Genomic DNA, 129,565 nt, shown 5'->3' on the forward strand with positions numbered 1-129,565 from the left:
AGAAGAAGAAGAAGAAGAAGAAGAAGAAGAAGAAGAAGAAGAAGAAGAAGAAGAAGAAGAGAAAGAAAGAAAAGGAAAAAGAGAAAGAAAGAAAACTTCTTTTGACCAAATGACATTGTTTGGAAAATGAAAGGGGTCTGGAGAGATGGCTCAGCAAATTAAGAGCACTTGTTGCCCTTGCTGAGGTCTGGGAGTTCAGTTCTCAGCATCTACATAGTGACTCACAACCACTGTAACTCCAGTCCCAGGGGATCCAATGACCTCTTCTGATCTCCATGAGCACTAAGCACACACACACAATGCACACACACACACACACACACACACACACATAATAAAAAAGCACTCCTACAGATGAAAATAATACGTCTTTTCTTCAAAAAAAAAAGATGAAAGAAAACTAAAAGAGAAGACAGAGTGGGAGGAGATACCTATGGCATATGTGTAGAAAGAATTTATGTATGGATCATAGCCCCCACTGGGTCTTAGGAAGACCATGAATTAACAGGCAAATTCCCAAAGAAAACCAGCAGCAGATGTTACTGGGCACATCACAAAAGCTTACCATGACATATGCACCTCCTCACTAGTCACAAGGAAGGACAAGTTGACACGCTTCTTACATAACCAGAAGGCCAAAAAGGGTAGCTATGCTAACTACCAGTGGTGGTGCAAATTGGGGTCTTCAGCTTTGGAAAACAGACCGCTGCTACCAACGCAGGCCAGCAAGTGCTTCCTTGACAGCCCAGCAGTTCCACTTGTGGGCAAGTGCAATGGACTCACAGCTTGGCCTTTAGACTCCCTGTAGACTGTTGTTGTGTATGTTATATGTTGGTTGCATTAATTGTCCGCAGTAACAAATGGCTGCACTTGCAGGCTGGAAGCATCCTGGAGTCTGTCCCTACAACAGAATGGTTGGGTGGTGGGGAAAAGGCATTCTCAGCTTTGTAGGGACTGACAAGCTGCTCTTCACAGTGCAGGGCTGGGTCCTCTTCCAGGGGATCCAGTGTCCTTTTCTGACCTCTGTGTGTACTACACTCACATGGTGCACAGACATGCATGCAAGCAAACACATATATATGTGAAATGTCTTTTTATTTTATTTTTGTTTTTTTTTGAGACAGGGTTTCTCTGTAGTTTTGGAGCCTGTTCTGGAATTTTCTCTGTAGACTATGCTGGCCTCGTACTTACAGAGATTTGCGTGTCTCTGCCTCCCAAGTGTTGGGATTAAAGGTTGCACCACCGCTGCCCGGCAAGTCTTTTTATTTTAACGAAAGGAAAAGCAGTATAAATCATGAAGGAAATGACAGATAAAGTTGACTTTGCATTTTGTCTAAACTTTTGTATGGCAAAAAAAATCATACTTTAAAAAAAATACTAAAACATGCTAAAGACAAGCTACTCAACAGGAGATTTTTTGCTTTTTGCATGTCGGTATCTTGTGCACTAGGCATAGGTTTAATCCAGAACAGAGGAAGGTCCTTCAAATCCATAAGAAGAAAACAGTTCAGACCTGCTTCTGAAATCACTCCATCTGGCAAGACCTGAATGCTGAAGCCTGCCGCTCCCCACTCCTGGCTGCAAGCATGTTTGTGCCTTGCAGACAACACCAAATCCTGTTGTGAATGTGAGGTGCAGTCTGGCCTCTTTGGGCCACACAGCAGTGTGTACTGAGTGCCTGCATGACCGAACCTGGAAAACTGTCTCAGTAGGTGGTCCTGTTGGAGCTGGCTGCCTGGAGGACCTATCTTCTCAGGCATTCTCTTTTTTAAACAAAAACCCTTTAAGTAAGCTAGCACATTCCTACCAGGGTGCTTGGGCGCTTTGATGGGTGGAGTCTTGCTATGAAGGTACTCCTCCAAGCAAGATTTCATCTTTACTGCAGTTGGCTTCCTGACAATCACAGTTGTTTCAACAAAATAAGTAAATGTATAAAAAAAGTTTGATAGATTCTGATAATTTGTTCTTGCCAAAGGCTGTAATTCTTTACAGCTTGATTACAATTGTTTTTGTGGATTTTTTTAATCAGTTTAAAAACTGCCAATATGACATATACAAAATGACATTCCATTCTTGCTATAATCTGCATTTCCTGACCGTTTGGACTGGGACTTCACCCCAGCCCCTGGCATCCATATAGCCAAGGAGTCTGGAATGTTTGGTGGAAAGTTCCATTTCAAGCCCATTCCCCTGGGAGTTACCTCAGTCCAGACTCCACCTCTGAGAAAGCCCGCCAAATAGTGACCCCTCCCCAGAGAGTGTCAAGACCACTCTCACAGGCTGTTTACTCTGCCCCCAGAGAACGAACACACCACGGTCTTCTGGTCTTCCTTTCCCTCTCTGTGGTCTCCCGGCTTTCCCTCCCCATCTCTGCGTTTTCTTGGAGGCCCCCCCTAGGAGCACTGCCATCCATTAAACCTTATTTTTTTCTAATTTGGTTTGATTTGGTCTGATTTGGATTATTGCATTGGTAAAGAGTCTTATCTGGCGATAAAAGCTTTACACTGACCACCTTGTGGGGTGGCTTCGTTTTTGTCGTGGTTTGTTTTCAGAACAGGATCTCTTCTAGTGGAAGTTGGCCTTGTCCTTGCTATGCAGCTGAGGATGAAAGCCACGGACCACCACACCTAGTTTAAAGTGTGGCCCAGGTGATCCTCTTGCTTCATCCTCTTCAACGTTTGTCTGTGTGCACCACTTAGAGCCGAGAGGTGAGGCATCGCCTTGATCCTGTCAAGCTTTTCCACATCCTTCCCTGTGTTTCTCACGCTCCACACACCATTGAGGGCACAGAATAAGATGAAAGTTTCTCACTTCCTTAACAAAACATGAACAGGATAGCTCACAGAATCCTGAGAAAAACACGACTTCTTAAAAGAGGTACAAACTCAGTTTCGAGAAAGCCGGATTTTGCGCATACAACGTGAACGCAGTCAGCCTGTAAGTGGAGGGCTCTTGTTAAGAGAGGAGGAATTGATTGGTGGTAAGGACCTGCATGGCAATCACTAAGACTTCATATGGTTGTTATCCACAGGCGACAGGGTGGCACTCCGTAGTCAGACATGCATGGTGAGAACAGCAGCGGAGAACACTTTTCCTCACTCAACTGATTTTCCCATTTAAGACCTGATATGGGAGTCCCCTCTGTGTGCTGTGATTACCATTAATAAATAAACTGCCTTGGCCTGTTGATAGGGCAGAACTTAGGTAGGCGGAAAGGACTAGGCTGAATGCTAGGAGAAAAAAGAGCAGAATCAGGGGAACGCCATGGAGCCGCAACGGAGATAGGCATGCTGAAACTTTGCTGGTAGGCCACGACCTTGTGGTGATGCACAGATAAATGGAGATGGGTTAAATTAAGATGTAAGAGTTAGCCAGTAAGAAGCTAGAGCTAATGGGCCAAGCAGTGATTTAATTAATAATACAGTTTCTGTGTGATTATTTCGGTTCTGGGTGGTCGGGACGAACAAGCGCCTCCTCCTACAAAGACCGAAAAGAAATCTTGTCCCTTTTAGGGCCTAGGTAGGAGTTCTAGTTGACCTTGGTGACTGTGGGTGACTCGAACACTTATAATGAGCCTGGCAGTGTTTACTCAAAGCACAAGAATCCCCTTGACCCACCAGCCTCTTTCTAAACATTTGTTTTAAGGACGGAAATAAGGAAGCACAAATCGGAGCATTATTTATAAATGGTATAAACAAAAAGGATAGAAGCCTTGCCTTCGGGATGTCTAAGAACTCTGTGTTCATTTAAAAAACTGATAAAGTTTTTAATAATATAAAATAGGAGCCAATTTTTCCTCATTAATTATCTATTGTCTATGTACTGTTCTGCCCAGATCTTGGAGTTCCTCCACATCCCCCAAAAAACCCAGCCAGGAGAATCAAATTATGTACGTAAAAGCAAAGAGCCTTTATTCTTAACAAGTTTGCAAACTCGGACTCTTCGTGTGTCTAGCGTGTGGGAGTGATCGGAAAGCTCATAAGCTCAGTTGGGGTTGGGTTTTTATAGTAGTAAAGGTAGGGGGTGAGGGATTTTTAAGGTTCAGGACCCTGATTGGCTGACATTTGTCTAGGGGTGTCCTGGTGAAAAGCAATGGGTGTGGGCTGCAGGTTATTCTATCTACAACGTTAGGACATTAGAAATTTCCTTTGGATGGTCTGTTCATGGATGGTACCTGGGTGGTCTGCCTCCAGTGTTCTAGTAGACAGCCAAAGCTGTCTCCTGGACCTCTCTGTGCTCCAAGTTTTTTTTTTCTAGGGCCCTGTCATCCAGTAGCCAGGTTGAGCACCAACGTCCTTGAACAGCCTCTGCAGCCAGGTGCCCACCAAGCGCCCATGGCTATGGAAATGGTGCTCCAGCCCCGGGAACAGCTGAGTGACCTAGCCTCTCTCTGATGCCCTAAGTCATTTCCTTGTGCATGACCAGGATTTGAGCACTCGAACACTACAAGGAAAGCCCTCCGGCTCACTTCCAGGAGCCCCTGATCTGCTGGAAACACTGAAGAAAACATTTTTAAAAGAAATTATCAATTGGGCAGTTTGGAAGAAGGAAAGTAGAAGCTTGCATTGGTTTGATGGGTGTCAGGTCCCAAAGAAACTCAGGACAAATGGCTGAGGGGCCTATTAACGTATCTAAGCAGATGTTGGGTGCCAGGCTTTCACAGCATGGCAATGCCTGCTACAGAGTCCTGGTTCCTCTTGGTGCTTCTCACCCCAGCCTCATACCGGAAACCTCTTCAGGGCCCTGAGCTTCACTTCCCTTCACCCTGTTTCTCTTTCCTATATAACCCAGATATTTTGGTCACATGCTCTCTTGGTTCTTTGTTCTCTCTTGGTCTCTTGTTTCTTGGTTCCTTTCTTGGTCTGCTTGCCCTGTCTCTTCTTCACTCTCTTCTCTTCCTCTCTTGGTCATGTGTATCCACCCCATTGTCACCCCACCCTCTCCTCTCATAGCTGGGTTCAGTCTGGACTCTTCCAGATGCCTCTGGTTGTTCTCTCTCTCTCATATCTCCTACAATAGAACCCTTTTCCTCAACCATACCTAGGAGTGGTCATGTCCTTGTTTTTATTCAGTGGGCAGTCTTGGGAAAGGAGCGGGGCTGGGGACAATGACATCAAGGCATCTTAGGGGCATGATGATAGCCTTGGGACTAGACTTGGGATACATCAACTGGTTCATTCTGGCTGGGAATCCAGCCATTCAGTCTTCCCGGAGCTCAGGAAATAGAGGCAGAAGGCATCACCCGTAAGTATAAGTGAGGCTTCTAAACATATATGATGTTTGCAGAGGTGACCCCAGGACAGCCAGGACAGGAAAACTTGGACAGGAAAAGACTGTCATCCTGCAGAGGGAGTCCCATTTGAACTTTTGGTACCTGGGTAGAAAACACTCAGCTATCTGGACAGTGATGGTGTAAGCCTTTATTTAATCCCAGCACTGGGGAGGCAGAGGCAGCAGGATCTATGAGTTTGAGATTAGGTAACAGTGTGAGTTCCAGAGCAGCCAGGACTATACAGATAGAAGCCTTGTTTGCAGGAAGGGGTGCAGAAACAAACACAAGAGAAAACACTCAGCTGTGGCTCCTGGGGGCAGCCAAACTCCCCACCTTTGCCCCCTGCCAAGCCCACATCTGGTTGTTTTCCACAGTTCTGTAGGAAGGGGGCAGCACAGGTTCATGAGCAAATGGGGCCTCAGGCCTCTGTTATCATGCTCAGAGACACCCGAGAACGAGAACACACGGCAACCCTCTGTGCCCTGGCCATCCTCTGAGTGAGGAAGACAGGGACAGAGGTCAGCGGGGTGGCAACCTTTCCTGGAGACTCCATACCAGTGTTTGCTCCCCGCCTGACCCACAGGCGCTCTTTTCCTACGGTAATGGGCCTTTAGTTCTCCTCCACATTCCTGAACATTCTCCACCCCCGACCCCGGTTTCCCAACAGCTGACCCAGTTATGTCAAGAAAAAACAAAAGTTTTATTTTCTTTTTTTCCCCTTGTTTTTCAAGACAGAATTTCTCAGTGTAGCCCTGGCTGTCTTGGAACTCACTCTGTAGACCAGGCTGGCCTCGAACTCACAGAAATCCACCTGCCTCTGCCTTCTGAGTGCTGGGATTACAGGCGTGCGCCACCACTGCCTTGAAATTTTTCTCTTTTGTTCTTCCCTCTGCCCTCATCTTGTTATGTCTTATGTAGGTGGTGAGGAGAAACATTATCTGCTCAGGAACAAGAAACATTATCTGGTTGGAAACATGTCGTCAGGAGAGAAGTCCTGCCTATTTTTTTTTTTTTTTTTTGAAAAATGAGACAGAATGAAAGCCAGGAACATGGGCTCTGGAATTTTCCAGGGAGTCTCCCCCGAGACCCTTCCCACCACCCGCCTTCCTAATTGAGCCTGGCGTTTCCCGACAAGAATGTGTACTGCTGGGCTCTGATGAGAAGCAGGTTTCTGTTCCCTCTTGCAGCGTCTCTGGAGCACTTCTGGCTGGAGTTGTTTTCCACTAGCTCTCACGGAGATTTAAAACACGGGCCCGTGACAGATTCGGACCCGTAACATAACAACTGGCTGCAGTTGGCCAATTGGCAGTAGAGGAGACAGGGTTTCTGTCATGGGCAAGTTGTCCCCCTCCAACATACACCCATATTCCTACGCTGAGATCCTAAGCCCCGGGACCTCAGGTCGCTATTTTAAGAGAGGGTCCTTTAAAGAGGTGATTATGGGTGGACGAGGTCAGTGGGTCCTGTATCAGTGACTGGAATCTGCAAGCCCCCAGGAAGAGCCAAGCCTGCTGACAACTTGATGTCAGGTTTCCAGCCTGGAGAAAGGAGAGAAAGCAAGTCCCTCCTCCACTCCCAGAAGGGGCTTGTGGAGTCCATGCAGTCGGAATGGACGGTTGCAGGTCTGTGTGATGCAGAAGGGAAGAACAAGAAAAGTCCTCCAAGGTGCTAGTTCCTGTTGTTACCACCAATAAGTGTTCTCTTATCCACTCACCTGCTAGCCTCTGTGTAACAGAAAAGGACATGCAGAGAGGTAGAAAGGTACCCTCAGGGGGAGTCAACACATGCAGTAGTCAGGTCACAGATCCCTGCACAAAGGTGAGTCCCATGGCCAAAGGGATATGGCGGGACTTGTCAAGGGCTCTCTTTGCAAACACTGAATTGTCTAAGGCCCCCAGTCATTCCTTGATACATAGGAAACAGAGGGGCAGAGAGCCGCTGGCTCGCCTCCACGCTGGCGGAGCTAGCATCTGATTTGATTGGCTTGCTTCTCCGTTGGTGGAGATGGCTTCTGATTTGATTCAGGTAGTTTGCTATCACCAACTGCACATAGCAACTTGGCCTTTGTGTATGGGGGTGGGGCACACAGCTATGCACATGGGAGTCTCGTTGGTCTGGGTTGGCTGGCTGGTCAATAGCCCCAAGAGAGTCACCTGACTCTGTCTTCTCAGCCCCTGGGGTTATCAGTGGTTACCACTGGGCCTGTTTGTTTCTGTTTGCTATCATGGGCTCTGGGGATTGAGCTGAGGTCTCCATGCTTGCGTGGCATTTGACTAACTGAGCTATATCTCCTGTCCCCTTTTGTAAATGTGGGACTCCTTAAAAGAAGATGCCAGAATTTCTCTGTGTCTTGGATGGGATGAGCCTGTGCAGGGTGCAGACACTATCATGGCGGCCTGTACTGGGCATGGGTGCAGATGCTGTCACGGCAGCCTGTGGTGGGCATGGGTGCAGATGCTATCATGGCAGCCTATACTGGGCATGAACAACAGTTGCCACCTGCCCTTGCCCTCCAGGCATTCCTGCCCACCTTCTGCCCCAACACCAACCGTGACCAGAAAACAAGTTTCCCCAGCTTCTTGCCAGTGTGTTGGAGAAAGTTCTGCATGGTTTGTGGCTAGGCAGGAAGTGTGCCTGGGGTGGGTTCCAGAAGAGGAATCATTTGCAAGCTTCTGCTCTCGGGGAACGTCTATCTCTAACATGCATAGATAGGCAAAGCTGGCCACCCCATAGCCTGTCTTGGCTCAGTCCTATAAGGAGTTTGCTCTTCTGAATAGTCTTGAAAAGTGCTGTGTTGTAGGTCTTCTATGCTCACCATTGTAATGATATTTCATTTGTATTTTAATAAATAAAACTTTCCTGAAGTTCAGAGAGTAAAACAGCTGCACCGATCAGCCTTACAGACCAGGCAGTGGTGACACACACCTTTAATCCCAGTAGCCACACTAGTTTGCCATAGAAACCGGGTGGTAGTGGTGCATGCCTTTAATCCCAGCACTAGAGAGGAATATAAAATGGGAGGAGACAGCTCTCAGACACAGTCTCTTTCTGAGATTCCTGGAGGCAGGATCGCCATTTCAGACTGAGATAAAAGTAAGAGCCAGTGGGGTTGAACCCCAATTTCTGTCTCTGGGTTTTTATTAATCGTGCTACATATCATGGAAGTGAACCACAGAGAAAAACATCTCCAGGCTGGAGAGGTGGCTCAGTTAAATACTTACTGCTCAAGCCGAGAACCCACTTAGTTCTGTTCCCAGCACCCACATGGCAGCTCACAACCATTTGTAACCTACAGGGGTTCTGAACTTAATTCTGACCTCTAATGGCAGCAGGCATGCACTTGGTGCACACAGATATGTGCAGGAAAAACGGTTATACATGTATAAATATAAATTTTGAAATCTTTTTAAAAATGTGTTTCGCGGCCACCCTGTGCTCAGCTGCCAGTTTTTTCTCAAGTATCACTCTTCTTGCCTGGCCCTAAGGAGGAGGCTTCTCTGGCTGGCTACTGGGTCTTTCAGGAGATCAAACACCATCACTGGGGAAAGGCAGATGCCTCATATACTCCAAATCATCTCCCCCAGAGATGAGTGGTTACCAGAGGTAAGTGAGTTGCTCAAGGACACACAGCTAGAACAGCCAGTTTGGGTTGGACTAGATCACCCTACACCAGGAAATGACATCCTGCAAATTGGACGGTAGCAGCCAGAAAGGGACCTGAGTGTGTTGTACTGTCTTCTGGGAGGCCTCTGACCTGACTCCCACCCCCCCCCCCCACCCCCAGCGCAATGTGGCCTGGGGCAGGGACTGGGTGTATAAACAAACACAGCATAGAGGTCACCTTGATTTCCTGTTTTAAAATCTGCCCTTTCCAGTGAACCTCATGTTCTGTGAAACACACCAGCATGTATGTCATTTAAGGAAACAGAGTCGTCTGCTGTCATCTGGAGTTAATCTGATGCAGCGGTCCTTCTGTCAGGCCGCTGAGGGTGTCTCCTCTCTTCCGCTCGTACTCCCCATGGGTCATTTTGCACATGTTTAATTACGTACTTGGGATGAGTTCCTAGAAGAGAAATCACTGAGAAGACTCATGACTCCTGGTCCGCACTCCCGACTTGTCTTCGGGAGGACACCACTAGTGCTCTTTTTGTGACAAATAGATCAAGATCCACTCCCAGTGGACCAGACTTCCCTAGAAGGCCGATATGCGAGGGGTCTTGGGCTCACGGCTTCCCGGCCTGTCTCCTGCCTAGCTGAGCACATTCGGATGGATGGCCATGCTTTGAAGGTGACCTCAACCTCCAGCCTTCTTGGTTTACCGGAAACCCTGAGAGCTCGTTAATATGAACAGCTCAGGGAACAAACACTGGGTCAGCTCCGTTTTCCAAGTCGAGCTCCGCAGTTCTCTGGCTGCTTTTGGAGTCTGTGCCTTATGATAGTCTTGTTTTTTACCCTCCTTGTGGATTTCCTTGTCAAAGCCCTGGGAGGCAGGCTGGTCTCCATTTCAAGCAAATGAGTTCAGTCTCATCTTCCTTTGCCTCTCCCTGTCTTCCTTCTTCCTCTTTCTGCTCAGACATTTTAAAAATCAGGGTGTCCTTATATGACCATATGACCCAAGCTGCCCCCAAACTCACAGCAATCTTTCTACCTCAGTCCCTAAAAGAGCCAGTGGCTGGCTGTTTTGCTTTTCTGACCTTCAGGTTGAACCCCAACTTCTATCTCTGGGTCTTTATTAATCGTGTTACACACCATGGAGGTGAAGCCCAGAGAAAAGCATCTCCAGGCTGGAGAGATGGCTCAGTTAAACACTTTCTGCTCGATGATAAATGACCGAGGCACATGTATGGCAGCAGGAGACAGCACAGCAGAAAAGTACGACACTGTGGTAAGAAGTGATACAATTCCTGGGAAAATCCTTCTGATAAAATCAAAGGATATGAAACTGTGTACTTTGCTCTGCTGATAATTTTAATCTCTCAATAAACTGGAGAAGCATCGAGAAAAAAAAAAAGACACTTTCTGCTCTAGCAGAGCCCAAGACCCCTTGCAAATTGATTGCAGGCATGCACTACCATAGCTCAACCTTATTTATTCAAACAAATACTGTCACTGCTGTCCGTGGCCTCCCAGGGACCAAAGGGGCAGTGCTGAGTAGAGGAAGAAGTCACATTCCTGGCACTTCTTGGCTTTCACTTATCCTGTGTATTGGGGCTTTCTTAGGGTAGAGAGTATTGTTAAGTTGGGAGCATAGCCCCCGGGCCTGGGAGTTGTATTGGTCTGGACTCCAAATCCCAGCATGCCACTCCCACAGGGTATTTAAGTGAGCTCCCAGAGGAGAAACGTGGTCTCTTTCTTCTCCCTGGTTGCCTTAGTGGCTTCCTGGCTCCCCCCTCAGGGCCACCCAAGAGCGCAGGAATCCCATTAAACCTGGATATTTCTTAATTTGGCTAGTTGTGATTTGGCTTGATTGGGATTTTTGCGTAGGCAGAGAGCTTACATTAGGAAAAATTCCTAACAAGTATGAGGAAAGGGCCCTTGATTCTGGCTTGTGGTAGGTGTTCTTAATAATCGTGAATGTGTGATTGTTTTTAAGGACTAAAAGCAGTGACTGTGCCAGGCAGTGGTGGCGCACATCTTTAATCCCAGCACTTGGGAGGCAGAAGCCAGTGGATGTTTGTGAGTTCGAGGCCAGCCTGGTGTTCAGAGAGAGTTCCAGGATGGCTAGAACACAGAGAAACCCTGTCTTTTGGGGGAAAACAAGGAAAAATAGAAAACAGGGACTGTGTAGTGAGGACAAAGACATCAGAATCGCTTGGGAACCCCTGAGCACACACAGGGGACCTTTGAGTATCATCTGGTTAGAGGCCCCGAGATAAACCCCCATCAGCCAAAGACAGGTCTTCAGAGGTGGCTTGATTTTTTTTCTCCCACTCTTTGCCTCTCTGTATAGGTGGTTTCTGCCCAAAATTTAGAACAAGTCCCAAAGTTTAAGAATACTCTTTTAATCACAAACTATGCATCCACAATCACGTCTTGCTTGGAGGTCAGAAAGTCCACCATAGTGATGAGTATACCAGAGATTTGGCACTTAGAACTCTTTCAGAGGTAAGGAGAAGCATGCACCCCGCTCCCTTGCTAGGGGCCCCCAGTTAGAGCATGTTTAGCTTAGTGCAGAGCCGCTTTGAAGTCCTGTGCTAACTAGGTTAGAGCAGGATGCACTGTGGGGCCTGCCTTGCTACCAGCCCCTGATGCTGTTGCTGGGCCAGGCCCATGATGCCCAACTCCCCATCGCCGGGGATACCTACACGATGCCCTCTGTATGCTTGCTCCTCCAGACCACCAGAGCAGTCATGAGCAGCGTGACTGTGATGGGGAGCATGATGAAGGGGCAGAGGACGCTGTTGGGAGGGTCCTGAAGTGCTCGGCCGGAGACGGGGCATTGGCTGAAGTAGAGATGGTGGATCGTGAGGAAGAATTTGTCCACTTCCGGGTTAGGCCAGAAACAGCCAATATTGTGTGCCACATACTTGGTGCAGTAAGTGAGCTCCCAATAGCTCCTGTGGGGGGAAAAAAAAAAAAGAGGCTGTCAGGGACCTGGCCAGTGGCAAAGTAGTCCTTCCCCTCCTCCCAAAGCCCTGGGTCCAGCAGGTAAGGGCTCTAGATAGTTCATGGCCAGGCCCAGGTGTGTTTGCCAGTAGGCTATTAGCCCAGCTATCAGATGGTGAGGTCCCAAGTGCCTGCTATAACCTTAGGCCAAGAGACTGAGGACGAAGCTGACAGGCCTCCTACCCATTCTTGCTCCTGTTGTCAGCCTATCAAATGACCCCACTAAGCTGACTCAATGACAGTGGGCCATCAATAGGGAAGGAGAGGGTGTGGACAAGGATCTGAAGGAGAACTTCCGGCTTAGGCAAAGTCCTCTGGATGCCAGAGGATGACAATGTGGCTGCCGGGGTTTGAAGGAGGCCATGGGGATTTACTTCTGCCAAAGATGCAGGAGCCCCAAAGCCCACAATAAGCCAGCTCATTCTAAGCCCCTCTGGGTGTCTTAGGATGCCTCGTCACCCTGGTAGAGGAAGGCAAGGCTCTCTTGGGAAAGTCAGTGAAGGCTGGTTCTGAACAACTTGTGGTCATGGCCTCTTATTAAATGAAGCAGAAAGAATCATTCCCAAGTGAATCCTGCCCTTGGCGCTCTCCCAAGTCACCTTCCAGGCTACAATGTGGGATCAAATATTTTCTTGAAGTGGAGGAAAAAGGAATGGGCTCTGTCTGCCTCCCCAACTCACCCCCCCCCCTTCTGGTTAGATGTCTTAAGAAGAAAGATCTTTACGAGGGCCTGGGGTCAGTGGCTGTCTTACGGAACTAATGGCCTTATTGGCTCTTTGTAAACATGCCCACGGCAATGGCTGCAGTTGCCATCATCCCCTGGGTGCTCATGTGTGCCATACATGGGGCCGGCAGTTTCAGCAGGTGGCCTCATTTGCTCTGGGGTATTCTGAGACTCAAGACCCTGCAGAAGAAGAACTGGCGCTGTCTAGGAGGATAAGAACTTGAATGTTGGAGGGTAAGGGCGTGAGTGCTACAGGCTGACCCTCTGTAGCCATCTGGCTACAGGGCCTAGATATGGCTGAGTGCTGGACTTCCCTTGTCTGGGTCCAACTCGCTGTGGGGTTTGGAAACCACAGTGGTCCACAAGCCACAAGGCTAGCATTGGTTCTTAGTGAGATCCAGCCCTGTGGGTGTTCCGAAACTCCTCTCAGGGGAGCAAGCTCCCTCTGCTTCTGTGCATCCATCCGCAGTGCAGGTGCGGAGGCTGGCAGGCTGGCACAGGTGCCAATCGGGGTTGTCATTAAATCTCAGATGTGCATATTTAGGGAAACAGCGCAGAGCAAGCAGGCCCAAGAACTACCCGCAACATGGGCACATGTGGCTGAGCATGCGACCTGAGGCCAGAGGCAGGAATGAGTCTTGTGTGAGTTGCCTCTTCATGGGGCACACATGCCTGGGGAGACCTGCGGCGCCAACATGGATGAGACGTGTTTCTGCAAATGTGCGCAAACTTGAAATGGCGTCACTGGACTGGGAATCAGGAGCCTGGATCACTGGCAGAGAAGGACCTCAGCGATTCTCAATATGATGGTGGAAACGAAAATAAGGAGGGCTGGAGCTGGGGAGGTGGCTCAGGAGGTAAAGTCCTGCTGTGAAAGCATGAGGGCATGGGTTCAGATCCCGGGTACTCATGTAAAAGCAGCAGTATGTGCCTGTAAGGTAGCGCTGCAGGTGTGTGTCGGGGTGCAGACAGGCAGCTCCCTGGGGACCCAGTGGGCCAGCCGGTGTAGCTGACACTGGAATCTCCAGGTTCAGTGAGAGACCTTTCTCAAAAAAATGAAGTGGAAAAAGAGGAAAGCACTTGGTATTGACCTTTCACCTCCACATGTGCATACAGGCAAGTATAGTGTACCTACATGTGTGCACATGCATATACCAAACACAGAAACACACACTCACATGAGAGAGACCCAGTGTTGTTTCCGGTTAGGGTGGGCAAGTGTTACAGTTCTCACTGAACAACTACAAAACCTCACACTTGCTGGGATCCGCCAGAGCTGGGCTGTAGAGCTCCAAGTCACCTAAGTTTCATGAATGAGCTCAGAACTATGGCCAAGTGGAGAAAGAAAAGACTACCCAGAGAAAGTGGGGGCTTGCTCCATGTAGCAAGTGACAGCGGCACCCAAGCTGGAGCCTGTGTAGAACTGCAGGGGCCTGGCACTCTGGCATGACTTGCCAGTTTCCCACGAGAAAGGCTCCACGGGATGCTGGTGATAAGGATGGGAGGGCGGGGAACAGGCACAGGGCAGCACACATTTTCCACGTCGTCCTGAGGCAGCAGCAGCCATTGCCTTCCTGTTGTGGGCCAAGCACCCAGCAGGATGTCCAGCAGAGGTTTTCTCTACAATGGAGGTGGTCAGGAGGCTCTGGGGAGCCTTTCACCCCACTTCATCTCCTGGTCCCAGACCACCAGGCAGAGCACAGCTGTTGTAGAGGCTGTGGCTGAGGGCACAAGCTCATCCAAACCATGGCTGACGATGACAGAGGCCTCTCCCATTCCCTGGTGACTCTGGCAGCAGGGATCTGTTCTGTGGACAGCTGGGTAGCTTCACAGGGTGACACAGGCAGCCAGGTGTTGTGTAGCACACAAAGAGCTCTAAAGCTAGAAGCTCTTTGAGACACAGGAAGTTCAGGGCGGGAGAGATGATGGGTCAGTAGTGATAGCTCAGTAGTTCAGAGCACCTGTTGCTCTTACGGCGGGGGGGGGGGGGGGGACGACCCAGGTTTGCTTCTCAGCCCCCACGTGGTGGCTCACAACAGTTTGTAACCCTAGTTCCAGCGGATCTGGTGTCCTCTTCTGACCTCCGAGGCACTGCATGCACGTGGTATGCTGACATACATGAAGGCAAACACCCATACATATAAAATAAATACAATCTTAAAAAAGAATACAAAAATGTTTTCTGGTGGCAGGTGGATCTCTGTGAGTTCAAGGCCAGCTTGGTGACCAAGGCAAGTTCTGAAGCCAGCCAGGGACAGCCACAAAGCAAGACCCTGTCTCAAAAAAAGAGGGGGGCACAGGAAGTTCCTGTGCATTAGGTCCCTCCTTCCCCAAGCTTATATAAACTATAATGCCTGCTGAGGAGACTTGACCAGGCTCAGATCAGCCGAACTTCCTAGAAGACACTCTCTGAGCTGTGGAGCTGCCTCTGAGTCATGCAGAGACCTCCAAGGCTCTAGTCTTCATAAGCCATCACCTATGCTGAGGTGAGCTTTTGGTAATGTGGCTGCCTTTGAGTCATCCCTGCTCCTGAAGCAGCCTTCCACCTGCAGTCTTCTATGTAGCCCATAAAAACTTTCACCCTCACCAAGTTGGACTTGGGAGCTAGCCTTACTTACTTTAGTCTGTTGCCGGCTTCCCATCTGGGGTGAGTAGATGCTTGTATAGTATCTCCTAAGGAATGGTGTTACGGGACAATGTTTGTATGGTATCTCCTAAGGAATAGCGTCATGGGACAATAGGGAAAAATTGGAGGCTGAGGACCATACTGGGGACTGTCCTTCAGTGCCTGAATCCTTCACTGAACACAGCAATGACAGCCCATCTGCTGGGGGATCTAAAGCCTATGGGGCACTCAAGGTGACCACAGCAACAAGAAATCCTTGACCTAGCTCAACTTTTGACAGAAAGACAGGAATGCCACCTAGCAGACTGCCAGAGGGGCCTTGCCTCTTTCCATATACAAATTCTTCTTACCTCAGCTTTTACCACACATGAACTCTCAGTAGTCAACTGACAACTGTAAAGCCTTTTGTGTTTAATAGCAAGAAGAGAAAGAGAGATGACCGAGACTCATGATCAGAGTGTTGTGGTATAGTGCTATTTGGAGCTGGTCCTAACTGGGAGGTGGGACCTTGTGGGATCTCCTCAGGTCAGGGATTAGGATGGTCTCATGAGAGGGTGGCTGCAAGAGCCTGAGCCTAGACCACCAGCCTTCTGACTTTTTGTCTGGCAACGGCTGTACTTGCTTCTGAACCCTACCATTGCCGTTTGCCACAGGGCCCTTGCCAGAGCCTCCAAAGCTATGAGCTAAGTAGCCTTCCTCAGGGTTTCATCATGGTAAGGCAAAGCAAGCAGTTTACAATGGCCAGGATAATAAAGGGTCTAGCAAGAAAGGAAGGAACTCTATATAAACCAATGGGGGACTCCTGCAGAGCTGGAAACCTAGAAAGTCTAAAGGTTTTAGGTGTGGTGCTTAGGCTCGTCAATCCAGCACTTGGGAGGCAGAGGAAGGAGAATTGTGAATCCCAGGCCAGCCTAGAATAAATACATAGTGAAATCCTGTCTCAAAATGGGGTGGAGGGAGAAATAGGAAGAGGAAGGGGAGGAGGAGGAAGAAGCCGTGGCAAGGAAGATTGCTGGGATTAGAAAGCGTCAAAGATTACACTTCTGAACACTTGCTGCTGTTTGAGAGGACTGGGATCTGATTCCCAGCACCACACCCAGTTCACAACCATCATTTACTTGACGCCAGCCATACATATGATGTACATTCGTACACGCAGGCAAAATAGTCATGCGTAAGATATAATGAGCTAAACTAATTTTTAAAAGACCATTCTTTGACTGCTGCTGAGCCTCAGACTGAGTGGCTGGAGGAGGAGTTGGTGAGAGGGAGGACAGGAGGAAAGAAATTACCCAAACTGAAATGCAAAGAGAAAAAAGAAGGGAGGGCATTGTAGAGGGAGCCAAGAGCTGTGGGCACCTCATACCACCATGTGTGATGTCAGCTGCAGCTTGCCAGTCAGTCCTAGAGGTGAGAGGGGAAGGCAGCAGAGGAGAGAGTTGTTAAGATAATGGCTGGAGGACTGTCCCAAATGAATGAGAGACGTTAACAAAAACTCAAGGCCAGAGAGTCCCAAGCTGGACTCAAAACAAAGCAGTAACCTGTAGGCAAAGTTTTTCCTTGGGACCAGGATCAGCTCCGTTCCACCAGCCACTTCCCAAATAACCACTCAGAGACTTAATGTTAATTATAAATGCTTGACCAATAGCTTAGGCTTGTCACCAGCTAGCTCTTACAACTTAAATTAACCCATTTCTATTAATCTATGTGCTGCCCCAAAGGCTCGTTTAACTCATCTATGAACTTCCCATGTAGCTCTTCCTTCCCTGGTTTGAGACTCCCCAGACTCTGCCCTTCTACTTCCCTTCTCTCTGCCCCGAAAATCCTGCCTAGCCATTGGCCAATCAGCTTTTTATTAACAATGAGAGCAACACATTTTCACAATGCACAAAAGGATTATTCCACAGCAACAACCAGCAAATACACAGAGACTATCAAACATGCACCAAAGCCTGAATGCCTGAAAAAAAGAGTCTCAGGCATAAACACACACAGAGGACTAGAAATGCCTATAGTAATGAATGCTGACTTCCCTCCAAGGACAGGCTAGTCAGAGACCCCTGGGCTGAGTAAATCACACTGCTGACAGCCCAGAAGCCAATACCTACCACCCAACAAATACATACTTCAAATATCGGGATAAAAGAAGGATTTATTTTTTAAACAACAAAAGCAGCTAACAGAGTTCACAGATCTGTGTGCACCTCAAGGAAGGTTAAAGAAAATTCTTTGGCCAAAAGATAAACCAAGGGAGAAGGTGGATCCATACAAAAAAGTGAAAAGCCCAAAAATGGTGGCAAAAAAAAAAATAGATTTCTTACTTGAATCTAGAAAGTGTCTAAATGGAGCAAAAGTCATAAATCAGCCCTAAGGAGAGCTTTTGGGCATCTAAGAGGCTTTGTTGACCAAAGTGGGGGCTTTGTCAAATTCTGGCTTGTCATGTGGCCTGTAAATCACTAGGTCAGTGTGTGACTCCTCCAGGTACCTTGCCTCTGTGTTATGACCCGCCCAGGGCATCTCCCAGCTCACATCAGAGGCCACAAGAATGAGAGATGGGGAAGGAGGGAGTGGCCTATCCCTAAGATCACTGGCTCTGGGGTATGTGGTCTTCCCAAGCAAGCGAAAGACTCAGGGTTCAGAGAATAGGAGTGGGAAAAGCTGTAGGAAGCTGGGGGCAGCCTGGATCTCATCACGAAAAACTCCAAATACAGCAAGTTTAACTATGTCCGTTTGAAGTCAAAGGCCACATTCGGAGCTGATGTTGGTCAACTGGGCAGTGGTGTAGACTGTCCTTGTTCACCCAGACATAGTTTTGGTGACAAATCGCCCAGAACAAGGTCCTTTGTAGCCTGGGGATGTCCCTGGCAGGAGGTGCCTTCTCTTCCTCAGCTGACCAAAACAGTTAGGAGTCCCTGTTTCTGGAAACCACAGACTCTACACCAAGGCTGCATGTGGCTGAGTGTGTGGCCCTGCTATTCTGGGACCTGGACTCTCTCCCTGATACCTTAGCCTTCTAGATTGAAGCCACCTACATCTAAAAATATCTGTGATGTGGGGATGGCTGCCCGCTGCATCTCGTTTGTTTATGCAGAAGTGACAGCTGAGGCTTTCACTAACTATTGTGCGTGTTCTATCAGTGAGACGAAATAAAAGATTCCCCGTGGAGGGCAGGCGTGCCTCCGCTGGAAAAAACACAGAGATAGCTAGAGGACTCAAAATAGTCCCGAAGCGTGCTCTGGCTCTAACTCCCTAATTTTCAGTTCTCATGTAACCGAATAATTATCCTTTTTTGGCTAGGACTCGCTATTCTGGGCCCCTCAGCAAACTTTGCTTGGAATGTTCCTGAGCACGACAGTGGGAGTTTTCCAAACCTCTGCGTCTCAAGCCATGACTTTGGGCCCTGTGGTTCATGACTTCTGACTCGCTGACCAGAGATGCACACGGAGAGTCTGCTTGTCTGGGGACATCTTAACGTTGGCAGTTGTTCCCCTTCTGACCCCAACTGCCTTTAACAGCAAGTATCTGAGCCTGTGTCCTGCCACCCACTACCCGGGTTTGCATGCCAGCTTCACCTCTTAGCAACCCTAAAGACTTCATCTTCCATGTTCATGCGTTGATAGCCTCACCTTAAATGCCCCGGAGACTGGACAGATCCAATTGCATGAGGTAAAGGGCCTGAGAGAATGGGTCCCCCATAGCCACAGGTTTTCTCTTTGCTTCTTCCTCGGCAACTACTAGAGGTTAAGGGCTCACTGTGTCTGCTTCGTGTCCTATAAACTCTTGACAAAGCTAAGCGACACAGAGTCTCTAACTCCTCAGAAACTCCAAGGAGAAACCCTTGGGACTTGGTTCCCAGTCTTGGCACCAGCCTCTGCTGCTCTCCCTCAGGACAGTCACAGCCTGGAGGCTCTGGCAGCTTCTGACATTGTTGGGGCAGCGTGCTACGCTTCCCACCCCCAGCTGACCCACTTGGGGCTAGCCTCAAGAGCCTGGCAAGATGCCAGCTGTCATGGGTTGAGTGGGTGGGAGTCTGCAAACATGCAGGCAGGGAGTCCCATGGCTGGCTGGCTACATATTTCTTCTATAAGTAGAAACGACTAATAAGCATTTTAGAAGCACTCAGCCTCACTTAAGCAGAAACAAAGGAACCCAGGTGTGGAGGGACACCTGTAATTCCAACACTCAAGAGACCAGGAAAGGGGGATCACAAATTTCAAGCCAGCCTACACTACATAGGAATAGCTTACCTTAAAATCATGTCAAATAGCATGGGTTCCATCTCAAGTACTGCATACATTAATCCTCGCAGTGCTTGCCTGTAATCCAGAGCTTGGGAAGCACAGGCAGGAAGATCAGGAGTTCAAGATCACCCTTGGGTATGTAGTGAGTTTGAGGCCAGCGTGGACTACATGAGAATCTATCTCAAAATAAAACAAAATGTACGAGATGTGGACAAAGGCAATAAGAGCGGGTGTACAACTGAGGTCAGGATCATGAAAAGCAGAAACCGGCACACTGTAAAGGCGCTTGGAGGGGCCCTTAGTATGAAGACAACTTTTCAGGAGGAATTCTGGGGTGCTATGGGGTCCAACTTTACATGAAGATGCTGAACAAAGGAAGTGGATTGGTCCATATGGCAGCCCTAAAGTCTGAAGTCCTGGTAGAGTGTCCCTTCTAGGGTTCCTCCTAACGAAGAGGCAGTAGGTTATGGTTGTCTGCAGTTAGTACGCATTATTTTCATGGTTCCCCAGAAGTTTATTTTAGGAGGAAACTGCATCTGAGGCCACTGCATTTCTAGCCAGTGCCTCATTTCTGGGACAGCAGGAGGTGGGCGGTGGCATACCGCATGGGACAGCCACCTTCCTGCTTCCCCGAAACAGGAGGGCTCAGTGGCTGGGCATTATGGGGACTAGGGTTGCCTGGGATGAGGCAGGGGAGGGCACTGTAGGTAAGGGATGAACTGTGGAGGCCCCCTCTCCATAGAACTCCTTATTTCTTCTCTTTCCTTTTCCCTAGACACCCTCAAACAGGAGTTCCTTCCCAGTGCCCTTGCCTCCCAAGCTAAGGCATCTGGATCCTGGGTGGCCACAACCGACGACTATGACCCTTACTTTCAACTGGGCTCTGATTCACTTTAGACCTCTCAGCTCTCCTTTCCTTACTGCTGTGACCGAGCCAGCAAAATTCTACTCTTACTTAACCTGTTCAGAACAATCACCTTACAAGCAAAGGAGAACAAAAGCAGAGGGGCCAGGTGGGTAGAAAAGCAGGCGTGGGGGCTGCTGCAGGGCAGCGATGGCAGCAGAGCAGACCCAGGCAAAGGGGCATCTACAGCACCAGAGCCTGCAAATGCCAATGCATGCGTGCTTGTGTGCGTGCGTGCGTGCGTGCGTGTGTGTGTGTGTGTGTGTGTGTGTGTGAGTGTTGGGAGCTGGAGGCTGGGGTTCTGACAGACATATGTACATCTTCCCATCTTCACAGAAGAGGGGCCCCAGCATGCTTCCACAGTTTAGCTCAAAAGTAGTGCGAAGTGAATACAAAATCATCAAGAATCTTGTCAGAAGCTCCAAGATCCATATTAGGCAGCAGAGAAAAAGTCAACAAATTCCCAAAGTAAAAGTCATAGGACAATATTCCTTGGATCCAATATTAAAAACTAAAATGTTGCTGGGCTTGGTGGTGCAAGCCTTTAGTCCCAGCACTAGGGAGGTAGAGGCAGGCAGATCTCTGTAAGTGCAAGACCAGCCTAGTCTACATAGCTAGGGCTATTACATAATGAAACCCCGTCTCAAACACCAAAAAACAAACCCACAAAAAACACAAACAAAAACCTAAAACGCTAACAAGAAAAGGTTAATTTTAAAGAATGCAGTCTCTAGAAATGAAAGGTACCAAGTAGTTTGAGGGTCACCCAAGTTTGAAGGTCACCCAAGAGTTAAAACATTCATTACAGGCAGCTATAGAAATACAACAATATTTCATGCATGTAAAAGTTAATGAAATCAGCTCCAAAATGAACTCTGAGAAAAAGTATGGTTGCAAATTATTATTGCGATATGAATACAAAATTAAACACAAAGCCAGGAGCAATGACACTGAGCACCCCTGTCTGCCCTTGTAACCTAGTACTCAGAAAGCTGAGGCAGAAGGGCCACAGGGAATTGGAAGCCAGCCTTGGCTACCTAGTGAGTTCATATATGGAGACCTTGTACCAAAGGAAATTACCAAGTGAGTCTTCAAAATTTTTCAAAAGGGCCCGTGAGATGGCTCAGTGGGGGAAAGTCCCTAGCAGATCTCTGTGAGTTCGAGGCCAGTGTGGGCTGCAGAACAAGTTCCAGGATAGTCAGGGCTGATATCCAGAGAAACCCTGTCTTGAAAACCAAAGAAGGAAAGAAAAAAAGAAAGAAAGAAAAATAAAAACAACAAAAAGTATGTTAATGACAGTTTAAATCTAACTTACTGATGCATTAAAAACAATAACCTGGATAAGAAAATTTAAAAGCTGATTTTTTAAAATAGCTACAATAGCTGGGCATGGTGTCTCACGCCTTTAGTCCCAGCACTGGGGAGACAGGGACAGGTGAATCTCTGAGTTCGAGGCCAGTCTAGTTTACACAGCAAGTTCCCAGACAGCTGGGGCTACACAGAGAAACTGTCTAGAAAACAAAACAAAACAGAAAGCTACAACCAAACAAGCATGATTCTGAAGGGTCCCATCCAAGGGGGCAAAAGAGCAGAAAACATTGACTATAAAATCAGCAAGTCAACTAGAGAAAGTACCAGATTAATATGGAAATAATGTACAGCGTGCTGGGCATAGTGGAACACACCTCTAATCCCAGAGTTCCAGGCAGAGGACAAGTGGATCTCTGTAAGTTTGAAGTCTGTCTGGTCTACATTATAAAACCTCATCTCAAAAAACAGACAAAAAGACAAGAAAGAAAGAAAGAAAGAAAGAAAGAAAGAAAGAAAGAAAGAAAGGAAGGAAGGAAGGAAGGAAGAAAGAAAGAACAAAGGGGTGCAGAAGGCCCCTTCCAAGTGCCCATACGCTCCATCTAGCTGTGCAGAACCTACAGAACATAACATCCAGCATTTACATGTGCATCATAAAATCATTTCAACATGTCAAGGGGGATAAATAGCATTTGATGCTGAGAAACTTTTGATAAAACTCATTTCTTCTTATTACTCTGAGACAGAGTCTTGTTATGTAGTCCAGGCTGGTGTCAAATCATGGGCTTCCTACCTGGCCATGCACACCACCCAAGCCAACACTTATTCCCGAGACCTCCTCTCTGCGTGAAGAGGTCCTTTCCCTCAACCAGCACCTGCTTCCTCGTGGGGTCGGGAACCATCCCACCGGTCAGGAAGAAGCCGATCTTTCTGAAGCACTTAGGCCCAGGTACCGTCTGGATGGTGGTTTCTGCCTTTGGTGACAGAGCGTCTACCCAAGATTCCAAAAATAGCCATAGGGACTTTCTGCGGTGGGCAGAGGCTGCTTCTCCAATTGCCGAAAGTCCTGATGTCCTCAATGCAGCATGGTCAGGAATGGAGTGAACAGCCAGGGCTACCCGAGCAGTCAGTCTGCAGAGCTCTCCACTCCAGTGCAGGAGAGCGCAGCCTACCCAATCTACTGGTGGTGTTCAGACAAGCCAGGGAGCTGCCCAGGGCTGTAGGAGGCAGCAGACAACAGAGCCCCTTTTCCCTAGATACTGGGCAGATGCATGAGGAAGTCTCGCTAATTGTTGGATTAAAGCGCTTCAACCCTTTCCTAGGCTAGGGAAATATGTGCTGGGCTGGTGGGATCTGCGCTGGCTGTGCGTCTTTCTGAGATTCCCATCGAGCGACTGACCCACTGGGATGTGCTGTGGGAGAAGGCAGGAGACGAACACTCTACAAGTGATCCCTCTTTGTGTTGGGCTACCCAGTGACTATCAAGTGGTCCCCGTGCTTTTGCCAGCTTGAGTGTTCCACTAACCAGGTGCTGGCCAATGAATCCTTTAAGGTGACTTCTGATATTGAAGCAAAGCCGTTTCCCAGGCAGTCCAAGGCATTTGCCAGCTTGGGCACTGTACAAGACATAGCAGCTTGGGTAAGGTTCCAAGACCCTGGGACCAGCACTAGAGTAGCGCAGAGCCTCTACAGTAGGAAGTCGGTTGCCTCACACATGCGCACGCGGCACTCGCTGACTGCGGTTGGGCACCTCTTTCGAGAAATCAATTAACGGGACAAAGCGTGAACGGCGGAACTCTGGGAGGGTCCTAGTGGCAAAAGGGGTCTCCCTGCTGGTTCATAGGTGCCCCCACACAAGCCCTTGAGAGCAGTGATAAGAATGGTGTCTGGTGTCTGTGCCCACCAGAGGGCACCATTCTGGCCTTCAGGTCTGGGCAGAGGAGCCCAGGATAAGTCTGGAATTTCTGTGTGAGCCCCTGGTCTGCAGAGGTGAGTTCCCAACTCACCAACCCGTGGGAAACGCAGCTTGAACTTGACAGATTCAGAGCTGGGAATGTCTCTGTGATCCCAGGGGAAGGAAGATATGAGGGCGGGAAGAAAGTGGGAGACATCAGGGGCGTTCGTGTTCCTCAGTGGAGCGATTTGACATCCCTGCTGTCTGCCAGCTCTGCCCGCGGGTCACATTGTTTGGAGGAAGGGTGTCCCTCTTCCACCACAGGGCCTTGGGCTTGCTCAGCTAACAGTTTGCTGTCCTCCACCTCTGCGAGTGATGTCATCTGTCACTGCTGAGCTGAGATGGAATCGCCACTCCGGCATGCTCATCTGGGAGGATGACCCCAGTGCTAAGTGGGACACCACTGAGCAGGGTCTGTGAGGGCCTGCACTGTCCCCATAAAGAAAAGTGCCCAGCCAAGGGGGCTACGACAATCCAGAGATCCTGCATTTTGCTCTTCCACCTCTGGATACTGGGACATGGGTTGTGTAGGGAGGGAAGTGTAGTACATTGATATCACACATTCACTCTGAGGCAAGGCCTGGGGCTCCTCTAGCCAGAGGGCAGTTGTAGCTCAAACACTTACCCCTCAATGACCTGCCAGGCTTCTTCAGCAAGGCCCAGCCTGCAGAGAACCAGGTCTAGGAGGCAAGGACCAGAGGGGCTGTGCAGGCTCCAAGGCAACAAGGATGTGGAGTAAGGTGGATGCCAGGAACCGGGAGGGTTGCTGAGGCCCAGGCAGGCCAGGCCACATAGCCTCCACTACTTGAGACTGGTGGCTACCTCATGATAACTAAAGGCATATGAAATGGGGCTCACTTGAGAGAGGGTTCAATCTCTTATACCCTCGTGGCCAGCTTGCTCATACATCAGATTCCTGAGATGGTTAAGGCTTGCCTTTCAGAAGGCAGAAAACCATGGTACCTGCTGTCACAGCGAGCTCACTTCTCACCCAGCCTTGGGACTATAGGTATATGTGTTCCTGCTATAAACCAGGGTACTCGCTGAGAAGACCTATAGAGAGATCGTAGAGGGCCAGTGCAGAACCCTCTTCTACCCATGCGGCTGCTTCCTCTGTCCCCCGAGAAGCCTCTTCTGTTCTAGCACCTTGTCCCCCCCTCTCCTTTTCCCCCACCATACCCACTCTTAAGGCTCCAGGCCAGGAAGGAGTCTGGGTGGCTCTACCCAGGCTCGGCGGAAGAGAAAGTTTCTAAATCCATCACTGGCCCCACGTGCAGCTGGCTCGGGCACAGATGCAGGCCACAGCTGCCAAGCCTGCTCCCCATGGAGAGGCCCCACCAGGAGGGTGGGCACAATGCCACCTCTGAGAACAGGCCTGGTCAGGAACCAGCTCTCGGGGCTGTGTGATGAAGCAGTGTTAAAATTCAGCCAGCGTCCAAGGCAAAGTCGCAGACTTCTTTGTCAGCAACTGGCAGCAGGGGCTGGACAGGGGGCTGGCTATTCTATGCCAGTGAGTCCAGTCCTGGGGGCTGAGGACACAGGGCACAGCGGCTGACTACTGAATTCCTGTGACTGGGCACATGTGCCTTCCCTGTGGCCCGGGTGCAATCTACCACAGTGAGTGCTCCTGGGAGCCTCTCGTGGGGACCCTCTGTCTAGATAAGCGAAGATGACTTTGAGTCCAGCTGAGTGGGGGTAGGGAGCAGGGTCTGTACTCAGGCCGGGTGAGGCCCAACAGCTCCCACACTCTTGGAGACATGCATGTGTCCAAGCCTGGGATTAGGCGTGACAGCCGGGATGCTATATTTGGATGCTGCCATCCAGGGCTGTTGTCCTTATGAAGCACGCAATGGTGGCTGGGAGGAGGGGGCCGGCTCCTCCAGACTACCCTCTATCCCCGCTTCCAGGCAGCCATCCAAAGCTTGGCTCTTCCCATCCCTTTCTTCCCAAGAAAGCCAACATCTTCCTGCGGCCAGTGGATATCTGCAGGGCTTCCTGAATGTGTCACTGGACTGTCCTGCCTGCTGTACCCCATGCACGGGACAACCCATCCCACAGGCCATCAACTCTCTGTCCCCTGGGCCAATTCTGCACCTCCTGTCCTAACCCAACCTCTTTGAGGGATTAGAGAAATCCTGAGTGGGGGGGTGGGGAAGGCTCTGGAAGGACATTCTACTACAGTGTCCACTCTCAATGTGATGTTGAGATAGCAAGTTACTATTCACAAAGCCTCAGTGTTTGCAGCTTTAAATGGGTTCAGAGGCTACTGGTTGTCAGCGGCCTGTACTGACAACCTCCACTGAGGGCTCCTGCTTCCTGGGTACCCCTCCCCCATGTCTCTGGTTTTATGCTACTTGTCTTTCACCTCTTGCTAACTCACTGAGTTCCTGAGACATGCCAGCAGGTGAAACCATTTGTCCCAGGATTCGGTATAGAGCCTGGTACTAACCAGCTGCCACAGATGTGAGAAGCTTCTGTTGTCATGTGTGTAAGATACCAGACCGGTTCAAAGGACATAAAGAAGGGACTTGCTTGGGCTCTGCTCCAAGGACATAAACCGGGGAGCTGGGCTATCCCAGTGGGACAGGACGTGCAGCAAGAGTTGTCAGGGCCTAAAGTGACAACTGAGATACCGAGGCAGAAACCTACAGGTGCTCACTGTCCCCGCAGAGACTAGTTGGATAGAGAGACTGTCCTTGACTCCGGTTGAGATCTGGGGACATAAGACAGGGAGGGAGTTGTCTCAGAGAGAAACAGGAAGGAACGGGAGGTTAAAGCCCCTAGAAGAAGGGGCATTAGCTGTGGTTTCTCTGTGTCCTCTCACTTCCTGTCTTGACCTTGATCCAGACAGGAGGCTGGGTCAGCTCGGTGGGGTGGGCTGGAAGTTGGTTACGAGTGATGGGCTCCATCCTCACCCACCGTTGAGTCAGATTCCAAGGAAGTATATGGGTTCTTCAAAGGTTGAGGAGTAGAGGACATGGCTCTAGGGGGGTCAAAGAAGGCCCTGTCCTGCTTAGTCCTTGGGGCCAGCACCACTGGGTATGTGCCTGCCACATCCCCAGCAAGTAGCAGCTCAGTTGAGTCAAGCATCCATCTCTAAAGCCCCCGCAGGTACCCAGACCCTCACCTACTCTTCAGAGGACACCCCTGCCACATAGGGTCATGGCCACATGATGCCTGACATCTCAGTTTCTGCAAATCTCTCCCTTCAGCCTTTGAACATGCCAGGCACAACGGGGGAGCTACTGTTCCCATTGAAAGAGAGAAGCTGCCAGCTTCAGGGGAAGTCTCCGTTACTCAAAGCTATCCTGAAGGTAAGCTGGGGTCACAGGAGAGCTGCCATGCGCCAAGATCCACAGAGCCTCAGAGACACCTGGTTTGGGGGGCTTACTCCCACCCCTTGTTCCACCATGACAGCAATGGTGGAAATCAGGTCTCCTGAGGTTAACTGTCCTCAGGTCTGGGGAGTGGCAAAGGTCAGCTCATGGCACGATGGTGTCAGCTGACAGCCATTGCAACATCCAACCAGGAACCGCTTGCTAAAAAGCGAAAGGCCAGAAATAAAACCAGATTATCTGGAAGACACAACCAGGGAGAGGATGCAGCAGGCAGGACAGGAGTGTAAGAAGTGACCAAGAGGTGGAAGAAAGTGCTGGGCTTGCAGAGGCCTAGGCTGACAGTGTGAGGAGCATGCCCATCCTTCAAGGACCACAGCTAGCAGCTGCCACACCCGCCGATGTCCCAATAGTCGAAGGAAGCCACCATCCTAAGGTTTTTTTTTTGTTGTTGTTGTTGTTTTGTTTTTTTGTTTTTTTTTTTTTGTTTTTTGTTTTTTTCGAGACAGGGTTTCATCCTAAGGTTTCACAAACACTTTAAGCAGAAAGTCGAACTTCCAGCCCACAAATCAGTCAATCAGCCAGTCAATCAAGCATAAATTGCTCTGCCTCCTCTGCGAATGGAGACAATGGGACCTGGTGAGAGGAACCTAAGAGAACTTGAGGGCTGGTTACCCTGCTGAGCTGTCACTCACACACAGAGGGGGCAGGAAGCACCGTAGGCAATCTGAATTCTGTGAACGTCTTAAGCACACTAGGAGCTACAACTGCCTGGATTTAAAAGATCTGTATGGAAGGGAACGATGGCATTCTAGAAAGACTAAGACATGGAAATTAACAACACCTTTGCAAAGTGAACAAAAGCCGGAACAGAGCTTCTCATCTGGGTTGTCAGGACGAAATGTCAGCTTGAGGGAACGACCATCAAAGACAGACCCAGTGAAAAACATCAAACCAGAGGACACAGAGGGAGAGGCAGGGGTGAGAATGTATACCTGCAGTCGGTGAGAAGTGGGGAGCAAAGAGCGAGGCCGGAAAAGACAGAGATGGAAGGAGGCGGGGAGAGAGGAGGGAGGGAGGGAGAGGGGGCGGTGGAAATCGGAGATTGCTGCTCTTTCAAGGAGAGGGATCCAACTCGTGTAGATTGACAAGTAAGAAAGTAAACACAGGCATACATATGTAGGTTTCACAGGTCATGGCTGGTTGGGTGAACAATAGCTTGTCAATATTACAGTCTCACTCAAAAATAGAAAGCACATCAGGTCTCAACAATAGGAGGGGGAACACATAGAAAGAGGGAGAAAGCCTCAGAAGACAAAAGCAGAGTACCCGAGAGAACAAAGAATACAAAACTCCACGTCAAGGCCTTGGGAAGGAGGCTCATTGTCGTCCATGTGGAAATAAAATCGAGCAAGAAGCGCTGGCAGGAGAGATTTTGCAAACAGGAACAGAGAGGAAGACCAAAGGGAGAGCGGACCACAAGCAGCTGAAATGTGGGGATTGTCAAGAGGAGACTGTCATCTACAGCTAAGGGATCCTGTGACCTGGCGAGCTAAGAGACAGCCTGGACAGCAGCAGGTCACACTGTGGCATGCCCGGAACACAGCAGAACACACATGAAAATGCCCGATAGAAAAACAACACAGAGAAAGATTTTAAAAGTATTAGAATTGAAGACACTAATATCCACTGTCCAGGACAGAAAAAGAGCGGCTGAGCACAGGGATCAACACTCACATGTAGGGATATTTCATCTGTATCTTGATAAATAAAGCTTTCCTGAAGTGCAGAATGTAAAACAGCCCCACTGACCAGCCTTACAGACAGGCAAGGGTGACACACACCTTTAAACCCAGTAGCCATATTAGTTTGGCATAGAAACCAGGCAGTACTGGTGCACGCCTTTAATCCCAGCACTAGAGAGGAAGATATATAGGGAGGAGACAGCTCTCAGACACAGTCTCATTGTGAGATTCCTGGAGGCAGGATCGCCATTTCGGACTGAGGTAGAGGTAAGCTCCACTGGCTGGCTGTTTTGCTTTTCTGACCTTCAGGTTGAAATCCATTTTCTATCTCTGGGTTTTTATTAACTGTGCCACACTCACACTTGTTCTGGGGATCAAGAGAAGAAAGCAGACTTCACGGTCGACTGTTTCTTGGGTTCACAGAAGATCTTCAGGTAGGAGCTCACCTGCTGTCTCCTCTTTCTACATCAGGAGATGAAATTAAGAACAGCGAGCAAGCCGGGATGTGGCTCAGAGGGAGAGCGCTTGCCCAGTGTGAGGCAGGCCCTGGGGTCAATGGAGAGGATTGGACGGCAGAGTATAAAAACAAGAGCCTGTGAGGATGAAGATACAATTGCTGGCGGTGGCACAATCCTTTAATCCCAGTGCTCTGGAGGCGGAGGCCAGCCTGGTCTACAGAACGGGTTCCAGGACAACCAAAGCTGTTACACAGAGAAACCCTGTCTCAAAAAACCAAAACCAATCAAACAAACAGGCACAAAACCAAACACTTGCCCAAGGAAAGTCAGGATGACGATAACCAAAGCAAAGGACAGACAAACAAGAAGACTTCATAGAGAAAATACGACAAACCACAACCTATTAGCACCACAGGGGGAAAAAAGGACAGGGCTATACTCTTTTTACATTCTCTCCAAATACCCCAACCCAGAACAACCAATCAAAACAAAAGAAAGAAAAACATTATGGTTTAAATGCTTTTACTAGCATTTAAAAGTAAGAAAATATAAACTGGGGCAGGGGCAGGAGAAGGGGACCAAATCTTAGGAAGAAAGCAAAAAAACAAAAAAACAAAACCCAAATCCCACCTTTTAAAATTATGTATGTGGTTGATACATGTAAGTATACATGTGTGTACACGTGTGTCTGCACAGTGTGGAGGCCACAGGTAGATGCCCGATGTCTTCTTCTCCTGGGCTCCACGTTAATTTTTGAGACATGGTCTTTTATTGAACCTGAAGCTGGAGGTTTCAGCTAGAGTGGTGGACCGGTGAGCCCTGGCATCCTCCTGCCAGAGTGGTGGACTGGTGAGTCCTGGCATTCTCCTGCTAGAGTGGTGGGCTGGTAAGCCCTGGCATTCTCCTGCCAGAGTGGTGGACCGGTGAGCCCTGACATCCTCCTGCTAGAGTGGTGGACCGGTGAGCCCCAGCATCCTCCTGCTAGAGTGGTGGACCAGTGAGCCCTAGCATCCTCCTGCTAGAGTGGTGAACCAGTGAGCCCTAGCATCCTCCTACCTCGGACTCCTCGGATTCCTCCAGCACTGCGGTTACAGGCTCACTTAGCCATATACAGCTCTTACGTGGGTGCTGGGGATCAAATTCAAATCCTCATGTTCATGCAATAAATATTTTACCCACTGAGTCATCTCCCCAGCCACTTAATTTTTTTTAAGAGGTAAAGGGAAAGATAAAAGTTAAAGTAACAAAAAGCCAAAAACCAAAAAATTCCTCACTATTTAATCACACCAGTCTCTGAAGCACAGCTTGTCTCTTAGATTATCCCACTGGTATGAAGAAACGGTTCTCCTCAATTCTTAAATTAAATTAAAAAAATTTTTTATGTGTATTGGTTGTTTGCCTGCATGTATGTATGTGTACCACGTGCATGTCTGATGCCCATGGAGGTCAGAAGAAGGCACTGGGTTCCCTGAAAGTAGAGTTCTGATTGGTGATAAGCCGCTGTGTGGGTGCTGGGAACCAAGCTCATGTCATCTAGATGAGCAGCCCCTGCTATTAACTGCTGAGCTATCTTTCCAGCCCTATCCAGCCCCATCCTCATTTCCTTTTGATGAAGGAAGTGGTAACTAAACAGGAATAAAGAAAAAACTAGATAAAATAAAGACGGAGGCCTGAGACTGGAGGAGATTAAACATTCCCAGGACTGCCCCTGCATCTTGGTAGGGTGGGTCTGGAGTAGCTGGACTGAGTAAACGCCGATGAAACAGAAACACCAAAACAAGAAACAGCCAAGAAGCAGAGGACTGCTCTCCAAAGACTTGACGGACTCTCATTCTCGCACCAAGTTCTTCCCCACCATTAACTGCAAGGTCTGCTGGGTCTGTTCCCTCAGGCAAATGTGCTTCTGATCCTAAAGGAGACTGAAGAAGAAAGCCAGGAGCTGCCAATGAAGCACATGCTGGCATACCACTTCAAGAGGGGACGGGATGGAAAGGCAGGAAGGATGGCTCAGTGGGTATTGTAAATCCCCAAAGTCCCTTAAGGGAAAAGGGAGCTTCAAAATATACCCAGGAATGGCTACTGTGTATTAGCACACACAACCTCCCACAGAGGGTTGATAACGTCCCTTCTTGTGTCTCCCTGAGAAAGGCACACGAGCTGAGCAATGAACAACGGTAGATGTGGGGAGATTCTGAATTCTGGCCTGAGGATGGCTGGGGTGAAGGAGCAGGTGGAAGGGACACTGGCTGCCACCTCCACCCACCCAGCTCTTCCCAACAGCACACAAGACACAGCATCAGTAGCTCGTCTTCATCTTGCCCACATGGGAGCCTCAGAAGGCAGCCAGTGAGGAGGCTCAGTGAAGCCCAGTGTCAGCACCTGGCTGTTTGAGCCTGCACAGCCTGGATGGCTCCGGAGCGTTCTGGGTGAGGGCCAGGAAACAATGTGTCCACAGGGAAATGCTAGCAAGTTACATCACTGGAGACATCCCACCTGCTTGCCTTCCACAGGGTAGGAGCGATCTAGTGCTGTCCAGAGTCGCAACTTTTTACCTTTGAACACAGAGACTGGCTGCACCCTACAGCTGAAGTTTTAATCCAAAGCTTGGTGCTACAGCCCACACTAACAGCCACCACACTGCGGAGGTATCCACTTTCTGGGCCACTCACTTAGCCCTGTCTCCCACAAGGAAGATGCCCAGAGATTGAGACAAAGGGGAGCCCAAATTGATGCCAAAGTCATTGGGCATAAAGGAGTAGCTGTCAGCAGCCCCTCTCTGGGAGCTGAGGAAGGAAATGGGGCTCCCCTCCCTGTCTTCCTAGCCCAACAGGCTGGCACCACAGACTCTCGGGGGAAATCCGCTGGAACTCACTTGGGGCAGGCATACAGTGTTCAGTGAGGTGATCTCAATCAAAAGGCTACTGCAGCCCATGAGGGCTTCCTGTCCCTCTCAAAATAAAGCTAATTCCTTCAGCGTAGAGCCCTGGGAAAGGGTAAAAACGGTAGACTGCGAGCCGTAAAGACTGAACTCGGCTTGGACTGTGGTCTCCGGCAGCGCCTCCTCTATACCCACTGTCAGCCGCAGGGTTGATCTGGGGCATTGTGCTGATGGTAGCCTCTACTTCCTCACTGCTTCCCTTGTGAGCCTAGACCCTGATGCAGAAAGCCCCTGGCTGTGCCTTCCTCTTCCCCCCCGGGAAGCTCCACCCCTAAAGTATAGTTCTGCTGTCTAGACCTGGATCTGGACAGCAGGTACAGGTGGGCAGGGTACCACGAAACACATCATTAGCTATTTATACAGCTCAACTGGTTGTCATCTTTGAGGTAGGTAAGGTTTTTTTGCTGCCTTTACTCTGCCAAAGGGAAACACAGAGCCTGGAGAGACAGTATGGTAGTGGCAGGGAGTAGTCTCGGTCTACAAAGTGGCTGCTTGAGATCCCATGACACATGACCTCCCAGGGTACCCATTCATTGGTCCTGCAAAGCCAGGAAGCCCTTCTTTAATATCCCAGTTTCTCACCATCACACATGAGGTCGTCAGCCCCATAGCCACCAGGCTCAGCACAAATGTGACCTCAGTACTCACTGGCACATGGCAAGTTCAAGGGTGAAGGCCTCTGTGGGTATATCCCCATAGGAACAGAGATCGTCCTGGGGTGGCAGGGTGGGAGGGATGCAAGCCAGTGGGTAGCCTCCTGTGCCAAGCTTCTGGCAACATGGCTGCTCTGTGGCGCACATGGAGGAAATTGAATCCTACTACCCTGTGTAACAGAAGTAAGAGCATGAGCCTGGAGAAGCTCACTGACTGCTGCTCAGTTGCCTTTTCAGAGCTTTTGGAGGTCTAAGAAGAAGCTTCCCGCTCCGTTCCTGCCGAAATTCAAAACATAGGCAACTCCTCGGGACTGCTGGGAGCTGCCTCAACACTTGCCCTGAACACACAAAGGAGGCTGTGTGCTCCAGCCTAGCAGGGTAGGCAGCAGACCCAAGTAGGGAACACGGGTTGTCGCACCCTGCCTAAATCAACGTTCTAAAACTGTGATCTGGATATGCTGTCTCCTACTCAGAGCATAGCATCCTGGGTAGCCATGCACGGCAGGCCTCTGACATTTGACCTTCTGGTAATCCATAGCATGGCCAACCTTATTCCTGGGGACCCAGACAGTCCTACCCATAACTCCAAAGATTGTAGGCCAGCTGGAGGGTCTTCATGACTCAGATTGGGGTCAGTGAGCCAGAGCCACACCCCTGGGGACAGCCTTGGATTCTCAGCTTCACAGATTCTGACAGGCCATTGGAGAACTGGGCCTCTGGAATCAGGACAGATAGGGCCTGCAATTACAAACTCTGGTGGTTTCTGTAGAGAACAGGCACTTTGCCTGCCAGGAAGGTAGCCGTGCTCTGGGGTGCCGTTGAGTTCTGGTGAGCAGGCCATGGCAGGTGGTAGCCCGGTGTAGATTGCTATCTGTCTCTAGCATCTTTTTCTCACCTAAGGCGGTGTCTCACAGCCTGAAGCTGCTCAGGAAGGAAAGAGCAGTGGTACTTCCCCTCTTAACCAATTGTGCTCGTTAAATAACTCTTTTGGCAGTCTGACACAAACTAGGTCATCTGGGAAGACAAAAAGCCACAACGGATGAAATGCTTCCTTCAGACTGGCCTGTAGGCGAGCCGGTGGGGAATTTTCTTGATGAATGATTGATGTGGGGCCCAGCCCACGGTGGGTGGTGTCAACCTGGCCAGGTGGTCCTGGAAGGGATGAGAAAGCCAAGGCGACAAGCTACTCCTCAGTGGCCCCTGCTTCAGTTCCTGCATCCAGGTTCGCGCCTTGCTCGAGCTGCCACCCTGGCTTCCCTGGATGGTGGACTATAAGCTTTAAGCTGAAACAAACCCTTTCCTCTCTGAGCTGCTTTTGGTCATGCTCTTTATTATAGCAATAGAAAGAAAAACAAAACATCAACTCGGTATTTCTCATGAGGTAAGGAACCAGCGGATTTCTTTGAAAAACTGAAGGCACAAGTACTATACAGTCCAGCAATTCTATTTTTGGTTTGTCTAGAAATGTCTAATAGCCATCTGAGCTCACGTTTCATACACCAGCTGAGGAACAGAGAGACCTGAAGCTTCCACCATTGGACGACTGAGTAAATATAACATAATACAAACACGTGACTGGACACCATTCAGCTACTAGGAAGAACCAAGTGTCGCCATTTTTGACAGAGATGGGACTGAATCCTTAAGTGAGGTAAACCAGGCACAGAAAGACACACACACATGATCTCACTCACACATAAGATCTCACAAGACAGATGAGAGTGGGGGGCTCATGATCAAATGGTGGGCACACAGGGCAGAGAGGAATGGGGAAAGATTAGGGTTAAGTAACAAGGAAGGCTAGGAGAAAGGAATGTTGACCTATGGTTGCACAGTAGGGCGCTTAGAGAGAGCAGTAACCATAGTAACTGTTTAAGGAGAGAGAGGAATGAACCCAGTACCCAGTGGCGGTGGCACACATTTAATCCCAGCACTCAGGAGGAGGCAGAGACAAGTGGATCTCTGAGTTCAAGACCAGCCTGGTCTACAGAGAGAGTTCCAGGACAGCCAGGGCTACACAGAGAAACCTAGTCCTGGGAAAGAGAGAGAGACAGAGAGAGACAGAGAGAGAGAGAGAGGGAGAGAACAAACGCTTGAGACAGATGTTTAATCTGACTTACGCATTACACAAAGTGCATGCATATCAGATGTCACACAGTGCCCACCTGGCATATACGATCTCTACGTTGTTATGTATCAGTTTAAAAAATAGGTTAGGGTTGACAAGATGGCTCAGTGGGTAAAGGCGCCTGAGTTCAGTTGCTAGGACTCACATGGTGGAAGGAGGGGACCAACTTCAGCAAGTTGTCCTCTGACCTCCACAAAAGGGCCATGGCATAGATGCGTGCGTGAGTACACGTGCACACACGCACACGCACACACACACACACACACACAAAATGATAAGTAAAAATTTAAAATAGGTTATAAAGCAACAAAGCACCTACTTTCTAGCTGGATCTGGCACATTCCAGACCCTTCTGTTGTTTTGACTCCTCTCTTGCCCAACACCTGCAGCAGCGTCTCTGGTAGCGAGTTTCCCAAGACACTTTTTTCCGTGTTCTTTTTACCTTCTCCAGTTGGATTAGATTCCCAGTCAATATGCTAGATGACATTATGTTTCCATTAGAAGACCGTGGCTGTGGGTTAATGAGATAACATGGTAATGAGAGCTCTCAGCCCAGCACACAGTGAGGTCTGGCGCTGAGTTCACGTGCCCGCAGGTACTTGCTGGGTGCTGCTGACCCTGAGATGCCCTGTGCTGCTGCCAAGGACTCAGGGTGATTTTGAACCTCTCTCCCAACAGGCATCCTGACAGATCCACCCAGGAAGTAATGGATGAAAAGCAGGGCTGTGGGGTGGGGGTGGGGATGTGTCAGTCAAAGTGGAGGGCTGCTGTTGAGCCCCGGGCTGATGTGAGTAACTAGGCATGCAGATAATTTTAATGGCTACATACTTTGCCAGGTATGCATTCCCAGCACTCAGGGAGGAGCTGAGAGGATTGTCACAACTTCAAGACCAGCCAGGTCAATGTGGCATGGTTCATATCAGCCTAGACTACAGAGTAAGACTGTGGCAAAAGAAAAAAAAAAAGGCCACAGGTTGAGATGAGCCACTCCAGGAAGCCTTCTACTGGTCAGAAACTATCCTGAATGCTCTTGGCTGCTCTGTGCTGTTACTTGGCAATTTCTGTCTCTATGACACACAGAGTTGTGTCCCCCTCTTGAGTGCACATGTGTTCATGTAAGTGTATGTGTGTGTGTAAATGTGTGCATATGTGTGTGTGTGGCTCGGGATGGAGCCTTCTAGGGCCTTCCAGACACAGGCACATGCTCCACCACTGAGCCACACCCCTGGCCACAGAGTACTTTAAAAGTAATTCAATGGCTCCCTCCCTCCAGGCACGGGTCCTCCTTTCAGCCAGGTTTGTCAAGGACTGCAGGCTATCAGGCAGACTCAGATCTGGCTGGTCTGAAATGACACCGACCCTCCCACCATAGTTTCTGTGTCGTACAGGACACATCTCTAAAGCCACCAGCCGACAGACAGATTTTGCAATAAATGAAACAACCTAGGAAAAGATAGGATTTGATTCCGACTTCACATCTCTACACAGGGATTAAACTCCAGCCTGTCACAGATGTAGCTGCAGCCAGCAGAACTGTGTAAGTTCAAGGAAAAGCCAGTGTAACGAAGGGCTTTCTAGCCTTGTCTCGAACTGAGCCATGAGGAAGAGTAACGAACTTGCCTGAGTTAGAAAATGCATGTTTCTGCCGGACAGTAGTGGTGCCTTCCTTTAATCCCAGCACTCAGGAGGCAGAGGCAGGGTCTCTGTGAGCTCGAGGCCAGCTTGGTCTACAAAGAGAGTTCCAGGATGGCCAGGGCTGTTACACAGAGAAACCCTGTCTTGAGCACCCCCCTCCAAAAAAATGTATGTCATTAAAAAGTACATCAAAAGATGGCTGACAACTGGAAGAGATCAGGAAGATATGCTGGATTCTTCTTAGTATTCATAGATCTTAGAACGCACTGGAAACACAATTTTTTAAAAAGAGCTGGACAAACAAGATGCAGAAAGAATGACCTTTGAAACATGAACGATATTCAGATTCATCGTAACCAGAGATGCCACTTCTCAGACAGTGACAATTTAAGCACATCTGCTGGAAAAGCCTTGGGGACACAGGTGCCCCTGGCACAGCAAATGGGGGTGCAGTCCTCAGGACACCACCTTCCCACCCTGTGAGCCCAGGTATCGGCCCAACAGTGAGGGGGTGGGAAGGCCCAGATAGCCTCTGCGAGCGAGCGCTGTTTGAGTGAAAAGCTGACTCCCCACAGGGGGGCAGCTGAGAAACTGCACAGTGGAATACTAGGCAGTTATGAAAACAGACAGAGAAGCTCTTCGTGTCCTGCCAGGAAGGAAGTTCCAGAACATACTGCTAAGTAAACACATGGTCTAAACAGCAAGGGGAACCGTTACATGCTGTCCCTTGTATAAGAATGAAGATAGAAGAAAAATACACGCATCTGCCCATTTGTGCAAAAGGAACACAGGAAGGAAACAGGAGGGGGCAACGGGACATTCACCATAGGAAATGGGTGGGTATAGAGAATGAGGAAAGGGCGGAGGGCAGGAGGAAGCTCTCCAGATCACCCAGTGTGTCCACATGGCCAAGCCTAGGACCCAGTTAGCAAAACCAACCACCAGTCTGGGTGCTGTCGAGGGAATCTGGGGAGTATGTTTAACGTCCGAGGTCCAGGGAGTAATCCTGGTGATGTGGTTGGCCTTAACCTGGTCCATGGGAAGAAATTCAACTCTGAGGCTAAGTCCACATAGCAGTAAGCCCTATAATAGACATTCTCACTCAGCCTGCTACCTGCCCATGGGTTCTTCAGTTCTTTCATGTGCATGTGTATGTGTGCATGTGTGTGTGTGCATGCATGTGTGTGTATGTGTTTGTGTGTGTATGTCACATATGTGTGGGTATCCAAAAAGGCCAGAAAAGGGTGTCAGACCTCCTGAAGCTGGGATTACAGGCAGTTATAAGCTACCCAGTGTGGATGTTGTGAACCTGACTTGGGCCCTCTAGAAGAGAGAGCAACAAGTGCTCTTAACCACTGAACCATCTCTCCAGACTTCCAATTCTTTTTTTAAATTATTATTATTAATTTTTTGGTATCTGTGTGTCTGTGTATACATGAAACCAGAGGCCTGAGCAGACAGTTGTCTTCCTCTATTTCTCTCCTATTCGTTCCTTTGAGACAAGATCTCTCATTGAGCCTGGGTCTATTACTGTTTCCTCCACCAACTAAGCCAGCAGCCAGGAAGCCCCAGCAATCCTCCTGTCTCTGTTCCCTCCAGTGCTGGGGTTACAAGTGTGTGTAGTTATGTTTTTTTTTTTCAGTGAGGTCCTAGAGATCCAAAGTCAAGTCCTTATACTTTCACAGCAAGGGCTCGTACCCACTGGGCCATCTCCCCAACCCCATAAGCCAGCTCTTAAAGTCCCTACAAAGAAGAACTAGCCATGTTTTCTTCTAATTCTGTGCAGTTACACTGGTTCCATCTAATCCTGTGTCTGCATGTGTACACACATGTATGCACATGCACAATATGGGGTTGGATATGTGTAGACTCTGATATGCATATCCGGGTTCCTAAACTTCAAAGCCTGACAGGAGCAATGAGGGGTCCTTGAACAAATGGCTAAAATGGCTGAATCCTAATCTGGGCCTTAAAAGATAAACCTGGGAAAGCAAGGAAGTGCTCAGACAAGGACCAGTGGCACCGAGCAAAAGCCAGTCTGAAAGTCCTACAGTGCAAGAGCTTGTATCAACTTAAGGAACCCTGGATTAATCCTGTCCACCTGGGTAATCCTGAATGATCTCTCTATAAAGACAGCAGACTCAGTGTCTTCAGTTCCCCTCTGAAATTTAACTCCCCTCACTATGGGATAAAACAGACTCACAGGTGTCCAGAGATGAGGCAGGGGCATGCCTGGGGCCATCACTAAAGAGCACAGACCTGGAGCTTGCGGGCCTGAGATCTGCTGTTGACTCTCCCAGTGGCACAATCCCTAGCTCTGACCATGGCCACTTCTCCTTGGCTTGGTGCTACTCATTCCTAGTTTTCACATCTATAGCCTGTGGCGGCTTCTTCTTCTTCTTCTTCTTCTTCTTCTTCTTCTTCTTCTTCTTCTTCTTCTTCTTCTTCTTCTTCTTCTTCTTCTTCTTCTTCTTCTTCTCCTCCTCCTCCTCCTCCTCCTCCTCCTCCTCCTCCTCCTCCTCCTCCTCCTCCTCCTTCTTCTTTCTGTCATCTCTGCCAGGATTCCCCGTGCAGGCAGTCTGCACTATGAGCAATCACTGATCTATGTGGAGTACAGAGTGAGTGTTTTTCCTCAGGGCCCTCCTTTGTCTTCCCTGGGTCGTAATAAATACAACTTTCATTTAAATACAAACTGCTCAGCTGAGGCAGGAAGCCAATTAGGCCCTAGAACAGGCTGTTTCAATTTTAACGACCTGTCCCTTCTCTTTAACAAACTCCTGATTCATTCCTTCGTTTAGAAGAGGAGGCCAGATGTCTCCAAGCAGCCCAGAAGGGCATAGTAATAAGATGATGGATAAAGACCCTGACTGCTTCCCCCCACCCCCAACCCTGCGGTGCTTGCCTTGGGGCCTCTGAACACCTGTGTCTACAGGGCTGCAAGTCCTGAGTTAAAGGGCTTGAGTTTATATAGCCCATTTGAGCTGGGGACAACGCCCCATCCTGGGCTCAGACAGACAGGATGGAGGACTGGTGCACAACTCAAAGCTTAGTTTTGTGCCATGATTGCAGACATCTGGAAACAGAGTCTTAACTGAGGCATGGTCCAGATCAGGTTGGCCTGTGGGGGAGAATTCTCTGCATTGCTAATTGATATAAGAAGACCCAGCCCAATGTGGGTGGCGTTACTCCCTAGGCAGGAGATCCCGAACTGTATAAGAGTGGGGAAATGGAGCTGAGCACAAGCAAGCTAGCAAGCGAGCATGCATGCATTCGTTTCTCTCTGCTCTGACTGTGGATGTGACCAGGATGTGAAGTTCCTGCTTCAACTTCCTACACTGATCGCTGTAACCTGGAACTGTAAGCCCAATAAGCCCCTTTCTCCCCTATGTTGCTTTTCATCTGATTGTTTTTGTTACAGCAACAACACAGAACTAATTTTTCCATTCTTGATTCCAAGGTAAAGACTGTCTTTAGCAAGTGTGCGAGAACCATAGACTCTGCTGGGGAGAACCATCGACTCACAGGGAAGAAGACAAAGGCTCTGTCCCCACAGAGGAGGGCAAGGGCACTGTCTTCAGTAAGAGGAAAGGAGCCTCTGCAGGGCAGGGAGGGCCCGAGGGGTGAGATAAGTCTGAACCCAGGTTCACAAGGGAAAGTAGGTCCCACCTCATCAATCTGTGCTCCACACCCCACGCTTTCCAGCCTCCCTCTACCAGGGAGACTCTGGAGCTCAGCTCACACGAGGGCCTTATCATCCCACAGGGCCTGTCTGGCCTCCAGCAGAAACCCAGTCGAGGCCTGTGCCTCTGGAGACATCTGCAAGCTTTCTCTTTCTGAATGACATTGGCTCCCCCTTTGCTCTGGGAGATTGTCCCAAGGGAAACTTCCTGTCCCCCTCCTCTTCCCCTCCATGAAACCTGCCCCCCACCCCCCGCCCCAGGACTCCCTCTCTTTTCTCCCGGGCACCGAAGAGAGTTGCCTGTTATCACAGAACACCGAGACTGCACACCTACTATATATTGTCCCGGTGATGGAGGAAAACCCTGTTCTGTGGAATGGCCTCAGACAGCCTCAGCATCCATTCCGACACCAGGCTGCCTGTCACAGATGGCTCACAGTCCATTCATCATGAATCTCTTCCTTGCGCCACCAGAGAAACGTCTAGACAGATCTCTGGTTTCACTAGCTTGTAGTTGACTAGGCTGCATGGTTTAGAGGCCCTAGAGCTGGGTTCCTGTGAGTTCAGCTGCAGACAACCGCTCTGCTGTGTGGTGGTAACTGCTGCCTAGAAAGCTTCCCAGGGACCTGAGGGGCTTCTGCGGACAACACAGACTTCCCATGAATTGTAGATGCGAAGGGTCTGGGTCCGGGGAGGAGGCTGGTATCTCTGCCTTCTTATGGCGTCTTTCTCCTTTGCTGCCTCAAGCTAAGTGGTCACATTCCACTTAGCTCTATATGTGGTCGGTATGTGGATTGTTTGAAAAGTGTTTTGTTCAGGCTGTAGTACAGAATGAACTTGACCTAGATTTGCCAGAATGCTGATTTTCCTTTTGAGGCTAAAGACACGTACCAGCTTCTCTGACCAGAAACTAGAAAGAAGGAAGAGGAAGAGGTGGAGGAGGAGGAAGAGGAAGTGGAGGAAGAGGAGGAAGAGGAGGAGGAGGCGGGTGTGGTGATGGCAGCAGCAGCACCTGAGTTTCTAGAAAAGTGTTGTCAATTTCCAGAAAAGACGTGAGTACCCCCTCCCTGCCTCTTATCAGTTTCTTTGTTGACATTCCCGCCCTGACTCCCTGCACTGGAGAAGCTGACCCTTTTCTTCTGTTCCGTGGCTGTGAGTCAAGGGCTCTTCTTCATCTCTAGGATTTGTCTCTTGAACACTTATTGTCTGAGGGCGGAGCTTCTAGACCTGGGTTCTGTAAAACTCTAATTCCAGATGGAGCTGGTAGAACACACACACACACACACACACACACACACACACACACACCACACCACACCACACCTACACTTACCTACTTACCCACCGGAGTCCCAGGATGTTCCCAACCATACACAATAAAGTAGAAACAAAGCCTAGAAAACGCATTGTGGACATTCCAAGCTTTGATCCTTGTTCGCTGATGGAAAGGCCCTGCCAGGAGAACCTCCAAGCCTGCCTTGGGGTGCCTGGGATGTGAGAGCCGGGGAGCAAACACGGTTGTTGGAAGAAGGGCCTTTGGGATGAAAAGTTGGATCTGACAGGGCAAAGGTTCTGAACCCAGAACAAAGTGGGCTGGACAGAGAGATAGTAAGGACAAGTCTGGCACGACAACAGGAGGAAGGAGCTATCAGGGAGACCCCTGGAGGCCTGGCTTCTGTCACAAGACAGTCACTTAGGGCTCTAGCATTGAGTGGGGACTCATCTGCCCCAGGTTCCTGCACCTGGTTGCTATGGTTCTCTAATCTGAACACTCCATCTCCTGCCCTCCTTGTACCCATGGCTACCTGTACAGCAATGGAGGACCCAGCCCTGCCACCTTAAAGCTCACGTCCACCCACCAATGACTGGTACTCCCTTTGCCCTCAATCCTGTCCCTTTAGATGCTGGCTTTCCCCCAGGCCAGTGTCCTGATACCCTACTATAAAGGAGAGAGTTTGCCTCCCAGCCTCCTCCTCTCCCGACAGGACTCACTCTATGGTCTTTTCCCAGTCACACCACAGAGTCTTCCCAATGGCGTCCATGTTCTTCTGGAAGCTGCTGAAGCATAAGTTGTGGATGACGGTGCCATAGTCAGGATTTCGGCAGGCAGTGACCATAAAGACATGGTGAGCTGCAAAAGACCATGGAGGGGCTGTTACCTATTGGGTCTCCTTCCTGGTAAACAGCCTCTGCCATGCATCCCTCCCATGGTGAGCCCATCCCAGGGACCACGAGCACCAGAAACCTGTGCGGTGTGACCAGGACAGAGCACCTGTCCTGGATTCATTTTGGTGTGATAAAATAATCCAACAAAAGCAATGCAGGGAGGAAGGACCTTAGCACAGATGTGTTGGGAGCTGCAGATCCCTGGCCCCTTGACTTGACCCTTGGCCTGCTGGAGTGAACTGAGCAAAACAACTTGTTTTCCTGTGCCTGCAGATACTGTGAGCCCGAGACCCAGATGGCAGGGTAGTGGGTTCTGGTGAGGCCTGCTGAAAGATTCCGAGAGCTGGAGCATGGCCATCAGTTAAGGAGCCTTATGTAAGCTTCCCCTGAGCACAATAAAGTTGGCATTCTCGTATCAAGGACGACCCATGTCCGCATGTCCACATGTATCTGTGTGTGTGTGTGTGTGTGTGTGTGTGTGTTTAAGTCTCCAGCTTGGTTCCTGGCTCGCGTACCACAGAGTGGACACTGTGCTTCACACAGATGGTCACATCACATCCAAAGGCAAGAGCAGACAGAAGTGAACACACGCATGCTCACTAGCTGGTCCTCTGCTCAGTTCCTCTGCTCTTACGCACTCCAGGACCCTTTGCTTAGGGAATGGTGCTGCCCACGGTGGGATGAGTCATCCCGCATCAACTAACTTAAGGCAAACACCCACAGACATGCCCACAGGTCAACCCAATGTAGAAGAGAAAGAGACTCTCTTCACAGGTAATTTTGTCATGTCAGGTTGATAACTCAAACTACCACGGTGCCCAAGGCTCCTAATGAATTCTTTCCTTGGTCACTCGGTGGATTTGTGAAGGCTCCACCTACCAACAGTGGGACCCATGACACCCTTGGATGCACTTTCTGCTACTGTGATGAACTCCATTTTCTCCACGTTTACCCTAAGCCTTGGCACCAGGCATTGGCCTCACGCTGTTTCATCCCCTAGCATGTTTCTCCTAACACGTGCATAGCCATGGAAACCCAGACAGCAGGCACAGCTTGCCGGGACTAAACCCAGACCTGCCAACCTCCAAATCCAATGATGGTTGACCTCAGTCAGGTAGTGCCCCAAACATGAGGGGAGGAATCATTGCTGCCCCAGGGGGACCGCAGAAGAGGGTCCTGGCACCACACTACCCCAGTCCCTGGGCACACTCCTTGTGCCTGGGTGTTTGCCAATCATAAACCAAGCTGTCAAACTGCAATATGAACAATGACTTCCCTCTTTAGTCTGATGAAAATACAAGATCAAAAATGACTCCCCAAGCTCCAATTGCACAAACTCAAAGGCGACCTCCTTCCTCAGATCTCAATACCGACCATGGTGGATGTGGGCTCAGGGAGAGAGTATCGTCCCTTGGCTGCTACCCTCACATCTGCCAGGTCTCTTTGGATGGAAAGCCCATTCTCAGCCTCTTTGAGAGGAAGCTGGGAGTGCAGTCCTTAAAACCTTTGCTCAGAGTCTGACTGCTATCCCGCTAGCCTTCTCTCTCCCAGACCAGGCTGGTCATCTTCTCCAATAGGGACAAGCTCCATTCACCAGTCTGGTCATTTCCTATCCCTGGAAGGGACTCAGAGGGATCCAGGACTGCATAGGGCCCTGTGGGATCCTTGTTGGTCCTCACCAGAGAGATGTGGGATGAGGGAAAGGCTCATCTCATTAGTAACCCATCTCAGGAGAACATCAAGTTGTTCCTCACTGCCCTGGGAACGAAGAAGGCCACTGCAGCAATGGGTGACCCAAGAACTGAGCCCATGGGTGGGCAACTGGAGGTCCCAGACTTGGGAACATGGCCTGGAGAAGGTGGAGACCCAGGACCTGTAGGATCCAGAGAGCACAGAGGGGCCAGTGCTGGACTTTTCTGAACTGTTGGGTTCCCCACATTCTTGTATGCTTCCATGCTGAAGAGCGGTATTACTGTGCCCATTTACTGACAGGAAAACTGAGGCCTCCCATCAGATGTGAGATGACATTTCAGCAGTGCAGTGGTGGAGCACACCAGAGCTGAACGTGGCCGGCTCCCACAGACCAAGGTGTGGCCCTGGTGCCGCCTGGCTTGAGATGAGATCCTAGGGGAGCTTGGAGTACAGCCAAAGAGTAAGGCCTGCCCTTTGAGGCTATCATGAGGGGCAGGTAAGAAAGAGGGGGGCAGAGGACAAAGGGACTGGAGGGCGCCGTCTACAGGGCTGCTGGGAGGGGAATATTCCATTATAGGGTGGGCAGATAGAAGGGTGAGTTCCTTGGATACAGATCTGATTTCTGCCAGCCCAGACCTGGACTCGGTGGCCCTGGACACAGCAGATGCATGGATCAGCTCACAGAGGGTCAGGGGTTTCAAGTTGGGAGGGGAACAGGAAGAGAAAGAGTCCTGGCCACAGGCAACAGAGCCAACAGCTCCCTCACAAAGACAGACTGACCCCAGGCAACATGATCTGTTCATGGGGGTGGGAGGAGTTGCCGAGCCCAGCCACACAGCAGAAATGGGAGCATCCCCTAGAAAGCAATTCCTGCATTCATTTGCTTGTCCCGCCATAGTCTAGGAAAAAGGGCTGGCACAGGACTACCTGAACCTAGGATGCCTAGCATGGTTAGGGCCAATGTTTCTGAAACATGGCCAGGGTGGCACAGAGCAGGGCAGAAGAGCACACGGTAAATTCCCTGGGAAGTGAACTGGGCACAGGAGCCCCCCATGTATGGCGACAAGAGCCCCTGGACCACGTCTCTTGACAGTGTGGTCAAAGCAATGAAGAGGAAGCCCTATGTTCAATTAAAAATAAAAACCCAAGCAACACACAAGAGCCCTGTCTGCAGCAGCGTGTGGCACCGTGTGAGGCCCGGTGGCAGAGATCTGCAGGCCTGGGCTTTCTCTCACTGCAGGAGGACCCACCACCAGACTAGTGCCTGCTGGCCTGAGCCTCCCCATAGGCGTCACCAACCAAAAGGTCTAGGGCAGGTAGGGCAGGGGACCCTGGGAGGTCAGCTGCTCAGAAAGAGAGCCTGGAGGTTGTGCCTGGATCATGGGCTTAGCACAGAGATGGCACAGCTCCGAACTGGGAACTGGTGAGGAAGGAGGCTAGGTCCTGGGACACACCAGAGTCCCGAGAACAAAGGGAGATGCTGGGGACTTTTAGGAAAAGCCCTGGCGTGGTGGTGGGTGGAGACCTGCCCAAGGGAAAGACTGACAGATGGAAACGGCTCCTGGGAGGCACTCCAGAGAAGACTGAACATACAGGCGACCTCCACTAGTAAGAAGCCATGGGAGGGGCTGCCGGAAGAGCTCTGGCCCCCACGCAGAGCCTGGGGAAGCTCAGAAGGTAGCAAGACCCCACCCCCACTCCCCAGCAAGTCTCCGCACCCACGTGAGCTCACACAGCAGCAGCTCAGTGTATGTATGTCTAGGTCACGTGGGTAACGTGAGTGCAGCTGGGGACCTCTGAACCAGCTGTGCACACTCGATAGTTATGACAGCGTCAGGGGAGCCTGGGGAAGGGGTAACTTGCTACTCCTGTCCCGCAAGGATCTCCTGTGGTAGACGTGAAGTACCAGGTACACAGCAGGCTCCCGAGGCTGGATGAGAACCCACAGCATCATGTGAGGGTCAAGGATCCTCTCTCCATGTGTCCCCGATACTTTGCGACTCCCGGCATCCAGACTTGGCCTGTGCCTCATTTTGACCCCTTCTCCCATGGGTTCTTATGCTCCAAGCTGTCCTCCTCCAGCTGCCCAAAGCTTGAGAAAGCCACCACATCCTCCACGGTCACAACCACATCCTGGGTGCTCATGGTGAGGGGACAAAGGTTCCGTTCTCTGAACCCCCTCTTGCCATGCTTCTACCTCCCACTCATGTCTGACTCACAGGCATGTTGTCCTCCGCGACAATCAGCAGAGTGGCGCCTTACTTTCCAACAAATGCCTGAGATACCCACCCTTGAATGTCAAGGAACATGGCTAGGGGTGGAAGCCAGGACGCCCGAGGTCATCCCTGGTGCAAGGGACTGGCCAGCTAACAGAGGAGCAAGAGTGACTGTGGCCTTCCTTCCTGTTCTGGAAAAGTCAAATTTAGGGCAGAGAAGGGGATGCCTCGGGGAAGGTTCTGGGTGATGTGTGTTAGAACCGAGTGTATGCTGATATCAGCATCGAGGAGATCTACTACTGAGACATGGTGTTTCCAAGTCTCCTGTGAAGGGGCCAGGGCATCAAGAGATGCACACAGAGCCAGTTGTCTGGAGAGGCTGTGATGTCTCCTGTGGAGAATCGGTTCCACAGGGAAGAGGGAGCTAAGAGACTGGGGACTGAAAGGACCAACCACGTCCCCTCCACACTCCCTGGGGAATGCCCCACCCCTACCCTTTTGCCTTTAAGACCAAGATCTCCTGGTTGGTTTCATTGTCACCCTGGTCTGGCTGCAGAGCTGAGTCTTCCTGGACTGGCCCCTTGTTCCTCCCATTTTCCTTAAGTCACCCCCTCACCTGTTAAAGGGGGAACCTGCTATGCCCAGCCCCATCAGCCTTCTTCTAGATTCATCCTTTCCCGCCTTAGAGAGTGCAGAGCCCATATCCAGACTGTGGCCATGAGAAGTTCTGCAGGCAGATCTGGAGAGCAGCTCCATGTTGTAGTCAGAAGAGTCATGATTATCTAGAAGGCTAATGTTTTCTTACAGGAATAGCAATAGTTAATGGTAAAATTGCCCCAAGCTTTCAGCTCACCCTTTAGAGCCAGAAGGCCCATTCTGTGTGCTGACAAATGTAATCAATGAGGACCACTGTCTTCTGAAACCCAGAGTGAGGCCATAGGACTCCACCGGTCGCCTGTCAGGACAGGCACTCCCCTAGGCTGTGCATAACTGAAGAATACCCTATCGCAGCTCGGCTCCTCTCTACTACAGGAAAATGCCCCAGCTGAGCATAACCAGCATCATACACAGACAGAAGCTATCACAGGTCTAGGGCATCAGGTAGTGGTGGTGCTGGCCACCATCCTGGAGTGCGCTTGCCTCCGAAGCCTTAGAGATGTGGGCTCAGGGCCTCTCAGACAGCAGCCACCTCCGGGGCTAGGATAACCTCTGTCCCCAGAGGCTCTGAGACTGCAGGAGAGTCCCAGGAGATGAAGGCCATGACCACATCACAGGGATACCCAGCAGTTCCCAGGCACCAGGAAACAGCACTTGCTCTTCACCCTCAGTGATAGATGAGCCGCAGAGGAGCTGGGGTGATGAGAGCAAGGACGTCCTGAGAGCATGAAGCCAAGAGAATAATAACCCTCTGCACAGTTTTCCCCCTGTACCGGGTCTTCAGGGCATCTTCTGTCTGTGTGGGTGGCTCTGACGTCCCGAAGGCTCATCCTGCACAGTGCCAGGAGAACCAAGGGTTTTCATAATTTGACACCAGTGTTGGCAACCCAGCTTTTAAAAGAGGCCTGTCTGGAATCTTCTACCTAGCAGAGGATGTAAAATATACAACTTGGCAGCCTGAGGGACTGTGTCTAGATGAGACCATCTTCGAGGTCACAGAGCAAGTTTTAACAAACGTAACAGAGCTGAGAATGTCTAGTGTCTTACTAGGTAGCAGTCGAATAAAACTAGAAATAAGTAACAAGACAAACTACAAACTACACAACTGCTCAGACTGGACAATATGTGTTTGCGTACCTGCTGGGCAGACCCAGCAGTATGTTCTCACCTCCAGACCCACACTTGGGAAGCGAAGGCAGCTGGATTTCTGTGAGTCCCAGGCCAACAAGGGTTACATAGTGTGGCTCCTGCTTCCAAATAAAATAAAAGTATAGTCCAATTTCCTTAATGAATATAGACATGAAAATGCTCAATAAAATACCAGGCATGGTGGTGCATGCTTTTAATCCCAGCATTCAGGAAGCAGAGGTAGGTGGTTCTCTGTGAGTTAGAGGCCAGCCTGGTCTGCAAAGTAAATTTAAGGACAGAGAAGCCCTGCCTTGAAAAACCAAACCAAAATAAAACCTCAAAAACCAAAAACCTGCATATAGAATTCAAGAACACAGATTATATGCCACAATCAAGTTAACCCAGGGCTGCATGGTTGATTCAGCATATGCAAAGCAATACATATAATACAACATAGAAACATAGAAACTTAAGGACAGAATTCACCTGATAATCTCAGGAGATGGAGGAAAGGCCTTTGAGAAAGTTCAGCTCTGCTTCATGAGGAAACTAGGAATAGAAGGAACAGCTCTAATAGAGATAAAGGCTGTATACAGCAAACTGTAGGCAGGGAAATTTAAGGCATCTCCTGTAACATCAGAATGAGGTGACTATACCCACTCCTTTTTATTCTGTGTTTCTGTGTGTATACACATGCCATGTGTATGCATGCAGGCAAATGCCTGTGAGCAATGTTCATCTTACTGCTTTTGTTCAATATGAGGTCATAGCTAGAGTGATAAGAGAAAGCGATAAAAATGTAGACAGAAAAGGGAGAGGTCTAAGCATCCTTATTTTCAGCTGACATAATTCTATACGTAAAAGACCATGAGGATTCCCCGGAAAACTCTTAGATTTTACCTATACTTGTAGCAAAGCACCAGAAAGTGAAATCAACGTAAAAATTCAGTAGCCTCTCTATATACAAATAATCAACTTGTGAATAAAGTCAGGTAAAAAAAAATGCTATCTCATGTCAAAAAACTTAGGAAAGAAGAAAAGTAGGGAGGGAGGGAGGAAGGGAGGGAGGAAGGAAGGAAGGAAGGATGAAGGAAGGAAGGAAAGAAGGAGGAAGGGAGGGAAGGAGGAAGGAAGAAAAGGAGGGAAGAAGGATGGAGGAAGGGAGGGAGGGAGGAAGGAAGGACAAGGTAGGGCATTCCCTAGAAGGAGTAAACAATGGAAAATAGAAAAAAATATTAGATTAAACTCCAAGCACAGTTCTTAAAACCAGAAGAGCTAACAATTTCCAGGGAACTCTGATGGTGCTTCAGGTCCCACATGGTCCTGCATGGAGGCCTCAGAAGCCTTACAATTATCCCAGCAATGTGAGCCCGTGCTACCTTCATCCTGATGAGGAGCCTAAGAGATAGGAATCAGTCAGCCAAGGTCAACAGACCCAGGCTGGTGGACTGTGTCCTCTGGATGCTTGAAGAAGTCAGATGCTACTCAGGTCAAAAGACTGCTGGGAGAGGGAGAATCGGCCTCTCCCAGGGATGAGCCCCTTTACTGGTTATCCGATGCAAACCACACACACACAAACAACAAAATCGGACTCTGTAGGTTGTATTTATGTAATTGTGCTCACATGTATATACAGTAAACACACACACGTAACAAAAATAAGAAGAAAAAAGGCTATGAATTTGAGATGGGGAGGATATGGGAGGGAATGGGGAAGGAAAGGAGAGGGGGGAAAGTGATATAACTCTATTTTAATTAAAAATGTGTAAAAATCTTAAAAATATTCAAAGAAGAAGAGCCACCGCCACTAGCAAGGGATTCCAGAATGTCCCATAGATGGGCAGTGGAATGTTCCAACAATGCAAGACTTAAAATTGACAAACCACAATATGGTCCCTGACAAAGTGCAATTCCACCCAGAGAGTCATGAATGGTGCCGTCAGGATGGCTGCTGGGAACGGAAAACCAGAAGATAACAATTGCTGGAGGACGAGGGGAGAGTGTAAGCTGTAGGCAAAAGGCATGGGGTGGCAGGGCTGTGGTGGGAAACAACCCAGCGGCTCCTAAAAGAAACAAAGATAAAATTACCACGTAATGCAACACCCCCTATTCTGAGTGAGCGTCCAAGAGATCCGAAAGAGGCGTTTGCACACCGCATGGCTAGCAGGAACCAAGAAGCTGCTCAGCCTTTCCTTGGATAAAGAGATTATCAGGATATGGTATGTCTATGCAGGGGAATTCTATTTGACCTTCCAGAGGAAGGAAAACCTGACTCCTACTAAAATCCAGATGAGCCTTGAGGATGAACGCTGAAGGATAAATTCCGCACGATTCTATTCCATAGGTACCGCTGTAGTTAAAATCACTGCAGTAGTTTGAATGCAATTGGCTCCCATAAGCTCATAGAGAGTGGTGCTATCAGGCGTTACTGTGGGGGTGGGCTTTGAGGTCTTCTCTATGCTCAAGCTCTGCCCAGTGTCAGTTCACTTCCTGTTGCCTTCGGATCAAGATGTCGAACTCTCAGCTCCTCTTCAGCCCCATGTCCGCCTGCACGCTGCCATGTTCCACCATAACGAAAACGGACTAACCCTCTGAACTGAGAGTGAACCACTCCAATTAAACGTTTCCTTTATAAGAGCTGCCATGGCCATGGTGTCCCTCCACAGCAAAAGACACCCTAACTAAGACAATCAGAGAGATGGAAAGTAAAGTGGTGGCTGCCAGTGGCTGGGAGACGGGGGAAGGGGGAGTCAGTAGTTAGTGTTTAATTAGGACAGCTTTCCAGTCATTCTAGAGGTGTCTTGCTGAAGACTCCATGAATATAGTGGGTGCAGGTAACTGCACACTTGAAAGTGAACTCAGATGTCCTTTAGGGAACTTGGTTATTAACTTGGTTGGATCTGGAATCAACTAAGAGAAGTGTTTCTGGGTAGGTCTGTGTAGGGATTTTTTTCCAAGGAGAGAAAAGTCTTCCAGATGTGACCCGGATATAAAGAGATCCCAGGGAAAAGCCATTGCTTGCTGGCCTGTCTTCTCTTCTTGCAGGTGATCACATCTACTCTGCTGCCACCTCCGGCCTTACCTCCATCTCTCGCTGACAATAGACTCCAGTTTCTTTGGCTGTCCAATGTGGACTGAAGACCGGGGGCTCTCCAGGGATTGTCCCAGGCCTTTGGAACCAGGGACTGTGGAGGCTTCCAGTCTTGCGGACCGAGTAGCGAGCAGGTACTTCTTCCCAGAATGCAGTCAGCTGTTGCTGCACCACCCAACGCTCGAGGCACACACCAGTTTGGAAGTCTCCTTTCATGACATCTATTCATTCTATCTATTCTGCTCCTCTATAGAGCTGTGACTAAAACACGCACAATTAAAAGTAAAATGTCACAAGCAACGTGTGGGCAGAGGAGGCGGTGCTTTGCGCTCCTTGCTGCAGAGACTGCGGGGCTTTATGTGCACAAGCCCCCATCTGTCTCCTGCACACAAGGTTTAGTGACAGGAAGAATGGAGAGTTCCTAAGTGTGGGGTCTGCAAAGCTCACACGCCTGGACAAGCGAAGTGAACAAGGACACAGGACTACGATTTTTAACCTAACACTAGGAATGTCTTAACCGCTCGTGTGAGTGAGCATGCTCCGTCAGTCTTCTGCTTGGCTGAGCTCAGGGAGGTTTTGTTTGTCTTGTGCCCGCTGTTGGCATCTTCAGAATTTTCTGTTTGTGGATTCTATTTCCTCTTTGGCATAGAAAGCATTTGGAAAACAATTTTTAAGAGTCCCAGTGGTTGGGAGTTTTAATTAAAGGACTGGAATCAACACACTGCGTTCTTCCTAGGGGCTCATGGCGGTTCACAAAAGTCAGTGTGTAGGGGTAAGAAGTCACCTCCTGGTCACTCTAAGTGGGAGGCTCTGGCAGAACTGTCTCCTTCCCAAACAGGGTACAATAAAACCAGTAATGACTGTCTGGGACCCCCAAAGCCTGAGCCCCTAGGAATTTTAAACACTGTTTTCCAAATGCTTTCTGTGTCAAAGGGGAAACAGAAACCACAAACAGAAAATTCTGAAGATGACAACAGTAGGCACAAGACAGACAAAACCTCTCTGACTTTAGTCAAACAGGAGACGGACTGAGCATGCTCATTCACACGAGTAGATGCATTCAACGAAAATCGATCAGGTGACTTTTCAGAGGAAAAAGCATTAGGATACTAGGCAGTGTTTGTCCTGAAACATAAAGATGCCAGTTCATAATATGGGACCAAGAAAGGAGAACATCCACAGATACGGAAGGAGTTAGAGAAGGGACCTCCTAAACAGCACTCCTAGATGAGCAGGGGACTTGTAGCTTTATAGATGGGGGATATCATAACTTGAAAACGTCACATGATAGAGATCAAAGATGCTGGAGTTTGGATGTGGAAGGTCCTGATGAAACGGTGCTGCAGTACCGAGGTGTGGCTTTGGGGTGGGGCAGTGATGGGATCTTATGTGATAGACTCTTGGGAGGCGATAGGAACTCTGAAGGAAGTAGAACCTCAGGGACTAGAGCCTGTCCCTAGCCCTTTCCTCCGCATCTCCCTCAGCCTCCTTTCTGCCATGACTTGTGTAGCTGTGTTTACCATATGTTCCTGCCACCATATTCTGCCTCACCACTGTCCAGTGACCACAGGCTGAAACCTCTGAAAGCCTGAGGCAGAATAAACCTTCCTTCTTCAAGTTGGCTTTGTCAGGGATTTGGCTACAGGGGTGAAACATCAGCCATGCTGCCTAGTTTTAAGTCAACCGGACTCAAGTTAGAGTCTCTTGAGGAGCGGAAACAGCAGTGAGAAAACGCTCCCAGCAGACTCTCCTGTGGAGGATTTTTCTTGATCGATGATTGACGTGAAGGCCTCGGCTTACTGTGGGGTATGCCATCCCGGAGCTGGTGGTCCTGGTTCCCTGGGTCCTTGTTTGGAAAGCAGCCATGAGGAGCTAGCCCCAAAGCAGCATTTCTTCAAGACCTCTGTGTCAGTTCCTGCCTCCAGGTTACTGCCCGACTTCCTTAAATGAGGGTCTATAAGCTGTAAGATGAAGCAAACCCTTTCCTCCCCAAGTCGCTTTTCATCGCACTCATAGAAACCTAAATAAGACAGAAAATGTCACCAGGAGTGGAATATTGCTGTGACAGACATGACCATATATTTGGGGGAGGATTGGGGACGTCTTTTGCCTGGAAAAGTCACTGGGTGTTCAGAGCTCAGTGAGCTGCCCTAAGAACCGAGAGGAGAAATATAGGCGCAGTGCAGATGAGAGAGGCCTGGCTTGGGAAGTTTCAGAGGGAAGTAAGACTCTATTGGGGCCATTTAATATTTCGAAATAAGAAACTGTGGTTCCGGAGAGTGCAGGCTAGAGGTTCAGCTGTGATTGACAAGGGACCCGAATCACTGAAGTGAAACCCCTCGCTTTGCTGAGACGGTAAGTGGCAGCTGGAGCTGCGAAATTAGAGGTGACCAAGAACAGACCAACATTATGGAAGGCTGAAAACCTGGGAGTGTGTTTCCTCAGGATCAGCACATAGAAGTCCTGGGCCAGAGGGGCGGAGGCAGTGTCTCGTGCTGGCAGCTGAACTTGGTAGAGGAAGAGTCACCCCAGGCGGTATTGGTTTTGAAGGCGTGGAGGAGTCACGCAGAGCAGATGAGGCCTGAGGCTGTGTGGCAGGGCTGGGGTCCCAGAGAAGAGGCTGGAGGAGGCGACTGGTAAAGGTGCAGATTCAGTCGCACTGGGGGCTTGAGCATTTTGGGGAAGATAACCGTTCCTTTCCGTGTTTTTGGTTGCAGGGTTTATCGAAGGGGTAAGCTATACAATGTTGATTGTTCCTCTGGGATCGAGGGCTGATTGGAGACTATGCTTCGAGCTTGAGGGACTAGGCTGATAATTGCTAATCCTGCAAAGGGTCCAGATTCAAAATCCAAAGTGTGGTTTCTACTCAGTGGGAACTGCTTCTGCATCATTAGGGGAAACATCTTAAGTCAAACCATGGTAAGTCAGGAACCACCTGCTGAATGGGACAGGGGAAATGACACATTCCTAAGCAAGCAACAGAGGTCACTGCAAAGATACAAAACCCCAAGCAGCAAGACAGCTGTGGAAAACCCCTCCAAGGTGGTCAGTCACAGTCCCCAGGGAGAAAGGACTCTCAGGTCCTCCTGGAACCGTCTCATCCTGCCAGCAGCCTGTCTTGGTATCTAGGGTTAGAGGTGATGTTGACATGGTTTGTGTGGAAGGGAACCTCATTCCGGGAGATAAAGCTACAGAAGAAAGGACCTCACTTAGGAATAGTGAGTAACAAAGGCAAGAATGAGCAGGAGGCGACGGGCAGCTGGGGCCTCAGGAGCCCTGCTCGGTCGGTCGGTCGGGAAGGGAGAAGCATCTTGCGGCCGTCTCTATTATCGCTCTCAGGAGGTCAGCAGGGCAGGCTGCTGTGGGCATGTTACTAGTTCTTCCTTCACGTGACAAAACAACATTTCATACGTGGAAAGACCCTGTATCCTCCACCCTTCTGTCCTCCTCGCTATGGACAGAGATGATAAAAAGCCCCTGAGCCACAGGAGACAGGCAGACTTACTGCCGCAGCCTTCCGCAGAGGAGGACTGCTCTGGCCAGCACCCCACTTCGGTGTGGGGAAAAAAATCAACACCGAAAGCCATGAAGCCTGGAAGGCGGAGCTTTCCTAGCTGTAGTTGGCATAGTGGCCTGTTTGGAAAGCCTCGGGAGGAGCTCAAATACGAAACAAGAAACAGAGAAGGGAGACACCACGCAGGGCACACACAGTGTCCACTGGGCCTTAGGGCATGGCTTAGTAGGCAAAGGTGCTTATCATCAAGTTGAGGACCTGAGCATCAACCCCTGAAAGGTGACCTCTACCTTCAGTTGTGAACCATGACACACTTGCCCTCCCCCACCGCACACACACACACACACACATACACACACACAAGCAACCAAATGAATACATTAAAAGAATGAATACATTTTTAAAAGTGTGTTTTTTAGCCTCACTCAGGAATGAATCAAGGGAGCCCGTTCCACTCACAGCGGCAGCCAAAAGCCCGGGACCTGCAGAGAGGAGCCAGTCCACGAGTCCTTGGCTGGAGACACAGTGGAAGGATGGACTCTTGGGCAGAGGGTCTCAACGCCAGCATTTTTTGATGCTAAAGTTCAGTGCCATTACAATTAAGTTCCCATTCTTCCCCAAGTCACTGAGAACGTCATGAGAGAATCACCGGCGAGACAAGGTCTGCGTGAGTCAGTCAAAGGTTAACACAGGGGAAACCACGACAGACGTACCCTTGGGCCTTACTCACGTTCATATGTGACCCAGATATCTGTTTGATCTCTCATGACATGTCAAGCTGTTCAGCAGCGCCTGGGATGGTCTCTGTCTATTCTCCCGTGGCTGCGGGAGCGGAAGTAGAACCTGTGGTCACTCTCTCTCTGGCGCCTTCACCTGACTCAGTGGACTTGGCCTCCCCGTCCCAGGCTTGCACAAACGCCAGGACCTGTCTCCCGCCACTATCCGCAGCTGGCCCCCTCTGCCCGAGGCTTTGGCATCGCCAAGGCGACTGCCCTAAGTCTCTCTCCTGGCTATGCCTTTCCCGTGAACCCTCTATTTATATAGACACCAGCTATCACCCTACTCTCTAGTGAGACCTGCCTCCAGGCTGCAGGGGTAAACTGTCACATTCAGCACATAAAGGACAGGATGTCCCCTCTCCATTCAAATGTAAGAGAATCTTCAGAGGATGAGTATGGCCCCAATATTGCCTATCCTGAAACGCCTGTCTGAAATTCCAGTTTACCCAAGACTGCTATCCTAACACCTTTATCATAGGGGTCCTTCCCCACCCAGGTCTGGACAGCTTCAGCACCTGTAACCCACCAGCCCATGATGGGGTTAGCTCAGCGCTCCTATAAGACAGGGCTCAGTCAGCAAACATTTCCTTCAAGCTCCCATTGTCCTCTAAGTGCCAAGGGAGCCTCAGTGGCTCCCTCCTAGCTTTACTTCCGTCAATATGACTTCCAGAACCAGGCTCTTCGCACGCCCGCCCCGTGCTGAAGTACCTCAGCGCTCCACCAATACCCCAGCTCCATTCACCAGGTCCCCTCCTCACAGCCCGCTTCTCACACTGCACTCAGTTGCTGTGGGATCCACAGACATTGGTTTTAGGATTCACAGACGCACAAGCCCCTAGTGGGAAATAGAGTGGCGTTTACTTACAAACCACCAATCTGTTCCAATAATCCTGAAGAGGATTAGGATGCACAATGCGATATACATGCTAGGGGAATGATTGTTATACCACCTATTCCCTGTTTGTACTTGTTTAGCTGCAAGGGGTCTGTGTGTGTAGGCACTGGTGTGAACACAGGTGTGAGCACAGGTGTGGGGCGCTCGAGGACAACTTCCTGGATCGAGGCAGATCTCTTCGCTGCCTTTCTGCAGCACCCAACAGACTAGCATGCCTGAAAGCTTCCGGACTCCCGTGTCTCCCATCTCCCCTTAAGAGCACTGCGATGACAGACTTTTGAGCTAAGTGTTCTGGATTGTGTGTGGGTTCTGGGGATTCAAACTCAGGTTCCCAGACTTGGGCAACTATGATTTTACCCACTGAGCCATCTCCCTAGTTATGCAATATTCTTGCTGTTGTTGATGCATTTTGATGATTTTGAGACAAGGTCTCTCTGTGAAGTCCAAGCTGGTCTGTTCTGCAATCCTTCTGTCTCAGCCTCCTGAGTGCTGGGGCTATAGCTGTGGGCCGCCATTCCGAGCTTAAAAGCACACTGAGCACGTGGCTGGTTGTAGTAGCAGATAAAGAGGTGAAGGCAGAGGGGCAACTGTGGTCGAAATGGAGGCATTACTCCACCTTGGGACCATGGCCATTTGGGGACATATCACTGTCACAGGAATGGGGACATGTCTTGTGCTATGTAGCAGCACCCAGGCTTCTAACCCTCTTTGTGTTGGCCTCTGAGCTCTGGGACACGTAGAAGATTGGACACTTGCCTCAATTCCTGGAGTGGGATCCCACTGGGGCTCCAAAGGTCTGAGGAGTACACCTGCTTCTCTGATTCCTGGATGGGAAGCCTGTGGCCTGCAGGCCACACACGGGCAACTGGCACTCAGAACCACTCCGAAAGCAGACCCACCTTATTTAGGGCTCCAGAAGACGACTGTCCAGCCTGTGACCATTCCCGTAGCCAGCGCCCCACTGGAGGTACAGCCCACCATGGGATCTCGGCAAGGAGGGGCTGTGGGCCTGAGGGAGGGCTGGAGGGTGAGGCTTTAGGGAGCCGCTCCCTGGCTCAGCATTTTCACTGGAATTCATACCACATGTGGTACCCACGTCACACACTCTTCCAGATGCCAGTTTAGGATTGATCAGAAACTATGAAATTGGTTCATCCTGGGGTGTGTGTGTACGGGGGAAATCGCTAGAGATTTTCCAGTGAGCTATTTGGCCCACGTAAGGATTGCGTCTAAAAAAACGTTTCCCTATGTTACATACGACTCCCTGCAGCCTAGCATGGATGGAAACTCTGTTCTGCAGCCCCGGGCTGGACTGACTGACATCTGCACACAGACCCAGTATGCGTGCAGGGAAGGGCAAACACCCGGGGATTCTTCTCTTCCTCCAAGCTCACAGGGCTAGCAGACAGACATGGTGATTCGATTAGCAAGTGGGAGCCCCTGGATCTGGACTCCGGCGGCTAGAACTACACCCAGATTAAAAACAGCAACAAAATCACACTCTTGACTTCCTGGGATGCTCACTTCATTTGCTGTTTGTATATAGTTTAACAAATAGTCCAGCCTCTTAATCCCGCCCCCCCCCCCCCACTTCTAGGTTTCCAGCATGAGAGACGAGAGATGCATGTGTTCCCAGGTACAGAAGGTTTGGGAGCTGATAGTGCAGCAGTGGCTGGCAAACCCGAGTGAAGTTTGCAAAAAACGGGAGCTGGCAAAGCAGTCACTCAAGTTGTCCAAGCTGGTTTGCCTTGGAACCACAGCTCACATCTTTTCTGACTGCTGAAGAAGAGCTTTTTGATGATTATGCATGAGATTTTTTTAAATGCACGCGGTCTTCTATAAACACAACAAAACACACAGGGTACTCAGGGAGAAAAGAAAACGATACATCTCTGATATTTTGCTAACTACAAATAAAGCCAGCAGGTAGAATAAGAAAAGAACCAGCTCATTTATAAAACTGTCCCAGATAAGACCTTAGCCCTGAAGATTAGCATACTTTAAAGAAAACCAGAAACCCTTCCACACAACCATTCAGGATCTCAAACTCTATCACCAAGGAGATCTGGCCAGTAGCAGGGCCCGGGGTAGAACAGTGTGAGCTCAGAGATTCTGCTCATCACAGCTGGGCTCCAAAGACATTAATTCACCGATAACCTCATAAAGTTGTGTTTGTTCTCCCAAGACATAACATCGCCAGACCACTCAGGGCTACGTCAGGAGCACAGGACATTGGACTGCGAGAAGAGTCCTTTTCCTGGTAAACACAGGAGGTGCTTATATGTGGTCAGACATAGTGTTCTATTTACACAAGCCTCTCCAGGGTGCAGACTCCCGGGTAACTGGTAAACAACCTTTATTTATTTGCTTACCCTAAAATAATATTTCTTTATTTTGCTCAACTAGCTCTCTGCCTTGCTAATACAGAAATGCTCACTTCATAGGAAACTGAAGCTAAAAGTGGCACAAAACCAAAACTGAATACAGCTGAAGACATCAATATTGTTTTAAGGTTTTGCTTCTCATATGAATTTAGCCAGGACTTGTGAGGAGCAGGATCCACCTTCAGATTCTATTACATAGAGAAAGACTTCTGCAGACCTGGCACTCCTTGGTGGGGTTTACAAACAGGTAAGATCTGCCCAGCAAACAAAATGTCTCTCAGTGCTGTTCCTGCCCAGGTTCCACAGACTGGCCACACTGTCCTGAGTCTTTGGCTATAAACAGTGCCTGTGGCCAGTCTTTACCGGCCCCAGAGCCCAAGCAGCAGGTGCCTCTGACCAACACCATGGGTGTGGGAAGAGACCACAAGAAATATTAAGCCACAGGCCTTCTCAGGGACACTGACGGACTTCTTGCTTTGCTTTCGTTAAAAAGTAGCTAGCTGTGTACCTGAAATATGTTCAGTAGGTGTGGCGACCCAGGGTCCTGACAGTATTCTGCCAGCATTCCAGACAAGGGAAGTGAGATGGGCAGTTTCTTGTTGGTCACCCCTGGGCTGCAGTTCACCATCACTCTAAAACAGAAACCCGCTACGTCTGCCACCTCTAATTTTTATTAGCCGCAAGTTAACAAGCCCACAAGAAAATCCCCATGGAAATGGCCTCGACAAGCAACTGCCGTAGGTGATAGTCAGGCTTCCAGCAACAGCTAGTGCCCAGATCCCCGAGCTGTGGCTCTGATGGGAGCTGCTGCCGGCTCAGGGAGCTTGCATCAGCTTGGAGCCCGCAGGAAAACTGAAGCGATCCGGGCACTCCCATCCCTCCCCGAAAGCAAGCTGTCCATTGCATGGACAAAAGTTGCTGGTGCCTTCGGATGGCGGGCTGGGTGATGTGCCCAAGCGGTTCCGTCTCCGTGGCAGCGTTAGGTGCATTCTTTGTGCTGCCCTGGCGGAGCTCACGCTCTGAGTAAGGTGAAAGGTGCATTCAGGTGTTGCCCTCCCGGCCCCAGGTCACCGCCGGTGCTGCAGGCAGCCCGGGCTACTCACCCAGCAGCAGCCAGAGGCCGCGCCGCGGGAGGTCACGCAAGCCGGGGGCCATGGTGAGAAGAGCCCCGGCCGTCCCAGCGCCTTGCCGAGCTCTGAGCCCGCTGGAGACGCGCCGGGGGGCGGGAGCTAGGGAGAGGCCGCGCCCGGCCCACTGCGGCTCCCACGCCCCGCTGTCGAGGGCGGAAGCTGGCAGGCGGCACCTGAGACTGGAGCCGCAGCTGGGACTGGAAGGGAGGCTCCTGGAATGGGCTTGGAGGGTCTCCAGGTCCTTAGACCCGCAACTTTCCCTAAGGGCCGGTTTCCGCAGCTCTATCCTGTGGTCTGCTTGGGAAACAGCCAGTTGTCCTGTCTCAGAGTGGTGGGGACAAACAGCCCTACTGTAGCTTCAGGACAAGGAGTGGAACCTCGGGAAGGATGGCCAGAGGGAATAAGGCTCCTTGGAGGGACAAAGTTGCATTTGCCCGCAGTTGGTGTCATATTAAGGTAGGGCAGCAAAGTCCATAAATACTCAACTCAGGGACAAAGGAACTGTTAGGTAAAATGTGACAGACTTCCGTTGGGGTTGGCTACTGGCCATGACTGCATACAGAATAGACCAGTAGTGGTAGGGGAGTTTTAGGTGTGTTAATATAAGCGAGAAAGGCCGTGTAACACTGGCATGTTGGGAAACCTGGGGCAGATGCCCAGAGTACAGGGTAGGGCCGGAGCTCCACAGTCGTGGAGGCAGCAGCTCAGAGTATCTGAAGTCTGCACTCTGCGGCTTCCCTGGTGCCTGGACTGCAGGCAGCTTTCTCAAGTTGAGCAGGTGATCTCTGGCTCCAAGCAATGACAGAGGCTTCACTCGGGCTAGCTGGCACACTATACTGCTGGGTGGCCAGCATTACTCAGAGGAAAGGGAGCAACACTAAGAGGTTGCTGCCACCTTCTGGCCAACTGCTCAGGGCCCTTAACAGTCATCCTGAACACAGTACACCAGAAAGACATTTGAGATCTGCACATCTAAGACTTGGGGGTCCCAAATGTCCTAAAATCGACGGGACATGGAAAAGAGAACACACTCTTTTGACGCGGTCAGCCCTTTGCTTTGAACCGTATGAAGACCCTACCAGGAGGCCAGTCTCCTGGCGTTGACAGACACGGGAGTACGGGCAAGTCGGTGCTGGGAAACTGCTGAGCCTTGCCTTGTAGCAATCAAATTTGTGGGCGGCTCTTATTTTAAGTCTGCAGATGGGATCTAGCCTAAGAGGTTCCCCAGCAACTGCCATGAGTGTCTCCCAATTCACACACAGAGGAGCAACTCTTTGACACCTGTCCGACAAGTTGGCCCATTCAAGTCTATGGATTTACTCCGGCTGCCAACAGGTAATCAGTAGCATTAAATTTTCCCTCCCCCAGGGGGTCCACGTGCTGACAGCGTGTTAAACACTGGCAGGGGAAGAGAGGCTAAACGCTTGCCGGCATTAATGGTGGAAGTAAGACGGTCTACAGGTCGGTATTACATCTTCAGTGGACACAACGTTCCCACGTGGACATTGTAAAGTATCTACACTTCACAGGTGTCACAGTGGACAGTGCAGGGAGCCCCAAGAATAGAAACAGGGCAGCAGGGGACTGCCCGCTAAGTTCCCAGACCACAGCAGGGGGAGGAGAATCGGAGTCCGGGGAAGCAGTCCACGTTACAGACAGAGAGAGCTGGGAGGACACAGCTGGGAGATCCGGGGTGCAGGCTTCACATTCGCATGTAAGGACACTACCCGAGTCGAGGAGAAGAACCAAAGGGCTTTACTCACAGTCTGGAACGGTCCACTTCCCACCACTGCAGAGGGACCAGAGTACACAGAGCAGAGGGGAGGAGCCAGAGCAGGACTGACTGCCTCAGCACCAGAGAAAACCAGGACAGCTTTAGGGAAGCCCGCTGGAGCCCACAGCCAGAAGCAAGACCACACAGCACATGGCTCCTTGTCACTACTCCAGCCACAATAGGCTTATAAAATAACAGTGCATCAGAGGGCTGTGACCCCACCTCGAGTGGCCTGATTTATGTGACTGTCGTCCTGGAAGACTGTGAAATACACCCAAGAAGCTACAAAACCCAGAATATCAACGACCCCCAAACACAAGAATCCTGAGGAAAATGTAGTAAGGTATATAGCACATGCAATTGCTTAAATGCCAGTAACCTCAGCAGCAGCCAGAGGAAAGTGTCACAAGTGGACAAGGGGACGTCTTCAGGCACAGGTGGGAGGAGCACCAACCATTTCAAGCTTGTCCCCCTCCACTGGCCAGCAGGAGGCCAGAATGTGGCCACTGTCACTCCGAGTCAGTGGCTCTACAGCACAGCTGTTCGCACAGGACTGACAGAAGGCGTCTTGGAAACACTCAGACTCAAGCATCAGCTTGTCAAGGCCCTCAAGGGAGCCGCTGCTAAAACCCCAATCTTCAGGGCTCGCAAGCAGCTTAGAGCTTCACTCTCTCAACAGCACCCCAGGGACAAGCAAACGAGAACCCTCAAGTGAACTGTCCACTTGACAGAAAATAATGCTCTCAGCATCACTGGGACACCTCAGCAAGCCAGCAAGAGACAAAATTACAAGCCCCGGCTGCTCACAGTCCAGCCCATCCAGCACCAGTTCAACACTTAGCAGAGAACAGGGGCAGAGTGAGAAAAGCTGGGAGACAGGAGATGGAGGCTGGCTAGGGGCCTGGGGAGAGGTAGAAATATGGCCAGAAAGTTAACGTCCTCATGATGTAGAAATGCAAGCAAAAACAGTCCCCTAAAACCACGCAGCTGGACGAGAGAAGTCAGCTCTATCCAGACCTATACAGATGACTAAGTTTCACAAATGTAATGGAAGGGATCCTGTACACACACCACACACACACACACACACACACACACACACACACACACACGTGGTGGCATATGCCTTTTAACCCCAGCCCTAAAGAAGCAGAGGCGGGTGGATATTTCTGAATTCAAAGCCAGCCTGTTTCACATAATAAGTTCCAGGCTAGCTAGGGCTCTATAGTGAGATCCTGTCTCAGACAAACAACAAAACCTCAAACAAACCAAGCAAATGCACAACCACATAATAAACATATTAAGGCACAATCACACTAGAGAACAAGGGACACTAATCTATGTCAGTTTAGAAATGCAGCTGACGGCATTCTGAAAGGCTGAAGAAAAACAAGGGTTTCCAAATGCTGCATGCTAGCTTGTTTCTCACAGGACGATGGTTTGAAACCCAAAGCCCTTGTGTACAGACTAGAATTGGACAGATCCATGGCAACCATGAGCCAAGTTTACAGAGAGAACAGACATGCAAGGCATTGTCAGGAAAGTACATGGGCACAAGCACCGCCTCCAACCGTAGAACAAGTACAGGGCACGTGGCCCAACAGAGAACCCCTCTTAGCTGTGGCTTAAGAGCCTCAGGCATACAATAGTGAGAGTCCCATTGGCCACATGCCTTCCTAAATGCTGTTCTCCCAGAAAACAATTTGTTGGAGCAGGGGTTGTGCGAGATGAACCGAAAGACCTTGTGGTGGCAGAAACCAAGCATTCAGAAGAAGACAGAACCCACCCTAAGGGACTCAAGTGCTAACACCGGCCTAACGTGAGCAGTGCAAGACTCAGCTGAGGTACTTGAACTCAGAGAACAAACTGACTTCAGAGTTCTAATATTGCTGAGCAAGCAAGAGCAGCGTCCATGCAGAAGTGATGGAGAGCCCGTCTCCACTAGACACTGCAGGAAATGATTCCAGCAAAATGTATCAGTAGTACCGGAATCAGTAAACAGACATTTTAGATTCTTGTAAAGCTTCAGAAACTCCACTACAGCAAAAAGACCCTCTTAAATGAGTGGTTAGGATCACATGTGCTTAGGCAGAGGGAACAGGCTTCTGGGTCTAGTCACCAACGAGTAACCAGATGAAAAGATGGTGTGTAGACTAACCAGCAAATGTCAAGGTCATGGACCCCTAGAAAACGCTGAAGAACTGCCATGGCCAGGACAGGATAAAGAAAACAAGCAGCAGCCGAGACCGACAGGGGCAAAGAGCAGAGGACCTGGGGTTGATTCCCAGCACCCAGACAGCCAACCACCACCACCTGTAACCTGCCAGATACAAGACCCTCTGCTGGCCTCTGTGGGCACCAGGGATGTAGTAGTGCACAGATAGATTTGCAGACAAATCTACCTACAAATTCACCTACAAATAAAAACATGACCAGACGTAACGTGGGGTGAAGCACTTGATAGTACAGAGAGATAGAGCAAGGACAACAGGCACTGTCAAATCAAGTTGTCTATGGGCAGCAAGGCTAATTTCTTCATTTAAATTATTTAACAATGGATATGCAGGTTTCTTTTAGGAGAAGCAGTGTGAAGGGCATAAACATGTATTTTTATAGCTTTCTTCTGAAATTACCACAGAAAAAGCTAACACATATTTATTGAGCATTTACACACTGCCTTGTGTGCCCATTTCCCAGTAGTTTGTTTCCAATCATTTTATGTGTATGGGCGATTTGTCTGCTTATATATCTGGGCACCACTTGTATACCTGGTGCCTGCTAAGGCCAGAAGAGGGTGATAGCCCCTGGAACTGATTACAGATGGTTGTGAGCCACCATGTGGGAGCTGGGAATCAAACCCAGGTAGGTCCTCTGCAAGGGCAGCCAGTGCTGAGCGATCTTTTTAGCCACCTCACAGTGGTTCTTAGACAGCACTTTCTCCAGGGGTGAGGAAGCCTTCAAATTGGACTCACGGTGGTGCTGGAAGCATTTTAGGAAGAGCCTGTGGCCCCATACTCTGTGGTTCTTCAGCCCATTTTCTGGCACCTCTCCTCAGGGATGCCCACAGGTAACCACGCTGGAACAGGAAACCAGATTCCAGTGTTCACAGCTTGCATTCTGACACAGCCTGTGGCTGAAGATAAGGCCTACATATGATAAACGAAAGCCACATGCAACAGTCAATGTCCGTAATATGAGTAAGGAAATATTCTCCAATCTGTCAGCCCCAACTGTCACATTAGAAGTGAGGTCTGTGTTCTCATTAGCAGCCTGGGGAGTTTACATCACTCAAGGCAGCTCTAGTGGAACTTTCCCCCAAGCCTGAAAATGGAGGCAAAGATACATAAAGCAATCCTACAGTGATGGTTAGTGTTAACTGAGGAGTTGACAGGATCCGAAATCACCTGGAAGTGGGCCTTGAGCAAACACGTGAGGACTGGGTTAGATCCATCTCATCCGCGGGTGGGGCCTCCCTGGGCCAACATCCTGCAGTGTGTAAAATAGAGTAAGCTAAGCAGAGCATTCACATATGGTGACATGACCAGCAGTTTCCGGCTCCTGCTGCCTCCACCTCCCACCACGATGGACTGTCCGACTGTGAGCTGTGGACCCTTTGTCCTGCTGCATCCACCTCCCACCATGATAGACTGTGAGCTGTAACGGACTTTTTGTCCCTAATCTGCTTCTTGAGACTACTTCATCACAGCACCCAGGAAAGGTGCCTATTGCTTTCTACTGCTGATGTACCATCACTACAAACCGGCAGTTTTGGCAATTCAAGTGTGATACAAGTGTGGAGGCCAGGAATCTGATGCAGGTTCTGTGGGCGAAAACCAAGGAGCTACAGGGCTTCCTTCCGGTGCTCCAGAAGAACGCATTGCCCAGGCCTCTCCACTGTTGGAGGAGACTGCAGTCCTCGACTTCTGGCCTTTATTGCTTCAAAGGTAGCAAGTGCAAGGTTAGTCCTCCCCACTTGTCTCATCCCTGGCTATTTTCAGAACCACCCGGGCAATCCAGGACCACCTCTCGCAGCAGGGCCAGCACCAGCAGCCTTCCTTGCATTCATCATCAATTCCCTTTGCCATAAAGAACACGCCCACACGTTCTAGGAATGAAGACAGGACACCTTAGAAGTCCATTCATGCCTGCATAGTGAATTTGTTTTCTATAATCCTCTTAAATGTAAAACAATTTTTGCTGGGGCTAGAATTCAAAGCCTTACTCATGCTAGGCAAGCACCCTACCATGCTAGACAGCAATGGTCAGCTGTGACAAGCAGTACCCACAGTACAGGTTAGGAGTGACTTCTAATACTATGTGCTATCCACTCACTATCTCCTATGGCCGGAATCAGGGAAGTTACTTGTTACCTGCTGTAACTAAGCCCTCTTCGTTATTTTGATACTATGGTATCAAAGAAAAGCCATTTGTACAACACTGAAGTATACTAAAATTATGTGAAATTTTGCCTTTGAAGATATTTGGAAACGTTTTAATTTGGTCAGTCTTAAAAAAATTCAACACGTAGCCGGGTGGTGGTGGATATTTAAAATGCTTCTTGCTTGATGTTTGCATTGTAGTTTCATCTTTCTTCATGTTATGACCTTTTCTTTCTTCTACACAATACTTGATAGTTGTTCTTATTGTAAATAATTTTATGTTAGAATTATCACCTTCATATTTAGAAAAGAAGGGTAAGGGTTGTGGGATTTCTATCCATTTAGCCAATAACTTTTGGGGAAGCAAGCCTAGGGCGAGGTCCTGTCTGCCTACAGGATAACTTATAAAGCTGACGAGGGGGTCTCAGGCTCTTTTGCTCCCACACTCTTGAGTGGTGGAGTGGAGCAGGCAGCTTTGCTCTGGTATTCTTCACCCCTGGGCAGAACGTCTGGATGGAGGCAGCTGGATCAGCAGCAGCATCTAACCTGCTCTGAACCAGTGAGTATACCTATTTCATACCTACTAAATGCTTGAGAACCTTTACCAGACTCTCATGGATTCATACTACACACGCCTTTAATCCCAGCACTCGGTAGGAAGATGGCAGGTGGATCTCTGAGTTTGAGTTCAGCCTGGTCTACAGAGTGAGTTCCAGAACAGTCAGGAATACACAAAGAAGCCTTGTCTCAACCAAACAAACACAAACAAGTATAATTATATAATATTAGAGACTTTAGAACATAAGTAAAAATTGATTTTCACTTGAGATTCCAAAAGATTCATAAAGAACTTTTCAAGTTCCTCTTTTTACTTTTAAACTTTAAAAAATAATTTCATTTTATGTGCATTGGTGTTTTGTCTGCATGTATGTGTGTGTGAAGGTATCAGATCTTAGAGTTATAGACAGTTAGCCACCATGTGTGTGCTGGGAATTGAAGCCAAGACCTCTGAAAGAGCAGCTTTAACTGCTGAGCCATTTCTTCAGTCCTTAAGGTTCTAATTAAACCTGTGAAGAGTCTCAGTTACTGGGCACTGCTGGGAGCCCTTTGGTACCTAGAAGTTGCCAGATCTCTTCTCTACATTAGTTATTAGAAAGTATTTCCTAACTCCAAACCCTTGAACATTATTTGAAATCATCTTACTATATATTTCCAAAATAAAATGCAGTTTATTTTGCCTTTACGAATTCTAAAAAGATTTATACTTGATTATTCTTCTTTAGAAAATGACTACAGATATGCTAATTTCTCTGAGTATATTAAAGATAATGTCTAGTCTGGATCACAAGAATATTTAGTGCCAACTCAATGTAGCATTTCAATGAAATGCATATGATTTTATATATTGGAATATAAAGAAATACTACTAATTTGATGTATGGACCAAACCAATTACTTTGAGTTTAGGTATATATACACACACAGAGGAATTTAATTCTTGGTAGATATGTGAAGCGAATCTGGAAATAAATAAGACAAAACAACCATTAAAGCCGGGCGGTGGTGGCGCACGCCTTTAATCCCATCACTCGGGAGGCAGAGGCAGGCGAGTTCGAGGCCAGCCTGGTCTAGAAGAGCTAGTTCCAGGACAGGAACCAAAAAGCTACGGAGAAACCCTGTCTCGAAAATCAAAACAACAACAACAACAAAAAACAAAACAAAACAAAATAAAAAAAAGGAAAACTTTGAGTCGGTAGTTAGCATTTTATGTATCCACAGATAGTGGTAGGCGGCTTGCACTTGAGAACTCCCATTACAGAAAGCACTAAGACACAGGGGAGCTCCAGACTGACTACCTTTATTAAACACAAGGATATCAAATAAACAAATGCCTAACAGGTAATTTTCAATCAAGCAACAACAATGAAGAATTGAACAGATTAAACATTTGAAAAAGTACTAAACATTGAAGTTATTATCAGTACAAATGCATCTTTAACCAGTACATTCGTTACTATTAGAAAGCAAACAGGGTTAAGCTTACATTCTATAATGCTAGGAGACAGCAACCCACATTAGCCTTTGAAGACTGTTTCAATTTATACTCAAATACAACAGCACTCAGTAGAACACAGGTCAGAACATGGTGACCTTTCAAATGTCAGTGCTTTGCTCCTGCACACCTGGGAAAACCTATCTGAACGCTCTAGGGTCATCAAAGCTCACTAATGCATCTCATGCAGGTTTTAATCCTGCACACACTGAACTCAGTTTAGCTGCGCCCTATAGTCCAATCAGAGTCCTAAATGCCGGAACTACAGTGTGAGCTCCAGAAAATCCCACTGTTACATTTTTTTTTTACATATGCAATGAATTTTGAAGCAGTATAGCAAACTTTTTTCTGGAAAGTACTTTTTAAATGCACTTATTAATGATGATTTATAAATGGACATGATGTTTTTTTCTGATCCAAAATATGCAGCTTGAAGTCTTGAGTAGTAATTCTAAAATAAAGCTTATCAACTTATAAAACATGCAGATTTTAATGCTATAGATAAATCTGTTGTTGCCAGATTTTAAAGGACTATCAACTAGAATAAAGTGTTAGGTCCAATTATAGAGGCTGTTGATTGTATTACCACAACTTTCCCTAAGTGCTGTAGAATGTTCGCTGATGAAGAGTCCTCATACCTTCCAAGGATTTTCTATAGGATAAAGAATACAAGAGAAAAATCAACAATAAAATGTACTGATTATGCCAAATACCAAGTTTCAGAAAACCTTACCTAACGGTATTCGCTGTTACTATCCTATTCATTTTATAACTCAACTTGTACATTATGTGCACTTGTTTAGTTTTTCAAGACAAGGTCTCATTATGTAGCTCTGGCTGTCCTGGAACTCAGTCTGTAGATCAAGCTAGCTTAGAACTCAGAGAAATCCACCTGCCTCTGCCTCCTGAGTGCTGGGATTCAAGGTGTGAGCCACCATCACCCAGCATATGCATTCATTTAGTCTATTCTCTGGTGAATCCTATCACTAACTGAAATACTGAACTAGTTGCAGAAACAGGCCTCCACTCGAAGTAAAGTTATTGTGGCTGAATGGAGCGTGGTGGAGCCAGGTGTGGTCAGTGTCACTCACTGTAGGGACTTGAGCTACTGACGTGTGCACACCCCGCACCACAAACTTTCTAGTCCATGGTTCCTTTTGTACAAAACTTGAAATTATTTGAAAATATCCTTGCAGAGTTTAACCAAGACCTCCTTTGCCTGGAAGCAGCGCTGTCTAGAAGGGTCTGGCTGGCTAACATGGGTAACTGTAGCCTGAGCCTTAGTGTTTATTTCTCTGCTGTATGGTCTGGCCATGCCATAAGGAACTTGTCTACAATGGCCACCAGGGAGCCTTTCTGGCATGCCATCCCCATGATGGACTATATCCTCAGAAACAAAAAGCTGAAGCAGACTTTCCCTCCTATGGAGTGTTTCTGCCAGATAGGAGCAAAGTAGCCAATACAATGCTTTAAATCAACAGTTAACACAGTGTCCTTGATTTAAAATGTAATATTTTACTACTGTATTGTTGTTTCAATTTAAGATCAATAGTTTGATATAAGAAACTAAAATCTTTAATATTTAAGTATAAAAGCAGATGACTACCTTACCTCTGTATTGCTTCATTTATTTCTAACGTGAAGCGAGTTTCTCAGAAAAGATGAAGTCATTTTGATAATGGCATTGATGGACAAACCATTCAGAAAACCTTTATGATTTATCCTCACTTCCTGAAGAGCCTCTATAATGTGGTCTCTACACAAGAGGAAACAGAGAGCAATTCTACTTCTCCAATAGACATGTAACAGAGGTTCTGACACCACAGTTTCACATGCAAGTATAAAGTTAAGTTCTAACATTGGTTAGTACCTGCTGATATCTGGATGCAGCTCACCCAGTCTCTTCGTGATCTTGGTGAAGCTGCGAAGGTTCAATGTATTTGAAGGTATGACCTGAACAGGTGTCTCAGGTAATAACTGAGCAGATTCAATCTGGTTACAATTTTTCTTGACACCCTAAATAAATGTTGAAAATATGAGCAAAAGAGGCACAAGAGGTGAGAGAACAAAAAAGTATATCAAAGATGGCAACAGGAGCTTCTCTATCTACACACTTGCACCCAGAGTCTGCAGCATGCTCTACACTTGCCCTCTGCCAGCCCCAGTGCCCGCAGCCCCAGCAGACTGGATCAGAGTGTTGTCTTCAGACTAATGAACATGAAGCTCACAGGCTGGGGTCAAGTAGAGTTCTTGCCTATGGAACCGGAACATGGAGTAAACAAATCCAGTCAAACAATCAGAGCCCAGCTGAAAACACTACAGCTAGTTACATGGTGTGGGGTAATGCAACCATGCGCACAGAGAACCCACACGAAGAGAGACATAAGAGGAGCTGACAGCTGCAACAGCAAAGCACTTGTGTGCGCAGAGGGAGGACCATAGTCCCCAAACATCTAGCTCAGCTCCCAAAATATCCTGTTTCCTCCTCTCCTACTGTAGACTAAAACCGTGGAGCCTAAAACCCACCTTAAGTATGAAGTGTCTGGGAAATGAATGGGGTATTTTTTGTTGTTTTGTTTTTCGAGACAGGGTCTGAAGCCCTGGCTGTCCTGGAACTCAACTCTATAGACCAGGCTGGCCTCAAACTCAGAGACCCACCTGCTTCTGTCTCCCAAGTGCTGGGATTAAAGGCCTGCGCCCCTACCCCTAGGGAAAGGGAGCATTTTAAAAGGGACTGCCAATGTCAAAGAGGATAGGTGCTCAAGAAGGCAGCAGAGGGAGGAAACACCAACAGCGAGGTCAGTGGTGACAATGGGTACAACAGTTAAAGTGAGATCTTAGAGAATGACTCAGACTAAAAAAAAGGGATCAAGTAAATAAAGACAACAGCTATAAGCTCCCTAAGTGAAAAGCTTGCCCATCAAGCACAGGGCAAGCAGCAAACAGGACCCTGCTGGGCTTTACAGAAGAGAATGGTCAGAATGGAAAGGTAGTCAGTCACCAACATGTCCAAAGGCATCCGCAGACAACCAGAGTCAGGAAAGGGCTGGGAGGACACGTGTGACAAGTGTCAGGACAAGAGCTCTGGGATGCTGGTGCTGTGTTCTCATTTTAGTGATGGGGATTTGTTCGAGTGCATGTGTCTAGTCATGAACACCAACAAGAGTGAATTTTACTGAACATAAAAAATTATACAATGTCCACTGGATACCAGACATTTTACTGAGTGAAACCGTCACATTCCAGAAAGCGTTTAAAACTGTAATGGGTGAAGAGAAAGGCTATGAAAAGGAAATAACTATGTTTTGTAGTTGTGAGAAGTATGAGGTAAGGTTACTATAAAAATTAACAACACTGAGGGAGAGACTGCTAGAGTGGTGCTGTGTAGGGGTAGAGAGACAAAGGCTGTGGAAGGTGCGGTAAACCCAGGAAGAGAACCTGTTCCTCTGAAGCTAGGTGGGGCCCTCCAGATCTCCCGACAAGAGCAACTGCAGCTGTGCAAATGCAGGTTAGGGTGGAGCCAAGATAAGAGCCATCTTACCCGTCCGCTGTGCCAACACCAAGGCTGCCATTACAGCAGCACACCTAGCAGCACAGCATGCACAACGCGCTACCTGTCACTTAGGAAAACTAACCTGGTCCAAGGGAGGAAACTCACTGTCCTGTTCAGACTCCAGCTGCCTTGGTCTAGCTCTGGGCAGTCTACAAGCAGAAGAGGTGAAGGAGCCTTCTTTGTTGCTATTTTTCTCCAAATGACTCACACTAGTGCTAGTCCTGATTTTGGACAAGAGTGGTGGTGTGTGCTCTCCAGGGATTTTCACAAGCCGCACGTTCACTGACTTCCCGTTGATTTCTATACCATTCATCTCCTTCACAGCCTTCTTTGCATTACTGGTTTTTGCAAAAGCAAGAGATGCATATCTAAAACAGCAGAGCAGAGACCAAGGGCCTTCGTTATGACCAACTCCAGCTCACTCTTGTAAAAACTAAGCCGGCTCTCATAAGAATAGCTACCTCATCTTACAAAGGTTCTTACACTTGCTGGGTAAGTAGATGGTGTTTGCTGTTTCTGGGTTTTGTTTTCTGAGACAGAGTCTCTCCTTATTTAGTCTTGGCTGTCCTGGAGCTTGCTAGGTAGACCAGGTTGGCCTTGAACTCACAGAGATCTGCCTGCCCTGCCTCTCAAGGGTTAGGATTAAAGGTGTTCACTACCAAATAAGAAAGTGTTTATCCAGGATAACTGAATACAGAAAAAAATTAAAGTGGAAATAGAATAATCTGTAATAATTATAAATTATTATGTTAAAATTTAATGTTTAAAATTGCAGTCTAATGATATATATACTTGTACAGATCTGAGGCCTAGGGACAAGTGATTATCTCTGTGTAGGTTTGGAGACTATCGTCCTGGAACTCACTCTGTAGACCACGCTAGCCTTGAACTAACAGAGATCTGCCTGCCTCTGCTTCCTGAGTGCTGGGATTAAAGACATGTGCCACCACCGCTTGGCTCAAGTTAATTTTTATGTACAACAATATAAACTCCAGGTGGCTCAAAGGCTTAAATGTTAAAGGCAAAACTTGAAAATATTTAGCAGAATATATGAAAATGCATTTATAGTCAGTACTGAGAAAAAGCTAGACAATTTTAGTTACGTAATTGAGAAAGCTGGGCCAGAGCCATTCCTGTTAAGCCGACAGCTCTATAAAGTGTTAATGAACATATGTACACCAAATCTTTAGCAAAGTTTTTTCAAATGATGGGACTATGTATACAATTTTAAAATATCCTTATAGTTTTATATTTAACTGCATTTTCCAAATTTACACATAAAATATATATTTTAAGGAAGAAAAAAACCTCAGTAAGATTTTTAAGAATTCAGGATACCAAAAAAAGGACATGAAGTATAATATTTTAAGAGATACAGCACTAGTTTAGCACGAGAAAAATACATTAACATCCTATCAACGTGTCATATAAAGGACACAATTTATTTGACAATTTAAAAAATTAGCACCCACTTTTTCAAATTTAAGTCTCTAACCACAAGCAAAATCCCTCTTAATTGTGCCTTGACCTCTGAAATCAATAGCTGTCATTTTCACGACAGGAACATGAAGTTATCTCCATGAAGTAATTCTCACTTTAACTGAATGCTGTGAATAATCCATAAATGTCCAAGTAGCGACACGTACACACTCACACACATACACACACACACACACACACACACACACACACACACACGCACGCACGCCCTCCCTGAAACCACAGATGGGCAATGCAGCCACCTACCTAAAACTACAAAACAATGCAGAAGTAACTAAGTTCAGAAATAACTGAGTCAAACATTCCCTTCTAAGCCAGCTTTCTGTCTTTACTCCTAGTGCCTTACACAGCCAACCCCTAGCATGACAACGATATTATTTATTATCCTTATCCCCATCTTACAAAGAACCTAAGACTCAGAGAGGTCAAGTAGCCCATTTAAATTCCTTCAAGTTACTGAAGGAGGTGAGGGTTCAAATAGTCCTTTTCTTGAGCACACTTTCGTAACTCTGCTTCTGCTATGACATGGCATAGAGCCACACAAATGTAAAAGATCAGTTAATCCTCCTATCCACCATAGGAGGCTGTGCGACAGTGGACGCCGTAATCTCAGCAGCCGGGATTCTAACACAGGACTGCCCAGCATAAGCCACTCTCAGAAGGAAGAGAGAAGAAGCAGCTAAGAATCCCAGCTGGCTGCCGTGGCTGTGTGCTCAGTCTGGGCCTCCCTTGTGGAGTGGCCACCTGCGTACTCATCTGTTACACAGCAGTACAGTAATGCACACTTGTTGAATTAGTAATGCATACCTGTAATTAGTAGAATCATAAATTGAAATTTCAGAAACTTGGTATTTCTGGAAATGAGACCTTAAGTCATTCTAAAAGAAGAAAAAATAACATTTGTGAAAGACTGAAAAGACACTGCAAAAATCTGTAAATTTGAAAGTGAAGCCCCCTAAAGAAATTCTGGACACACCTCAGATACAGAAGGGCAAAGACCACCAACATGGATCAAAAAGCCTTTACTTCTTCGAAGCAACTCACCATTCTTCATTTCTGATATAGGAAAAAATATATCACAGAAATGTCCACCATGACAGCAATATTTTAAAGAAAAAGGCCAACAATGTTAAATGTTTCATTTTCTTCCAGTTAACTACAAAGCTTATTTAACGACTCTGTGTCTTGTATGTGCATGGGCATGTGTATGCCATAGTGCACGTGTGTGGAGTCAAAGGACAACCTAGAGGAGCCGGTTCTCACTCTACCATATGGGTAATCATCAGTCTTGACGGCAGGTAAATGTACTTACTGCCAAGACTGACAATCTGAGTCCTGTCTTTAGGAATCACATGGTAGGAGGAGACAATGAACTCTTTCAAGTTTTCCTCTGACCTCTATATGCATGCCATGGTACATACATACCCCCCCACATGTCCACAAAATAAATAAATTAAAAATAATAAAGTCAGAAGATATCAGCATTAAACCAAGTATGCTGGTATACACCTGCATTCCCAGCATTGAAAAAGCAGAGGCATGAGGATCACAAGTTGAAAGCTAGCCTGGAATACATATAGTAACCTTTAAAACGAAACAAAACAAAATCCCAAATAGAAAAAGCAAGCACCACAGATTTTATAATAATTATCTAATAATGAAAAAAACCTAAGAATCCAATTTTTCATAACTAGTTAAGAGTAGCTTAGCCTCTTGAAATGGCTGTGAAAACAAAACAATGCTGGCTACAACTATTAATTTTGTCTTATAGAAGAGGAGTTTCGGTTACTCATCTATAAAGAGGTAGCGTTGGGTCCAGGCAGTCTCTCATGGCTACTAAGACCTTGCCTTTCTCATTAGCATACTAATATGCTCATCTATCTGGAGAGAAAATGAAGCCCTTTCTTCACAGTTTAGATGCTAACACTGGAGTCAAGAGCTAGAGCAGCAAACAGCAGTGCCCAAGACTCAGAAGCACCTCCTACCCATCTCTCCTGTCACCAGGGCAGGAAAACTGCCCAGTCCTGTGGGCTGAGCACTGGGTCTCAAGAAACGAGAATTTAGTAAGTATTCACTCTTTAAAAGTCACCTCCAACTGACCAATTTTCTCACTTTTTAAAAATAAGCAAGAGGCACAAAGAAGAACAAAATACTTTTATAGCTTATTCCCCCAAAACCATACAGAAGTAACCACCATTTTTAGATAAGTTATGATCTTCCTGCAGTTCTGAAGAACCAACCTAATGGACTCTTTGGGTTCCACCCATCGTGTTCGATTCCATTTTCCTGAGCTCCTGAGAAGTCAGCTCCAGTCAGCCTCTCCGTTGCATCAAACCAGTCTTCACTGACTTCACGAATGCTTTTGTATTCTAAGGCATTGAGCACAGGGAACCATGAGCTTACATATCTGCCTCTCAGGAACACAGCTGTAAACAGCTCTGTCAAGGCAAGGGTGGTTTTTACTGGTGACCTAGAGATGAGCATCAGGGAATAAAGAGGCAGGCAGTCTCTAATCCAGCCTGTCAGCAGGTACCAAACACACGGCTCTTCAGCCTGAGGCTTCAGCTCCCCAGTTTCCTTCACTCAACACTGACGCCCAGTCAATCAAAAGATTTCTTCCCTCACTTTCATCAGTTACTATTGATGAAGTTATTTTTCACTTAATAAACTCAGTAAACACACTGCAGCTCTTCAGCTCATTAAAATAATCATCTGGAATTATAAACTTTGAAAGGAAAATTAGTAAAGACTGGGGACATTTTAAACATTACTTGTTTTTTGGTGTTTGGAGGCAGAGTCTTACGATGTCTGTCTGTCCTGGAATACACTATATACAGCAGGTTGGCCTTGAGCTCACAGAGTGCCTGCTACTGCCTCCCGAGTGCTGGATTAAAGGTGTGTGCCACCATGCCCAACATTACTTGTTTTTTGGAAGCTACACAAACAACACATTTTCATCCTTACCTTTATCATCGAGCTTCAGCTGAGTAAAGTCTATGTTTATATCACCATTTTTAAAACCATCATTCACGGGTGATTCATCTTGTTTAGGATGATTATTGTCAGCTACAAAGGACATCTGAGGATTAATAAAACAGAAAGATAAGGACTAGTGGTTACTGTATTCTACCTGGTGACAGGCATCATTACATGCATTATTTTGCCCTCCAAATAATGAAGGCTATAGCAGAAAAACATTATCATCTGACTTTGCAGTAAAAATATGCCATATAGGTTGTTGGTTCACATCAGTAAGATTTGAGGTTCTATTGCTGTGTACAGTGATGATACAAGTATTTATGATTTTAAGACAGTAACATTTCAATGTATAAGCTTTCATTTATGGGAAATAAAAACCCTATATGTAGACCTGAGTTGTTCTCTACATTTAAATTTTCTTGAAAAGAAAGCCACTTGTAGGCTAGGGTAGATTGAAGGGCAGTGTTTACCCAGCATATGTGACGGTTTGTGTTTGATCTTTAATAGCTGAAAATGCAAACAAAAACCCAACCAAACAAAAATGCAGAGTAATCTAAAGAAGCTACAAAGGAACATCAAAGGGTAACTACGCTAGCCTATGAAGACAACACCTACCAGCAGGTAGTCTTTTACAACCAACTAATTTAACCTTACAGGCATCATGTAACTTCAGGACCAGTGAGATGCTCATGGGGCAAAGATGCTTGCCACTAAGACTAACAACCCGAGTTTGATCTTTAGGACCCACGAGATGTGATGAGAGAACTGACCCCTAGAAGCTGTCCTGACCTCCACATGCCCCCCCACACTAAATACAAAATAAAAAAGTAACATTATATTGTTCTATAGTCAAAACTAAGACCACAAAACTATATTATATTGCACTTAAACTTTCCTATTGCTTAAAAGATTTTTTTTTTTGCAGTATTAAAAATGGGAGCTGGAGAGATGGCTCAGTGGTTAAGACCACTGCCTGTTCTTCCAAAGCTCCTGAGTTCAATTCCCAGCAACCACATGGTGGCTCACAACCCTCTGTAATGGGATCTGGTGCCCTCTAGAGGATGAGACCTGGTCAGTAGTTCTCATCCACTTAGACCATGAAACCCAATATGGACAAGTTCAACAGAACTGCCATATACAGGCTGCCCATGCATGCTTCAGCATTGCCAGGGCCGAAATTTCATTCATTCATTTCATTCACTAAGGATGGGGCTTTACACATGCTAGCCAGTGTTCCACAACAGCTGTGTCCCCTGCAACACTCCTTGTAGCCTAAGTGTTTCCCCCGAATCAACAGGCTGTTCTAGAGCAACACTGCCACTGGGAAAACAGCATGGACTGGTAAATGGACAGATTAAACAGTATGTAACAAATCTGAGCATACAAAATTTAGCTTTGGAACTATTATTTCTTCATTTGAAAGACGCGTTTCCCAGTGGAATGGTCTCCCAGTATCATTTGTTTGCACAATTTCTTAGCAGAAAGCAAGTACTTTACTTCTCATTCTGCACGTCAGTCAGGAAGCAGAGCCGCCTTTGTACTTGCTAAGGAGTTGGGTTCTGAGCCACTCTGCAATCTTCAGGGTTCTCATTTACCCTTTTCTTCATTTTTCAGACAGTATCTCACTACAGGGCATGGCCGCACTGGCATCAAACTTGTGATCTTCTCGCCACTGACTCCTGAGTGCTGAGATTGTGGACATGTGCCACCATGGCTGGCCTGCAATGTGCTCCTATCTGACAGTTAACCACCTTTCTTGGTTGTTATCCTCAGGGGAATAGGACAAGTTGAGGAAAGATCAAAACATATCTCATAAAGGAAGAATTAACACTTACCTTGTCCAAAATAAAAGCATTCCTATACCTCACAAAATGAGAGCTAAACAGCAGTGTGGCCCTCTGGCTCATGGTGACACTGGTAATGAATGCATCATGGCTTGCCTATTCCTTTCCCCTACAGCCTCTAGATTTCTGATGACTTACATGTTCCCTTCTTCATCATACTGATGACAACTGCCTGACATGACTGGGCCTAACATCACCCACTCCTTCTGCTCAATCAGTTTCTCACATGGGGATCCAGGAAGTTAGTCAGTGGAGTGGGGAGGAGGGAGGGAACGCTTCTGAGAGTCACTGTTTACTCAGAGGCTATCCACTAAAGGCTTAAATGGATGAGATGGTGGAGCAGAGCTTAGCTGGCACAGTGCTTGCTGTGCAAACATGTACCCAAATTTGATCATGCTTTTACTCATGTAAAAAGCTAGGCATGATGGCCCAGCCGCAGTCCCACACTGAGGAGATACTAAAACCACGTAAAAGCCAGGCAGAGCAGAATATGTCTGTCACCCCACATTTCATACTGGAAGACAGAGATGGCGACCAGACAATGGCCTGGAAAGTTTGCAGTCAGCTAGCCTGGCATAATACAGTGCTGAGTCCAGCCCAGTCTACCTAATGAGTTCCAGTCCACCAGGGCTACATTTTGAGATCTGTATCAAAATTCAAAAGTAAACAAAACACAATTAAATGTCATGGCGAGGTGTGGTTGTCATAATTAATCTCGAACATTAATTACTACTGGAACATGCCTACTGTGACACGTGTCCTCTTACCCTACCTCCACAAAAGCACATGCGAGTGGCTCCTGAGGCTGAACACACACGCATACACATCTGCACACACAATAGTGTGCACTTGCACTCCAATTCTTACCTGGGACAATGTTGTTTCTAGGCTTGGAGAAGTATCAACATCAGGTACACTTTGATTATCCAGCTCAGAATTTGCTCCTGAAAGGCTGAATAGATAAACATTCCTTAAATGTTCTCAAAAGGAAACAGAATTTAGATATAAGGCTTAAGTAGTTTTTAAAGCTGGTTAAGTTCTATGTTAGATAAAATTATAATTACCCACATGCCTCTTCTTCTATTAGCTAGAAACAAGGGGAGAAAACCAGATTTAGTACGTTTTCTGTCAGAACAAAGTTAACATTTTATTCTAGAACACATACATACCCTGGAAGCAAAATCGGAGAAAGCAGATAAAAGTTTGGATTCCACTGACAGTGGGGGCAGCTCCTCCAGCGGTAGGCCCTTGTGGACTTTTTCTTTCAAGATCATGTACCTAACTTTCAAGTCTCCCAGAACAGACAGCAGTGTTGATCCTAATTCCTTCTTGGCAGAATTACTTGGTAAATTCCTAGTCAAAGTTCACAGAATGACATTATTTAGACTCACGTCATTCACCTAACACTAACACGGTACCACATACTTAGTTCTAGCTCTACTAGATCTATGATTTCCCCTGTTAAACGAACCACAGTAGATACATTTTCTAGGGTCAGTATTAGCAACCCTTAAAAGGTAAGCCAGAAAAAATGTGACAGAATACCATGAAGAAACCCCAACTGACTTTACCCTTACTTGACTTTATAAACAAACAGCAAACCCATTTATTTTACTGGATTAATTACGACAACCATACCTCACCATGACATTCAATTGTGTTTTGTTTACTTTTGATTTTTGATACAAATCTCAAAAGGTAGCCCTGGCTAGACTGGAACTCACTAGGTAGACTAGGCTGGCCTAGTTGAGTCATGCTCCTGCCTCTGCCTCCCAAGTGCTAAGATCATAACCACACCCAGGAAAAGAAGCTCTTCTGAAGTTTATTATTTATATTGTTGAGCCTAGTCTTTGGTGGCTGAGCAATCTCTCCAGCCCTAAATTTATTACTCTTAAGGTAACTGATAAAATTAAAGCCTATGTTTTGTCTTTCAATGTAGTAGGAGCTGCGGGTTGCATTCCTGTCGCCCCAGCTCCTGGTCGCCTGGCTAGCTTATGCCCCGAAATAACAACACACAAATTATATTCATTTAAACACTGCTTGGCCCATTATATCTAGCCTCTTCTCGGCTAACTCTTGCACCTGGACTAGCCCATTTTTAATAATGTGTGTAGCACCCTAAGGTGCGCTTACTAGGAAGATTTTAGCCTACGTCCATCCTGGGTTGGAGCTTTATCGTGTCTACCCCGGAGAGGGGAGCATGGCGTATGAGCTCACTTCCTCTTCCTCCCAGCATTACGTTTTGTTTACTCCACTCACCTATGTTTTAACCTATCAGGGCAAGTAGTTTATTTAATTAACCAATGACCTTTCTCCATCATTTCAAGAATTGAAAACAGATTTCTAGTATAAAGTCAGAGTGATAAATCTTAAGAACATAGATTTAAACTAGACGAGCACCTATTGAGGCCTGCTCTACTCTCCATTACAAGCCTGTAGACGTGACTGCAGTGGCGACGGCACATCTGATAGCAGACATCCAGCAGGTGCATCTCTGCCTTCACGGCCCTCTCGACAGTTTTCTCACAGCACTTTGATGGCAAATTCATCTCTTCACAAAGCTGAAATGCCCTTTAAAATAAGAGTACTGGGTAAGATTCTGAACATATTCTACAGTAGTGACTCTTTCTAGAAACAGATTTTAATCTTTTTAAAAAACTTTTCAAGACAGGGTTTCTGTGTGTAGCCCTGGCCATCCTGGGACCTCACTCTGTAAACCAGGCTGGCCTCAAACTCAAGAGACTTGCTTGCCTATGCCTCCCCAGTGCTGGGATTAAAGGTGTGACCACCACACCCAGCCAGATTTTATATTTTTTATGTTTCCCCATGGTTTAATTCAATTCCTCCTAAAAATGGGAAGCTATAGGGACATGACTGTTTTGAAAGTTTCATTTTTAAATTTAGTTTTCTAGCTTTGGGATACCAGACTAAATTCATTAGAAAAATGGAAAAAAATGGTACATGACTTCAGAGTATGGTAATGAGTTTCTTCCACTCCCACTTTATGGCTCCAAATTGTCTTTCGGGTTATTAATAAAAGCAAAGTAAAACCAATGATGAATAAGCTTAGGTTTAACAATACTTCATGGAGTGTATCTATGTATCTCTTCAAATATGTGGCACTTCCTCTAAGATGCTAGTTGGGTCAATTTATGTGTGATTCAAAAGAAAGGAAGAGGAACTGAATTCATATGGATGTGGCGGCCCGAGTGAGGGAAGAAGATGCCTGTCTGTCTGAAGAAATGCTGGGCTCTTCCTGAGAATTCCCAACATCCTGTGTTGCTACAGTGTAGCTGTGTATATAGCAGAAGTAGCCCAGTTGTCAAATTTCTTAAAGCCCCTTTTAATTCTTGATGGTTAAATATGCTATGCAGAAAATAAACAAAATTTTGAGTTTCCCCATATACTTGTGTAAGCTTATACAGCCGGCCTACCTCTCAAGGTGTTTCTTTCTGTCTGTGGCATCAAATATTTTTCTTAATTCCAAGGAATTCTGAAAACAATATAAAATAAAATCATAAATATATGTCAAAAATGAATGTTCATGTGGAGTTCTAAATGGCAAAATATAAAACCAAAGTTTGAAACAATTTTGCGACAACATCTGCCACCAGAAGACAGAACTGTGACACACTGCCACCCTTGCCCTTGAGCTGGCGTTGGCACTAAGATTCCAAATGAATGCAACCCATTTGCATACCTTCTCAAATTCGTAGATTAAGGTTTTAGTATTACTGGTTTTACCTCATTCAGGGAATTCCCACTAGGCTTGAGAGAGTCCATTGAGAGTGACCTTCATGGCCCTTTTGGTACAGTCGTCTGTGCATCCCTGCAATCCTGTCTGCACGACCAGTCGGTATTACAGGCTACACTTTGTTTCTCACACTGCCACTCATCAGGCTGCTGTCTTCTCAGCACTGGCATCTCTGTGCTGCTTGATGTAGACAGTACAGATCTTGCACTTGCCCCTCTGCTGGCATCCAGTGTCGGCTGAACTGGAAGCGAACAGCTGGCTGCATCTGGCACTGACTTAAGACAATCTTCCTTCACATCATGAGAGCACGTTTTATCTGCAGCACCACTTTTTACAGGGCGTAGGCAGCTGTCCTCTACTTCTGCCTGAGTATCTGTGACTGCCACCTTTGGAAGCTCAAAAGAAAAAAAGCCTGGACCAGGGAGGCTTTTGTATTGCAAAGAGCCACAGAGAGAAATGACTGAGTCATCAAAAATGGAAGCCCCAGTAGTCTGGTGAAGATTATCAGCCTTCAGTTGTGTCCCAAGGGTTTGATCTGGAGGAAAGGAGATAGGGCTCTCAGAGCACTGTAGCGTTTTGTTCTGGAAATTTCTATTTCCACAAAAATCTTTACTTTCAGCTGTCTGGGATTTCATTTCTTTAGCATACATTTTAGTTTGGGGTACTTTCTGAGGGTTTAAGGGAGAGCTGCTTCTCTGAAAAATATCATCAAACGCTTTATGGTTTAGTAAACCAATCTCTTGTTCCTTACACTTTTCAAATTTTGGCTGAAGATATTCTTTTGACGTATCAGAACTCGGAGATTTAGAGGAAAGAGGCAAACATTCTTGTGCAGAAACATCGAGTGACTCCAAAGAGGGGCTAGGAACACTCTCCAATTTAGCATAATTAGCTTCTAAATTGCCAACACATTTAATGCCAGAGCCTGATGTTTTCAACTCACTAACGTCTAGATTCGATTTGCCCACTGTTTTAGCTGGGTCAAAAGGTAAGTGTGTACTTATGCACTCCTGCTCTGCGCTGTGGTACTCCTGCTGGGAGTCATCGTCCACGTCACTCCTCTGCAGGTCTCCACAGTCTGCAGCCGGAGTCTCATGGCTCCTTTCCAATCTAACACTAGATTCATCTTGAGCTCCAAAAATGTCAAAAAATGTCTCCACTTTTTTGTGTACTTCAGGACGTAATTCTGAATATAAACGTGGAAGATTTTCATTCTTGAGTTTTGATTCTGAACAATGTATAGAGTATGTTTCATTCAAAAAAGCATAGTCAACACTGTCTTCAAATCCACTTGACTGAGAGAAATTATTCTCTACATTAGTATCTTGATTTGCTGAAAACGATGGTTCTGATAAATATATCTTGTCAATACTGCTGATTTCTTTGTCACTATCTCTGTGTTCTGCTGCCAAGGAATCCCATTCACCATCAGGAAAAGCTGATTTGACTTCGTTGCAACCATTGGAAAATAACACATTTTCTTTCTTAGGTTTATCTGTTCAAAAAAGTGAAAGAATATGTTAATAACAACATTACAGAAACAAAACATTGGCAAAGACTAGACATATCTGGTCCTAGCTCCTCCAAATGCCAGGCTACTTTTACATCAAATGACAAATACAAACACCCCTTATAGTAACTAAAATAAATTGAAACTCATCTTCCAAACAACCACTCTGAAGTCCTAGCCCCACTGCGCTGGTTATTAAAGAAGGTCTCTGGAGAGCATGAGTGCAGGACCCTCACCATTGGGTTAGTCCTCCCTAAAACACAGCGTCAAGTCACCAATCATCTGAAGATAAAACAGGAACCATTTACCAGCTAGGAAGAGATACCTCAGGAGAATCTGACCATCCTGGCATCTCAATCTCACATTTCCAGCCCCAGAACTATAAGAAAATAATCTGCAGTTGTTAATCAACCGTGTTTGTTACAGCTATTCAAGGTGATGCAAGTGCCAAGATGCTTTCTGAATTCTTTCAATGGTGAGAAGTCTTTCCTATATAGGGCAGTCATTTAACTTGTGAATAGGTATAATAAATGTTAAAAAAAATCATATGTAATAAATTTGGGGGTACCTACTGGGGTCAGTTATAGGTAGTGTGTACATGAAGACAAGAGGACACTGGTGTTGCCCTCACAACTTATGGATTTCCTAAGGGTTATAGATAAACACGCAAAAAAACCTACCACAGTTAAAAGTTTTGACCATTGTGCTAACGGAACAGGAGAATCTGAAGAGAAAGGAAGGACAGATTTGGGGAAAACTACATTTGACAAGTGTTTACAAACAAAATGGAAAACTTTGTCTTAGATAAGTCCAACAAGTGCAGCTGGCTGTGTGAATGAACTGGCCCTTGCAGGAACAAGGCCAGCCTGCAAGGAGGAGAAGAGATGTCTGAGAGGAGTAAGGTGCTAAGGATGGCTGGCTCTTATCCCGAGGGATGGGAAAGTCACTGCAAGTCTCGGAAAAGGACAGTCATGACTGAGCCTTGGAAAGTGCCTGTCAAGAAGCTTGGAAAGCAGGTAGATAAGAATGCTGAAGGAAGACTAGAGAGGGTACTGAATAACACACATAATGTGCACAGATGTGAAACAAAAGGCTTATGAAGCAGTAATTACTCTTGGGCCAATGCATCCTGGGATTTTCTATTTCATTTCAGTAAAAAAAAAAAAATTAGCTTACTTTATTTCATGACCCACTGACTGGCCATTACCTGCTCAAGCACCACTCTAAGATTCACTGGATACTACATCTGAATGGGAATATTTAGCACTAAAGAGAAAGACTGCCATGAAGAGCAGGCAAAGAAGAGGGAAGGGAAAAGTAGCCCAGGTGAGGGATCGGAGGTTACTGATAAAAGATGCAGATTAAATGCTCAGCAAGCTGCAGTAAACATAGACTCACACAGGAGTTATTTTCATATATCTGGGACACTGATCTTTTGATTTTTATGCCTATAAGTAAGTTAATATATTGCTTATTTTAAACTTTTTATTCTGTATTATATCAAAATTTAAACAGATGGGTCTTACATGGACTTACAAGGTCACCTTTTCTACTACATAATTTGTCATGATACATAGTTTGTCCACAGCTACCATAAACCCAGGAGGAAAATGGCAAAATTCAAAGTGTGCTGAACTGTAGCTTGCTGGGAGAGGCTTTAAAACAGCAACCCTGAAGGGAAACCTTTGTTTATAGTTAGCACCTTCTCCTTACCTTTTTGGAGGTTTCCTCCATTTTTATGGTAGTTTTTATCAGAATCTGTTTCTACCACTGAGGTGGCCTGCATAGTTCAAAGATGTACATTCTAGAAAAGGTATAACATTGAACTATTAGTATTCCTGGCACAAAGTTAAAAAAAACTTAGAAATAAACAAAGCAGCAGTTATAGTCAAAGATTCTACTATCAGAGTCAATGAACATTAAACAGGTAGGACTCCCGAGTAACCTTTTTTCTGGGACAGGGCCTCCATGTGTCCCAGACTGGCCTCAGATTCACTATGTAGCCAACGATGACATTGAATTGCTGACCCACCTGACTCCAAACTCTCAAGTATTGAAATTATAAGTATATGCTACCATATCAGACTTATGGAGAATTGTGGATTAAAGCCAGGGCTTTGTGTAAACACTATCAACTAAGCAACATCTCCAGCTTTTTTGAATAACTGTTTTAAAAGTCTGAATTTACACACACACACACACACACACATACACACACACACACACACACACCTCTATGGAGGGACTGAGCAGGATTGGGGTGCATGATATGAAATTACCAAAGAATCAATAAAGAATTATGTTAAAAACAAAGAAACAAACAACAACAAAAGCCTCAAGCAAGACACAAGATATTCTTTTAAATTTCTATAGTACATGAAACATAAGGCCAGGAATCTTAGTCACTGTTCTATGGCTGTGAAGAGACACCATGGCCAAGGCAACCTTTATAAAAGAAAGCATTCAATTGGGAGCTTGCTTACAGTTTCAGAGGCTTAGACCATTATCATCATGGCAGGGAGCAGTACAGGCTCACAGATAGGTACGGTGCTGGAGAAGCAGCTGAGAGTTCTACATCCTGATTCACAGGCAGCGGGAAGAGAGTGAGTCTGGACCTGGCATGAGCTTGTGAAACTTCAAATCACACTCAGAATGGCACACTTCCTCAAAGAAGACCATACCTCCTAATCCTACCAAAGAGTTTTGTTCCCTAGGGATTAAGTATGGGATAACAAGGGCTATTCTTATTCAACCACCATAGCCAGGTCTTTAAGATGTTACAATAAAAATCTCAAAGACTAATTTGAGCCTGTTGTCAAATCTAGATACTGTTTTCCAAATAAACTGTATGGTTACAAAAAACCAACAAGGAGTTCAGAAGATACCACGCTTGCTAAAAGGCTAAGGATCCAATTCAGATCCCCAGCACCCACCAGCATTCTCAGGCATTTTATACAAAGCTTCTTCTTACAGTTTCTAGCAAGTAACAAAACCAATTTCCAGGATCCCCTTCTTTCTAAATTAAAAACAACAGCAAAACCTTTTTTAGTCTTGTTTGCTATGTTTTCCCTGCCGACTCACACCTAGAATTCCACTCTATGTGGCAGGGTCCGAGCATCAGGAGTCCGAAGGCATCCTCAGTCATACCGTGACATCCAGGCCAGCCTCTCGGGCTAAGAAACTTTTAACACCATTGAACCTGTTATTTGTTGCTTGGAAAGGATGCACTGAAGCACTTATTAAATGTCTGGAATCAGATCCGTAAGCCAGGGTATGGGAAACTGCCCATAAAACATTAAGAAATAAAAGACTTGCTCATTTATGCACCAACCATCTTTGTCTGCAAGCTGGTCCCCTTATCTGAAAAACAAAGAAACTGCAGGGAGGTGGTGGTGCACATCTTTAATCCCAACACTCGGGAGGCAGAGGCAGGAGGATCTTGGTGAGTTCGGAGCAAGCCTGGTCTACGGAGCAAGTTCCGGGGCAACCATGACTACACTGAGAAATACTGTCTGGAAAAAAAAAAAAAAGAAATCGTTGCAAAAAAATGAGCGCAAGAGCAAACAACTATGGAGGTGGGGTCACCAATGCAACACGGGCCTTATTGCTAGACTGCTTCGGAGGGAACCGGATCCCAGCCCCGCCTGCCCCGGGGGTCTGGATTCTATGTCGGGCTCACCATGAGTGTCGCCAGCGTCCTGTCCCGCTCTGGCACCTCTCCGCCAGGTCGTCCTTACTGCCTGCTCCGCTTCCCAACAGTAGGGTCCCGGGCTTGTGGGGTAACGGCTGCCAGCGGCCCACCCACCGCTCGAGGAGCACTCCTATTGGCCTGTGTGAACAGGCCCGCGCCATGATTGGCTTGGTGGAGCTCAAATAGCGCGGGAAGGAACCGCAGGCTTGGATTGGGTGGCCAGGTGCACAATATCTTCTCGCGAGACTTGGTGAGCTTCTCGGTTTCTGTAGCTGTATTTATCCTGGACGTGGAGCCCTGTGGCTTTCACTGCTTCCAGTGTGGGGCTAGAGTGGGCACTTGCTTCTGGGACAAAACTTAGGGGTACACCACAAAATTCACAAAATAGGACACTATATCAGTTAAAAAAAAGTAACAGAGCTCGGCGGTGCTGCCGCACACCTTTAATCCCAGCGTTCGGGAGGCAGAGACAAGCGGATCTTTGTGAGTTCGAGGCCAGCCTCGTTTACAGAGTGCATTCCAGGACTGGCTCCATAGCTACTGTGAAACCCTCTCAGAAAAAAAAAAAAAAGTAACAGAAAAAGACTCAAGATGAGAAAATTATCCAAACTAGTACACCTTTTCTCCTTGTCCTTTTTTTGGCCAGGCTGTTAGTGGCTGCACGGAGTAGACTGTTTCTGATCATGCTTTTATTTAAATTGTTATCATGGATTCTTTTTGTATTAATTTTGATTTTTATATGATTGCATTAAAAGATTATTGTGCCAGCCTTTTTTTCCCCTTTAGGGCCACCAACCCGCTCCCAAATCATGACACAGAGACTTATTAGTTTTGAATGCTCAGTAGCTTAGCCACATTTCTGGCTAGCTCTTTTAACTTAAATCACCCTGTTTCTCTTTATCTACCCTTGTCTCAGGGCTTTTTTTTTTTTTTTTAACCATTTTCTTACTTTCTTGCTATCTCTAGTCTGTCTGACTCTCTGCTGCCTGGCTTCTTGCCCCGGGTGTGCTGCTCCTTCTCTCTGTTTTTTTTTGGGGGGGTGGAGGGGTTCGAGACAGGGTTTCTGTGTAGCTTTGGAGCCTGTCCTGGAAATAGCTCTTGTAGACCAGGCTGGTCTCGAACTCACAGAGATCCACCTGCCTCTGCCTCCCAATGCTGGGATTAAAGGTATGCGCTGCCACCACCTGACTCTCCTCTTTTCTCATTCCTTTTGTTCTTCCTTCTTTTCTCCCAAACCTAGATTTCTCCTCCTACTGATTCTCTCCTTGCTAGCCCCGCCTATCCCTCTCTTGCTTAGCTATTGGCTGTTCAGCTTTTTATTTGACCAATCTGGTGCCTTAGGAAGGCAAGGTGAAACAGGTGCAACATACCATAACGTATTTAAACACACATACTTACATCTTCAAACAGATGCAGCATAAACAAAAGTAACACACCTTTACACAGTTAAAGTAATATTCTGCAGGATAAACAAATGTACATATCTTTGCCTAGCTAAAATAATATTCTACAACAGATTATTTGATTGCCAGAGGTTTTAATGTTTCATATATACATATAAAGAAGATTTTTATTAGTATGTATACACACACACACACACACATATTGAATGCAGTGTCATTAGAGGCCAGAAGAGGACATGGGACCCCCGGAGTTGGAGTTACAGGAGGTTGTGAGCCCTGACATTGGTCCTGGGATCCCAACTGGAATCCTCTACAAGAACTGTATGTACTCTTAACCACGGAGTCATCTCTAGCTCCTCCCACATATATATTTTGTTTGTGCTCTCAGTACAAGTTTGGGAGATAATTTAACCCTGCCCAAAATGAGAAGATTCAGGAGGACCAACAACTCTATAGCATAGTAGATGTCTTTATTTGTCGGAACATAGCCTTAACACTGAAGAGTGATGGAGGCCCTTTCAAAGGACAATAAGATTTTAAAGGTAGACCTACCTCAAAACTGTCCCATTAGAGATAGAGGCCTCTGACTTACACCCCTTGTATTCTTTCATTAATAGACTCACCAAATTCATCTTGACCTACCAGTATCTGGGTGCTATACAGTAAACTGTGAGCATGAATGTGGGCCTGCACAATGTCACCTTTTAGTGACTTAATTGGCCGTGCAAGTCTCCTCTTACCTACAGTGACGTTGAATTTAATTTTCAAAACCACCATTTCATTTAAAATAAGGCAGGCTGCTGCCAAGCTAATGAGGTCTGGCATCTGTTCTTCAAGCTGGTTCAGACAAGGTACACGTTAAGCTGGACACCAGACCCTGTGCTGGACAGATAGCTTCCAGGCAGATGTCTAGTTCTAAGCTGTGGAGCTCCTATAGCTGTGGAAGTATGTAGGGTGGAAGGCACACTGGAGACAGCTGCTAACCCCTTTCTACACTAGGCTGGTAGCCTTTCCCCCCATGACTTCTGTAGCACAGTTAGATGTTTTGGCAGTTTCCCTCCTGGCAGATATCTGTCAAATGTTGATTCTTTTGTTGATCCCCTTTTACCCAATGAGACAACACAGAAAGTGTAAGATCTTACATGTGTCTGCTTGCATATCAAACCGCTGAAGACGGCAGATCACCTGTTTGAAGGGCGGCTGGGACCTGGGGAGATGGACTGTTGTGTTCCTAGAGACAAGGCCACCCCCGGGTGTAGTTTTGTTGTATGTTACCAGGTAAACTATATGGGAAGCGATGCTGGGTAACAAACAAGCCTGGCCTACATAGCTAGATCCTGTCTCAAAACAAAACAAAGCAAAACAAAAACAAACAAAACCCAAACCAAGAGATGGTGGCACACATTTTTAATCCCAACACTCAGGAGGCAGAAACAGGTGGATCTCTGTGGATCAAGGCCAGCCTGGTCTACAGAGTGAATTCCCAGACAGTCAGGGCTACACAGAGAAACCCTGTCTCAGAAAACCAGCCAGCCAGCCAACCAACCAAACAACCAACCAACCAACCAAGCAAACAAATAAACAAACCCCCAAACAAAGAAATGACGCTAATTGTCTTCCCATCGAATGTGAGATACACATCATCCAGGGGAGGCCATGGCTTCTAGTTTCATTACTTTTCTTTTTCTCTGTGCCAGATCTTTCTAGAAGAACTGAGCCCTGATGCTAATTTTGGAGCATCCAGGCTGAGTCATCAAGGCCTCTAGCCAATGGTCAAAGAGCAAGTGAGTGAGTTTGGGGACCATTCTCCAGAAGTTTGAGATTCTGAGTCCAAACTCTCCAGCTACGTGACCCCCAGACTCCCGACCCCACGCACGCTGTGAGATAAGGTTATGTGCCGTCTTGGGGTAACTTGTTACAGAGCAAGAAATAACTCACACAGTGACTTTGTTAAGAAATTTCTTCACAGCAGTCTAAATAGAACAGACAAAATTTAGTTACCTGAGTTTAGAATTAAATGTCTAGCAAAAAAAAAAATAGATAAAATAAAAAAAATTGAGGCAGTACTAGGAAAATAATGTAGGGACCCTATGCTGGACAAGGGCCAGCCTCTTTATTTTTGATTAATTTTGATTTTGAGATGGGGGTCTCTCTATCTTCCCTTCTCTGTCCTGGTACTCTCAGCCTAGACCAGGTTGGCCTCAACTCACAGAGATACATGTTTCTGCTGCCCACATGCTGGGACTTAATAGTGCCTGTTAGCACACCTGCCTTTATTATTATTATTATTATTATTATTATTATTATTATTATTATTATTATTATACAAGTCTCACCTAGGCAGACCTCAAAATTATTATTGCTTTTTGTTGTTGTTGTTGTTGTTGTTTTCAAGACAGGGTTTCACTGTGTAACAGTTCTGACTGTCCTGGAATTCACTTTGTAGACCAGGCTGGCCTCAAATTCAGAGATCCCCCTGCCTCTGCCTCCCAAGTGCTGAGATTAAAGGTGTGCCCCACCACTGCCCAGCTATTTTTAAAAAGTGTATGCATGTGTATGTGTGTGTGTTATACCATAGTACACTTGTAGGGTCAGATAACAGCTTGCAGGAGTGGGTCCCAGTGAATAAACTCAGGTTCCTAGCCTTAGTGGCAAGCATCTTTACCCCTGAGGACTTGAACTTTCAATCCTCCTTCAGCATCCCAGGTAGCTGTAAGACAGGTCTGTGCCACCTAACCTGGCTCAGACTTGGAAGTGATGTTTTACAGGACTTGGGCTGTGAAATTTGACAAACAACAAAATGGCTCAGGTAGTTACCAAACATAAAGTAACTTGAACTGGAAAGACTATAAAAGAAATTAGTTCAGCTGTAGAAAAGTTTTGCTAGAAAATTAGGAAAGACTAAGATGTTTCACAAAAGGTAAAACATTCTTCAATCATTGTCTGTATAAGACAAAAACTTTCCAGCGAGACTAAAGATCTGAATGGTTTCCAATTGCAATCACTTTCCTTAGTTTTAGGTGAGTCTTTAGACAGAAGACAACCCGTTGATCCATTTTATTTCAGAGGACCTTCAAACTTATAAAGAAGTGTCAATCAACCTAAAAGAATAGACTCAGGCTACGGCTATTGACAGATCTAGTACATCTGCTAATAAATTCCAGTTAGAGACAGAATGAGGTATAAACCATTAGCTTCTGTCTGGTGTGCGGCTCCAGATATGGTGAATTCAAGAACAAAGCACCCAGGGCTAGAGAGATGTCTTAGTCTCTAAGAGCACTCACTACTCTTACAGAACACATGAATCAGGTATACACGTAGACTCCCAACCTCTTCTGACTGCAGGGGATCTGACACCCTCTTCTGATTCCCAAGGGCATCCACACCGATACGTTGAAAGGAGAAACTGACGACGTGCATGATCTGTACAGAGAATGTTTGTGCTTGGCTCCCTGAGGAAGTCTCTGTGGAGAGGAACCGTGAACACTGTTGCTGGAATTTCTCAGAAAGCACACAGAGCTGCTGTGGACCGCCTGTTTATGAAATGGCTGGACTCTAGTTCTTTTCTAAAAGGAAGGTGATAGCCGTGCGCTCTGTGCCCACACTTACCATTGAGTCATAGAGCTGTACAAAAGATTCCCGTCAGTTAGCTCAAATCAATTTGTTTTCTTGAAACAAAGACATGCTTGACAAATATTCAATAATTAAAGCAAAAATCTGACAGAGCTTCCTGTTGTCACCTCACATATAAACACACTAGACTTGGAAAGCCAAGGTGCTAACCCCTAGTCAGTCTACGTGGATGTGAAGATTTATATGGAAAAGTATATAAACTTTTCACATCACAGATAGTTTCATATGTATGTCTGTAGTTGATGTGTGTTCTCCCCTCCCATTTGTCCCTTTGTCCCTCTTGTCCCCTGCAGCAATTTTATGTCTATTTCCATGTCAACTATACATACATGATTTTATGCATCTCTATAAACTCCAGGAGCCACGAGTGAGAGAGAACATAGAGTATTTGTCTCTCCAAAATTGGCTTAACTCACTTATCTCCGATTGTATCTATTATCCTTCGGATAGCACGACTCTTTGTGAATGAAAAGAATCCCACTCTGTGTGCACACCACATTTTCCTCATCTGTTCCTATGCTGCGGGACACCCAGGTGGGTTGCACGGCTTGGCCATGATGACGGGCGCTGCAGTCAACAGTGATATGCGAGTGTCTCTGGGATGTGTCAGCCTAGGGTCCTTCAGGTCAATACCCAGGAAGGCTGCTGTGGAATCATGTGGAAGACCTGCTGTTGGTTGTTTGAGCACACCTGTACTGACTTCTATAGGAAATGACTACTTTATGTTCTCACCAGCAGTGTGTAAGAGAACTCTTAGGTCCTTGTCCTCGATAGTAGTAGTGTTTATTAAGAGTATTTTTAAAATCACTTAGGGACTGTAGGATGTTGACTACCGCAGTCAACTTTGCAAGCATGACTACCTGAGTGTTATTCCCAGAATCCAAGTAAAAACCCACAAAAAAGACAGATTTGATGGCATGTGCTTGGAATACCAGTACTGTGTGTGTGTGTGTGTGTGTGTGTGTACAGATGGATCCCTAGGGCTCAGTAACAAGTCAACCTAAACTACGTGGTGAGCTCCAAGCCAATGAGGCAGACACACAAGGTTTTCCTCTGGCCTCCGTGTGCATGCACACACATGCACCTTCACACACATCATAGCAAAGATCCAAGACCTCTGCCGCTGCCAGGAGTCAGCTCAGCTAATGGCCTCCTCCCTGTCTCAGCCTCCTCAGCAGATCCCTCCTCTGAAGATCAGTCACCTCAGATCTCCAAACCTCTTTAGAACTTGTTTGTTTCCACTCTCTGCTGCTGTAACCCCAAGGGGCTCTCCTGTGCCCTGGCTACTTGCTAAACTTGCCAAACCCCAGCTGTGCTGACTTGACATGTGGGGTGACTTCCCAGGCTCTTCTAATTACGGTTTGTGAGAGGAGGAACAATACTTTTTTTTTATGGCATCAGAATGACATTAGATCCCGGTTTTCAAAAACAACAAACAAACAAAAAACAGGGGGAGGGGATTTGAAATTTTAGACATGGAAATATGAAACCTTTTAGCAAAACTGTGGTGGGTGAACTTGTGTTCTTAGCAGCTGCTGACCTCCACCCAGGCCATGGCAGGCTCAGAAAGCTCAGTGCAGTAGAGATGGCCTCTCCCTCGGTCACCAAGATGTCAACTGGGAAAGGAGGGAAGCCTGGGAAACTCTGATCTGCGAAGAAGAGATTGTTTAGATTAGGGCTGGACATAGGTGCCGCTCTTGGTGCGATCGACGGCCTCTGCTGCCCCCAGGTGGTGATGGATCCAGAGCTAGAAGGGAGGAAGGAAGGCAAACCTGTTTCACTGTCTCCCACACCAACCATAGTGTAGGCAGCTCCTGAAGTTTAGGAAGGGCTCTCGTGAAGTTCCATATGGTCCTGATTCTGAAGCCTCTCCCCAAGTCTCTGACATTCTTATTACTAGGCCACCCAGGAGTGTGGCCTGCTGGAGATAGATCAGTCAACCACTCAAGCAATTTCACTAGGACCTGTGGTACCTACCAAGCGCTTGGTGCCCCTGGGGACCAGGTAGGAGCCATCTAGGCGCTAGCAATGAGGGCCGCTCTAGTTGAAAACCAGGAAGAAGCAGGGAGGAGAAGGTAAGGACAGCAAACAGACAAATGGTGGCATTAGACTCAGGTCAGGATTGGGGAACAACTTCCCAGTCTTCCAATAATTGAGAATGGGGAACATTGTCCCTGAGGCTCCTGAGTAGAACTCTAAGCCCCGAGCAGGGCTCCTCTTGGTCCCCAAGCATCCTCCACACCAGGGGTGAGATGACACCTATGTGTGGCTACAGGTAAGGGAGCCAGGCAGGTCAGGGATAGAAGCTCTATCACTTTCAAACGCCAGGCAGACACATGTACACATGCCACATCTAGTTGTGAGCCCTTAGTGATACCAACAGATGTGAGTGCCTCATCTGACACCTGCAGCTGGCTGGTTCCACCCATCCCACCACAGGCAGCCTCTGAGATGGTCCTGCTCCCCCCTGAGAAGTCGCCTTATTGTGGACACTCCTTCACCAGCCTTTAGGAGTGTGGCACTGTATTCACCAGAAATCTGTTTTTGACAACTATAAAAATATTAGCAGCTGGGTGTGGCAGTACATGCTTTTAATCCCAGCACTTGGGAGGCAGAGGTAAGCAGAACTCTGTGAGTTTGAAGCCAGCCTAGTCTACATTGCAAGTTCTAGACCAGCCAGGGTTATACAATGAGACTCCATCTTCAAATATACATCAACTGTACATTCTTAAAAAAACAAAGCAAAATCATGGTACGTGCATGTATGTATGTGTGCATGTGAATGCATGTTCATTTTGTTCATATGCATACCAGTGCACACAGGCAATGTGTGCAGGTCAGAGGTTGATGCCAAGATGTCCTTCATTAATACTTTCTCTAATTTTTGAGACAAGGTCTCTTATTAAACCTGGACCTTGCCATTCTATTTAGACTGACTGGCCAGCAAGCTTCCAGGATCCACCCACCTGTGACCAGCGTTGGGGGTACAGGCACACAGACCACTATGCCCCGCTTAGGAGGGTACTGGGAACCGAACTTAGAACCTCACACTTGGGCAGCAGGCACTTCACTCTCTAAGCCATCTCCCCAGAGCACGACACTTTAGCTCCTGGTGAACGCAGTGGCAAATGCCAACTCATTACAGTCTGAACTGGATCTGTGGTGTCCCACTATGTTTGTGAATGAGCTGCCCTGGCGAAATGTTCTTTTATTTCTAAAGTCAATACAGTTTGTAAGAAACAACAGGGGTTCCAAGATTTCAACCATCACTCTCAAATTTTTAAAATTCAGTTTACGGCACTAGTTCCCCATGGTGGGATTTCACACCTCTGAGACATTTATTTGCTGTTGCAATTTGGGGTGCAATCCAGCATCATCAGAGGGTAGACACCAAGGATACAGCTCAACAGTCTCCAGTGAGTGGGACACTCACCCCAATCCACTCATGCTCCAGCGTGTGAACACAGCCAAGGCTGAGGAAGGCTGGGCTGTGGGGAAGAAAGAAGCCAGCACCAACTCTCAGGAGCTTCACCTGCAGGAAAGCTTTCCTAGGGGATACATTCTGAAACTGTTCAAGCTTTCTCTGGATTCGGAACCGGGTATGATGCAGACTCTGAACTTCTGCAACAATATTTACTAAATGATGTTGTCAAGGAAACTAAATGAGTGAAGGAGCGAAGATAAATGAAAGCATTAGATTTCATAGCCAGGTATCACAGGAGGGTTTGCAATTATCAGCTTTCTTTATGAATTATTATTATTATTATTATTATTATTATTATTATATTATTACTGAATAAATGCGCTTACATTATAATACTGTGGAAGAACCCATGGGAAAAAGAGAGTGAAACAGACACTGCTTTGCCGCAGGCTGGCTGGCCCAGTAGGGTCAGGAGAGGCTCCCGGAGGGATCTCCACCTGGTTTCTTTCCTTTTTACCATTATCATGGTGCATGGGATGTGCAATGAAGGCCACCCAGTACACCTTTCCTCAAGGAAACTCTGCTCCCCTTCCCCAACCCACAGATTCCTCCTCAGGGCGTGTCCCCTGTGAGTGGATGGCAAACAGAAGCACTGGATTATTTGGGAACCAGTGAAATCCGGCCTTGTCTATCCTGGGTCTACACAGGCCTTGGCCGTGGCCCCTCATTACCGCTAGCATTTCGACTTGTGTCTTCAGAACTCATGCTCCACAGCATCCCTGGATGCTGCTGTTTCGATTGGCACTCGTAATCACAGCCAGAGGTTGGCCTGCTTCCCAGCCCTGTCTGGAACGCGACCTAGACAAAGGGTGACTGAAAAGCGGCAACCTGCTCGGCTTTTGTCTCCTGTCGCTCTGCAGTTGGGTCTACCTTTCTTACCTCTTCAGTGACCTTTATGTCCCCAGGGCACGGGCTCTGAACAGGCGTTTTTAAAAAACAGGGAAAGAAATAATTGAATTCATGTGATATGCTTGAAAAGATGGGGCCAGTGAGATGGTTCAGCATTTCAAGGAGATTGCTACTAATGCCCGATGGCCTGATCTTAACGCCCAGGACTCACATGGTAGAAAGAGAACTGACTCCCTTCGAGTTGTCCTCTGCCTTCTACACATATGCTATGGCACACACATACGCCTGCACACACATACATACATGCATGCAAACACACACATGCACATGTAGTCACTGAAAAAGAAAAAAATCAAAATGAAAAGATGATTCCTAATATACGGTATTTCTCAGTGGGAAAAAGTAAAACCAAATGGCTTTAGGGGTTGAAGAGATGGTTCAGCGGTTCAGAATACTGACTGCAGGACCTGGGTTCAGTTCTGGTAATGGACAACCATCTGTAAATCCAGTCCTGGGGAATCCAAACCCTCTTCTGGTATTTTTTGGAACTGCACACGTGTTGCACATACATACATACGGGCAAACATTCACACACATAAAAATAAATAAATCTTAAAAAAAACCACATGGCTCTCTTTAACATTTCATTTTTTTAAAATTTTTTTCTAGCAGTACATTCTTTAAAAGAAGTTAACAACTTCAATTTCAAATATAAGGATTAAATAATGCAAATGAAAAGCTGTTGTTTTAGGTGAAGCTACCATCTAATGGCCCTGGGAGAAAGTACTCTTAGAACTGAACTGATGCAAAAGTCCCTTAGAAAAGCTTCATTTGTTGCCTGTAAAGAGTCTTCGTAAGGTCACTTTACGTCCAGACCATCGCCTTGTCTCCGGTGGAGGAGCTTTGCTTGGTAATGGCTTGTGGTTCCACAGTGTTTTGTGTATGGGAAGCAGGGACGAAGAGATACTGTTAGCGTCACTCAGACTGGAGGGTCCACCATGGATATTCCCCAACACTGCAACATTTCCCCTTAACCTTCAGCAAGACACAAAAGAAAACCAAGTCCCACCTTAACCCTGACCTCAGTTGCCCCTGTTGGTGGCGTTAAGAGGTCCCTGTGCATCAAGTCCAGAGCTCTCATGAGACCCACTGTGCTTATGAAGAAACCTGCAGGCTCTGAGTGTCACCCGGCCAGGCCAGGGGTCTGCAGATGGAAGCATCTGGTGCTGTTGGGTTCCCCAGGTGACCCCCTGCACGGAAGCACTTCTTCCCTCAGAGGCAGGGAAGGAGGCAGAGCTCCTGAGAGTACAGATAAAAGCCCGCGAAGCCACACTAGGCGCCCGAGTCCCCAGTGAGCTGCCCACTCGGTGCTGGTGTTTACTGCTGGGACAAGAGCGCGTTGCGGTTGGCTTTCATCTTTTCCAGTCGCTTCACGAGGTGGCCGTTGCTCACCTCAAGCTCCTCTGTTTTGTCCAGTGCAGATCGAAGCTGGAAGGAGGAGGAAAGGCAATGAGCTTGGGGGACTTCGCTTCCCTGCAACCTGAAGGGGTTTTGAGTGGTCAAGAGCCCAGCCCTACCAGAGAGCGCTGCTGACAGCCCACCCTCACTGAAATCCTAAATAGTGTGTGTGCGGTGCGCGCATGCTTTTTCTGTTTCCTTTTTAAATAATTGGCCATATGTTTCTTTAAAAAAGCTAGGACTCTATTTGGTTTATGTGTTTATGTCTGTGTACCACGTGCATGCAGGGACCCAAGGAGGTCAGAGAATGCACCAGAATCCCTGAACTGGAATTACAGACATTGTGAGCTGTCACATGGGTGCAGGGAACCGAACCTGGGTCCTCTGCAAGAGCAGGAAGTGCTCTTAGCCACAGAGCTACCGCTCCATCCTGTGTGTGTTTCCTAACTAAGAAATAATGTATGGATCACAGTTCTGGCATCTTAACTAGGAGATGCTCTTTATCTGGAACTAGACCCCAGACCCACGCTACCTTGTGGGTCTTGATGGGCTCAGGACTGCTGAGTGTAGTGGGGCATCAAATACAAATGAAACTGAGCCTGGAACAGATGGAGAAGCTTTCTGGTGTGAGGGGGTCAGGAGCAAGGTTTCTGCAACTGAAAATCAAAGCTTGAATGACAGAGCCCCAAACAGCAGCAGCCTAGAGCTGGGCAGAGGGCCTGGGCACCACACAGGGAGCTATGTGAACAGGTTACTCCTAGGCTTGGAGGCATCAGGCAGAGGGCTGGCCCGAGGGAGGGAGCTCCCTATGACAGCAGTGGGCTGTTGGTTGGTAGGGCACAACCCATGGCTCTGCTTTCTTCCCCAGGTCCCATGCAGGAGGTTGGGTTCTAGGAAAGAAGATTCCACCTTCCACCTCCTTCCTCAAGCCTGGGATATTCTGGTTCACAATTAAGCTTAACCTCACAAAATACTGAGGGAAAACATGGCGGTTGGGTGGGGGTGTGTGTGTGGAGCAATGCCCAAAGACTGGACACATGTCGGCGGTCGGGAATGGAAAACAGAAAGCTAGGCGTGCAGTATTTAAAGAAATGATTCGATTATTAACTGTGGCCGCTCCCTGCCACGCAGCCACTGGCCCAGCAGACATTATACTTTCCAAGTGGGCGACTTTGCCTGGTGTCTTTGGGAAAGTAAAACGTTCAATTTTGAAAGAAGTAGAAGCATGGCAGGTGGCCTTAAACCACTCAGCGTAGCACTGGCTCCTATCCCTGCCTACCTGTTCTGGGTTCCCCCAGGCAGCATGAAGGATGTAGGCAATAAGAGGCCTGACTGCTCCTTTATCTCATAACTTGGTGTTTCTGGATGACTCCTGCAGCGCATGCTCAAAGGGGTCCTAGCAGGGGGTGAGGGAGGTGAGAACTGGAGAGATGACTCAGTGGTTGAGAGCACTGGCTGCTCTTCCAAAGGATCTGAGTTCAATTTCCAGCACCCACATGGCAGCTCACAGCTGTCTGTAACTCCAATTCTAGGGGCTCCAACACTCTCACAACACAGACAAATATGCACATAAAAAAGAAAGAAAGAAAGGAAGGAAGGAAGGAAGGAAGAAGGAAAGGAAGGAAGGAAGGAAGGAAGGAAGGAAGGAAGGAAGGAAGGAAGGAAGGAAGGATAAGAAAAGGCAGGCAGTCCCAGCTGGCTGTACTATGCTTTTGGTAACATGTTAGAATTTGAGGGAGACAGGCCTAAGCTGGTAATGAATGGCCCAGACTTGGTCAATCCACCCTTTATTGACCCTAAAGATCATTCACGGCCCATTTGTTCTCTAGGAAAGGCCTAGGGAGCTTACCTCTCTTTGGAGTTTCCGTTTCTCTGCTTTTAGTTCATCTTCTATTTTTTCTGCATTCTCAGCAGCTGATCTATAGCGTGTTACTTGGCTCTCTAACCTTATTACCTGCAAGGAAGGGGAAAGCCATTGACACGGTCACCCACTGTTTACTTCTGCAGTTGGCTTTATTGTATTTGAGATCAAAGGGTACGATTTAATAAAATCGAAAACAGGCAGTTAAGAGAGTGGCATTTTGGATGTTACCCGGGTTCTAGTCAACCGAGCTGTCTATGAGCATTTTCTAAGTGACCCACCCCATCTTGACAATAAACGGCACCGGTTTAAAGGGCAGATCTCTCTTGGCTTTCACCACCCCCTTGAGGGACTTGAAAATGCTTGCAAAAAGACCAGAGTTTGATTCAAAGAACTCGAAGAAAAAGCTGAGCACAGGGCAAGATGTGGCCCTCTGACCTGTGCGCGCTGGTCTGGGAAGAATGTAAGGCAGAAGGATGCCGGCCGGACCTCAGCATGTGTCCTAGGCTGCTGGAAGGCCAGGACTGGCAGCACAAGAGCAGAAGGAGGCTTTATGGATGTGAGGGTGTGTGTCCACATCCCAGCACTGAGGATCACAAATTCAAATGCAAATCTATAGTGACCAGCTTGGATATATAGCAACACCCTTTGTTTCTACGAAAAGTTCCAGGGCTGATATCCATAGCGGAGGTGGAAGGGCTTCCATTGTACTCATCCTGGAATGTACCGCAGCCTGCCCCTAGGGTCCAGGATGAAGAGGTGGGTGGGTTCCAGGTGTGTTCATTAGGAGGAACTCACCTGGCTTGTGGGAGAATGGATAGACATTCAGGGAAGAAGCTGTCTTAGCATGAAGCATGTTGAGTTAACTATTTTAATTATTTTTATGTGCATGTGTATCCATGGGTATGCGGGTGAACACGTATGCACCTGCATGTGAGAGCCAGAGAACAACACTGGGAGCCACCCAACATCTTTTCCTTGAGACAACTGGCCAGCAGCTGGGCAGGTTGTCTAGCAGCTGGGCTGGTTGTCACTAGCAACTGGGCTGGTTGTCCAGCATCTGGGCTGGTTGTCTAGCAGCTGGATTGGTTAACTAGCAGCTGGGCTGGTTGTCTAGTGCTGGGCTGCTTGTCCAGCAGCTAGGCAGGTTGACCAGCAGCTGGGCTGGTTGACTAGCAGCTGGGCTGGTTGTCCAGCATCTGGGCTGGTTGTCTAGCAGCTGGATTGGTTAACTAGCAGCTGGGCTGGTAGTCCAGTATCTGGGCTGGTTGTCTAGCGCTGGGCTAGTTGTCCAGCGGCTGGGCAGGTTGGCCAGCAGCTGGCTGGTTGGCTAGCAATCACTAGAATGGAATGACAAGCTCTTGCCATCAAGCTCAATTTTTTTATGGGGATCCTGGGGAATGCAGTTCAAGTCCTCTTGCAAACACTTTACAGACTGAGCCATCTCCCATTTAAAATAAACAGTAAAGAAAGTCTAAAGCATTCACAAGCCACATTGACATTGAGCTGTTTTGTTAAAACCACGTAAGTAACATTAGCACCAGGGTGACAACTGAGAGGCTAATAAACACTCTTTTCTTAACTTTCCTTCCCAACTCTGCCAGGAGCATCCTGAAAGCCAGGCATGTGGTATACTCTTGGGATGCCAGGACTTGGGAAGTAGAGTTGGGGGGATCAGAAGTTTAAGGTCACACTTGGCTACATAATGAATTTGAGGCCAGGTTGGGCTAAATAAGACCCTGTCTCAAAAACAACAACAAAAGATGAAGTAAATAAACGCCTCAAGAGATCTGCTGCCTTACCCACACTCTCAGGACCTGTGTGTATGTGTAAAGGCCAGAGGGTGACATCAGGCATCTTCCTCATCTGCTTATCACCTTATATTTGAGACAAGGTCTCTCCCTAAACCTGGAGTTCACTGATTAACTAGCTGTTTTTAATAAAACGCTGATTGGCCAGTAGCCAGGCAGGAAGTATAGATGGAGTGACCAAAACAGGAGAATTCTGGGAAGAGGAAAGGCTCAGTCTGCAGTCATCACCCAGACACAGAAGAAGCAAGATGAGAATGCCTCACTGATAAAAGGTACCAAGTCACATGGCTAACACAGACAAGAATTATGGGTTAATGTACAATATAAGAGTTAATAAGAAGCCTGAGCTAATAGACCAACCAGTTTATAATTAATGTAAGCCTCTGTGTGTTTCTTTGGGGCTGAATGGCTGTGGGACCAGGCAGTATAGAAACCTCTGTCAACAACTAGCTTGGCTGCCCATCAAGTCCTAAGGACCCTCCCTGTCTCTATCATGCAGGCAAAGGCTACAGACATGCTGTGCCATGCCTGTCTTTTCACATAGGAACTGGGGACCTGAACTCAGGCTTATCCCCCTGCCTCTCTAGAACCACATTTGATTCTCAGCGTCACTATTGCAGCAGTTCTAGCCCTTGGGTTGCGACCCCTGGGATGTTGAATGACCCTGTCATCAGGTCGCCTATGACCATCAGAAAACAGATATTTACAATATGACTCATAACAGTAGCAAAACTGCAGTTATGAAGTAGCAACAAAAATAATTTTATGGTGGGGGGGGTCACCACAATATGTATTAAAAGTGCCCCAGCATAGGAAAGTTGAGAACCCCTGGTCTATTGCTTTTTACCCCCACCTCAGACTCTGCTCAAGCCGTCCATCTATAAACTGCCCAGGACTGAGGAGAATCACACCTACATTTTGTTCTAAGGCAGTTATCTCTTGCTCAGACTTTGCAAGTTTAAATTTGAGGTCGCTGATCTGTCTGTTGGCATCTCCTAAATGGGGACAAAGAAAAAGGGAGACATGGGTTAAATTCTCAGACTCTAGAACATTCTGTTCTTGAAAACCGAGTCTTCTAGAATCATCTCACACATCTTCCAGTTCTAGTCTCGGCAGAGAATCAAGACAAAGCATGCCTTCCATGAGTCCTAGCTGGAAACATGCCCGGTACCTCTTAAGCGTAGGTAGGAGACCCGAGATAAGGAAGCCCCAAAGACGCGGAAAGGAGATGTAGGAGAGGGACCAGATATAATCTCATTTCCTGTCAGCCTGTCTCTAGTTGACTAGCATGAAACATGCTTCTTAGTTTCCCACGTACCAGCAGACCCAAAGACTATGAAGCAAAGCAACCATGCCCACCTGTGCATTCTGGGACACCAGCTCCATCCCACAGGCTCAGGCCGCCCCCTGCCTGCTTTGCCCTACTCACAATAAAAAGGATCAGTGTGCTGTGGAACTCAGGAGCTGTGAGGGGACAGGAGGGAACGCCGGGCATCTTTGCCACAAGTGTGTAAGATCAGCACACACGAAAACACGCGTTTCCACACAGGGGTCAACATTTACTTTGCAAATCCAGGACATGCACGTCTGTCCCGTTCTCCAAGATGCCGTCCTCTGACCGCAGAAGGTCTTTGCTGTTCTTCGGTCTCCCCTCCAACTGCCCTTTGAGCTTCTTAATCTGAAAACACCACCAGTAAAGTTCGTTCATTTCTGGTTTTGAAAGGAAGACTGAAAAGCTGAATTTAGAGCCCATCATACCCAGAATGTATCAGGCTGTTAGCATCATCCCAAGGTGCTAGAGGCAAGGGTCCTTGGTAGTATAGAGGAGAACTTCACGAAAAGGTTACAGTCTAGCCTGTGTGCCACAGCCAGAGGGATAAAATAATAAAATAATCGCACAAGTTGAATGAAAAGATCCTGAGTTCACCTTAGAAGGGAGTAGGTGGGACAAAGACTTTACAACTTCAGGCATGAATTCATTTCTAACCCAGTGGGCAGTAACTTTTGTTTACATTGTATGCATCTGTCTGTTTGTGTGAGCCTTTGTGTATGTAGGTGCATGTGGGGAGCAGAAGCTAATGCTGGCTATTTTCCTCCCTTTCTACAATATTTCTTTCATTTTTGAGTTAGGCTCTCTCACTGAACTAGCTTATACACTCAGGAAGGCTGGCTATTCAATCAGCTCCAGGGATTCACCCATCTCTACCTCCCCAGCACTGGGATCACAGGTGCATGTCACCATGTCCACCTTTTATGTGGGTGCTGGGGATCTGAACTCAGGTCCTCCTGCCTGTTCTGCCGGCACTTTATTGATGGAGCCATCTCCCCAGCTTCTGTGAACAGCAAGTTCTCAGGCTGAAATCCTCCTGGGACTCCGGATTATGAACACACACACACACACACACACACACACATACACACACACACAATACTTGAAGTGGTGATCTAAGAGTTGGCAACTCTTCATGATACGATCTTGGCTTAGTCACAAAGATCTGAGGCCCGTTAAGGCCCCTGGGCGCAGGAACACGGAACGAAAAGCTGTGCATCTGCACGCTGGCCTGGAGGCACTGGCCAGCCACTATGGAGGGGGCCTTGACAAGAGTCTTCTCTCGGAGATGGAGAAGCACGCAGGTTCAGAACAGGAGCTACCAGCCAGATTGCAGGCCGTTCTGGTGCCTAACACTTGCTTTTCTGTAAACTCCTTCCCCTCACATCAACATCACCGTGGGTGCACGCTGCTCTGAGGGAGCAGGCATGGGATCGGCAGTGGATACATGTTTTAAAATACACACAGGACTCTCAGAGACCCCCCCCTCCTGAGTTTAATCCAATTCTGAAAGACTAACAGAACTATAGAAAGCGAGCAATAGCATGCGGTCAGAGAGAAAGCTGGAGGAACTGGTCTCTTCGGAAAGTGGCTGAGGAATACTTTTTAACTATCCTGCAGACAAGAAAGATGAAAAAGCCCTTCGGCATTTCCTGAAGTCAGAGAAGAGGACAAAGATAAGACACAGTTTAAACCAGGCTGCCTTCAAAGCGTCTGTGTTTAGACTTATGGCTCTGGGCTGCTTTCAACCTCTGTCAGGGAAGTCTCTCTTTGCAAAGAGACTCATTTAGCACTCTAAATGGGACATCTTTCTCAACTCCGTCCCGCCCCCAGAGCTCAGGGAATGTCACAGGGAGGAGGCAGGGAGAATGTGAGAGGGTAGACAATGGGGAGGCATGCCGTGAAATGCTGCCTTCTGGACGTGAGACAGCTGTCGCGCTCAAGGCCTCACCGCAGCTGTGGTACCTGCCCAGCAGTGAGCGAGTCAAAACTGCAGCACAGACCGGCACCCACACCTTAACGAAGAGCTATCGGTACTTCCTGATAGCTGCCGGGGAGAACCATTCTTCTTTACACTCCTCCCACTGCGAGGCTTCCTGTGCTCCGATGGACGGCCTATATACATGCACATTAAGGGAGCACTAACTGGCCAGAGTGCATGATGGGGTGGGGGCGGGAAGAACATGAAGTTCAGAGGGGACAAGTTGGGGAGGACATTGGTGGAGTTGAAGGATGGAAACTGAAGGTGGATATGACCCTGTTTCCTTGCATACGTGTATAGAATTCTCAAGGATAAAGAAAAATCATAATTAAAACGAATTTTGATCAGTCATTCACAGAAATGTCTGCTGGAAAGGGCATCTGATTCTGAGTGCACAAAACCCATGTGCGGGGACAAGAGGAAGGGCATGGTCACTTCCTGTCTCTCAATGGCAGATCTCCACCATCCATTGCGACATCCCCCTTAAGCAGCCATTCATGCTGAATGTACCAAATGCTGTCCTGTGGCTTCAAGTCCTTGGTGAGCCTCTCGTGACAATAATGTTCTATTTGGGTCAAATCATCAAGCCAGCATTGTTCTCAGATTTAGGCGTTTGGGGGTTTCCAGAGTGAGCGAGAAAGGAAGGCTAAGAAGAGGTGTATGGTTTCAAATGTTGTAAAACAACAGGAAGGTGTTTGCTTACCTGCTCCAACAAGCATTCCCGTTCATCAATGAGCTTTTTCAACCTGACATCTGAAGAGAGCAGAAAGACATAGGTGAATCTGTATGATGCCCCTCCAGCACGTCCCAACAGAACAATGTGTAGATGGGTTAGTGGGATGAGTGATGGAGGCAGTTAAACACGTACCACGATGAATGAGGCCACAGACAGGATGGGGAGGAGCTCAGCCAAGGGGTGGTGCCAGCCTCCCGACATGCTTCTCATCAGGACAGCCTCCGGCTCATGCAAACAGGCTAAATCTTCTACTTAGGCTAGCATGCAAGAACGCTAGGGAGACACGCTGCAACACAAGAGCTCACAGGCTTCATGGTTTAGCAATGTGGGCAATGTTGCCGTTCACGAGCCCCGAAGTTTCAAGAAGGGCTCTCTCCAAGTTTACACCCCACAGCTAGTTAGCTTTCTCACTTCTAGCACAGACTCACAGAGGTCAGAGTTTTAACTCTGTTTACAAACCACAAAACCAAGGACAACTTGTTCACTGGACCAGTTACAATATGCTCTTACTTTTTTTTTTTTTGAAAGGAAAAACACAGTACTGGCTTTGGTCCCTGTAATTCTTCATTCTTTCCACCCTGGAAGAGTGTGTGTGTGTGTGTGTGTGTGTGTGTGTGTGTGTGTGTGTCTGCCTGCCTGCCTGCCTGCCTGCCTGCCTGCCAGTCAGTTCTCCAAATCTTTCTAGGCAAGAACTAAATACTCTCTGGTCTATAGGGAGAACTGAGGCTGAGTGAGAATTTTCACATTTAAAGGCAAACATCAGGATTCTGGGTACTGGTAGAGATGCTGGACGCAGGTGCTGATACAACAGTTTATGTGCTAGAAGCCGGTCGAAGCCCAGAGTCCCCACGGGATTGTATTTTCCTTCTTCAGACGCAGGGGAGGTCCAGTGTGATGGTTAGGTGACTCCTAAAGGCTCACAACGCAGCCTGGGGTGTCTCTGACTACTGCTTTACATGGGCTCTTCAGATCCAGACATAAGCCTCTCAGTGGAACCCTTAAAACCTGGCCTAGACCTCACATTCCAGCATGTTCCCGTTCTCACACTGCCTCCTTCAGAATTCTCCCAACAGTGACTAGTTCCCTTTGATGAGCCACCTGTGAAAACCCACCCACAGAAAAATCATCTTTGTTCTGCTCTCATTCCGGCACACCCTAATCCAAGTGATCGGCATTTGCTAACTATCTTCCAAAACACTCTTAAGATGTTACCTGGAGAGGCACAATATAGCAAAATAAAAGCCTACAGAAAATCTCAATAATAATACATTTTCCGAGAGATGGCTCACGTGTTAAACGCTAGGTGTACACCCCAAATGTCAAGAATTAATGCAGTTTTCTGACCCTGTGGTGTTCTACTTTAACTTACAGCCCAGTGGCTTCTATTAGGTGTTTTATTCTTTCTTTTCCAAAATCCACCCAACGGTAAAGCAATCTTCCCTTATGTATTTTAGCCTCATAAAAAAACCCAAAAAACAAAAACTATAGTTGTGACGAGCATGGGTTATATCATAAAACAATTTTACAGCTCACCTATCAATTACACAACATTATTTTTTTTCTCTTGACGTCAAATAACCTAGAAAAGCAGTAAAAAAAAAAAAAAAGAAACGGTAAAATGTAACAACAGAGGCCGTGGGAAACAATGCTGGTGGCCCGAACTTCAGTTTTATGGAAGAGAATATGAGAAAGGGACACTCAGAGAACAGAAAGAAGAATCGGAGAGGAAAACCGAAAGTAAAGAGTCAAGAAAAAGGGAAAGCAGGAGTCAGGCGGTGGGGGTACACCCTGTAATGCCAGCTCTAGAAAGCTAAGGCAGGAGGGTCGCTGAATTCGAGGTCAGCCTGAGCTACACAGTGAGTTCAAAGTCAGTCTGGAGTATAAAATTGAGACGCTTAAAGAAAAGATAAAAAGGAAAAGTATTTGGTGTAGGCCTATCTAGCTTGCTGTGGAACACTGCCTGCCCTGTGTTGAATTCCCCTGTTGACTCGGTTACAGCAGGGTCACCAATCTGGAACACTCGATGCCGAAGTAGGCACAAACTACTCACTAATGATAGCGAGTGTAGTTTCCAGAAATGAGGTATCATAACAAAAGAACTCACATTATTCTGAACTTGATCTTTCTTTTGTACTCATTTTAAATTGGTTGGCTGGTTAGTAAAATTTTCTTTGTATCATTGAAGGACTTTTTAAAATCTTTTTTTTTTTTAAAGCAAATTTTCTGCCCTATAGTTTTGAGACTCAGAAAATGGGAAACAAAGAGCTAGTGACTTCTAGAAAATTCCTGAGGTAGCCAAACAAGTGCTGGAATTCTCCAAGTTTCTTTGTCATCTTGAGGTCTGGGTATCTTAGCAACTCCATCCTAGGGTCACACAAGGCCAGTCAACCCCATTAACTCCAGAAGGTGGGACTCACATCTTCAGTCGGCAAGAGGAAGCCTTCCCAGGTCTGGAGATTTGTTCATGATAAATGCCTGCAGCGTGAACTTTGCACCGTGTGTGGTACTTTCAGCCATTACACCCCTCCCCGCTGCCCAGGAGAGTTGTCTCCTTTCCGTATGCTCAAATGTACCCGCCCCCTCAAATGTTGGGGGGTGGGCAGGAAATGCACTGGCTGCCCCTTCCCTTAAGCCCCCTCCTGATACCAGCTCTGACCGAACCTAACCATGCCAGCTTCCACCTTCCCTGAGGCTAAAAGATGGCTGTTCAACCGTGTCTCCCTTCTGGTTATAGCATCCAAGGGGGTTGCCAGGGCAGGGGATGAACCTCTTTCAGCCATCGGCCATTATAGCCAAGAAATGTGTAAAGGGGCAAGAAGTGGGTTAAGGGGGCAGTGAAGGAGGCAAAGTGGGTGGGTAAAATGCCTCTTCTCCCCAGAAAACAGTGTTCTAAGTATGACTACCACATTGCCCTATTACTGGAAATACCCCTCCTGTCTTTCAGAGTCTGGTCACTGGGAAGACATTTTACCACATGCCCCTTGGCATAGAGACTGTGTGGCAAGCCGTACCGTGACACCTCCTAGGCAGGGACCAACTACTTGCCATGCAGTGTGGCCTTCTAGGCAGGGACCAACTAGCAGAAATCAAGACCCTCAAGCCTTCTAACTCCTAGAAGTAGACTTTCAGGGTCTGAGTGAGAGCAGACATTTGGACTGAAGTACGGGAGGCTTGACCGAAGCCTTCTGGCCCTGCCGAGCCCTGGGTACAGCCTGCAGCCTGATTCCTGTTTTACCTTCATGGTACAGGATGAGAGCATGCAGCAGCTCACCTGTCCCGTTTCTCAGGACACGTGCGCACACACGATCAATGTTTTCTCACCACTTTTACCCTCTTCCACCAACAACCCTACGCACCGGCACGTTTTAGCAGGGCATATGGGGGCTTTCCCTAATAAATGGAGGGAGGGCACATGGATGTGTCCACAGAGTACAGCAGGTGAACTCTGGGGCTGCCCTCTCAGCTTCCCTGGGCTCCCACACCAGTGCCAGGGCAGCCTCCATATGGGGTACCCTTGTCAACCATGAAGACACTGAGAACTGGTCTTTCTAAGCCAGAAGTGACTTCCTACAGGCACTGTGCAAACAGCTACCAGGGTCAGAGGTCAAGGGGCTCAAAGACCAGAACCACAGGCTTGTAAAATTATAAATGTTTTTATTTTAATCATATGACACTTCAGTTTGTCTCAGATCTTACTGAGGTTTTGGTCTTTTTGCGTTCCATTTTGCCGTGTAACAGTAGTACGAATTGACACGATTCCATAACATGTCAACAGCAATCATACAGTACATGCTCTTGTGATTTTATATCTATCATTACTTTTTAATTCAACTTTATGATCATTTTTTAATTGCTTCTTTATATAGAAAATACATATTTCTTCAGGCAGGTAAAATAATAACTTTCCAATAAGAAAATATTGAGAAACAACAAATAAAATATTTATACCAAACACAAAAATATTGGATTATAATCTAATGAGTCGTTTGCATAAGAACAGACAACTTTTTGTAATTTCCTTTAATCATAAGTAGATATTCAGATAGGAAAATCACTATTAAAATTAAAAAGATGATAACTGATGTGGGAAATGTTAATTTCAACTTGTCATTAACAGAAAGGAAAAAAAATAAAATATTTGTATAAAATGAATTTAGCAGTTCACCCATGCGAAGCAAAATAAACATTTCTGGTAAAATTAACAGGGGTACCATCAGCAATAAGATCCATGAGCTTTGGTGCAAAATACAGCACTTCTGTGAGGTAAAGGCACGTGGTCTCCCTGTGTTTCCTGATACCTGTTTGAACCCCGACAGTGATTGATCTCTACCCTGGGGTGCAGCTCCTCCCACCCAGTGACCTGTATGTCACTTATCCATCTAACTCCTTTAAATATATACCATACCGGTTATGATGTACATATTAAGATCAAATACGAGAATACCTATATTTTAATAAGACATCAGTTTGACTGTTCACGTCTCACAACGCAGAAAGCTAAGAATGCTGCTTGGTCACTTCAACTAGACACTGATACAGTTGGTCAAGCACTTCCACATTTTGTCTCGGCCTAGAGCAAATGGTGAAGTCTTGGCCTTAAGGCTGGAATGCAGACTTGACAGGGACATGGTGTGGCCTGACGTTAATGGAATGTTCTCAGCCAGAACTGAAACTAGAAACAATAGTTGGTGTCTAGGTGAACAAAGGTTGAATACAAATCTACAAGTAACAGTCTATAACTTAAAGTAGTTGATACTTGGTGACTGATTGACATGTGGTCCATCCACAGAGACTGGAACATTTGTGAACCTCCACAGTGGAGTTGAAGTTCTGGAGGTTGGGCTTAGTGTGTTGAGTCCTTGGCCCTCTCTGAAACTCGGTCTCCCCCGCCTGCCTCCTCCCTGTCTCCTCAGGACATGGTGCAATCCTCCTTATTCTTGCTTTTCTCAACTTCCCCTCTTGCCTGCACTCCACTTTCCGAATTGAAGCTGCCCAGCTCCCCTGACAGGTCACTGTTGTCTACATTGCAGCCATCTTCGGCCTTCTCAACCGTCTGGCCTGGATGTTGGGACAGTTCCTGCCCCTCTTCACTTCCTCTCTGAGAAGCATCTTTAGTATCCTTTAGGGAATCTTTCCTTTCCATCAGGGAGATGTCCCCTTCTTCGCACTGGGGACCGTTCTGATCTAAGACATCTGTGGGACCATCTGTAACATGTTCTCCAATTTCCTCACCCTCAGCGCTGGTGCCTGACGACTGTGCTGCATCCACCTCAGACGCTGCATCTGCCTCGGATGTCAACATGTCTCCGGCTGCCGCTGCCTTCCCTGCCTGGGTTTTTACACCATCTTCTTCCTCTTGGTTATGTTTTCCGTTAAACTCAGTTTTCGAATCTTCTGGGCAATCAACATGTTCACTGCTTCCCACTGTGATTTTTTGTTCTGGGCTTTCTGTCTCTTCACTCTGGGTTTCTGCTGCCTGCATTTTGTCAGGGAACTGGGTCTGTTCTTCCTCCAGGTCACCCGCTTCTGTGTCCTGACAGTTTAACTCTTGGCTGGCGTCTTTGAGGGGTTCTGCTTGGGCTGGAGATTTCTTCTTCTTGTTTTTCTTCTTCTTGTTCTTCGACTTCTTCTGCGGTGAATCCAAGGCCTCTGCCTGCTGTTCACTCTTTCCTTTGTTAGGTTCTTTTGCATTACGGGGCGCCAGCTTGGCATCTGTGCTATCTGGGCCTGTTGCAACCTGATGGCCGCTCTGCACTGTGGGAGTCCCAGGGGTGGCCTGGACTTCTGCCTGGATGGGCTTCTTGTCCCTTACTTCTGTGTCTCCAGCCCTTGTTACAGGGTTTTCCCCACTTGCCTCTGGGCTCTGAATGAGGGCCTCCTCAGGCTCAGCTACTTCTTGGGTGAGTTCTCTCTCCGAGTCGGCCCCGTCATTCATATAGCTTCTATCATGACCCACTGTGTCTTGGCTGCACTCCAAAGGACCAGAGGCTGCGGCATCCGCTTGTTCCCCAACTGCAGCTCTTCCTGCCTCAACTGCATTCTCCATGTGATTGTCACCTGTGCCCCCTGAGTTCGTACAGCTCACCTTGTCAGCTCTGTGTGGACATGTTTCGAAACTAACTTTCTCCAAGTCTGTTTTCAGATCCTCTTTATTCTCTTCATCCTGATCACCTATAGAGTTTTCACTTTGAGCTCGGGTACCCAAGGCAACGGGCCCTGACTCTTCACTGTCTAGACCTCCCAGGCAGTTGGACTGTTCCAAGCAGTTTCTGGTCCTACCATCTGGCTTGTCTGTGACCTCAAGTGACTCAATCTGCTCTGGGGTTTGGAGGAGAGAAGTGTTCTCTTGAGCTTGGCTCTGAACCTGCTGCTCACAACTGGCCCCTGGTAGTGGTCGTGGGGACAGAGCACTGTCTTCAGCGGGTTTCTGGTCCTCAGCCTTCTCACGGGGATGTGACACCCCTTTGTCCACACAATCCTTTTCTGGGTTGGGTCTGGGCTGTTCTTGCTCAGTATTCTGTAAGGTTCCTCCTTTCCCCACATTTTCCACAATTTTCTTTTTCACCTCCACTTCTTTGGCTTTTCCTAAAAGACCATTGAGAGAATTGAAGGGACCCCGTGATGTGATGGGCACTTAATATATATTAAAATGCAAACACATGTTCCAATTACCACCCAGTTTTCTGAGAGAGGGAGAGAGAGAGAGGGAGAGAGAGAGAGAGAGAGAGAAGGAATCACTGTCAACAAGCCTTTATCAGGCCTATGTGTCAAAGCAGCAATTGCATTAGCTTGTTTTTGAGAAGCAAAGGGCCACTACCACCACCTCCAAGCTGAGAGTGGTTGCTACCAGCTGGTAGGAACTGACTTTCAAAGGTGAGGTTATGATTTAACTGATGAAAAGAGCTGTGGGTCAGGCAGGCAGCCACACGAAGGTTTTCAGCGTGGATGCCAGGTCCTCCTCCTGGACTCCTAACTCCTACATCTAGACACACATCAAGACACTCATACTCTCAGCCACTCAAGTCCCATGGCTGTCACAGCCCTAACAGTAGCCCTCATGGTTCCTCAAATAACATCCACTTTTAGAGACTGGATGGAAGGTTGGTCTCAAGGAAGACACTTCTTGAGTAAACCCTACAAGGTGGAAATCAACCTACACCCCATTCTCCAGCATTGTCTCCTCTGGAAAATGCTCTCCTCTGAGACACATCGGACCTTCCACCCATCCCCAGGGGAGTGGTAAAGAACCCCAACGAAAGGCAAAGCTGAAGATCATGGTGAACACTTAACCCATCCATCAAAAACCTTATTAATCAGTCAATTAACCCCCAGTCTATTGGATATTATTGGAAGTGAAAGCTTGTCAATCTAAAAACTCCAGGAAAATGCTGGGAAATATCTGGCTTTTGTTTAGAGGCAACTTAACTTCACCCTTAAAGATTTTTTACTACTGCATATGTCTAGTGATGTGCACTTTATGTTAAAGAAACGTCAGACATAGGTGAATTTAAAATAAACCCATGGTGTCTCACTGACTAGATAGATATTACATCCCAAACCCTTTGGGGCCACCGACAAAAGTGGGGTTTCTTCTTCTCGCTGCCATGTCACATGACTGCCAGGGGTGTGCCAACTGTGCACGGAGACAAGAGGACCCGCCCCCAGTGGGGCCGGCCTGGAGGCACAGTGGGAACTGTGGAATCCTCCTGTTTCAGCAGCTCCCACATTGATGAGAGCACATGGCTTTGGCCATCATGAAGGGTAGGGAAGCTCCTGGGAAGCCAGGGCCTACAGGATTCTACGTGGGCATAAATGTCACAGTCACAGACTCCCACCTTGTAAAAACCTAGCAACTGGATTTACCCCAAGTTAAAATTTAAGACTCATTAATTTGTAAATCTTTCTGTTATAGAAAATATTCCCATATCCATGAAATTTTCCAGCTGCATATTCTTATAGAGGCTAACACAGTGGCATACAGAGGAAGCCCCCACTGAGTAAGGTGTGGATCCCAACTCCTGGGAGCACACCCCACTTCCAGCCAGGCCCACTCCCAGTACCAAGGATGCCTTCCATTTTTCGGGGTGGGAACACCAACGTCAGGGCTGCCCTCCCCAAGTGTCGTCTGTCCCACTCAGGCACCTCATACCCTCTCCAAACGCTTGCGCGGTGGGTGTCCAAGTGTGCCAGGCTGGCAGGAAACCATGGCCAGCTAACCCACTACACAGCCTCCACTCTTCTGACCCCCAAACAACTCCATCACAGGGTGAAGTTGACAGTCGTCATTGGACCACATCCAGAGAGAGAAGCCAAATCAAACTCTCAACACGATCCCTTGACTTTCAGCCTGTCTCTTTCTACTCAGCCTCGAGAAGCAGAACAGAAACGTGTCCTTGAGCCATTGGTGGAAAAGCACTAGACAGAACGCATGCCACACAGCACCGTGGGTGATCACGTGGTTTGGCCAGGACGCCACCAGGAAGTGACAGGATGAACGGCATGCCGCGTGACTGTTAACAATCGGTGGCAATCGTTTGATTCTCACAGTGCACAAAGGTGAATCGATGCCGACCACACAATGGAAGGATCCAAAGAAAAGCTCTTACCTAGCGTCCCCTCCCCGGCTGACTTGAGGGCATTCAGCTCTTCTTTTGGCATCTTCATAGGGTCTTGGTACCCAACATCATTCAGTGAGTCTGAAGTCTCCCCGTTGGTGGTGATTTCTGAATTTAGGATTATTCCATGTTTCTGGGAGCAAAACAGGTTCATCATAATACTTGGTGAGACCAGGTTAAACTATATTTTCTTCATTATAAGATGATGTAGATGCTACCTCTACAGGGATGGAAAAGTGTCTAGGTATACACCCACAGTCTAGCAACCGAGGCAGATCTACAATGGCTTCCTTCCTCCTCATATGTTCCAAAATGCCAGTGATTCTCAACCTTCCTAATGCTGCGGCCCTTCAAAATAGTTCCTCATGTTGTGGTGACCCCAACCATAAAATTATTTCGTTGCTACTTCATAATTGTAACGTTGCACTGTTATGAATCAGAGTGTGGACATCTGACATGTGACCCCTGTGGGGGTCACACGACACAGGTTGAGAACCTCAGCAATATACACGCTGTATTTTCTGATGACAAGCTACTTTAAAAAAGGCTTTCTTCTAATTAGGAAATTGGCCTGTGGCCTGCTCCACAGTGGAGCATCAAGAAAGCAAACCTTTCACTATAAACTTTGACTACAGTCTTAAAAATGGAGAATAGCGTGAAGAAAGGAAACGCAGGTGGTGTGGAAAAACTGAGTGCCCTTGGCAGAGATGGCATTTGCAGGAGGTCACGATGCTTCATGTCTTCAAAGAGACTATGTGTGCCGAGGACATGGCCAACCCCCTAAACCAGTTGCCTGCCTCAGTTGCAGAGTACCTCCTTGCTATCTACTTGGTCCCCAGTGCTTTTTTTTCCAGGCTCTTTGGAGACTCCCAGCTGCGGCACACAGCCTGGACCAGGAGCATCATTTAGGTTTTAGCTCTAAGCCTGTATGCAGATACTTCCTTACTCTGACTTTGACTGGGGAGCTTGGAAGACGACCTTGTGTGTCCGGGGGCAAGTCAGGATGTGGTCATGGCCTCACTCAACAGTCTGTGAACCCCCCTAGAGCTGCCTGCTGGTTTCCCCTTGGCATGGCCCTTACAAAAAGAGAAACTCGTCCTTCCTGTGACCTGGTGGGTTAGTGTGATCCCGCCATGTATCCCAGACACTGTTCAGCTAATGAAGTTCTTGGACAAGAGGCACATACATTCTAATGAGGGTAAGAAAATCCTCAGATAATGCCAAACTCAGAGCTAGAAATCTGAGCTACTTTCCAGATCTGGTTTGCTTGTAAGCACTTGGGCTGGATGGGCACTGGTATCACCTGCTTCATGGGGATAGTTCAATGAAGGCTCGAACACAGTGACAAAAGCAGATAGCACCCACGGTCACAGACCCACAGAGCTTGAAGTTATCACCTTGGTCCATCCTTCCTTCCTTCCCCCAATGCAGGATCTCTCTGTGTAGCCCTGGCTGCCCTGGAACTAGATCTATAGACCAGGCTGGCCTTGAACTCATAGAGATTCGCCTACCTCTAACTCCTTAGTGCTGGGATTAAAGGTTTGGCCAGCACTGCCCAGCAACCTTGATACTTTTCTCAAACTGAACTTTGGCTTCGTACCTTTAACTCCTCCTTCAGCTTGACTGTTTCTTCTCTAAGTTCATCGCGTTCACTCCGTATGGAATCAAAGAACTCTTTCTGTCTTTCTAAGGCCTGGGTGCACAGCAGAGCAGAGAGGAGAGACAGCGGAGAGGGAGAGGGAGGTACAGAAAGAGGGTGAGATTAGCACAGATAGCAGAATAAGCAAGAAGTAAGGACAAGGAGGCACTTCCATCCAGGGTACCAGTGAGAAAGGATGCTGTTGGGTTTATGCCAGCCTAAACCAGCGCTACTGTTCACACACTAGCATTTCAGAGCAAGGGATGCTGTGGAGGAAGGCTGCTTTACGCCATCCATTTCTGTCTTTTGTTTTCTCATTGCAGTACTTGGGACTGAACCAGGGGTCTCACATATGGAGGTAAGGGGTATACCACTGAGTCACAACCCCAGGAGATCCCACCACTACTCAGCTTTCTTTTCTTTGTTTGGGGCGGGTGGTGTTTGTTTTTTTTTTTTTTTTGAGATAGGGTCTAACTGTGAGGCCCGGGCAGGCCTGGAACTTGCCCCCACAGTGCGGGGATTAAAAGGGGTGCATTACCACTGCCTGGGACTGGTCTGTCTTTATCTTATGACATGGTGCTGGAGAGTGAACAGGTGTCACACAGTCCTTTAAACGAGAGATGAACGCAGAACAAGAAACGCTGCTAAAGAACCCCACGTTATAATTTTAGACATTTCTGTGTTTAAGTGCCTGTTCACACGTGTGTGTGTCTGTCTCTCTGTATGTGTTTCTGTGTATAATTCAGAGGATAATATCGGGTGTCATTCCTCAATTGCCATCCTCTTTGTCTTTTTTTTTTTTTTAAATTTAGAAACTGAGTCTTTCACTGGCCTGGAGTCCTCTGATTAGGCTAGGCTGGCTGGGCAGCGAGCCTTAGGAATGTCCCTAATCTCCACCTCTCCAGCGCCAGGGCCACAAATGTGTGTCACCATGTCTGGTCTGGTGACTAAATTCAGGTCCTTTTGCTCACACTTTACTATCAACCATCTCCCTAAGCTATTTTTAGACACCGGTTATGAGCATATGTTGTTCAAAAAATGTTCTGGGAGAGCATGCTTGCACACGCATGTGTGCACAGCGCACGAGCACATGATCTCTTAGCCAAGGCTCGTGAATGTGCCGAAGGAGAAAGGTGAGGCCTCATATTGTGCAGATCACCTCTAGACCTGTCTTAGGGCCCAGTCACATAAGTTTTTTAGGTATCACGGGCTGCTGCTATGAGTCAGCAGTGACTTGGTGGGGCCCACTCTTCCTGTTTACCCCTCCTAAATGGGGATGGGCTGTCTCCCCCTCTCTGCTGAGGAGGGAGAGGGGTCTGATGAGGCCTCCCTGTGGAGGTCTCAAAATGGGAACCCGTGGAGTACGGCATGCTGCCCCCCACCGCATCATAAAACCCCAAGGGGACTCTGGGGTTTGATCTTCCACGTCGAACTGCCCAGAACCTTTCTCTCTGCATGGCCCGCGTTGTACCTGGGACCCTCTGGTGCACCAGGGAGAGGGAGACAGCCCCAACTACCCGGAGATGGTTCCATCCACCAGGTAAGCGGGGGAAGTCACCATGCTGTTCATGCTGTGTCCCCGAGGGTCGCATGCACATCCATGCAAACATTCTTCCAAACCAAAGCTTCTGCAGGAACCACGTTTGCTGAGCAGCTCCCCCACCCCCACCCCCACCCCCACCCGGGGACAGTTCTGCGAAGGCTTGAGACTCCTACCCCTATCTTTTTGTCTTTCCATTCTATCGTTTCCTGAAGATCAGAGATCTCCCTGATAAAACCCGCCTGTTTCTGCTGCAGCTGTCGGATTTCCTGAGGAGAGGAACAGACGGAAAGGAAATAGACAAAGGATTGAGGAGAGAAAAGAAATCAGGGCTAGATGACCAGGGCAGGAAGGTCTCACCATCCCCGGATTCAGCAGCATGCTAGGAATTTTTTTTCCTTGTTCTACTCTCAGCTCCGAGAACAAAACCAGCGTGGCTGACAGCTTACCTCAAAGCCATCACTTACAGTCCCGACGAAGTTAAAGAATGAAAACCCAACCCCATACAGCCACGCTTTGCTTAACTGTAGGACAGCAGGCTGAGGGAGTGCAGGCAGGTGAGCTCATCATTTTGCAAACATCATAAAATACGGATAGTATTGATGGCTGCAAAATCACCAAGTCCTGTCATCTACGGGACCGCTGTCATATGCGTGTCCCACTGTTGATCTGCATGCTCCGTGGCACAAACCATGGTACCAAATGAGCACAGCGTTTATGAACTCATATAATTATACTCTCCTAGTTCTGAGACCGCTGTGAAAGAACCTTCCGAGGAGGGCTCCTAGAACATTGGTTCTCAACCTGTGGGTCGTGACCCGTTGGAAAAAACATATTTCTGATGGCCTTAGGAAGTGAGACACTGCTCAGTATCGAAATCTCAGTTATGAAATAACAACGGAAGTTAAGTTATGGTTGGGGGTTCCTAAGATCATCAGAGTTATTTTTTTGATGGTTGTGACTCACAGGTTGATAACCACTCCGCCCACATTAAACCTGCCCACATTATTGCTCTGTGTTCTCTCTTCACCAACACTAACCTCGGCTGCTGTCAACGTGGCTCCCACCTCAGCGTGTGATGTGCCTCCCTCCCGTGGGTACCTTGGGATTCCCTCAGAGCCACACAGATGATCAATGACAACCTTCCATATCAAGGTCGTTAGTCTCACCTTCGAAATCTCTTTTTTTCCCCACATTTCCAACTTCTAGGGACTTACGATGCAAACTTTGTAAAGGCGGGCAGCATTTTATCACGTCTCCCCTCCCAAAACACACACAAGAGCCCCAGAATGAGAATCTTCACCCACGAGAGGAGCCGTCTCCTCAAGGGATGGAAAAGTAGTCTGAACCCTGGATCTTAATCAAAGCTGTAGCTTTAAGGATTGCTTTGAGCTGACTTCCGGGCCTCCAAGGTGACATGTGTTTGGATAAAATCTTCAGAGGTATGAAGGTTAAATGAGGGTGCGTCCCAGGTGGACAGGATGGGTGTCATATTGAAAGTATACACTCTCTGCTCTTAAGGTCACAACACTGAAGGTGACCCTCTGTGCCCGACCTTGACTTGGACTTCGGTCTCCAGAACTGTGAGGAAATACACACCTGCTGTCAAGGCCACCAAGCCTGTGGCATTTTATCACAGCAACGTGGACTAGAAGAGCAAGGAAGCAACAGAAAAGGAAGAAGAAAGGTGGTACCCACCTCAAGCATTTCTTCCCTTTGCCTCAGAGCTTCTTTGACTTCGGCAAACTGGAACTGCAGGATGCTGTGGGCATGCTTCTCCCTCTCGAACTCCTGTGGGTGAGGAACGCAGGACGGAGGCTGAAGTTAGGTGGCGTTTCTGTCACAGGGCTCATGTTCTCATGGGCCACATGTCCCTCAGGACAAAAGACCCTCTACTAAATCATCGCTGTTTCCAAGGTACACAACAGAAGCTCATTCCTCTGCTGTCCATAGAGGACAATCAGACAGTTCCCCCTAAAAGCAACCCTCGAACTGTGCAAAGCTGAGAAGTTATTTCCCAATTCCTCTCTCGTTAAGATGAGTCTTAGGGTCTCTCTCTAGGGGTGTGTGCTGCAGGCTGGGAATACTCAAGAACAAAACCGCTTCTGTGTCCTGAGTCCCAGCAGGTCCTGAAGTACATGCGTGACTGCCTTTCTCTGAGCTCTGAAGGTGTGATTTCTGAAATGGAGTAACTGTGCCTTTCCCAAATAAGTAGAAATAACAGTACAATTTCCTCAAATCTTTGATGTTTGTAATTAATACCCTACGAAGTTGACATAAAATAAAAGGCAGAAAATGTATTTTAGCATGAAAATCTGGAAGCATCTAGCTGTACATTATTTAAGTATGTCTATTCTTTAATACACAGGTTTTTTATGATTGTTCTATTTTCATGCATAATAGCAACATTCTAGCAAAATTCCCTAGTTTACACATTGAAACTATGCATAATCACATTTCAAATTACTCAGAGAAGGGCACAGATGTCTGAGTTTTATATGTATATATGTGTATGAGTATATATGTGTGTGTGTGCACCTATGTGTATAGGAGTGTAGAAGCCAGAAGTCTACCTTGGCGGTCACTCCCCAGGAGCTGTAGCCCTTGGGTTTTTGCCTTTTCTTTTCAAGGTTGACTTTATTATTTTATGTATATGTGTGTGAGTCTGTGTACATCTGTAGATGCCCACGGAGGCCACGGCCATCAGATCCCCAGAAGCCAGTGTTACAGGTGCTGGAGAGCCACCTGGCAGGAGTGCTGGGGCCCAAACCTGGCCCCCCGACAAGACAGTATGTACTCCTAAGCACTTGGCTATCTTTCCAGCCCTGGCCTGGGTTTTTGAGAAAGGGTTTTTCATGGTCAGAGGCTGACTGATGAGGCTAATCAAGCTACCCAGGATGCACCACAGATCCAGCTGTCTCTGACTCCCCAGCACTGGGATCAAGAGCACACACCACACCAGATGCTAAGGACTGAACTCAGGTCTGAACACTGTGCAGCAAGCGCTTTAGAGTGAGTTATCTCCCCTACCCGTGAGACTGTTTGGTTTGGCGGCAGAGTCTTGCTAATAAGTAGCCCAAGTCAATCTTGGACTCCTCTTGCCACCATGTACGACAAAAACACAATATCCTAATTCTCGGACTCTGGGCTTTCTGGACAAGCAGAGAATCACTGTTTAAAGAATATATAAACAAGGGTTGGAAAGATGGCTCAGCAGTTAGGTGCATCTTGTAGATGACCTCAGTTCAATTTCTAGTACCCATGTCAGGTGGCTCACAACTGCCTGAAACTCCAGCTCTAGGGGACCTGACATCCTCCCCTGATTATGTGTGGGTGGGGGTATATACAAACTAGTGTACTCGTACACATACCACCTCCCCACATACATAATTAGCAAAAAAATTAAAAATAGAAGTAATACACACACACAGACACACAGACACACACACACAGTTCATTTGTTTGTTTTTGTTTTTGGAGACAGGGTTGCTCTGTAGCTTTGGAGTCTGTCCCGGAACTAGCTCTGGTAGACCAGGCTGGCCTCGAACTCACAGAGATCTGCCTACTACTGCCTCCCCAGTGCTGGGATTAAAGGCGTGCGCCACCACGCCCAGCCAAGTACACCATATTTACACAGTTCCCGCTTCATTCCTAAGCACAGCAGTGCTTACCTTGTTCTTCTCCTCGTACAGTCTCTGAGACTCGGCCAGCTGCTCTTCCAGCTCCAGCAGAGTGTCCTTCAGCGTGTCTACCTGGTACATGAAGTTGGTCTTCTCGTTGTCTAGTTGGGCGTTGGAGACCATGGCTTTCTTGTACTTCTCCTCGACTTCAGCCAGCGAGTCCTGCAGAAACCAGGCCATCGTTTCAGAATTGCAAGAGGAGAACAAGGCGCGATTAAGCTAGAGTTCTTTTCCAGTCTCAGCCTTTGTTTCTTGGAATAGAAGAGACACGGTGCAATCCCACATGCACAGAGCCCACTTCTCAATGTCTTGTCCACTCAAACAAGTAGCTTCCAACTGTGTGTGTGTGGGGGGGGGGCGACCGGCCTATGGCTGGCCTGTGAGGAATTATGTTAACGATGTTAATTGAGCCAGGAAGACCCCGCCCTAAATGAGGGCTATCCCTAGGTTGGAGTCTTGGCTAGCATAGAAAGGAAACACCGACATTCATTACTCAGCTTGCTGACTGCACAGGCAACCTGACTAGCTGCCTCATGTTCCTGCCACCAGGACTCCCTGATGTGATGGACTATATCCTTGAACAGTGAACCAAAATAAACCCCTTTACCTTTAAGTTGCTTTTGTTGTGGTATTTTGGCACAGCAATAGGAAAAGAGGCTAAGACAGCAGCCTGTCTTCTCACTAAGACAAAGAGGTATGTGGGAAGCTGGCTGCTCAGGGAGGCAGCAGAGCCACTCACTCTCTGGTTCAGCAGCCAGAATCTTTAACCCATGGGCCACGGCAGCTAAATGGGTTTCTGAAGTCATCACTCAGTGTGCGGATATAGCCTGGGAAAAAGCCAGGTACGGATGGAAATAAAACCCTGCCACAAGCCACTGCTAGGCCGCCTCGTTCAGGCTTGGGAACCAGGAAAGAATCTGTGGTCATTGCAGATTTCTGACTCATGGGAAATCAAACAAGGTCCACAGGTCTTACTGGGTAGCTCCTGGAAAGACCAAAGTCACTTGTTTGAAAGGGCAGCCGTGGGAAAAAAAGCTGCAAGGATAACATTGACAGTGCCCAAACATGGCTCGCACTCTTGTAGGTCCAAAATGTGAGCATCAGGAAAGTGATGCCGGGAAGGTGGAGGGGGCAGCCACCAGCAGTAGACTACCCAGAGCCTAAGAGAAGGTGTCAGCTCAAGCGTCAGGGCTGCGAAGAGACCCTGGGGAATCCTGCACGGGTCTAGCTCTGGGTATCCACACCACGACAATTGGATCCCAGATGATTCACTGGCTCCGTTTTCAGGTGAGTGAAAAGCCAGGGTCTTAATGCTTCTATTATATAGAAATGACCTTGAAGATGATGAATTAGTATGTGACTTATGCCATCTGTCTGTCTCATGCTCGTTGCTATGGCATTTAGAGGATTTCTTAGGCCCTTTCTGGGGAGAGGAAAAAGAAGGGACAGATCTGTATCTACTGCTCGACTCCAGACTTGCCATGAGCTGTTTGGTGGCTGTGGCTGCCTGTGCTTTGGCATCTGCTCCCTATGGCACCTGCTCACCCCAGCATCGTTAAGGAACTGGGAATCTACATTTCCTGTTGGCACGGTGACATCCTTTGAAGTCTGGGAGCAGTGTATACACACACACACACACACACACACACACACACACACACACACACACACACAGACACTGTTCCCCTAAGGACAGGTCGACGGCATGCACTAACCTCGAAGCTTCCAGAACACACATGTTAGGACAGCTCTGGTGAGCTCGGCAAAGCCAACTGGGAGAAAGACCCTTGCGTGTGACAACTATGGAGAGCAAAGAGAACCAAAACTATCCAGTGTCTGTCTGCTGTGTTTGCAAAATGAGACATTGGCTCTGAGCCTAGAGGGAGGGTGTTGAGCGCCACCCCACATCAGGGAGGGTAGGCCGGTCACCTTCTCACCTGTGTTCAGAAACTGCATTTGGAAGAAGACAGATGCACACTGTGTTAGAATTTCCCATGCTCCCACACTTTCCACAACTGATGCCCTTCAGAGTGAGCATGCGCATAGGACTTGTAAGGCTTTCTAAAGCTAAGGCAGGTTAGTGTCACGGGCTCACACGTCCATAAACCAGTACCTTCATCTCTTTCAATCCCTGCATGTATTTGCCTTCCACATCCTGAATCTGGTCCTTTAACTCATTAAGTTCCTGAGGGAAACGCACAAAAGGCAGAAGATGTCAAGGGAGAGAATCGGCAGAGATCACACTCGCACCTGCGGCTTTCTTATGTCTGGGTATGCCACAGTGTTTAGGCAGTCAGAGACACGGTTCCTTCTTTATTTTATTAGGCAGTAAAGGAAAGTGAAAATAAGTTTCAGCATTATAAATATTAAAATTTATATCATATTAATACAAGTTAGAAAATGTAGGTGTATCTTTTATTGTTTTGTAAATTTTTTAAAAACGAGCAAAAAGAGTCTGGCAGTGTTGGTGTGTGCCTTTAATTCTAGCATGTGGGAGTCAGAGGCAGGTGGATCCCTTGAGTTCAAGGATAGTCTGGTCTACAAAGCAAGCTCCAGGAAGACAGAGAAACCCTCTCTCTCTGTCTCTCTCTTTGTCTCTCTCTCTGTCTCTGTCTCTGTCTCTGTCTCTGTCTGTCTCTCTCTCTTACACACACACACACACACACAGAGAGAGAGAGAGAGAGAGAGAGAGAGAGAGAGAGAGAGAGAGAGAGAGAGAAAGAGAGAGAGAGAGAGAGAGAACAAAATCTAAACAAAACAAAACAGGGCAAAAAAGATGGTTCCCTTGTTAAGAGGATCCAATACCCTACTTTTGTCTCTGGGAACCTGGCATGCATGTGGTACACAGAGATACCATCCATACATGTAAAATAAATAATAAACAGGCAAATCTTTAAAAAGCAGCAAACAAACACACAGGCAAGTGTGGAGGTGGCTGGAGAGACGGCTCAGGGGTTCAGAGTTCCTATTGCTCTTCCCGAGGACCCCAGCTTTGGTCTCAGCACCCGTCAGGTGGTTGGCTCTATTGCCACCTATAACTCCAGCTTCAGGGGATCCAAAAACATCTTCTGGCCTCGCGGGCACCTTGTATACATATGGCATTGATACACAGAGACACATAAACAAAATAATAATAATAATAATGATGATGATGATAAATCTTAAGCAACAACTAGCCAAAAAACACTGCCAAGAGTTTAGCTCCCTGTCTTCCTACCCCACAGACAGTGAGCAGCTGGGGGCAGAGAAGAACACATCTCTCCATGGCCTGGTACCTGAAGACATATCTGCCACAGACTAGTCTCCTGGAAAACACTTGCCAGGCAAATGGACGGTACTCAGGCCTAAGAACAAAGTCTAAGCAGGACTGTAGTGACCTCCACTTCCAGTCCGTAAAGAAAGCAACAGTGTTGGTGGCTGAGGATGTTGGGGTCTGGTGCGTGGCATTTTAGGGGAGCAGACAAAACACAACTATCCTGGCTTCCTATTCATAGAACATGGAAGCTGCGTCTCAGGTCTGACACCAGCAGCCGCGTCAATCCCTTCTCTGTGCTCCTGGCAAATGCCATCTGGCTGCTTAGCCGCCACCAGTGGAGCTGGGTCCCTGAGAACTGGATTTGAGTACGGTGAGACTCACCCACAAAATTAGCCAAATCCAGCCCTTTCAGACCCTCTGTCTTGCTCCGCTCCCTGAAGGACACACATTCTGGTCACCTACCCTCCACTCCTTTCCTATTTGGGACACAATTGCTCCAGCTGCCTAACAATACACACCGTGGTAATAATTAACAAACAGTCTGGGCTGTCGCAGTCTTTCCATATACCGAGGAGGTCACCAAACACGGCGCCATCCTTGATGTCAAAGGTTTAACAGAGAATAATTTCTGTGTCATAGCAGGACAAAAAACACCATTAAGATGCAGTGAGGAAGTCTACCAAAGGCACGCTACTAACAGAAGGGAGAGCATGCATTCTAGGTGAGGGAGAAGATGCTAGAGGTGGGCACTTGCTGTGGTCCTGAATGGCCAGAATGTTCCATCTTCTAGAACATTCCAGAAAATGAAAAGTGAATACCTACATGTGTTAGCACATGGTGAAGATGGCATGGCCCGTGGAGAACAGAGAACTGATGGCCACAGAGGAGGACGCATGCTCCGCCCTGCTTGGGTACAGGCAGGTAAGCCTTCCCCCAGGGATGCTACCTCCGTTGGGTCCAGTGTTAGGTGAACCATGTTTTCAGGCAGATAGAGGAGATAGGACTGATCTCAAACCTCACAAACTAACTCTCTATGAATACGAAGACTAAGCAGTCTTCCAAGAGGTTCTGTTAAGTCGCAGGTGAGCAAAGTGTCTTACCTTAATTTCCCTAATGGACGCCTCGGTGTCCATGGAGATGGAGGTATCTCCACTTCCTCTTCGGGAGGAAGTCCCGCCCAGAGAAGCCAGCGTGGCAGCAGACAAGCTGGGCATGTTACGGGACCCCTGGAATGGGTAAAGAACAGATATCATTTGGTAAAACTAAAATTACCAACAAGAGCACATTTCGTAACCTCTTCTTTCATGTTCCATTTTAGCTCTCACTGATGATCACTTCTGGTGTGTAAGTGTGCGAGTGAGCTAAGTGCACGTGTAGACAACAGTGTAGCAGCTACAGGAAGGTGCCAGGTGCCCTTTCTGACACTCTCCACTGAATTCCCTCGAGATGAGGGCTCCCACTGAGCCTGAAACTCACCATTTTGTCTAGACTAGATGGCCAGCTACAATGCTGGGGCTAAGGAAAATGCACCCAGCTTTTTACATGTGTGCTGAGGACTTGAACTCAGGTCCCCAAGGCAGACACTCTTACCCTCTGAGCTATGTCCCTGGCCTGAGCACACCTTTTCTGTAACTCAACTTCTATACTGGACAATCTCCCATGGGCTTCTGGCCAGTGTTAAAAGGGCCAATTCAGAGATGTTTCACGGCTGATTTGGGTTTGTCTAGTCAGCAGTGAGCTCTTCACTGTCCCTCAGATTTCAACACTCACACGGGACTCCTTCGGAGATATGACATCATGTGTGGCCACCTTAGCAGTCTCGGTCACTGAGGTCAGTCTCACCCAGGACCCTCTAGGTTAATCACTGGCCTGTGACAGAGGTTTGCAGAAAGCCCTTACCTTCTCAGTAAAGTCTTTGTCTGGTCGTTCTTCTACCTGTGGAGGAAGGGGACAACTGTCAAATAGTTCAAAGCACTGACTTGATCATATAAATCCTGTAGTACGACAAAGCCAGGCAGTGGTGGTGCACACCTTTAATCCCAGCACTTGAGAGGCAGAGGCAGGCAGATCTCTGTGAGTTTGAGGCCAGCCTGCAGGACAGTTAGGGCTGTCACACGGAGAAACCCTGTCTCGAAAAACCAAAAGAAAAAAAAACCCAACAAAACATTATCTCATGCTGTAATTTAAAAAATAAAAAATAAAAACAAACAACCCTAAGACTTTGGCTTTCTGCATCTATCCTTCCTGTGTGGAAGCCTCTCTGAGACCCTTCCTTTCCTCAGATAGAAGCCGCCGTGGGATGCAGGGTGGCCTACGTGGCTGGAAGCAGGTGTGCACTGGTGCTGAGCCCCCAGGGAGACACCTGGGGTAGAAGGGTGTGCCTGGGTACCGAGGCTGAAGCTGGCCTAAGGACTGTTCCTCCAGCCCTGGGACGTCACGCGGGTTCAGCACTGGGCCACCCTCAGCCACCATGCTTCCCTCCCCAGTCCCAAGTCCTGCTTCCCACAGCTCAGAAGTTCTTAACTTTGACCCCAAGAGCATTTGCCAAACATGTCAGTGGCAAATACACAGATTCACAGATCTGAGTGGCACAGGACACTGTGGACACCTGTGCAGGTTTATGGTGGATGGTCCTGAAGTCACTGCCATGTTCTGAGGTCACAGCTCACAGACATGAGTAGCAAGAGAACCGGTCACTAGGCACAAGACACCCACCTCCAACGTCCAGGTCTCTTCTGTGTGTGTCCCAGTCTAACCAGTACATGAAAAGGACTCAGCGGTCCTGCTGGACAGACCCCGTGGACCCACTCTGCCAGTCACGGCTGACGTGTGGGATAAGCACGAGATGTTGTATATTTTCACATGTGTGATCCACACTGGCTTTACTGTCCACTTCCACGGTGGGCTGCTGAGGCAGGCCCCAGCTGAGACAGTTTAATCTTGCTGTCTATAGAGTTGGAAGCCCCCCTGCATTCTCCTTGGGTGTGTATGTTCATGAGCACGTGTGTGCATGCGAAGGCCAGACTCTGACATTCAGTGCCTTCTTCAGTTCTCCACTTTATTGTTTGAGACGGGGTCTCTCACTGAACCTGAGGCTTGCTGACTCAGTGGCCGGCCAACAGCCTAGGGCACCTCCTGGGTTCACCTCCCCAGCCCTGGAATAACAGGTATGAACTGCTATGCTCAGCTTTTGACATGGGTGCTAGCGATCAGAAAACTCCCGTCATCATGACAAGCCCTTTACTGAAAGAGCCACTGCCTAAGCCACTCTCGTTTTGTTCTAAATTTTGAGGATGATTTTGGCAGAAAATGAAGTTCATACTACTTGGGAATAAAAGTATTTCTGAAATACCAAAAATTTTGGGTAGCTAAGGAGAAGTAAGGTAGCTGGCGCCCACTCTCCTGGGACATCAGTTTATTAACTCCTTTAGGCCCAAAGCCTCATTCTTTAGATAAGTTGGTCTGTAGATGGATACTAATGAACGCAAAGTAGAGATAGGCTATATAGGTGCAGCTCTGCAGTGCTGGGGATGGAACCAATGCCTGGTGTGTGACCACCAAGCCCAACCTTGGCCCCAAAAGTCCAGATGAGCAGACTCAGGCTGAGACCTGGAAGGCTGCTGGCTTTTCGCTCCTGGGGTAAATATGTTTTCTCTTGTTCATCAGCAATGCATATAGTATAGGAAAACTAAAGTTCAGATGGCCAGATAGTCGCAAAGATCTACGCCCGCAAACGGAGGGGCTTTCACTAGCAACTGGCACATACACTGCTTTTATAATCCACGAGACATCGAAGAGGGAAGAAAAAAAAATCCAAACCATAGCTTGGTCAGGTGCGGTAGGAAATACCTTTAATTCTACCCTGCGCCCACTCCCATACACATGGGAGGGAGAGGCAGGTGGATTCCTCTGAGTTTGAAGCCAGCCTGGTATATGCGGTTAGCTCCAGTCTATCTTGAGTTACATGGCCTCAAAAAAAATCCACATAGTATGCTTTTTCCATAGTTAAAAAAAAATCCTCTTCTCTAAAATACATAATGAATGCAGACTATGAAAAATCGGGGAAGGAGCTAAGTGGAGACCATTCATAGAAAAACTGAAAACTTTCTTTCAATATAGATACATGGAATGTACCTTTCAGCATGGTATTTTGTTTTCCATTCCATTTTGTTTTCAAATTGACAAGGTGCATCTATCTATTGGCCAGCCTTTTTTGAAACAGGTACTGCTGGGGCCCCATGAGATGTGACAAGGGCTGCTGTTCCTACTGGTTCCAGTAGATGGCAGCATGGACAGTCTGTCTCCAGTCAAGCCCGAAAGAAGTAGACAGACAGTTGGACCCTCTTCACAAGGGGACAGAGAAGTAAACCAGATGGCATCCTTCACTCTGATAGAGAGCGTGCCACCACACCTCTGCAAACAACACGGTGCACATCCACGGCTGCTGCATGACCCGCCGTGAGGGCTGCCTTGGAGACAAGGCCGCCAAAGGCGGTGGACAGAGCAGGCGCATGGGACAAGCCAGCAGACCTTCCCTGCTTAGAAGGGCCAACAGTACCAGGAATCCTGTGACGTCGTGAGTATTTTTAACCTCCATTCCCTGTACTCAATATTTCAGATTAAAGTCGCACTAGCACGATTCTAAATGATGCACGCGAGCCTTTTATAGTTAGCACTGACTGTATTCAAAGACTACTTCCAAAATCTACGTGTGGTGGCACATGCCTGTAATTCTAGTGCTTGAGAGGTCGAGGCAGAAGGATTACCACGCTGGGCTACAGAGTCTCAAATTTTCTTTCTTTAATTTTTTTTTTCCTCCTGAAAAAAAGTCTCTTCTAAGAAACTTCAGTGGAAGCACAGATCGTGGCATCTTCTCCCTCCCTTCCGAAAGCAAGTCCTTTAGGAGGACGCTAAATGTGTGTCCAGTCCACACCACCTCAGCAGGCTTCTTATAAAGATCACATGATGAGGTTTGAAACACTCATTTGCATGTCACTGTCTGCTGGCCTATTCAAAGATGAAGAGACCCAAGCAAGAACTGGCCCAAGAGAGAACCTCGTGGCCCCAACTCTGGAGAGACAGGCTTGCATCAGACACTGGAAGACAAACAGGGTCCCCGAGGCAATGTCATTGCAACAACCCTTGCAAAACAAGTGACACAGGAAACACCACTCAGGGAACACCCATTTTAAGAGCTACTTCCCTTCCAAGGTCAGTGGCAGTGGGGCTCACCATCATTGTGGGAATGTTGAGTTTTATTACTTATTTAGGGTGCGTGTGCATGTCATGACATATATGGAGATGTCAGGGGACACTTTGTGGGACTCGGTTCTCTCCTCCTTTCTCTTTCTTTTTCCTTCCTTTCTTTTTCTTTTCCTTTCTCTTTCTTTCTTG

The 129,565-nt window shown here is 47.5% G+C and overlaps 3 protein-coding genes across 14 annotated transcripts in view; all 3 read right to left on the minus strand.

Moving 5' to 3' along the window:
- Positions 1-11,253: 11,253 nt before the first annotated feature.
- Positions 11,254-59,991, minus strand: Ramp1 (receptor activity modifying protein 1). Its single transcript, XM_050163090.1, has 3 exons — positions 59,832-59,991; positions 42,199-42,337; positions 11,254-11,829 (listed from the first exon to the last, which is right to left on the minus strand). Exons 1-3 carry the CDS (start codon positions 59,881-59,883, stop codon positions 11,574-11,576), a joined length of 447 nt encoding a protein of 148 aa, XP_050019047.1. The 5' UTR covers positions 59,884-59,991; the 3' UTR covers positions 11,254-11,573.
- An 8,022-nt stretch (positions 59,992-68,013) lies between these two features.
- Positions 68,014-86,968, minus strand: Rbm44 (RNA binding motif protein 44). The gene is given in 16 exon segments (XM_050163063.1): positions 68,014-68,716; positions 69,676-69,820; positions 69,935-70,080; positions 71,700-71,985; positions 73,925-73,995; positions 74,094-74,173; positions 75,358-75,486; positions 76,082-76,196; positions 78,808-78,892; positions 79,005-79,027; positions 79,110-79,293; positions 80,341-80,511; positions 81,375-81,433; positions 81,685-83,189; positions 84,918-85,008; positions 86,884-86,968. Coding segments are annotated over 14 exon segments (3,060 nt in total). The 5' UTR covers positions 84,991-85,008; positions 86,884-86,968; the 3' UTR covers positions 68,014-68,716; positions 69,676-69,687.
- A 9,927-nt stretch (positions 86,969-96,895) lies between these two features.
- Lrrfip1 (LRR binding FLII interacting protein 1) overlaps positions 96,896-129,565 on the minus strand; it is a 127,726-nt gene continuing 95,056 nt past the window's right edge. For 4 of the 12 annotated variants that reach the window (XM_050163017.1, XM_050163015.1, XM_050163016.1 and 1 more), the window contains 7 exons: positions 126,071-126,106; positions 125,272-125,397; positions 123,029-123,100; positions 120,907-121,077; positions 118,934-119,026; positions 114,048-114,189; positions 109,076-112,026 (listed from right to left, as the gene is read on the minus strand). In XM_050163017.1, the coding sequence (XP_050018974.1) occupies positions 110,351-112,026; positions 114,048-114,189; positions 118,934-119,026; positions 120,907-121,077; positions 123,029-123,100; positions 125,272-125,397; positions 126,071-126,106 (2,316 nt within the window). In that variant the 3' untranslated portion in view covers positions 109,076-110,350. Of the gene's footprint in view, positions 97,753-99,571; positions 99,677-102,309; positions 102,390-102,957; positions 103,073-105,408; positions 105,459-109,075; positions 112,027-114,047; positions 114,190-115,656; positions 115,750-117,411; positions 117,505-118,933; positions 119,027-120,906; positions 121,078-123,028; positions 123,101-125,271; positions 125,398-126,070; positions 126,107-129,565 lie in introns of those variants that run through there. The other 8 variants (XM_050163020.1, XM_050163018.1, XM_050163021.1 and 5 more) reach the window with 4 other exon arrangements.

The sequence above is a fragment of the Alexandromys fortis genome, unplaced genomic scaffold (genome assembly GCF_014885135.2).
Source record: "Alexandromys fortis isolate MF-2015 unplaced genomic scaffold, M_Fortis_MF-2015_v1.1 scaffold_139, whole genome shotgun sequence".
Classification (NCBI taxonomy): Eukaryota; Metazoa; Chordata; class Mammalia; order Rodentia; family Cricetidae; genus Alexandromys; species Alexandromys fortis.

What these genes read in the sequence shown, in the direction of transcription:
- Ramp1 (XM_050163090.1), bottom strand. Translation starts at nt 59,883, where the DNA reads ATGGCCCCCGGCTTGCGTGACCTCCCGCGGCGCGGCCTCTGGCTGCTG. An exon ending in CGGCCTCTGGCTGCTGCTGG is followed by an intron (nt 42,338 to 59,831) that starts GTGAGTAGCCCG and finishes GGTCTTTTGCAG; the next exon opens with CTCACCATGTCTTTATGGTC. An exon ending in GACTGGGAAAAGACCATAGA is followed by an intron (nt 11,830 to 42,198) that starts GTGAGTCCTGTC and finishes TTCCCCCCACAG; the next exon opens with GAGCTATTGGGAGCTCACTT.